Source organism: Phocoena phocoena, chromosome 19, assembly GCF_963924675.1.
Source record: "Phocoena phocoena chromosome 19, mPhoPho1.1, whole genome shotgun sequence".
Classification (NCBI taxonomy): domain Eukaryota; kingdom Metazoa; phylum Chordata; class Mammalia; order Artiodactyla; family Phocoenidae; genus Phocoena; species Phocoena phocoena.
The window spans coordinates 3,814,628-3,958,806 of NC_089237.1; positions in this window are offsets into that span (position 1 = coordinate 3,814,628).

Below are 144,179 nucleotides of genomic sequence, written 5' to 3' on the forward strand. Positions count from 1 at the left end.
CACATGTTCATTAGCTTTCAAGGCTGGAGAATAGAGGGAAATACATCCTTTTCTAGGAAAACTTTCCCTTCCTCAGTTAACTCGTAAAATACTCAAGCTGAATGTGGGGATGGAGTAAAATGCAATGTAATCAATGGATTTGATCTGTTTTAAAACGTTCCTCTGAAAGGCGATTTGTAAGCCCAAACTACATTGAGCTATAGTTATAATAATTATCCAACTAGTAAACAGACACAATTTCTAGAACACAAAGAAAACACAAACCTAAAAGAGCTTTGGTTCTCAAATTGCCTGAGTGCTTATCGTAATTTTTCTCGTAAGAATCTTTTCTATTTTTAAAAATTTTAAATAATGATTAGATGCACAACTAGGAAGGAGGCTGGAAGAATGTGACTTTAATCAAAGCCTAGTGAGAAGGTGTCCCAGTTTTTATTAACCTTTGCATTCAGTCTAGATATGCACTTTGTTTAAAACGCACATTGACAGAGGAATGGACAGGATGAACTTACTGACCCAGGTAGCCAAAGAATATAGGATTTGATGATTTGCTCACCGATACTGAACAGAGCTATCAATAACAGTCCACTCTAGCTAATAGCCAACCCCCTTTCCTGAAAGTCATTCAATGCCGAGGACACTGATTCAATGTGTGGCTGACCAAGAGCAAAGCAGAGGCACCTGTCTGCGACTTGCATTACACTTGGGCTGAGCCTGCTTGCCATTTGGCAAGAGTATCACTTTCCCTTTTCACATTTCTAAACCACTTTGGCTCTGAGTCTGTTCCACCTTAATGCTCCAGCTATCTCAATAGAATATATAAGTTCTGTTGAGACTATCTGAATATGTGGCCTCCCCAGGATCCTATCTTTGGGGCCTCCATCAAACCTGCCTTGTCATAGAGCAGACGGACGAAACCAGCCATGTTACTAAGAAGGAAAGAAATCTGTCCAACCTCTGATGGACTTGTGATTCATCCTCTGATGGCTCACAGGCCTTTCTGGACAACAGCGATTGGCCATCTGGTTTCACTGGGGATGATAAATTCAGCAATAAACATGACTCTTGGTCCTCTGTCCCTCTAAATCCAAGTCACAAATATTGTGAGTCAGATGTCCCCACCTACAAACACAACGGCTCCTGAGCTCAAACGCTCCTTTGACACAGCCCATGCCACCCAACTTCAATTATGCCTGGGTTACATTTCTTTTGGAGGCACTACAGGATTTTTTTTTTCTTTAACACACCACACACACACGCACACACACTATTTTTTTTAAGGAGGCAGAGGCATCCAGCCAAATAAACTACATTAAGCAGCGGGTTCCATTTTAGGTGTTGACAGTGTATAATAAATCCAGGCCTACCTAACATTTACAGGAACGTTACAAAATGAGTGAAATGGCATGAGTTGGTTACCAGGCCAACCAGACAAACACAATAAACAGGCAGCAGTGACAGGAGTAAGTTACACCATCTCTCCGGTCTGAAATATATCACTTTACATTAGTCTTTGACCACTTCGAAGGCTCTTTGTTTTATATTTTTCAAAATGCTCTTTTACAACATAGATTACTAGTAAATCTTTTCAGATGAGGAAGTTTCTTTTTTCCCCCAAAACCTGCATAGCTCTAGAAAGCAAACATTTATTTTTATTTTAACTCTAATTAAAAAACAAATTCAAGTTTTAAGAACAATGTTAAGGCTCAAATCCTGAAGGTCCCTTCTGGCAGATTAAAAGAAAAAAAAAAATTTCCCTAGACTAGAAAGAAAATAAACAATAACAGTAGTTAGTATACTTGGCTGGTTTAAAATGTTCTGCTAAAATGGCCGCATTCTGCGGTGCTGTTTAACCCTTTAAAAGGTAGTCTGCATTCTGAAGTACTTTCTCTCCTAATGGAGAAAAAAAAAATTTATCGTAAAGAAAGAGTTTTAGAACCTCATAGCTTATCATCGTAGCTGGTAGGATATTAGAAATCATCAGACAACTCCTTTATTTGACAGAAGGAAAAAAAAAGAAAGAAATGGATTAGGGTTTTTGTATAATAACTTAAAATAATGACATCTCATTTCTGCTATTTATACTATACAAAAGTATTTGCTTATATTACTTTAGCCAATTTCACATAAATGAAAGAAGCTCTAGCTCACTTTTTACTTTCAGTATAGGCTTTGAGCAGCAAATTAAAGTAGAATAATTTAGAATTTTCCATATGAAATGAAAGAAAACTACTATACATGAAAAACATGTATAAAAAAAGCACTCGGTTTAGCCAAGTTTGCTTGACCTATACAAAACATTGCCAGATTATCAACTATCCTTCTAAAAGGCACACTTGTGAGTAGGGTGACCAACTGACCACAGTCTGTCTGAGACCTTTCACGTTTGGGCCCTAAAAGCTCATGTCTCAGAAAACCCCGCAGTTATGGGCAAACAGGTACGCTTGGTTACCTGCTTGTGATGGTAACTTATCTTCCTTCCATTGTTTTACAATATATTTAACAAAAACTTGTTTGTAAATTACTATGAGGAAAATTTTACCCTTACCTAAAAATATTAAAAGCGAAATAATTTCCTGATAATGGTTCATTTGTTTCTAATTGATAGAACCCATATTTGAAATCTATTTCTACAGCTGGAACAGGGGCTTTAGTAGGAGAGACTCTGCATATAGTTAACTCACATCATATTAAGTTTTTAATTTGTAGCTCTATCACTGGAAAAATTGTATTGCTGATAGTGAAGGAGAAACAAGCCTACTTTCCTGTTAACTGCTTTATCATTCCTTTACTAGCACTACCAGGACTTGGTTTTAAAGAAAACAATGTAGCTGTTTAGGAAAACTGGAGATGGGAAGACAGTAAGGTTAGAAGGAGCCCTCCCAGAACTTGCTTACAAACTATCATAAATTCCCAACACTTCTTAGAAGTGGTACCATGTAGTGCTTTGGCATCTCTAAGATTGACTGTCTTTTTTTTTCTTTAATAAATAGCACAGAATTTATTATATTGACTGAAGAAAAGGCATAGTTCTTACTTTCTGTGGGCAGACTAGTAAGTCAACTCTAAAAATATCACTTTAATAACTCCCCTTTTCTAATTCTATATTTTTGGCAGTTTACGTCTATACACAGCTTGACATCTAATAAGTTAAAGCTTGAGAAAATTAAAATTTTCTGTTCAAAATCTTTCTGTTAAGAAATAAATGCATGTAGATTAATAATTGTACTAACAGGCCCAATTCTTCATCACTTGCTGTTCCCATCATATTCTTTGCCACATGGCTTTGAAGTTCCCTTCTTTTTTTTTTTTAACATCTTTATTGGAGTATAATTGCTTTACAATGGTGTGTTAGTTTCTGCTTTATAACAAAGTGAATCAGCTATACATATACATATATCCCCATATCTCCTCCCTCTTGCGTCTCCCTCCCTCCCTCCCTCCCTATCTCACCCCTCTAGGTGGTCACAAAGCACTGAGCTGATCTCCCTGTGCTATGCGGCTGCTTCCCACTAGCTATCTATTTTACGTTTGGTAGTGTATATATGTCCACGCCTCTCTCTCGCTTTGTCACAGCTTACCCTTCCCCCTCCCCATATCCTCAAGTCCATTCTCTAGTAGGTCTGTGTCTTTATTCCCATCTTACCCCTAGGTTCTTCATGACTTTTTTCTTTTTCCTTAGGTTCCATATATATGTTAGCATACGGTATTTGTTTTTCTCTTTCTGACTTACTTCACTCTGTATGACAGACTCTAGGTCCATCCACCTCACTACAAATATCTCAATTTCGTTTCTTTTTATGGCTGAGTAGTATTCTTTAAATAGGTGGGGTCTATGTCCTCATCCTTTGAAACTGGGATGTGCTTCAGCCAACACAACAGGAATGACATACCCCAGCTCCAAGCCAAGGCATAAGGATCATGTGCGTTTCCTCTTCCTCTGTCTTGATTCTCTACCTTTGTCACAGAAACTTCCCAGCACCAGCCTGCTAGAGACTGAGGAACACAGGCCGCGTGGCCATCTCAGTCCCAGCACACAGCCATCAAACTGCCAGAGGAGAGCTGAATGATCCCATCTGAGACCAAAGAACCACACAGCTGAGCCCAGCCTGAATCAGCAACTAACTCGTAGATTTATGATTTTTAAAATGAGTATTGTTTTAACCCATTTATCTTTGATGTGGTTTGTTACGTAGTATTATTGTGACGATAGATAATTGGTAGAAAATATAAAGAAAAGGGCCTCCATAACACCCTACTCCCATCGAAATACACAGACTCTGTAAAAAAATTGCAAAAGGGTTTCGGCGTCAATATCTCCTCTAACAGCCATGTTAGGGTTTGAACTGCAACCTTTCTGAATCCCATACTCCAAGCCATTCTATGAAATAAATAAATAAAATTTAAAACTAAAAATTATTTTAAAAATCACATGCACCTGCAAAAATATAAAGACTGAACATCCTCTAGGAAATTTCCATTTCAATAGCATAAACATGTATTGTGTTAGTAAAATGCAATAGTGAACTTCTAGATTTCAAAACTACAGGGAGACAGTTTGAAGAAGCATTTGGCATATTTTTGGACATTTTAGAATATGGCAACTGACTGCCACAGCCAGAGCTAATTAATCAATTAGTTAATCCACATCTTATTCCTAGAGCTCCATCTATGCCCAGCATGAACTTTCTGGAGATAATGACATATTTAAGCATGTGTACTGGAGACCTGCTACAAAAGGCATCGCTTCCATTCTTTAGGGGCTTTAATTTCTAACATTGCTAACTGTCAATTCTCTGTTCTGACTGTATTCTATATTAAGTATCCAATAAACAAAGATTTAGAACTTAAAATTTCTGATCTTTGTTATTACCTGAAGTTTGGCGCACATTAAATGTTTATTAAGCTCGGTTGGGGCTTTGTGACCACCTAGAGGGGTGGGATAGGGAGGGAGGGAGAGAGGCTCAAGAGGGAGGAGCTATGGGGATATATGTATACATATAGCTGATTCACTTTGTTGTACAGGAGAAACTAACACAACATTGCAAAGCACTTATACTCTAATAAAGATGTATAAAAAATAAACTAAATAAAATGACCTGCTTTAAAAAAAGTAAGTTTAAAAAAATGTTTATTAAATGAATATAATAATTAATGGAAAAATCGAAAGAGATGATTAAATGTTCTATGGGAAGAGATAACTTACTGTATTTTAATAATTAGGACAATGATAATAATAAAACAAAAAATGTTAAAAATATAGTTCAGAAGGAAGATAAAAGATTTTTCTATTTTAAAAAAGAATGGAGAAAAAAAGAAAAAGAATGGAGAGAAACCTGACAATCTACAAAAGATGGATTCTCCTTGGGTACAAGAAGCAAGACTGTTTCTGTTACTGTAACTCCTTTGACATCATTCTTACCACATCTTATGGCCATTTCCACTGCACAGCTTCAAATTTTTAAAAATTATGTAAAACAGATATTCTATTGACCAACCATGGTCACTCCCATTCTTGAAACCTACCCTTAGAAAATAAACAGAAACGAAAGGGAATTGAAAGTAGTAAGAAAGGAAAAAGCGGCAAGAAAAGACAATATTGAATGTCACAGACTACCATGAAATATAAGAAGCCTTATTTTTTGATGCCCAGGTTTGAAAATACTGCACTTAAATGGTAAAGAAATAAATGGTCATCTGTCTAAAATGTTTAGCTGCAGAAGTTGCTAAATAATCCATCTTTGAGTAGCTGTCCACAGCTGAATAAAGCTGCCTTAGTGCATGAACCCATTCTTAAGTTTCGCTCGGGCTCCTGGCTACGTGTTATTTCCCTCAGCTAGCTTTCCCATCTCTTGCTCACCATGCTGTTTGGCAGTCTCTAAAGGAAGGGTGGAGTGAATCCCATAACTCCTGCTCTCTTGCCATTTTTAGCTGCCTACAACCTTTCCTGGCTGCCACAGTTTATAGACTTGGGCTTGGTGGCCTTGCCAAATAACGAGCGTCTGGCTCATGAACCCTGAGGGGGACTCTTATTAAATGGAGATGTGTCCACTCCACCGTATGAAAGCAAAGAAGGGGCTTGAAATGTCAGTGTGTGAAAAGTCAAGGTTAATGGAGTACAAGATTTTTGCAAGAGAACCGCCACCCTGCAATGACTAATTAAACTGCGGTCCCGATGGCAAGCATCTGTAAAGATGCCAATTATAGATTCACATGTTTCTGTGTGACACTGTTTTCCTAGAAAGATAGGTAGGAATGACGGCTTGCTTTTAGCGTTAGACACCATTTCCTTCCGCCCGAGACCTGGCCCATGCCTGCCCTTGGCTACATATATGCGCACAATGGATGCTAACCTCATAATATACCCTGGGCAGAGAGCAGACACCAAGCAAATCCAAATATCTGTGGCCAACCCAGAAAAAAAGAGTGGATCTCTGGTGAGTAATCAAATTTCCCACCTCTGTATTACCACACCCGGGCAGTCAGCACAGGCTTGGCTGCCAACAATTTAATTAAAAGATACTGGTTGGACGTGCAGTGAATCCTGGTGAGTTCCTTCACCAGGGCTGCCTCCTAAGAGGATGTGCCCGGACTGGTTCAAGGACACAAAAGATAAGAAGGAAAAGAAAACCCCTGAAAAGACACGACCAGGCTGAACAAGGTGAAAGATTTAAGCTTATGAGGTACAGTGACAAGTTAGAATGAGCTGGACTCACATGCTTCCACTTTGGAATTTACAGAAGACAACTCCACCTTTTTTTCTCTCCTACTGAGGCTTGTATTTATATAGTGTCCTCAATCTACTTCTTTGCTTAATAGTCCTGCACAGGCTGATTCTACAGATGATATTAAAGTAGTCTGTGTTCAAAACCCGTTAACAAACTCCACAGTGAACTGAATTAAGAAGGTTTCTTCACTCCAACACTTCTCAGTTCCTTTACCGCACTCTAGTGCACCGTGAATTGCTGGAAAGCGATGAGATACCGTAGATTTGCCCCCCCCACCCCCCGCCAATAGACATGGATACGCATCAAGGGCTTTCAGAATTTAAATTTTTAGATTTAAAAAATTTTTGTCAATGTGCATCGAGTGTGGTACTAAATAATCAAGGCTTCTAGGAGGAGAAAGAATGAGAAGATGTGGCATTTGGGAGCATTAATCTGGCAAGGGAATTAGAATATGGTGGAACACAGTGATAGAGCAAGGCAATCAGTTCAATGTGCGTTTTGTTTCTCACCACAATCCTTACCGAAGATTAAGAGGGAGGCATGGATATGAACCATTCAAGAGCAAACTTAGGAGGTTTGTGGAACTTTCCCTATGCTAGGAACCAAGAAAGAGGGCAAAGGTAATTCCGAGGTTTCAAGACTGGAGAAGAAATATATTAATAAAATTGGGGTAGGGGCACTGGAGAGGAACTCAGTTCTGTATTTGTGGAATTCACAGGAATGGGTATCATTTGGAGGTATGTTGATAAAACAGAGAGTGAGCCTAGCAACAATAATCATCATTCTCAGAGATAAGATTTGCTCCAAAGGAAGAAATGTAAGGCTTTTGATGTCAATGATAGACTTATAGAGCTATACTGTATGATAAGAAAGCAGGTAATAAAAGTAACAGCTGAGGGCTTCCCTGGTGGCGCAGTGGTTGAGAGTCCGCCTGCCGATGCAGGGGACGCGGGTTCGTGCCCCGGTCGCGGAAGATCCCACATGCCGCGGAGGGGCTGGGCCCGTGAGCCATGGCCGCTGAGTCTGCGCTCCGCAACGGGAGAGGCCACAACAGTGAGAGGCCCGCGTACCGCAAAAAAAATAAATAAATAAAATAAATAACAGCTGAAAAAATCTTGAAGGGATTAAGGAAAAAATATCTTAATGGGTATCGTGCCACCTAACTGAATCAGATACAGAGGTTAAGGGGGGTGTGTGTGTGCGTGTGTGTGTGAGAATAATTGCTGAAGAGCGAAAGGAAATTTGGAAATGAGCTGACTTTCATGGAAGTTAATTATAACAGTTTTGGTTAATATTAATGAGCACTTATTAAATCCAAGAACTATTTTATATAGATAAAACCAATTCATCATCAAAAGAATCTTATTATGTAGATACCACCCTTCCCTTTACCAAACAATCTTACTGAGGTATAATACGCATAACATTTACCCATTTTAAGTGTACAATTCAACAATCTTTAGCAAATTTACTGTGCTATGCAACCATCACAACCTGTTTTAGAACGTTGCCCCATCCCAGTAAAACCCTTCATATACATTTACAGTGAATGACTGTTCCCATTCTCAGCAACCAATAATCTACGTCCTTTCTTAGACATTATCTGCAGGTACTGTTTTATCTTCATTTTACATCTGAGAAAAATTTTACCTTATCTCTTTTCTCTTTTCTAGTTCGAAATAAACTTGCCCCAATTGGTCTGCCATTTAAGAAACAGGATGCCTTTGAAAATCATTAGTAAACAACACCACCAAAGAAATAGCTGATGCTAGAACCATAATATCTCCAGTATGGGAGATGGGAGAAGTTTCTTGTAATAAGTTAGTGTTTTCCATGCTCCAAAAATAAGCAAGCAAAGAACTAAAGTTATGTTTCAGCATAAGAAACAAGGTCTCACAAGAAACCTGGTACCAAGGAGAAAAAAATGATGTTTTACTCTGAGTGGAGTTTTCGAACACCACCAGCCTGGCTAGGTGAGTCTGCAGAAAACGGGATTTGGCATCCCCCGGGAGAAACCCTGATAGGTAATTGCATTGTGAAGACGGCCAGTGTGGTGGGCCAGGTATTTGAATTTGGCCCACAGTTGGAGAAGGGGGCAGAAATGGACCACATGGAAATTGGCACTCAGAGAAATTGCATCTGGAAGGCAAACTTTCCAGGCTGCTGACGGCTCAAAATGTCAAATTGTTTGAAAAAACAAACACTGTGACATAACAGATACACGCAATGAACTTTTCAAGATGTTCCCAACAGAACAGCATGCAGTAGTTGGCACAATGTCCTTATTCCCCAACCCCCAAATACTGCCCCAATAACCAAAAAAAAGAGGAAAAAGAAAAGGAAACTTTGAGACTTAAGTAAAGTTGTTGAAAAACCAACTCCACTGGCTGGATTTGCTCCCTGCTCTCCCATTCACACAGTAATAACTGGATATTCTCTGTGAAACTCAACCTTTTTTTGAGTGCCCCAGTCTTCTGCATCTGGTAAGTGTGCATTCCTAAATTCTGAAAAAAAAGTCTAAATATTTTATATGCATTGAGATTAAACCTCACGAATGTTACAAAGATGGGGCTCAGACAAAAGTACAGAAATCTGTCCAAAAATACGTTATGAATGGAACGTTCCTTCAATGAGCCGTTAATCATCGATAATTGAGCCCGTAAAGTAGCAACTGGACATTTGAGATAAAAAGAAAGTTGGTAAGAAGAATGAGATGGTAAATCTTCCAGGAATTTTAAAAATACAGTCTGATTATACAAAGTATAAAAGTGAACGCTTATTCTCTCAGAAGATATTTGCGGTTCACTGGAAGACTGCTTGGAGTTTCAATTGTGGTTTCTTTATTCTCACTCATGCTTAAAAAATGCGATGAGTGTAAGAAGCTTTACATCCATTTTCAAGGCCTAGTGTATATGAAGTCTCCCCAGCTCCTATCTGGCAAGTGTCCCTCCGGCTTCTGAAAATGTCCTTCATCATTCACCTCAGTGCCTGGTGTTCCATTATCTTTCCCAATCACCTGTGTTATCACTCTGCTATCAAGTCTATCGAGCATCCAAGTGTTTTTCCTTTTCACACCTTCTCACTTTTCTTCTGTGTTTATATAAATGATTGATAAAACTAAAGTCCTAGAAATACGAGCATGGATCCTTTAAAAATGTCACTTGTGTCAGGCATTTAAATTTTCCAATTTTCTCATTGATGTAAAGAAGGCAGAGACCTAGACATAGTGAGAAACAAATGGCATCTCTCTATGCTCCGTGTCTACCTTTCTTATGCTTTATTTTTTTTTGGTATTTTAAAAATTATTAAGACTTTATCTTTTAGAGCTGTTTGAGGTAAACTGCAAGATCAAAGGGAAGGTGCAGAGATCCCCATATGCTTCCTACCCCCTCATATGCACAGCCTCCTCCACTATCATCTCCCACCAGAGTGGGACACAGGTCACAATGGATGAACCTACACTGACACATCATCATCACCCAAAGTCCATAGTTTACGTAGTCACTCTTAGTCTTGAATATTCTGTGTCTTTGGACAAAAGTTGAATGACTGGAACCCATCACTATGGCATCAGAGTGCTTTCACTGCCCTAAAAATCCACTGTACTCTACCTATTTACCACTCCTCTTCCCCCAGACCTTAACAACCACTGACCTCTTTACTGTCTCCGTAGCTTCGCCTTTTCCAGAGTGTCATATAACCGGGATCACACGGTCATTAGACTTTTTGGACGCTCGCTTAGTAAGAGGCATTTACGTCTCCTCCACGTCTGTTTATGGCTCATTTTTTTTCAGCAATGAGCAATATCTGGAAGGACTGCAGTTTATTTATCCATTCACCTGCTGAGGGACATCTTGATTGCTCCCAAGTTTTGGGGATTATGACTAAAGCTGCTATACACATCCTGGTGCGGGTTTTTTATGTAGACGTAAGTTTTCAATTCATTTTCGGTAAATACCAAGGAGCGCGACTGCTTGATCATACAGTAAGATTATGTTTAGTTTTATAAGAAACCACCAAAATGTCTTCCAACATAGCTGCACCACTTTTCATTCCCACCAGCAATGAATAAGTGTTCCTGTTGCTCTATATCCTCCCCAGCATTTGGTGTGGTCAGCGTTCCTATCTTTTGTACAATAACATCTGACGGCATGTACATCTGTTTGGTTAATAGAACTATCAGGAAAAATCAACTTGGGAAAACAGATAAAGCAAACAATCATACCTAGCAGTTAGTTCCTCCTTTTCATAAAGCAACTGTTTTTTTTTTTTTTTTTTCAATTTTAGGCTTTTTTCCTTTTCTTCATTTGTTTGTGTTGAATCACATAGATAAACATGATTATTTTAGAAAAAGTAACAGAAAGTACAGATAAACAATAGTAAAAATCACTCATAATTTCACATCTCAAGATAAAACAAAAACACTATGAACACTTTCGTTTACATCCCTTCAGAAACAAGCCTGCACACGTGCCTAAACACACAAGGCATCCATCAGCTCTGCTGCGTAATAAACTATCCCAAAACTGATGGACTAAAATAATAGCTATGTATTTAGCTTATATTTCCCTGAGTCAACAACTTGGGCTGGACTCATCTGGAAGATTCTTCTACTGCCAGTAGGTTAGGTGGCTCCATTTCTGGGGATTGTCTAGAGGTGACCGGGGCCTAAGTGTCACATTATCCAACCTTGTTCTAACGGCGGCAGTAGCAGGGCTCCTAGGAGAAGCAAGCAGGCAAGTCCCCACGCACCAGCTCTTTCTGAGCCCCTAATTGCGTCACATACGCCAGTGGTGTATTGGCAAAGCAAGTCACTCAGCCAATCTGGAGTCCAGGGGTGGAGAAATAGACTCCACTATCTGATAGGAGGGTTTGGATAGGGGGCACATGCAGCCACGTTTGCAGTCTTTCATAATCCTGCCAGCCAGGGGGTGGAAGACTAGAAACATTTTGGTTTGTGTTTTGTTGAAATCACACAAACCCACATTAAATTAAAATGTTGAACGTGGATAAAATAGATGACTAATGAGAACCTACTGTATAGCACAGGGAACTCTACTCAATGCTCTGTGGTGACCTAAATGGGGAGGAAATCCAAAAACAAGGGAGATATAGGTATATGTATACCTGATTCACTTTGCTGTACAGTAGAAACTAATACAACACTGTAAAGCAACTATACCCCAATTAAAAAAAATTGTGAAAGCGTGTCCTCATATCAATACGTATCGTTCTACCTCTTGTTTTAAAAAGCTGCAGCGTTGGCCTGTTTAGCTGAACCGTAATTTGTCTGACCTATCTCCTGCAATTCAACTTTAGAATATTTCCAGTTTTTCACTAACCAGCTGTCATAAGCATCTTTGTGCATTCATCTTCATGCCTATCCATGATTATTTTATTATATTGCCCTGCAGCCAGCTTATTATATTTACCTTTCCGAGGAAATGCACCCTTTGTTCATTAGAAGACGTGGAGAAAAGAGAGTGCAAAGGAGGAAAATAAAGCCCAGGCTAAACCCTTGACTGTTTATCACAACTTGTCACCACTACTAAAAAAACAAAAATGAAAACAAAAAAACGAATATAAAGATAACTATAAAGTCCTCATAGAACCCCACTTGTTTACAAAGAATAATGTGTACGTATATTCTCAACGTATCCACTTTCAGTGTATTTAATACACTGTTTCAAACAGTCGGAGCAGGACCATTTATTTTTTTATTTATTTATTTTTTTTAACCATCTTTATTGGGGTATAATTGCTTTACAATGGTGTGTTAGTTTCTGCTTTATAACAAAGTGAATCAGCTATACATATACATATGTTCCCATATGTCTTCCCTCTTGCGTCTCCCTCCCCCCCACTCTCCCCATCCCACCCCTCCAGGCTGTCCCAAAGCCCCGAGCTAATATCCCTGTGCCTTGCGGCTGCCTCCCCCCAGCTATCTACCTTACTACGTTTGTTAGTGTGTATATAGGACCATTTATTTTTCACTTCTGGAAGTGAAAGGCTGGGCCATTTCCTTTATGTTCTTTGTACTGTTGGCACAGAGGTGTTGGATGGTCAGCATATCCTGAATCAGCTGCCACAAATTCTTACTTGGTCTGGATAGGGTTCGCCTACCTTCACTGCCTTTCCTGGTTAGGCTCCAGAACACAGAAGACATCGGTCCACTAAGTGTGCTTTCGCTGGGGTGATAATCTTGGTGTCCTGGCTCAGCTTCCTCACCTGCCTCTGGGCTTCCCCCAATTCACTAAGTACTTCTTCATCGCTTTCTTCCATTTCAAGAACAAGGGGAAAACTATAGCACTTGATGTGCACCTGTGTGTTGTGGGTACCCAACAAGCCAAACAAGAGAAGAAATAAAATAAACACCCTATTATAGTCAAGCTTGGACCAGGTCCCAGGAAATGTCTAAAAGCTTTTGTCTGCAGAAAACCAAACTCTCAGGGCTGATAACGGTGACTGGATGTCAAAGGTGTAATAAGAAAGAAAGTTCTTTAAAAACAAACTGCAAACACCATAAAATCATATTGTTTTCAACTTCCCTATTTAGTGGCTTTGTTATGTGTGTACATTACAGCAGACATCTAAGCCAACGGAAGACAAGAATCTTCTAAGCTTGTCTTGTGTTTATACATGACTTCCGGAATTAAGGTTGCACACGTGAGTTTTTTATTCACCCAGCATAATAGATCTGGTAAGTCTGAGAAACAGAAGAGTAAAGGGTTTGAAAGTGTGCTTCATTTAGCTGTTTTCCTTCCTTTTATGATAGTTGCATTTTCAGAAAAAAAAATCAATTCTTTTCATCATGTGTTTTTGACTTTCCATGGCTATTTTCAAGCTCTTAATTCCTAGTTCATTTATTTGTTTGTTTCTGTGTTATTTTTTTACTAGAGACGTATGGCAAGACAGTACTATGTCGGAGAATTAAACTTGCTGTCTTTGTAATAAAGGGTTCCCATATGGAAATATTACAGCTAAACTAGGACAGAAGGCCTAAAATCTATTTGTGACCTAGGGTTATGAGATTACAAAGACCATCATGATTTATTTTAATCTGAATAGATTACAGGATGGAAATCATAAAATCATTACACAGTTTAGTTATCACTTCTTACTCAAAATGATTATAAAGATTAAAAATCAAATTTACTATCTGAATTTTCATTTACCAGTTACTCAAAATCTTGTCCAGAATAAAACGAAAAGTAGCAAAGTCTCTGGTTGGGCCCCTAGTTATTAGTACTTAGCATCTATAGGATCTCATTTTCTCCAAGGAAACAAGAAATGCTTCCATTCATAGAGAAAGACCAGTTTCCTTTTAAGCATGACTATTGATGTCCATGGCAAGTCTGCTGACTGAAAAGAAAGTGTTTATTGATTCAACCTTTCCATAACCCTCTACTAAAGTAAACACGTCTGAGACAACTAAGCAAAACATCAGATTTCACTCAACTACCATGTGGTCCTCTTTGCTTAAAGAACTCGGTGTGGGTCACGAGTCCAGCCAAGGTCCCAGCAGTACAAAGGAGCTACATTTTGTTTGGTACGTTAATCCTTCCTACCATCAGTTTTCCTGCCCATCACCAAGAGCACCTTTCTGGAGTCCTCCCTCATGGCTTCCTCTATCTTCAGTTAATTGCTGGTGGCTAAAAGTTTAGTATCACCCTCACTATAATAAATACTCTTGTAGTAAGTGTCATTTTCATGTCATTATAAATTGGTATAAACGTCGTCTCTTAGGAGCTGGCGGGGAGTAAATCTGCACAGTTTCATCATCTTTGGGGACTTCACCTTGTTGATAATGGTGTAATCGTGCATCATTCATGACTTTCCGGTCTGATTCAAACAAGAGTTTTATATTTCCAGTGCCCCAAATCCCCAACTCAACGCCATCTCAATCTTTGCTGAACTTCAGATTTTACGCAACACGTAGAAAGTAGTGAAATAGCTTCACGTTCTGTGATATGACTTTCATAGTATATTCGTCATCACTAAGGCAAAAATCGTTAAAGATATGCACATTTGAGAAATAATATTGTATTTGCATTTACACTTCATTTATTCAGTCATCAAATATTATTGTTCATCTACTATGTTTGAAGCACCATACCAGGTGCTAAAAAACACAATGATAAATAAAACATATCCTCTGAAACTCATGGTGCTAGCTCCCCAGGAGAAAATGTAAAGATGGTATTGTGTTGGTTACATACGAAAACAGTAATCAGAAAAAAACGGATAATTTTTCTGATGCGTATGTGTTTTGTTACAGAAAGACATTGTTTTGAGTTTTTCCTTCTGACAGTGATTTTTAGTTTCCACTGCTGCCTAAAGCAACTCTTGGATACAACTGTAAGATTATGTCATCCTTATGGAGTATGGTTTTTTTCCCCTCTTCTATCGCAGTAAAGCCATGTATTCAATTAAAGCTATATAAAACTACAAAGATACACATTTTAAAGAAAATCTTAGGATACACCCTTTTGTGTATCACTTAAGATTATACCCTTTGAGGAGCCAGAGTCCATTTATCACATTCTGCTTCTCACGATGGTATTATAATAAATACTCTGAATGAGATTTAAGAAACTTGGGTCAAAAATAACATCTTATAGCATGACTTAAATATCTGGGTATAAAAGTATAAGTTGGCAACAGGATGGTGAAATGCTGCAATTTTAAGTTCATCCTCATTTTTCAGTCACATGTAACTGAAAGTATCGGTCAGTGGTCAGTGGTAGAGCAGCTGTCCCACTAGCCTACATGCTTCTCACGCAGAATCTGATAAAGATGCCCAGACCCTGAAACCACTGGGGAAAACGCGGTATGTAGTTTGGAGACATTCATCAAATCTCCACTTTAAGGGGAAGGCAGATAATGTTTTATTCTTTTTGTTTTATTCTAAATAAGGTAGGTTCTTCTTTGAGTCTGCCCTAAGTGAAGTCTAAAAGAGTTAGGGTGTGCAAGGAAAATGGCCTATAAGTAGCAAGAAGATTTACACAGTTTCAATATTTTGTAAACCTCTTCGGGAACTTTTTCAAGAGACTATGAAAAATATGGTTAACAAAATCAGGCTGGTGGGTTATGATAAATGTTTTAGCCAGTTTTATTGCTTCCCTAGTACCACATTCAGAGGGTTTTCTCCCAAAGGTCCGACTCACTAGAAAGCAAACCATGGTGTCTTGCCCCCTCACCACCATCACACTGTGAGTGAATCATTATTGAACTTTCAACCCCAAATGGTCCAGACCAACAACCAAACTATCAACAATGGTATTTAAGGATATACATTCTGAAATGTATCTGCCTAGGTTAGAACTCCAATACTACCTCTAGTTAAGAGGTCAAGTTATTCAATTTCCATGTCTGGGTGTCCTAATCTGTAAAGTTCCATGATAACAGAACCGATGGGTTGTTGTTGGGATTAAATGAGGGAATATACTTAAAGTTTAGAAGAGAGAATGAAATATGCAACCAAACACTAATTACTGCTCTTGGAGTTGAGTTCTGTTGGCACACGAACTGAGATGATACAGAGGGATTAGGGTGACCCTCTCTCCCATGTGTGAGGGGGAGAGAAAAGAAGAGAGACAGAGACAGGTGACCACAGAGACAGAAAGTAGACCCACAGAGAGCTGAAGAGATGAAGAGAAGAGATTATATCAGTTAAGAAGGAAACAGATGCCACACTCAAATACAGATAATTTGAAGAGGATTTAATAAACAGGGCTTGATAACACTCCTAGGCTTAGAGGGCGGGGAGAGAGAGTCATTACTTGAACTGGAAATGAGGGATTCCAGTAACTTCTCGCATGGGTCTGCCCTTTCCAGGAAGATGTGGCCTTTGGTTGAGAGACGTAGTCAAGTGAGACACACCTACGGAAGGGTGCCAAACACCCCAGTCTCATCCTCCTCGTCTCTAATCTCCTACCAAGACTCCCCATTGGCTGATTCCCATCAGACCAGAGAGGGCATTAAAACCATGTGCTGATACCCATACAGATCATCCTCCAGGGACAGAAAGCTGGATGGAGAAGGGTGGAGGGTAGGAGCTACACAGAAGAGGTCCTGCACAGAGACCATCTGTGCCCACAGGAGGGACATCTACTATGCCTGAGGCCTCTTCCAGTGCCGACACTTCCATCCTTCCAACACATTTCCCTTTTAGCCTAAGCTATAACAAGTGATCTTCTATTATTTGTAACAAAAGCAACTTTGGCTTGAGCAGAAAAGTCTGGCAACTTCAAGAAAAGAGTAGAAAGTCTCTGGGTATAAAATCGGAGGAGCCGGTTGGCACTGTCCCATATTCACTGGTGATTCTTTCTCATGAAGCGACGTCAGGGGCACACATGCATTTTTATCTGTCACTGAACACAACTGCTGGGCTTTGCTCTTTGCTTCTCTATATAATACACTGGAGAGGAAGACTGCATACATTTTGGATCTTTCTTTATGAATAAAGAAGGCACCTTGCCGTATGTTCCACTGTAATCCCTGCATCATACCATTCTGTGAAGACTGTCTTCATTTTTGAAATCTAGGATTAACATTTTTAGCGCTGATAACGTATTTTTGAGCTAGGGAGACTATTTGGACTTCTCAGACCCAAGTCCAGAGGAGTCGGAGAAATTTTATCAAGAGGTGCAACACGGTATAAGGTAAACTCTAAAATGGTATAAGTAGGTTTAAAAGTGATTGATAAGGTTCAATAAGGCTGTGAAAATAAATGGACAGGGGGCAACACTAGGATCTGTGATTACAGAATAAGGGGGATTGAAGGCAGAGAATCACTTAGAAATAATGAAAACACGGATAAGAGCAAGTGTCAGTCTATTAACGCAACAGAATCCCTAGTCAGACATTTACTGAGACTGAAGGGAAATAAGATGCAGAATAAAGATGCAGAAAGAGCTGGTTAGGTAGGCTCATGCCAGGCTTGAATGTTATATACAAGTTACTTTTCTTTGCAAAGCCTATGGCCAGCCTGAAATTGGCACACGTGAGGAAGAAGTTTAAAACAGTGGTCCACAACATTTTTGGCACCAGGAATTGGTTTCGTGGAAGACAATTTTTCCATGGATGGGGGATGGTTCAGGTGGTAATATGAGGGATGGTTCAGGTGGTAATGGGAGCGACGGGGAGCGGCAGATGAAGCTTCGCTGGCTTACCCGCCGCTCACCTCCTGCTGTGTGGCCCGGTTCCTAACAGGCCTCAGGCCAGTACTGGTCCGCAGCCTGCAGGTTGGGGACCCCTGGCTTAAAATAGCCTCCCAGTGGATTTTCGTGCACAGGACTCTTCCATGGCCGTCCAGTGCAAGAACATGGACAAGAAGTAAATTTAGGTCAGTCTGTTCTGAATTTAGGGACTTCTTTTGAGGTTCTAAATTAGGCCTCAGTTTAATGGAGAACTGCTATGAGTTTTCTGCTTGGGAAGATGGAAATTCAACAACTGGATAACCATATGTCTGTGCACTCATATTGGTGTTTAGCTCTTCAAGGAAAATCCTATTTCCTCCATTTCCAGATTCTCTGCGGGTCCTCATTGTGCCTACCAAGTACTACTGCCGATGTAAGGGTTTCGAGGCAAAAAGATTGTCATTACCTTGAGACCCAAATTTTCCACTTTATCTTCATCACACACTCAGAGAGGTTTGTGTTGTCTCCTTCAATCAGCTGTTCCCAACTGAGAGCAGTACGGTCCCATGAGGGACATCTGGCCATGTCCAGAGAGAGCTGTAACTGTCACAGTCTGGTGTCAGGGGTGAGAGGGTGGAGTGTGTGTGGGGAGGGGAGTGAGGGGGACGGGCTATTGCCATCAAGTGGTTAGAGGCCACGGTTGCTGCTAAACACTGTACAGTCATCTCCCACCACACAGAATGATCTGGCCCTCAAATTCAATAATGCCGAGGCTGAGAAACCCTGCCTTAGACATTCTCTCAGTTCGATAATTATACGTATGACATCCCGGCTTAAATATCTCAATGTACTACTGGCTTAAGGACAGCGATAGACTTTCTTCAACTTTCTATATGTTTCTTAAGCCTTCAGTGGTTTTCTTTTTGTTTGTTGAACTTGCCTTAAATGGTTATAAAGATTTTATCAATATCAGGGATGCCAGTTTTTTCCTTCTATGATGAGGTAGTCAGGTGATGCTGAAAAACCCAAGTGTCCATATAAATTAAGAATGTTTTCAGAAAGAAAAAGAAATATGCCCTGTAATTGAATGGATGATACTGAAACATGTAGAGGAGAATGTCTTTTATTTCTAAGCATCAATATCTTCAAATAAAGAATCAGATAAGTTCTCCTCCCTATAGAGATCTGGGTGAAAGCAGGTGTATTATACTGTGTTTCAAGTGATGCAGAATGGGGATGGGGAGAAGTCATTATTTTTGCCTTATTACAGATTAAAGTCGTCCAGAGCTTTCATAGTACATGGATCACAATTCAAAACAGCAGTTAGGGATACCCATTACCCAATACCAACAACCAAGCCATGAGAACTATGGCCTAAACGCTCCGCTTTCATTTCACGTCTCTAGACAAACTGGAAATGACCAGACTACCAGCATCTAAGAAGTTCATGTGATTAAAGATGCTGTCGCAATCTCCAGTTAGCTGACTTCTCTCCGCGTTCCCTGCTACCTAAGTACCGCTCTCAGGTCTTACTTTCCAGCTTTGAAGTCACCTGGGCTCCTCTCTGGACTTCTCCAGATTTCCATCACCTCTGTCCAGTTTCCGAGCCCGGAAAGAACAGAAGCACAACAAAGCCAGCACAGTAAAAGTCTAACTAGTACGTTAGAGAAGGCTGAGTTTAAGACTTCTCCCTGATCTGCTGCCAAGAAGCTCGCCTAAGCTTCATAAAGACACACACAGAGTTATATTAATATATTCACAGAACACACGCATATCCTGGTTTTTTCACGTTGAAGTTTTCTTGGGGGAGAACCATACTTGACTAATTATACTCCACGCCACATCTCCCGCAACAAAAATTTCCAAAGAAAACAGTTGAAATCTTACCATGGCTGGTGTCTGGATGAAGCCGCCTTGAGGATCATGGAATAAGCAGCTCCCTCTGTGGGGGCGGGGGGGGGGAAAGAAAGTGATTATGTCGTAGGCAAGGCCTTTAGATTGAGAGAGAATTAACTCAGCTTATAATAAATCACTGTTGACATCCTTGCTAAAGACTTCGTGCTCTCCCAAGCCAGGGGGAATTTTTAGCTGGCCAAGAAGGAAACTCCACAAATGTTGGCTATTATTTGCATGTGCAAGCTTCATAGGGGAGATCCTGAAGGGTTTTCCCTACACGGTCTGAGCGAACTCCACAGAGAATAGCTACCCTACTAAAACAAACAAAGATTGATTAATAACTTTTTATCATATTTTACAATTGAGACTTTGGAAAATATGTAACAGCAGGAGGCCCTGTCTTCACCTCACTTGTTTTTAACTTATATATTGGTCTTTCACTAAAGAAAAAGGAAATCTAAGTAAAAAGATTGAGGACAGCAATCCTTCCTTCAATGGTTTGAAGAAGAAAAGAATTTTCTTTTTCTTTGTACTTTGCAAGTAAATATTACTGGTCAACCAACTCGTATGAAGTTGCATAGACTTTATAGCATATGACTTGCTGTTTTATGTATTGTCTCATTCGCTCCCTGCAAAGCCCCTGAAGAAATGAAGGCACTTTCTATGTCTCATTCGCTCCCTGCAAAGCCCCTGAAGAAATGAAGGCACTTTCTATAATTCGTTCAGGTAAAGGGACTTTTTAGTCTGAGAGGCGAAGTGACTCAGGGACATGTGGGTGAGAGAAGGGAGAAGAACTTTACGTGGACTGCAGCCCGGGGTCCACTCTCTATTACAAAGAAATACTTCATAAAGAGGATGTGTTTTTTAGTTAATAGGATCAAATTTTACATTAATGATATTTATTGGAAACATAAAAAAGTCTCAAAGGGCATTTAAGTCTCCAGTAGAGTAGTTTTTTCTCCCATGTCTGTTATACCAACCTTTGTACAACTATACAAAGTGATTCAGTGAAAACTGGATTTATAAGGATTAATCTCTGTACTCCCCTAAGAGTTTTAGCACATTTCTGGATAGAACTAGCACATTTTAGTGGGGTTTTTTTTTGGGGGGTGGGGATCGATTCAGAATTCTGTGTAAGTTAAATGTACACGAACAAGATTTGAATGATGGTTCCAAATTAGTAAAATTTACTTTAATTAACAGGTTACTCCAGAGAAGGGCTTGCCCCTCCTGATACAATCTCCATTTGGGTCCACTCTGTTTAGTGCTCTGAGAGGCTGACCCATAAGTGTTTCAACAATGACACCCTTGCCCTTTGACTTGCATTTGGGTTCAAGCGATGGGAGGCCCTGGCAAGAGACTGGAAAGAAGGAAGTGAGGTTGAACTATTTATTCCCCTGGCCCCCTCCTTGCTGGCAATGCTCAGCTGGTCACTACTCTCATCTGAAGGGTCCCTCTAGAGAGCTGCTCTCTCTTGATTCCAGGAATGACTCCTTTCTCTCACTCCGTCTCCCCAGTGGAACTCCCCAATAGAACTGCCCTTCCCCTGACAGTTTCCCTAAAGTCTGCCCACATCGGTGTAATCAGTTCTACTGTAGAACTTTCCTCAGATCACCCAGATTGGATGAGATTCAAACAGGACCCTGGCAGGAAAGGGCAGGTACATTCAGACTGGGTTTCCATCTTTTTGGTAATCTCAAAACTATGAGTCCAGGACTGTACATGTATCTGAGATGTTGATGGAATCAGTCTACTGAGATGAACTTTAGTTGTTCAAGGTACATCCGCTGTGTTGGTATCATTGCCCAAATGATAAAGAAACAAATAAACAATGTGATCCTGTTTAATAGATATTTCTGGGGGGTGGGGTGGGGGGGAGAAGATTGATTCAGAATTAAGTATAAATTAAATGTATATAAATAAAGTTTGAGTGATGTTTTCCACTTAGTAAAATTTACTTTAATTCACTGAGTACTCCAGAGAATAACAAAGAAATACCAGAATGATTAGTGGCCAGCCTGTATTAATTGCGTCAATTTGCCTATTTTCACTTAACGCAATATTAACTTGAACTAATTATCATGGCATAAATTAAGTTATATGATCTTACATTAATTTTTACTGAAGTCCATTTTGGATAAATTAAGTTACACGATCAGACGTGTATGTGTGTGTTTGTGTACATATATATGCACACATGTATATATATATGACACATATAGAAATTTCACTGTTCACTTAATGGTTTCTACAGTACAACTTACAAATGCAAATACTATGTATCATTCAAATTCTGATTTTATGCTACTAATAAGCAAACCAGTAAATTAATAAACAGGTCTTTAAAAGCTGCTCTTGAAGAAAAAAACGATGCGCTGGAGTTAAGAAATATACATGTATCTATATATGATGTTAAATACTATATATATTTCCAGTTAAACGCAGGACTTGTGCGGCCCGTTGATTACTATTTCTCTCACACGCACTGTGGCGTTTTGGTGAACTACTTTGGCATCAGAACATTCCTAAGTATAGTCGGTTAGGCTCCTATTAACACAGCACGGTATTTTTAGCTTAGGCTTTAGCTGTTTTAAACCACACTGCTTAAAGTGTCCCCTTGCAGAAAAAAAAATTACTGTCTTCAAGCATAATCCCATCTGTATAAATCTACCCAAATCCTTTAGCCTAGGAGATGAGTACTCAACTGATGTAGGGATAAGTATACATATATTTAATTTTGGCGAGACTCCTCACGACAAATGAATTTTGTAAGAATCACTTTCTGACCTCCTCCAGGGGGTCTGAGGAGCACAGGCACAAACGTGAGATGAGCATTTAAAGAAAAGCAAAATTGCCAGTGATTAAGATGTACACTCTGTACGTCAAGCTCTGAACAGTCACATGATAGAATCTACTGTGCCTACAGTCTCAACAATGGCTCCCAAATGTGATTTGCTTGGCTGACATTTGTGTGTGTGTGTGCGCGTGCGTGTGCACGTGTGTGTATGCGTGTGTGTTCCTTGTCTCTTTCTCTGCAAAGCATTCTCCTCAGGCAGCCAGGTAACAGGTCAAACAAGTTCTCCCACAAACAAACAACGCCGTTCATCAATCACTCTTCGCACTTCGAGAATTTACTTCCTCCTCAAAACCACTTGTGAAATGAACCATTTTTCCTCTTCTTCTACAGATTAGGGGACTGGAACGGGGGGATCAGCACACTCATGGTTATAGACTGACACTTTGAGACGAGTGAAACTAAAGGCAACGGTTCTGGCTGATAGGTATTCCATTCTGGCAAGCACAGATAACGTAAGTAATACAAGAGCCATTATTCACCCATTGGTACTTCCTTGGTTTTCGCTTTCTAGCTCTGTGCAGTAACATTGACAGCTGAATCCTATACACTTCACAAAGCCAGAGGCTAATCCCACTGGGCCATCTCAACGACCCTAAGCAAGTCCAAGAAATGGGGAGCAAAAATGACTCTGCACAACGAATTTCACGCACATTACTCAAGGTGGAGCCACCAGGTCCTACCTTCAAATGTCATTTATTTTCACGTACACTAGCTTTTCCCAAAGTGTATGTTAATGTTCCTTGACAAAGAATCCTGTTGGGGAACGTGGGTACACAAAATGAGACACTAGACACAACTTGAGCAGGTTTGGTTACCACCTAATTTCTCTTCCCACGTTTCATCCGTTGCTCCGCTCTGAATTTTTAAGAGCATAAGTAGATGTTTCAGAATTCATTTAAATCTCCCCTTCAGCCTCTGACTTCTTCAGTAAACGTGGCTTTAGGCAATTATATTATGTTGCTTATGCAATCTCAACAAGTTTAGAAGAAAATAAGGTAGATTGGTGGGAAAGGTCATTAGAATTAGACATAATTATGCCAACAATGAATAACAGCCGACAGCCCGATGATCCTATAATAAGAGTACAGGTGACCCTTGAACAATATGGATTTGAACTGCAGGGGTCCATTTATAGGCTGAGCTTTTCAATAACTATGTACTACACGATCCACTGTCGGTTGAGTCTGTGAATGCAGAACCATGGACACAGAGGGCCTACTGTAAAGTTATACGTGGATTTTTGAGTGCAGGGAAGGTCTGGACCCCTAATCCCAACATTGTTCAAGGGTCAACTGTACTAAAAAGAAAACAGCATAATTCACAGTATGTGGTGGGCTGGGGTAGTAACGAACAGTTCTATGAAGTCCAGTTCAGAAGGGTTTGCTAGGTTCACAACACAAAATAATTTCTGTTCTTAAAGGCAGACATTCAGTCAACCTCAAAAGAATAAATAATCAAATATATAAAACTGAAATTTGGGTGAGAATTGAAAAATTACCTAATCTACCTTTCTCATTTTACAGAAAAGAAAACTGAAATTCTGGGAGACCACGGAGTTGTTAGCATGAGTCGACCAATTTTGTTTCTTTGTTTGTTTGAAGAGAATAGAACCCAAACTGTTCATTTGTCACCTAACGCTGATGTCAAGCCACACCTAATACGCTAAATGTTAGCAGGTGATTCTGATAAATGGATAAACGCGTTTGATTACCTTTTTTTTTTTACCAGAGGTAAAGGTTAAAATCTGGAGCCAAGTATATTCATTATTTACTATAAATCAAAACTTCATTTTTGAGTGATATTTTCAATTAATCAACAATACAGGAAATTGTGGAGAACACTTTGAAGGGCTTCCGGGATCTTGTTTCAACAAATAACTTGTTGCCTCGTGAACTGGGAAAGCTGCTGGCACATAAGCCTTGGGTGCTCAGCAGGGACATCTGGAGCCATATTGGAGCCTGAAGCCAAAGCAAAAATGGGTACCACTGTATACACATATCAGAAAAAAACATGACTATAAATAGAAACTTGCACTGCCCAATCTATTCGCATGCCATTGTCAACCGTCATAAACCTGCCCAACGATGATTTGATACCTTTGAGGGCCTGAGAACCATCATCTGATTGGAAGGGATACTTTACATCACAAGACCATCAAACAAACAACAGCTTGTAGTTATTTAAATTTTGATATTTTGTTCATTGTGGATTATCGTATGAATTTTTATTTTTTAAATTGCATTAAAATATCTGTTATCTCGATCACTGAGTTTTCCTTGTGGATTATCGTATGAATTTTTATTTTTTAAATTGCATTAAGATATCTGTTATCTCGATCACTGAGTTTTTGGTGCGGCTTTAATTTTTGCACTGATGCTTTCATGTTTGCCTTACCCACTTCACGGTCGTCCCAGCTCTAACACTCTGACCCTTTAGAGATTGCCTCTGTTGTGAAGGAATGCCTCACCAAGGTCACTCCCAGTAACTGATCCCTGGGGAAGGAGCCTGGCCATCCAGGCCCAACTGGGCCAACTCTAAAGGGTCATTCTAGCTCCAGAGCTCCAGCCAGAGCTGATGTGGGGACTGAGTTATAACTGGACTTCTTCCTCTGCTCTTCCACAGGTGTTGACCTCAAGGGTACGTTCGTTGTAAAAACCTGCTGTACGTTAAGCTCCGTCTGTAAGGATGCTTCCCAGGGAACACTATCTGTAACAAATATCCAGTTATATGAGCTAATATTTATGGAGCACACACCAGGCTCAATCAATGCATGTTTATATGTATTTTTTATTACCCTAGCAATAAACCAGTAAGGTTTATAAGCAACACAGATTTTTGTTTTCATGGTATTAAAATCAATTATACACAATGTCATATCTTTTCAATGGATAAAGTGACAAGAAGAAACCCACATGAAACCAACATACTGTGTTGTAACACAACATGAGTCAATGGTTTTCCTTTCTTCACTGGCCTGAATGTTATAAACATACTTAACCCCAGGGTGAAGGCTCAGATATGTAGTCCAGAGCACATGCTTTAAAAAGCCAGAGAAGGATTTAATACAGTTTAAGCTTTCAACTCAAATATTTCAAGTTAAAAATAAAATTCACCAAGAGAGACACACTTCAGCTACTTAGAATTTTATTCTGTCATGATACTGTGGATAAATGAGGGTTTTAATTTCACTTAGTAAACGTTAGTGATAGTGGTTCAGAATTTAAGTGTTTCATAATCTCAACATTTCTACTTATTCTGAATATAAGTAGAATAGTAGAATATAATAGAAATCCATTAAAGACTATAATATTATTACCTCTGTATATTTAAACACAAATTATTACCTCTGTATACTAAAATGATAATACATTTGTAAAATATAATAAAAATATTCTCACTTGAATCGGGAGATTTACTTTGTGTGGTCCAGGGTGGGGTCCCACAAATTCATGTGAGCTCTTCAGAGATGCAAATCACCTATTAGGAGCTGCTTTCTTGAGTAGAGTTCTCTTTTTAAAATGCTTTTTGGTCTGGATCATTCGCTAAATCGTATTTCTGAACTCACTGTGGCACATCTTTTCTTTCTGCAGTTACGGTCCCCATATTTCTGAGCATATTGTATTTTATATTCAGTTCTCTTAGTGTTCTGGTTCATATGAAATGGTGCTATTTATTTATTACAAGATCTCACATTTGTTTTATCCATCACAAGCTAATGTTTGTATGAATTAGGCCCTAGAGATGTAATATCATCTTTAAAAAGCTGCCCCAAAGACAGAGAGCTGAGAATCAAAAGCAGAGTAAGAACAAATGTACATAGCCTGAGTTTCCAAGTTCATATTTCTTATATGTGACTACGTGAAAAGCTTGGATCCACAATCTGCTTTTTTTCTCTCTTTTGGTCAAAAATAGCTATTAGAGTGCCAGGAGAATGTGCAAACCATAGAGATGACTGGATAGAGATGTCTATCCAATGACCCTGGGCCAGAGCCAGGAGAAAAAATGACAATGATCCTGTGAAGCTATTACTCTATTTTTACCTGCTCTTAATTTCACATTTCTCAATCTTTTTCAGAACAACAATATTTGAAGACTGCATCATTTTACTGGTTGATTCTTGAACTGTAAGTGCCCCCTAAATTTACTACTCTTCAACAAAATAATCTAAGAATGTGAAATTGCTGGAGTTGTTAGCAAGTAAATCTGATTTATTCAAAACATTAGGAAGTCCCAGGTAATATTCAATTTTGCAAACTAAGATAGTTAGCAACTTGCAAACACCTGATTTTCTTGGGAGCCTAGCATCATGTCAAAATAAATCCACTTAAAGAAGCCTTTGTCGAGCATTATTTTATGTGCCTGGCACAGTACTAAGCAGGAAGCATTCAAAGATTGCTCACTGTACCTGTTCCTGAAGCACTCGATGTTAACTGAGAGGCTTTCTACAAAATGTAGGCGTTAAATTATTGCCATGGCAATCAATTTTATAAGAATGGAGGGCTAAATGCTCGTGTCACTGAAGCGTCTAGGACTATATAGACGAGCCACATTTCAGGATACGTCCATTTAGTTCATTATTGGAGGCCATCTGGAGTGTGTTCAACAGAAATAAATTGTGAGGAGATGTTCAAAGGAAGAAACTCTTAAAACCCTAAGATGCTTCAGCTAGACCTTAAGGTAAAACCTTAAGGTCAACTGACGTCGACTGGCACAAAACAATATTCAGTGGCAGGGCCACTTAAATCAAGACTCTAAATATGTAAATAACCACCCAATATTATAAGAGTTTATCATCATAATTAGAAGAAAATTCTGGATATTTTTAGATAGTTTGGTAACTGCATGGCAGTGGACAGCACTGTGGAAGAAACTGTATTGGAAACCGACCATCATTACCATAATATTTCACAACATCATAAAAAATGGTTTATTTAGCACCTTCATCCAACAACTTGCATCTGCTTTGTTCCCAGACCATTTTGACCATTGTCCACACTTCCAAGTGACTCATTTCAGTGATTTTTCAGGAGCTGTAACAAGTAGCTGACGTAACATCAGAAGCCACTCTAAGAAGTCTCTAAGAAGCTAATGGATCTGTGACCTAGTCATCACTGATTATCCACACCTAAATACAGCTTATGATGTGTGCGCCCCTGCCCAAACATCCTTTATATGCCAGAGGATGTTGAAATGATGTCCTGTTGGCACAGGCTCTGTTTACCACACTGCCTTGACTTCATGAGTTGGGGCACATTCTGTTTGGGTTTTGTAAGCCAAGGTCATCATTGCATAAATCAGCAGCCCACAAATTGCTGTTTCTTAGGTGACCTGATAGTCTCTGCTCACAGCAAAGGCTGAGTGAGAGTTAGCCTGGGTTTCTGTGGGACGTGGCAAAGCAAACTTACTCAGAGTTCCTTGGTTGAATCCAGGAAAAAAAGTCGAGCCTAAGATGAGTCACGATTGAGCAAAAACCTTGTCTGAAACTCTCCTTAGAGGTTATGTGCTCTTCTAAAATTACACGTTTGGATTGATGTATTAATGTGGCTGTATTGTGGTTGCCTGGAGATGACTTGGAAGCCACCGAGTTGGATGATGGTGTTCTTTGTCAATGATTATTTCATCTTAGGCATCATGCTTTACTAGCACCTTTCACAGGCAGAAATACGGTTGCCCTTCCTCACCTATGAAAGAAGAGGCATTTTGTATATCGCCTCCTTCATCCCTATTAGGGGACATTTAAACTCAAGGGCATTTTGTTCACTTGATGATACCCTAAAGTTTACTGTATTTGTAAATCATTTGGACTGAATATTATCACTTTGCAGAGACTAAAGAGACAGAAAATGAAGAAACAAAGAAAATCTCAAGATGGGTTTCGCTTCCAATCACTTTTGTTTTTCTTTCAGCAACTTTAACAACTACTATATATGATGTTTGGGGTGAGATTGTAGGAAGACAATGAAGAGAAATAAGATGCTTGTTCTGTTTTCAGGGAGATGCTATAGGAGAGATGTCATATATAAAACAAAACTGATAGGAAGTTACTGACAAAATGAATAGGTGGTCAAATGTAGAGAGTTTGCCTACGGCAGGTGGGACCAGGGAGGGCTTTTCAGAATAGTTTTTTTTTTTTGTTTTGGTTTGTTCCTCAAAAGAGCATAGCTATTGAATATTCGGGGACAAGAGGATGGGCTTTTTATGTTGCATAAGCCATGGCACAGAGGTGGGGGATGGGTAAACTGGGAACTAAATGATTACTTGGCTCCAAGAAGGTTGATATGTTATAAAATGGATCTGAGCAGTTATTTAGAGGTGACAGAACACGAATAAAGATATTTCCATAGTTAACCTAAGGATTTGGGCTAATGTGATGGCATTAGAAATTAAAAGCAATACATACTTGTGAAGAAGAACGCAAGAGGAGGTACAACAGAAGATTTGGTGACAGAGTAACTGGAACCATGAGGGTGAGGCATTACCAAGAGCAGTTCTGAGATTCCGAACCTGGGTGTATGGTAGGAGAATGGCACTAAGGGCAGAAAAAAAATATCAGGAAAAGAAACTGATGTAGCCTGAAGAGAGAGGGAAATGAATTCACTTTTATATTTTTATATTATATTTAAATGTGATAACTTTTAGGTGGTAATGGATCATCCAGGTAAAGATGCCCATCATATATTTGTATTTGTGGGACATGACATCAGGAGAGGTGTCAGAACCTGAGAGTTTTACAAAGTACAGTTTGAAACTGTGGAGCTAGAAAATACTGCTCTGATCTCCAATTAGGCTGTATCTGTGTAGTACCACAATTCGATATTTTTCCTCCTTTATCTTTGACTCAAAAGAGGTGAAAGAGATTTCCACTTCTGAGATGAAGTAAGTGTATACTTTTTTCCTATTTTTCCTGCTCAGTACTACTAGAAAAACCCTGGATATTATATGTAAGACAAAAAGACTTTGAAAGGTAGAAAGAAAAAAAAAAAACCCAATTGGCTATAGACCTTGGGACCCAAAGAACAACCAAAAGGTGAATTCTCTGGTTTTTGTGTGCCTCATATATACCCCATGCTTACAACCGGAGAAGCCACCCATCTAGAAACACTGGTGAGTACAGGCATACAAAGCCCCAATAAAAGCTCACTCTTTCTGGACAAAGGACCAGGAAAGGAAGAGCCTAGCAAGAAAGAACATTTTTAGATAATAATCTCTCTACTCCAGCCAAAAACCACAAAAAATATTGTGGCCTTAGCCCCAACCCCACAGGCAAAGACTGAATAGGAAGTCTAGACTTCTACACCCCCCTGGTAGTAATGAAGTGGAATGACCCCCACTTCCCTTGCTAAAGCAGAGTCCAAAAAGCCACCTAAAACTGAAGATGTAAGTAAGATCCAGATTCTCGTGACATCATACCCCAAATGTTCAAGTTTAAATCGAGAACATCACTCAGCACAGCAAAAACCAGGAAGATTTCAAACTGAACAGAAAAGAAAAATCAATAGTTGACAACACTGGAATGGTAGAGATGCTAAAATTATCTGACAAGCACTGTAAAGCAGTTATCACACACACACAAAATGCTTCACGGACAGCTACAAAGAGGCCTGAGAAAACTGGAAAAAAACTGATAGTCTCAGCAGAGAGATAGAAGATATAACAAAGAGCCAAGCAAAGATTTTAGAATTAAGAAACCAATAACGTAAATTTAACAACTCAATGGACTGACTCAACAGCAGAATGGAGGTGGCAGAAGAAAGAATGAGTGAACTTGAAGATAGAACCATAGAAATTACCCAATCTGAAAGACAGAGATAAAATAGACTAAATATGAAAATGAACAGAGTTTCAGGAACCTGTGGGACTATAACAGAAGATTTAACATCCATGTCATTGATATTCCAGAAGGAGAAGAGGTGACGCTGAGACACTTCACCAAGGAAGACACACAGATGGCAGATGAAGCACATTGTAACATTTAACGGCATATGTCTCTGTTTTGTTAAATTTGTTCATTGCTTTTGTTTTTTAGATTCCACATATAAGTGAAAACAAACAGTATTTGTCCTTCTCTGTCTGACTTAGTGAAATAAGTATAATAGCCTCCACATCCATCCGTGTTGTCACAAATGGCAAGATTTTATTCTTTTTTATGGCTGAGTAGTGGTCCACATACTACATCTTCTTATCTATTTAACTACTGACAGACACCTAGCTTGCTCCCGTATCTTGGCTATTGAAAATAATGCTGCTATGAGTATCGGGGTACATATAAGTAATGGAGGTAAAAGTTATAAATAAATGGAAAAATAATTTAAAATGTGAAGCCTTGTGATAGGTACCAATATGAGTTTTATTATGTATAATTATCCCCATTATTACATTTTCATGATAATTTTATATAAGGAATTTAAGAACTTTTATGAAAAAAATTAAAAATATTTAACATTATATGTCATTAGGGCATTAGGGGTTTGCAAATTAAAACAATGATGAAATGCCATTCTACACTCATTAAAATGGCTACAGAAGCAAAAACAAAAACAAAAAAAAAAACCACCTGAAAATTCAAATGCTCTGAGGATGTGGAACAAGTGGAATTCTCAGTCATCGCTAGTAGGAATATAAAATGGTACAGCTACTCTGGAAAACAGTTGGCAATTTCTTATAGAACTAAAATTGTAACTACCACACAACTCAACAACTGCATTCCTGATCATTTATCTTAGAGAAATGAAATCTTATTTTACACAAGTATATGTGTATATATAAAACCTTTATAGCAGCTTTTTTCAGAACAGCCAAACACTGGAAACAACCCAGATGTCCTTCAACAGATGAATGTTTAAACAAGTTCGTACATCTGTAACATGGACTGCTACTCAAACAATAAAAAGGAATAAATTATGTATACATACAACAATCAATGAATCTCCAAAGAATTGTGCTGGATGAAAAAAATACCCCAAAGTTATGTACCATGTTTCTATAGCATTTACATAACTTTGCTGAAATAAGAAAATTATAGAAATGAAGAACAGATTAGTGGTTGCCACAAGCTAAGGAGGGCATGGGAGCAGGAGGGAAACGGGCAATGGCTATAAAAGGGTAATGTGAGGGATCCTTGAGTTTATGGGAAAGTTCTTCCTGTGTCTTCACTGTATCAATAGCCATATTCTCATTGTGATGCTGTACTACAGTTTTGCAAACTGTTACCCTTGTGGGAAGCTGGGGAAGGTATCTCTACTATTTCCTACAATTGTATATGAATCTATAATTATCACCCAATAAAAATTTAATTAAGAGCAGACAAACAAAAAACAATCAGAAAACATGAAGGTTAAGATCTTCTTAGAAACATTAACTTGTCCAACATTGATTATATATAATTCCTGGACTGTTGATCAGTGTTCTAAATGTCCACTTTATTGTAAGGTCCCAAAAAAAGTTAGGAAATCAATGCTGTTATGAAACCCTATGTTTTACTTTCTTGAGTGATGGAGATTTAAATCTGTACTCCTGAAATGGCATTAGCATGTGATCCCTGTAATTTAATAAAACAAAACTGTTCCAAAAATGAAGGTGAAAAGAATAATATTGAAAAAGTACTAATGAAGGAGAATTATTGTCATATACATAAATACGACTGGGAGGATGAAGCAATATGACTTTTTGTATGTAAATACTTTTTTCAAGGAAACTAGAAAATTCATATTTATATGAAAATGAGTAATAAATGTTTACATAATCTTTAAATCTTAACAGACTGATAGAGTATGAGACAAAAGTTTGCAGTTATGCTTTCCTTTCTTATTTTTCTTTTTTCAATTTTATGTTCTAGTTTAAAACCTCCCAGGTAAAAATCGAACACACAAAATGTGTCCTATAGAGTATCACTCAAATATTAAATAAAAATTGTTTAATGATTTAAAATAAATACTAAATGATTTTTAGTGTATTCTTTTTTTGTTTGTTTGTTTGTTTGTTTTGCGATACACGGGCCTCTCACTGTTGCGGCCTCTCCCGTTGCGGAGCACAGGCTCCAGACGCACAGGCTGCAGACGCACAGGCCCAGCGGCCGTGGCTCACGGGCCCAGCCACTCCGCGGCATGGGGGATCTTCCTGGATCGGGGCACAAACCCGTGTCCCCTGCATCGGCAGGCGGACTCTCAACCACCGCACCACCAGGGAAGCCCGAGTTTATTCTTTTAAACATACAAGAATTTAATTGTTGTTCTTGGATTTTTGTACCATAGCTGATTGGAAGGGTTTTCTTTAGATATTAATAAAATATGTAACACTTCTGGCTTCTTCACTTTAATAAAAGTGATTTTTCTACCCCCAGATAATTATATGAATGGTCTTTTACGGTGGGATAGGATTGAAATAGCCTCTAACCTGCTCTCTGTGCCCCAGGCTCACTGAAAATCAGGTAAATCCTCAAAACCCAAAGACCCTGCAGGATTCTGGCCACCACAGGTGTCAAATGGCCCAAACAACATTCTTCCCATCACTTGTTCTGCTACTGATACAGTGGTCTCCTTTGTGTTCTTCAAGCACATTCAGCACTTTTCCACCTCAGGACCTTTGCATATACTTTCCTTCTATCTGGAATGTATTTCTCTTAATTATCCACATGATTTGTTCCTTCATTTCATTTAGGCCCCTGCTCAAATGCTCTCTTTTCTGAGTGCTCTATCTGAAATAGCACCTTGTTCCCATTTCTCCCTACCCCTTTAACCTGCTGTTTTATCAAGAACACTGACATATCATTATATAATTGTCTGTTTTGTTCCCACCACCAGAATGTAAGCACTAGGAGAACAAAAACTTTTTCTTACTGCTGCTTCTCCAGTGTCAACAACAGCGTACAGCACACAGTAGGTGCTCAATAAATATTTGTTAAATAAATGAATCACGCAAGTACACCTACATTCTATGATCTGGCTGATCTCTCAAAAATACTTCTTTATGGATTTCAGACACCTTAAAAAAAAAGGGTTCCTAATTTCCTCTACTGAGCATAGAATACTTTTTGAATGCCCTGATATGAGATCTGAGGTCCCTGACATGTAGTCCAAGCCACTTTCTTTTCAGTTTCTTCTTTGATTTCCACCTTAAATAAATCCTCCAATTTAACCTGCTAATTATTTCCTGACTTTGTCATGTTTGTCACTAGTCTGTAGGGTGACCAACCACCCTAGTTTGCCTAGGACTGCACAGTTGCCTAGAACACAGGATTTCTAGTCCTAAAATGAGAAAGTTCCAAGCAAGCTGGGATGAATTGGTCACTTTAGTACATAGACATCCTACTCTTTCCCTTGGCTGGAAAGCCTCTATTCTCTTCTTAATTTATCAAGGCCCCCTGACTCCAGTAAGACCAACTCAAGCTTTACATCTTCAGCAAAGCCTCTGCAGTCTCTGCCATACTCCACAATGTCTTATCCTTACATTTGGTAGCAATTCTTGTTTACTATTTTAGCAAATATTATTAAAGTTTTAAATGTATCTGTCATTCACATATATATATATATATATATATATATATATATATATATATATATACACACACACATATACATAGGTATGTGTGTATTGTCTCTCTCTCCAATCAAATTTGTCCCTAGAAAGCAGGGACATTTTTTGTACATGTCTAACCATCTAACACAGTGCTTGACATGCAGTAAATATTCAACAAATGTTATTGTTGCTGGATATATTCTGTCTCTTGAAAGTTGACTGTCTCATATGGATACATAATCATCTGGTAGGCTGCTTGGAGAAAGTGTGAGGTAAAGTTTAAAAACCCAGGATGCATGGTTTTGGCGGAACAGGGGATTATTTTAGTTTAAAATAAAAGAAATAGAAAAAGTACAGATTTGGACTGAGATGTCCCCTTTGAAAAAAATGTCTGATGTTTCTTCTCTTGTTCCATGCCGAATATGGCAAATCCACGAAATGTCCTATGGATAAAGTTTAAATTGGCGTCTACACAATGCCAGAATATGTGGTAAAAAGGGGGGAAATATAATGAAACATCTTGATGACTTATAACACACCATGTTCTAATATCTGGCAGCACCCTAAAGACCAACTGAAGTTTGTACTTTTCATCTCACGATTTTGGTGCTGTGTAGACAACAGTCCAAGAACTGCAGCAGTCGGAAAATTGCCACAGTGAGGCTGAATTTTACTGGCTTAGCAATGAGGGGAAACTCACATACTGCTTGCCAGAAAAATAACTGGCTTTAGTTGGTGCTATTAGTCTCATGCTTTTTAGGAGCACTTAATTTAAAACAAAATTGTGGGCTTAACTCCCACCCTAATGTTTTGAGACTGCTGTAATAAGCAAATATTCAAAGTGTTCTTTATCCAAGCCAGTGGGTAAGCTTCTGGTTCAAGCTACATCTAGAACAAAAAGATTTTCATTTGGTGACTGGTGATCCCTGCTTTAGCACAAGCAAACACATCAAGATGCATTCAGGCTTACAGCACAGAAATTTGTGAGCAGTAAGGTTTAACCTGACAAAATAATCACTATGGAAAAGCAACTTACAAGTCACACTAGCCACCAAAATAGAAGCTTGGTTTTCTAACTGGCTCGTCGTGGAAGCCCTGAAACAATATGAGGGATTGTTAATAGCGGTTTAGAATCACTATCTCACGTCGGCCCCTTAAACCTGAATTCTGACCCAGTGCTACAGAGCATGCGACACTTCAGCATTTGAAGGACATCGGGATCAATCCCTTCCATACGCAGAGTATCTCAAAGACCATATTACATTTGTGAGTATAAACCTTTGCCTTTTCAGTAATGACGTTCTGGCTTTAATCTTTGTTTCAACTCCATCAGAAACATGGTTCACTTGGATAAGAGTATATTGGAAAAACACAGGACAGAAAATGCCTTCTAAAATGAGTGAAATAATGCAAAGTTTTTTTATTTTCCTCCACCAATGCTATCGTCATTTTCTTCACCTAGGTGATCCTGTCCTCTGTGATATTATTTAGAGGCAAGTCAAGTTTTGCCTTGCTTCTTTTTTATTGTAATCAGAACACCTAACATGACACCTACCCATTTAACGCATTTTAAGTGTACAATCTAGTACTGTTAACTATAGGTCCTTAGAATCTATGCCTCTCTCACAACTGAAACTTTATACCCCTTGAACAGCATCTCCCCATTTCCCCTCCCCCCTGGCACCTGGCAACTCCCCTTCTAGTCTTTGCTTCTGTGAGTATGGCTAGTATAGAGACCTCATATATGTGGAATCTTACAGTCTTTGTCCTTCTGTCACCGGCTTATTTCACTTAGAATAATGTCCTCCAGGTTCATCTTAACAAGACCATAGATATCCATCTCTGCTGAGAGTATCATGGGACAGAATTTTACTAAATCAACAATCCTTTTAAACACACTCTGTGTGGTTACCAGAGAGGAAAGTGGGGGAGAAGGGATAAACTGGGAGATTGGGATCAACATACACACGCTACTGTATATAAAAGAGATAACTAGTGAGCACCTACTGTACAGCGCAGGGAGCTCTTCTCGATCCTCTGTAATGACCTACATGGGAAAAGAATTTTTAAGAGTGGATATATGTGTATGTATAACTGATTCACTTTGCTGTACAGCAGAAACTAACACAACAATATAAATCAACTATACGCCAATAAAAATTAATTAAAAAATAAACAAATACACTCTGTGTCAAGGAAACAGAAGCAAAGCCAAACCAAGAGATGAATTTTCTGATGAATCTCGTCAAGCAAAGGAACCAAGTTGGAATAAAGGGCTCGTACGGGGCCTTTTACAGTGTTAGATAGTCTTCTTTGTGAAGCCCGTGGCTCTTGTTCTATCATATACTGTAATTTGGTTTAAAAAATGCATAGCTGAGGTTAATATAATTGAATGAAAGCTATTGACTGAAATGACTGAAATGACTGGAATGTCTGAGTGGCCACTAGTCAAATCTTACTTATTTTCACTTCCCACTTGTCAGATAGACGGTGCGTGATTACAGGATGGAAATGAGTCAGCTCTCTATTCTGACTGTGCTGTGTACAGTCCCTTCACTTTTACAAGGTCAGCCTCATAAATAACATTCCTAGAAGTGAAACAAAGTTGCATGTAATTACTGATAGGGGTAAATGTGTGTCTGATCCTTACGGTATCATTTAGACCAAAAATAATTTGAGAAGCAAAGATATAATACATTCCAAATCAGAAAAACAAACAAGGAAACAAAGCTACTGTTTTCTGTAGAGAGAGCAGAAAACTAGTATCAGAATCTACAGATGTTTTTTTCTCTGAACTGCAGGTTATCTCTCAGCAAACAATGTCTACCTTCTATTTTAATGAAGCGGTAAAGAAATACTTGGTGCGCATTCAACATAAAAATTCTAGTATCACCGATGGCGGTTGTTAGACAATTTGAGACTGAAAATCACCGTGAGTGGTGGGGTGGGTTTGGGGGGTGAACCCTAGATGCTCTGTCTGTTCTGCCTGGCTCACTGTCTATCTCTACCAGTTACAAACCTTGAGGATAACTTTGGGTAAGATTCTTCACCCTTCCATGCATTCATTGTCTATTGTGTAAAATGGCAATAACAATAACTATTTTATAGGGATTTTGCAAAGAGTACATGAGTGAACGTATGTAAAATACTCAGTATAGCACTGGCACGTTGTGAGTTAGTAAGGGTATGATGTGAAGGGCTTGGATACACTTTGTAATGTGTACCATTCATTTCAGAAGGAAACGTATCAATGAAAAATGCTTTGTATTATGTTTGTTTTTAAAAAAACTTCAGTTCTAAGACCATGGGGTAAATAAACCGCAAGTCAAATAAGGGAGCAGTGTAAAAAGAGGGGAGGGAGTGAGGAGGGGGAACTTGAGTAGTTTAGAGAAGTCACATGCCATAACAAATATTCTGAAGGAAGAACAGTGTCTGTGACAAGCAGCATCCCTTGCTTTTTACTGAATCAGAGCCTGCTGTATTCAGCCAATCCAAGCCATACCACACCAGACCTCTCATTTCTATTATCATCCCTGTTTAAAAAAAAAAATCGGCAGCACAAGGTATGGACAATGTACGAGTCTCAAAGGTTGTGTTTGTCCTGGGGTCCCCCCCACAGATGATCCTAATAGGGGACCCCATTGGTGGAGCCTCGTGAATCAGGCGGCCATGGCCGAGGAGGCAGGTGGCTGCGGATGGCTGTGGCCCATTGGAAATGGCTTTGGATGACTGCCAGGTTGTGTGTAAAATTGTGACATGTTTGAAACAATACAGCCTTTACAATGTTATAAAATACTGGGGTGGCTAGAGCGGGGCTGCAGACTGGCACATGGCCAATAAAACCTCAGGGTTCCAGTCAGCTGTAACCTGGAGCTCAATGTTGTCTGAGGTGTTCAAGGTCATCTCTCCCCAACGTCTTGTAGGTCAACTCAGTCTTTATAGGCTGCCTCATTGAGCTTCTGCTCTCCAATCACCCTTGTTCAAAAAAACTTTAGTCAATTTGTTTCCAAAATCCCCCCTCAAAAAAGTCATTTTGAGGGTTAACCTTAAAAGTTTTACTTAGGAAAATTTTTCTAACAGTTGAACTTGCTTCTTGTTTTTCCCTGTTTAACTAGAACATGCTTGCTATTTACATGCTGCTAAACTTGAAAAACAGAAAAAGAGATCACCTCTAATTCCATCACCCTAAGGCAACTGAACTAAACTAGTGGTGTTTTTCACTCTGGTATTTCTTCCAGTGTGTATTTTACATATTTATGATCATATTGAATTTATAATTTGTAATCATTTTCTCTCAAACTTTATATCAAAATTCTGTTTTGTCTGAATACCATTTATTTCTTAAGTATAGTATTAGTGGCAGAATCATATTTTATTTTGTATTTAATCATTCTCATATTACCGAATATTTATCTTGCTTTCTTTCTCAGAGAGGGTGCTATGTTAAATAGTGTTTCTATTTACATAAAGCTTTTCTGCATTTAGTATTATTGCCTTAGGATAAACTTCCAGAAGTGACATTAAAGGGTCAAGAGAGAGAGTCATTTTTAGAGTCTTGACAAATGGTGACAAATAGCTTTTCCAAGAGGGTTTTTTCCAGATTTGCAGCCCATCAGCAAAGTATGAGAGGGTTCACTTCATCCCCTCATCATCAGCAATAAGTAATAGCAAGCATTCTTCTAAAGAAAGCAAATACGCTAATATTAAAAATGAAAAGTTGTCCTGTTCCCAAAATGTATCGGTCGAGAGATGGAAGTACCCAGCGGTGTTACACAGAAAAGGTCAGGGAGCTACTTCATGGGTGCTTTGTTTTCAGTTTGTTCTCCAAGCAAAAGTAGTTCTTCTAAACAAAAGAGAATTTAATTCATAGTAAATGAAACAATGAGGACAGAGAGAACATAAGATTAGAATACTCCGGATAGCGAGAAAAAGCATCTACTACAACTTCACGCAGGGTTCCCGGGTAAGGAGTCAAGCAGCCGCCCTTGGGAAACCGTTGCTAAATGTAGAGCACTTGAAAAGCAGAATCTGAGGAAGTGTACGAGCAAAATGGTAAGCACGTTCTACGACTGTAACAGAGGCTTTGAATCAAGAAGAGGATGTCCCAGTAGTAATAGTAAAGGAGAAGAGAAGGATACGAAATGAGGAAAAGGAACTCAGAAAACGAATTCAGACCTGAAGAGAGACATTTAATCACTCCTCCATGCGACTTAAATATCATGGCCACCTTCATAGAGAGAACTGGTAGGAGAATTCCTGGCAACATTAGAGTTTATTGTTGATGTCTACCTAAATAACTGTCATAAAACTTACATGGTTGCTATTCCATTCCAGAATGTTCTTTGGCCAAGTCCTAAGTTAATAAATCCCTGTTAAGTAACTGTATATATCCGGGTTAGCGGGAAGGCACCTTGCTAAAACAGTTTAGGTTTTGCTACTTAAAAAAATAAAACCGATAAACACCCCCTCTCAAGGAAAGTTGGCTCATTTTTGTCTAGATGTACTAAAAATTATGTTTACTTCCCTGGACATGGTATTCCCTTTTTTGCCATTATTAGAGACTCTAGCTCTAGGAGGGAATTTCTTGTGCTTACTCTTATCCTTTGCTTTTCTTCTGAAGGGAACAGTGTAGAGTCTTTCGTAAGAACTACCATATCAATTTCTGAGCTGATGTGCTTTTGAAAAACGATGACGGAAATGCTCACGCATTTTAGTGTTTGTATTTAACCGACTTTCTTAAGATGTAGGGTTCTTCCCTGATTATATTCGCCCTCACCTTTCTTCATCATCTAGGCTCTGGGTGGCTTACACATATATTTTCTTCTCTCCGGTTCCCATGATGTTCTATCATCCATGAGGGATTTTTTTTCCCTCTCTGGCTGATAAAAAGGAAGCACAACAGCTCCCACCCATGATTCCTTCATTTTAAGCAAAATATAATCTAAAAGGAAAATCAAGACTACATCAGATGCTCTGGTTTCAGCAAAGCTAGACATTTTCCAGATGTCGGGCCCTTGAAATCTTCCACCTGCAACAGAGCGTGTCTCGACCTCGGTCCTGACGTCTGTTACTTAGCTGAGCACTTAAGCTCCCTGTTCTTCAGTCAGCTCATCTCTAAGACAGAGATAAAAATAACACCCACCCCATAACCATTCGAGAGAACTAAATGACTTACTCGGTGAAGTGCTTAGGGCAATGCCTACCCTGAGGAGTAGCACACATTAAACGTGAGCCACTACCGATATAAATAAAGCCTCGGATCACCCTCTCACACGATCACAGCGCTCTTTCTTTGCTTTGAATCTCCTTCAAATGTTCCCCATTGTGCAAGCATCCTCAGCTCATGCATTTCCAAAATCTCTGTATAACTTCTTACCAGCAATATTTTTCCCTTTCCCCTCCAGTGGATTGTTTCAGTTTGGACTATGTATACCATTCTATTCTAAATAAACATAAATCCCAGCTCACGAAGTCTCTTGACATTTGTGAGGGTATATATAATTTCATTAGCTAAAATATCAAGTTTATTTTATTAACTAAATGCACCCATATAAATAAGAGGAATCTAATATAAAATCAGTAACCAATGAAATCAATACTAAATTAAGTATTCCTTAATGAATCTTCAAATTCTTGTTTTAGGTGAGGGTAAATTTATGTTTTAAAGTGACCTTATTATGACACGATGCTAGGCAGTACAAGCTAATGCAAGTGACCCTTTTCATGTCTTCTCTCTTATTTATTAGTATCCTTCTATATCATAGATTATCTATGCTATTGCTGAAAGGAGTAAAAAGTGCTTCCTTTAATTCAGGTCCATTAGCATTCCAACATTTTAATGACTCTGTCCACATTTTAAATCTCTTTAAAAAACAATTCTACTATAATTAAGCAAAACAGGAGATTGATGACCGATTGCAAAGCAGCTATGTCAAAAATAAACAGAGCTTTGGATTCAACGAGCTTTCCTTTTTCCAAACTTTGCTGTGTAAATAAACACACCCCTTGTCCCCACGTCCTCTCCATATTTCACACACATAAAATTATTCCCAATTAGCTGTTTCTCTATTTGCCTCTTTTTCTCATTAAAATCATCCCCAGAGCTTAACCATCTTCATTCACTGTGCTGTCTGAAAGTCTTCTGTACTGCCAAGCCTGTCCTCTTGAAGATTTTACATTTACAGCAGACTGACTCAGTAAGTACACTTTGGAAACTCTGGGGAACAGCTCAACCCAATGCCTGTCTTGATGCCTGGCCAACGGGCTCAAACAACAAATATAAAAGCTGAATCTGTACTTCCATTCAGTTATGAGGTTGCCAAGTTCGTTTTCCTGATACTGTACCTACAGTATATCCATCTCCCAATGTCTCAGACGCACTTCATTAACTTTGTGACATCAGCCTCTGATGTTATGAACTCAATTTTGCTAATATAAATGATACAGTACTATATAGAAATTTAAGAGGTTGTAACATTAGAAGTCTCTAGAAGATTCCCATAACAGTTAAAGAACAAGGAACCCAAATTCCCAGAACCAACTCTTGCTGGGAAATAATTCCTTATATATAATCTTAAAGCTATTCTCCCTCCCCTCAGGCCTCTGTTTCTGATTCTCATTTAGGTTGCAAATAGCTTTTAATGATAGAACAGGGAAATATATTGTGGTTTCACACGTTCAGGGATTTTATGGTCACTTATTTCTAACTAGGAGATAGAGACACATAGCAGAAAAGTTTCTTTTTTCTTTAAATATAAACCAGTTTAGTACATTATGCTCTTTGCTATAGGGATATATTTAAGAAATAACACGATTTGAAGACCATGAATGTTTTTTTAATGGCAAGCCTCTGTATCAGCAAGGATGGGTTTACAAACGAGTCACTAAATTAATTAGACTGACTAATTTGGAAACTCCAATTTGCCACCATGAATCTATGTTATATACCACAAGGAACATGGAAACTATGCACTACTGTCCCCGCAGAAGCCATGAATATTTTGTCCAGCACCAATCATGCCTCCCAAAACGTAGCTCATCTCAAAAAGACAAATGTAAGATTCAAATCTCTCTTCCCATCTTTTCCTCTTTTTGAGTTTAACAGCTGTCAGTGATAGCGCTCTATGTTGGTTAATGTATACCTCATGAAAAAGTGCAGGCAGGATTGGGAAGAAATGAAGACATCAGTCGGCCTGGATGCAATTCCTACCATTACCGTTATTTAACACATGACTTTGAACAAACTACCTAACAACTCAGGGCCTTAAATTCCTCTGTGTAAAATGGGAAAAGAATTCACATAGAGCTGTGATGGGGAATAAATGGTACTTAAAAAAAAATGGTACTGTACATGTGACACAATTACAGCAGTTCCTGGTGCTTAGTAAAGGTGGTTAGATAGGGAATTTAGTTATTAAGATGTCCTTATAGTTTAATATTTACTGAATCAAAGCAATGAAGACACAATTGTCCTTAAGCATCTCTAATGCTAGCACTGACCCTAATTTCAATTGATTTCTCCCGTACCCCACCTTCTAAATCCAAAACATATTCACCCTCTGGTATGAGTGTGATGCAGTCTTTGTTGTCAATCTAAGTATCAATACATGGATTGAGAAGAGAAGTAGATGGCAGTAATTACTATCACTCTTGGCCCAGGGTCTTCAAATGACCCATATGCTCTTAGAGAAGTCACAAACCTTCATTTTTAACATGAGGTGTTTTGTCTCTGTGTTCTTTATCTGCCTTTTCTGTCTCACCGGCTCTTTTATATCCAGCCCCTTCTCTCACGAGGGCAAAGGGCTGCAGTTGCCCGTCGTGCTCATAACCGAAGTGCTCAACAGAGACCTTCCAACACGATTCATCGTTTACGTATACACGCTGTTCGCATCCTCTAGAGAGTAAACAACTCAAGATCTGTCTTTGGGTCCCCACCAGAGCCTACCACAGAGTCCCCGGGAAAAGGTTCTGTAGACACTTGCTGAATTAAGTTAAACAATAAATGTGAAAACAACATAGTATAACCATATGGAATGGTGGTCAAGATTGAAAACTAGGTTGTTGGATTAGTATTTTAGCGGAGCAAGTGTGTCTCTTTCAGTAAGGATGCCAAATTCCCACATTTGGATACAAACATTTGGCCATCATTATTGATTTACGCCAGGTATTTTCCTATGCTATTTTTACTTTATTGTCGATTTTATGGTGAGATTCAAATAGCGTCAACAGACTAGCACAGTGCTTGACCCAAAGACGGGTAATTCAAATATTTAACTTTAAAAAAAAAAACAGTAGGGAGAGTGGGATTGACACATACAGTCTTGACACTATGTATAAAATAGACAACTGATGGGAACATACTGTATAGCACAGGGAATTCTACTTAATGTACTGTGGTGACATAAATGGGGGGAAAAAATCCAAAAGGGAGGGGATATATGTATATATATATGGCTGATTCATTTTGCTATGCAGTAGAAGCTAACACAACAACATTGTAAAGCAACTATACTCCAATAAAAATTAATTTAAAAAAACAAAGGGGAAAAAGATACAAAGTATCTTGGTGGAAGTAAGTTTGTACCTCTCGTTACGACTATTATATGATCTCTTTTTCTACTATTCCAAATAATTTCAGGGGAAAATTGTAATAATCGTAGACATTGTGCTTATGAGACTTGAGGCTCGAACTGAGTAGACTAGATTCACTCAAACGTCAGCAGGATTAATGCAGCACGTCCCAGAAATGAATGAAGCATAATCTTTTCTCGGATGGATCTCACTTCACTCCCTGAGATCCATGAATAGTATTTATTCCTAATGCAGCTAAATGGGAGAATTAAAAAGAGGGGTAAACGCATCAGTGGCAGGTATTCTGCTCCTGGCAGGTCTCTAATTCTATTTCCCATTTGACATATCATTTCATTTCCATTTTCCCTACATGTAACATGGGAACTTTCCATAATAAACGGTCCTCTAATTGGCCACTTCTTTGATTGGCATTTTTGATTTTTTTTCAAGGAGTCTATCCGTCGTCCCTTTCACAAATTGCAAAAATAAACGAAAAAACTGAACCACCTGCCACTGTTGGGCAGAATTTTCTGAATTTGTCTTGAAGCCAAGAGAATTTATCTGACTGTCTGGGGAGTATCGAGGCAGATCTCTTATTCTCAAACAGATACCAAAGTTGCCTGAACAAATGGTCTGTGTTAGTCGGAGAAAGACAGTGAATCTAAACCATGTGCCTCTGGACCTTGTGGTCTCAAGCTGAACCACAAGCAACAAGAAGAACTGTCAGTCTCTAGTCTTGATTTCAGCCAAGCTCATGGGGAAGAGAAAGACTGTCAGTACCACCTCGTGTTGTCTTAATACGGAGACCTGGGAGCTCGTGCAGTACCGGCGAGCCCGCAGTTGTGTGAAAATTAAGAGATGGGATTCAGGACAGCAACCAGAGGGACATAATGAAGATGTACAATTTTTCTCCATGGGCATCCCCACGTGGTAAAGGTAGCAAATGGAAGCCTTTCTGAGGAACAGAAACAACCCAGGGAGGCAAAGGAACATAAAAATCTGGCGTCGTCTTATAGCTATCATAAAGCTGAAGGAAAACATCCTAGAAGAATTAGTTTGGAGACCCAAGACGGTTAAGGTTACTAGACCAGAAAAACAAGAAAGACAAATTTCTAAGTGGTACCATTTATCAAACTCCAAAAGCAACGTGGGGACGTTATAAAGGATATTAAGTGCTATTTTATATCACAGAGGCGAGAGAATCATTTAACCGCGTATAAGTGCTGCTTCCTCGGTGAATACAGGCATGCCTTAACCAAGCCATTTAGAGTACAAAAAAAAAGACTCTGAACAATGGAGTGAGGCTTACTTTTAAGTTATCTAGCACTGCAAGGGATAGTAAAAGTGGCTTCTGCCTCTTCTACCTTGCCTTCTCCCTCTGAGATAAAGAGCTTCTTTATCTCAGAGGAATTTATTTTAAGTAGCCAGCATGTCCATCAGTTTAGGGAAAGGAACAAAGAGCAACCAAGAAAAGTAAATATTCATCACAATTCACGTTAAATGTTCTGATGTGGAAAACTGTCATAGGCTCCAACACCTCTACGTAAGAGACAACAGAAATCAAATAGTAACACAAATGTTCCATTAGCGTTAGTAAGAGTAGTTTTATGTCTCAAATTAGAAGTGCTAAATTTATTATTGTGATATACCAGGAACAAAAATCAACTACAACTAGAAAGTGGACTAGGTGAATTAGGAGAGAATTATATATATATGAATGATACAAATTATATAAGATATACTGCATATCCAGAATTAAACAACTTTTGGGGACTCTGATGATTTACAGTACAGAAGGGATAAATTTAAATGACTTAAATGCCATAAACATTTCACCCAAGTTTCTAAGAAATTTGTTAGCCTGAGGTAGTACAGATCTCATGCTGCCTTAATAAAAGTGTCTAGGAGATGCACACAAGTCACCATTCACCTCTGTCTTCTGTTTTTTCAAGAGATGAGCTCACTGAAGAAAAAAAGACTGTCCCGTCAAAAGCACTGAAAAAAATCCTTTAAAGAGAAAAATAGGAAAGCAATCTATTTTTCAAGGTATTTCTAGGCTCACTGTTTTGAACAATGATTCTCAAACTTGCCTGTAAATTGAGTCAATAGAAATTGTTTTAAAAATATTTTGATACCTGGACCCCAACACAGACAAAATTATAATCTTGGATGGGGCCCGGATATCAGTTTAGATAATAGATATTTTCTGGGTGAAAAAAGATTATTAAAATTACTGCATTAAGTTATGTTATTAATACGAATAGAATTATCATATCAGACTCAACTCTACAACGTGCAGGCAAACCTTGACATAAGCATAGCTGTCACTTGGACTGTCATGCCATGCCCGCGCTCTAATCAGTAGAGATAACCCACACAGGTAGATTACCTGCCTTTCTGGACACTGTAAGAATTAGAATAATTTCTGGTAATTTTAATTGGCTGAAGAGCAGAATTAGATAAGTCATCGTTCGAAAGCACATTCCAAAGCACAACTTTGTTAAAATAAAACTAACTCAAACAATACACACAGAAGGCTCCCAAAGAGTCAATGACAACAATCCTTATAGACCCATTAGCCCAAAACTAAATTTGAGTCCACATGTCAGTCGGTATTTATTAACCACCTACTACGTGTCAAGCACATGTGGAATTTGTCAGTCTATATCCTAACGCAACAGAATGTTCTCAGAATTGCTAACTCATTCCAAGACCTATGTGGACTATAATGCCTGATCACATTTAAATTCTGCAAATATCTGTTATAGTGCTAACCACTGTATAAGGCAAAACGTTCTCAAACACCATCATATCTTATCCCTAGTTAATTAACCAAATTGTAAACATTGTTTTCTTATGTAATTCTGACTGCCTCGGTCACGCTCAAAGTAAACTGAAAATTGCTATTGTGATATCTAGTTTTGTAAGTATTTTATATTTTAACATTTCTGAAGTTAAGATGTAACAAAGTATGCATCGGGTTCAGGCTTATTTGCTCTCGCATGAGTCTCCTCAACCCTAAAAATTGATCATTAAATCAAATTTACGTCTTTAAATGGACGATTCTTTAGAACAGTGTGAGGCAGAGGTTTTCCTAACTAATTCAACAGCTCAATGCACATACCATTCATGTAAAGCAGAAAAGGAAAGATGAAGTACAAAGAACATCATTTTATAATTCTACTGCTGGACACAGCTCAGATCTTATGGCAGGATACTCCATATTATCAGTTTCCAGCAGGTGGCATCTCATACTTTTAAGTTAGTCATTAAAGAGCATACAGGAAAGAGGCATCCCCGCCTGGGTAGCACGTGGAACTCAAAACCATGCCTGTGTTTCATGAATGTGCACGTACCACACAGTCACCTAGAACGGGAATTTCTACAACTGGTCTCAGCATGTGGTCACTAAGATCGCCCACAAGCGTTTGGTATTTTCAGCAGGACCAAGGCATAACGTGCATTTGAATGACAGTACTCCCTGTTTTAGAACAGTCTGCACTACATAATTGTGGTGTAAGGTGGGAATTAGTAGTCTTAAACAAGTACTGTAGGTGGGGATAACATGTGTATTAAAATAACCAAAACCACTGTCTCTGTTTTTCTGTAGATAAGCCTCACACAACTGTGATTCACAGTACTGTAAAGCTTTCTTTCTGGAGAAAATCTTGCAGTACTTAACTGTGCCTTCTGCTGAGATAATTCAATGTGTTTACCTGTGTTAAAAATGTGATTACAACAACATTTCTATTTAGTACTTTAATGAATAAAAAGACACACGTTAACATATAATCTTTATATACTAGGTACCTTGTCTTGTCTAATAGTTGCTTGAAGAAGAAAGAGAAACCTCATGTGGCAATAGCTAAGCATGTCTTTTTTTATAGTATTTTGTTAGACTTTGTGGCATCCTTCTCCCCTCCCTGTTTCTTAAATTATCCAATATGACTTTTTCTCAGCAGTCTTATTTGTTGTTAATTTTCAGCTAATGATGTTAGTGAGCAGAAAGGTTACCAAGGGGTAAAGAAACACCTCATTTGTTTCAATCATCAGCCCTGAAAACCCGTAACAGGGATCAGCATGAAAGGATTGCATTTTGAGCCGTACTGGGTCTTCAGTTTGATGGGAGTCCTATTAAAATCAAATTGGGGAAATAAAATCATGCTTTATTGATATATAACAAAATCAGTACTGAAAATAAAGTTGTTATTCTTTAACAGTAAAAAAAAAATCATGCTTTACAATCATACAGTTCTAATTTTTTTTTAAGTTTAGATGACATCATGAAAGATGGGACATAACAAATTGGAACTGAATGACCCAAAAAATAGAAACAACAACAGGTAACATGGGGAAGTATTTCCAGCAAGAACTGATAAAAGGTAAACATGGTTCTGATGCTATAATGGAGAGAAAATTTCCAGTAGAGTAATTATTTGGAAGGAGTTAATAACAGAATTTGTCAAGTGAATAAATGTGGGGATTCAGTTAAAAGTAATAGTTGAGTCCACGTTGGCAGGATGCTGGCATCAAAAAAACGCAATAGAGTACCAATCTTAGAGAACGGATTAAAATAGCTGTTTCAGGTTTTGCTTGAGCTGAAAGAAGGGCATTACAATAGAAACGTCTAGAGAGTAGTTGCAAACGTGGGTCTGGAATTCAAGAGACATTGGGGCTGGAGCTTACAGTTTAAGAGTCTTCCCTGCAGAGATAATAGTTGAAAACTCCATGATGGGTAAAATCTCTAACATAGAGACTACAAAGTGACAAAGGTAGAATCATGGGGGCCACAAAAGTAAATGCAATTTGGGACAGACTGCTCTTCTATAACGTGTATGGCTTGAACTCTATAATGTGAGGTCAACTGTACCATAACTGCATCTAATGAGTTGAGAGGAGATTTTTCCTTCGCTGTGTTCATGTTATGTGAGTCTATATGACTTAAGATCACACTTACTTCCCTAGTACTTCTCAAAAAAGGAAAGAGAACCTAATTATAATGTATTTATTTGGATCAACTGTTAAACATTTTCCCCCAAATGCATGATTTCCACTCTTCCTTCTCAACCAATGACCAAATCCTTTTAAAGAGAAAATAAAGGTTATTTTACTTTTTACATTAAAGAATGACTTCTGTAATTCTGCCTAATTAAAAGGCCGCTATCTCATCATTCCTAGACAGTTCTAGCAAAAGCAAAGATTTAGAATATTGACCAACTGAACTGTCCTCATATGTAACATTATCCCTATTTCAGTTATCAGCCAGTGAAAAATGTATGATCTGGATGATTTAAAGGGGTCATATCTGTCTTTTACAGCAATATTTTTTAGGATCATCTGGGGATAAAAGAAAGAAGTGACTATCAATCAGAAAGAAAAACCTCAACTCTACGTTTATTCCCAGATGGAGTCCAAAATGACCGCATGAGCAAAAGCAGGATGTGTGTCTCTGTTCTATCCTAGATTCCCTCACCCTGTCATGTCCTTTTGCATCTACTCCACACCTCAAAAACTTGCTCCTGTGTCTGAAATTCACCCTGCAGAATAGAATAAATGAAACAACTTTACCCATAGTTTACTTGGGTGGCCAGAGGGCATGGGGATAGGCAGAGTTGAATTTTATCTTGGAGCACGTCAAACCCAAAAGACTGAACTTTCTAAAACACTGGTAAGCAACTTTCCAGCAACCACCCAATCTTTGGAAGTTTTGGGGTGGGGCAAGTTCAAGAAAACCTTTTAGAGTTTCACTGATGTAAACTGGGCAAAAGGAGGAAGACGACAGTGCTGTGGCGAAGAGTACGAAGAGGAAGAAAACTGGGGATTGCAAAACTATAATTTTGCAAGTCATTTTGGGAAGAGCTTACCCTTCACAGAAGTTTAAGTGATGCTAGTCTGCACCCCCCCCCATAGCATTTCTTCCCTGGCTTACTTTATAATCCATCCAGATCAGAATTTTTTTTAATGGTTGTCCTCCACCACACACGTTTTAAATGTTGACCCTTTTAAAGACTGTGATGTTTGTTTTTAATTTACACTTATGAATATTCTATCATAATTTATGTAAAATTGACAGAAGCTAAGAGGGTTTTTTAGAAAGCTGTTGGGAACCATGAACAACGTACACTCCCAAGATGTCAGTGCGGCAGCAGGGCTAACTCTATGACCTTACTGCTAATACTGTATATCTATTCTATTTGGAAAACCTTATGGGAGGAAATACACTCCATTTTTCCATAGAAGAAATTAAACACTAGTGCGTTAACAGATTGCATACAGGAGTTCAATGCCGGCACTGTAGTTCCACCACATATTAACGGGTGATTCCATTCTCTGAGCAAAGGAGACTGCAGACAGAGATTTCTTCCTCTATGGTCAAACATCCCCTACCTGAGGCACCAGGATCTTTTTCAGCACTTGAGTCCAGAAACAGCAAATTCAATCTAGCTGTGGCAGGCCGAGGGCAAACTGGAATGCCAACTCCAGACTGGGATTCCAAACCACGAGCCCCTGGAAATAAAGCTTGGACTTGGAGAAATGACACTAACCTCAAGCCAAGAAATCTCACCCAGTTTTTTCAAAAGCTTCAGTGCACAGTGAATACTGATAACCATTAACACCATGACTCTTTGTCTAAAACAGATCAAACAAGAGTTTAATGTAGGGTGCTGTAATAAGGAAAATGGCGTGCTCGTTTCTGGATCCTCAGTCTTTGAGCTATTTTGGTTGTCAACTAGACCTCAAAATGGAGCAGCAACTTTTTGAGGTCTGGTGTGCTAAGATGGTTTTTCTCTCATTGACCCACATGTCTTATCAATTACTAGTTGACAGGGGAATGGTTTTTCTATTTGCATGGGTGCCACGTAAGCAGGTTCCATTGTTGTTTCAATAGATGTAGCTTGCAATGTCTTGTTGGGACAAAAGTACTATTTAAAGTCAGGAGGAATGTATTTGAATGATGATGGTAGTAGAGAGGATATTGACGGTGAAGACGATATCTACTTGTTGAGTGTTTAGTCCATGCCAAGAGCCATGCTGAGCTTTGCAATATGTTATTTTAATTAATCGAACATTCTGAAAGTTGATCTTATATACTTTTTTCTCCCCTCTATTAACGCCAACACTCAACTTCTGAAGTCAAGAGGGATATCATATCAAGTCCTCATCTGTTCTCTCTCTCACAGGCCTTAATGAATGAGTTACTTTCATTCAACTGGTGGACACAAGTCACAACCAGTGGCAGTGCCAATTAATTTGCAGAATCACCTGGCCAGTGAAAGAACTAGCAAAATTAAAATGGTAAATATCTCATACTTAACAAACAAGGTAATGAATTACCCAGTCATGTCTTTGTTTCACTACTCTATGGAAACTTGCCAGGCAGTGATAAGCTTCACAAATAATCTTTTATTTTGGCATTTAATATTCTTGACTGCTTGTTTAAGGGAATAATACTGCCTGAAGTTAAGAGATGGAGTAAATCATCATTGAATACGTTCTAGCTTAATCTTGTAGAGTTGTTGGTGTATTTTCAATTCATGATTATTGTTTATTTCTATTCCATTCAAATTCTTTATTTATTCGTAACATTCATATTTATTGAGGACTTAATTTATGCGTGACACTGTATACTTCATATACGTTATCTCTTTGGACCCCACAAAACCCCTATCCTGAGGGTATCAATGTATCACCTTCTCCATCTGACAGATGACAACAAAGGAGATTTAATCACTTAGTAGGACACATCCAGCAAACAAGAGGGCTGGGATGGGAACTCAGGCTCCACCTGGCTTCCCAGCTCTAGTCTGGATCTGAAGATCTATCTGATCTACCTTACTCAGCGACTCCATCACTCTAAGTGTGTTTCTGCGCACATATTAGGTCAGTGTGTCTGAGGCCTCGTACCTTCCTGTTTCGTATTTTCCTGCTCTTAAGCATAACTTACAACTGTATGCACAGAAAGGAAGAGACCGTGCACGACACACCCGGGGAAGTGTGTGCTTCAGGACCCATGGTAATGCTAGTTGGCATCAGCACACTTCTTCCCTTTCTAGTTCCATCGAAGACTCGCCAGTGGATGGGAGGTCAGGTAGCTTTAGGCTGCCCTAGGCCATCCCCCACCCCCATTCTTACTTCAACCTGAGAGAGTCAGTGCTTATGTATTACAGGTCCAAACAAGATACCATTTTGGTGGGGGAGGTGTGGGGGACAGAGGGAGGGGAAATGAGCCCTTTATTTATAAGGTAGGAAAGAAGTTTTAAAACTCTTGGTGTTGAGAATGATATAGTAGCTCTTCTAAGCACCTCTTATTCCAAAGAAAATTTCCTGTCGTTCTGGTGTAGCTCTCTCACGTTTTCCAATTACCCAAAAATCTTCACAGAAGGAGGCTCAAGCCAGCCATTCTTCCTAAATACGTGTACATGTTTATTTTGATAAGTTCACCTACCACGGTAGAGAATTTACAAGGCCGACAGTTCTGAAATGTCCTAGTAAAGCCACTACGAAGTGCAACACACTCCATAAATGCCAGTGTATCTCCCTGTGCTGGTATATCTCTCTGCAGCGTTAATTAAGCGCAGATGCTTGTCATTCAGGAATAAGATTTCATATCTGCGAATCAATGTAATTAAATCTTTAAGTCATAAGTGGATGACAATGCTTTTGAACCACTCTTTCCCAGGTTTCCAATAAAACATTAACGAATTCTGCAATTGCCCACACTACTTATTTAAATTCTGAACCTGTTTGACAATATGCCACATTTTGTACACCGAAGTGATGTTTGAACTCATTATCGTTAGACTAGGTATTTGGAATTACATTTTGCTATTTTGCACGGTGCAGAATGGTTGGTAGTATTTAGCTGAACTTTCTTACTCACTACTTGGTATGAATAACAGGCATTAACAAGATGGGCTTTCAAGGTAAAGTTCATCTGCTGTGACAATAGAATAGATTAAATTTAATTGCTTCATGGGAAGGTTGACCCAGGGACTTGTTTCCATTCGTGTACGGCTCTAACTACCTAAGCTAACTGGGCACCTGGGTATTAGTAACCCACTGCTTTTGCTTTTGCTGGTTTGGACTTTTAAAAATGAGTCGTCAGCTTATTCCTTTTATGACTATCATGCACTCTAAAAATAAGACACTAGGTATCGACGTTCTTAAACATAGACCAGTTTTGCTAAAGGAGGAAACTAATCAACCATCTAAAGAAGAACACCATTCTCTCAACTACCACAACAATAGAAAAATAATATTTATGGATCACCTATAAGAAACACCGAAGACTGTGTTTCCTTCTCTCTATGGGACTGGAAAGTACAAGGCAGAGACCTGCCATATTTGATTCTCTCTGATGCCGTCACTCACAATGTTGGCATGGTCCTCTAAATGGGAAAACACCAAAAAAGGCAAACAGTTTCCCTGAAGGATACAAACAACCATGTGTATTTCTATAGCTGGATGAATTAATTCTCATTCATATTTTTCATGAAAAAGGCAATCCCAGTGAAGCAGAGTGTCTCATCCACTGAACCCACGCAGGGGGCATCGAGGTGGATACAACTTTAAGTCACTACTGTTGGTGGATGTTGGTGAGACGGGAAAGGGAGAGGGAGGAGAATGAAATTGGAGATCAGGAAGTAACAGAAGAAGAGGAATGAAAACCAGGCTTCTGTAACTTTTGATCATTCTTAAACTCAGCAGAATCCACAATTATAAAGGGAAGCAAATCTTGTGGAAATGTGAGGGTGACACGTCTGGACTACACACTGAGTAATTTCCCGTGGAACAAAAAAAGTAAAGGTTTATTTTACTATGAAATAATGTACTCCACTTGGCTGACTTGCCAGCAAAGCAACAGAAAAACTACAAAAATCCTGTTTGCTCTGGGAATCAGATATTGGGGAAGTTTTCGAAGCAGAAAAGGAATCTGGGTCTAGTGGCCCTTCAGAAACCATCTTCTCATGGTATAAAGAGGTCCGAGCCAGTGAGCTCAGAACAAACAGTTAACTTTCCCTCAAAGCCCTCAGCCTCAAGCAGTTCGTTGAAGCCACATTAAGAGAGCAAACGTATTGGTGGACAGAATTCACTTAATAATAGTGGGAGACAGACATCAATTCTACGTGGTGTGATTTTAAGGGCCCAAAAAGGAAGATTCCCCCCCTTCAATATATTTCCTCTAAGCTAGGCTCTTTCGGGGTATAAATTCCCATCCATCGATGACTTGTTGCTTTAAGAGAAATCCTTTGTTTTCTCTAGAAGCCTCACCTTAAAGCAACAATGCCTAGGAGGGAAACACAGCAACAGGGTCTATATTTCAGTTAGCTGACAAGACTGTCTTGCAACATGAAAATTGGCTGAACGCGGCCCCGTGAGAAAATGTGATCCCAGAAATTTTGCCAAGACAGGGAGGAGGACATATCCAAAGCAGAAGCAGAAGGTTCTAACTAAGGAAGTCTGGATTGGAATCGACATCATTAGCTGGTGAAAGAGTGAGCAGATTAAAACAGGGCTACCTTCTAACTCGTATGTATGACTCCAAGCATCACCTCTGACTCCCTTCTCTAGATGTGTCTCATGGCCTCGGCAGTGATGCTTCAATGAAATACTTACACGGCTTCCTCTCCTGACAGTTCATCATAGACTTGTTATAAAAGTGCAACTTGGCCACTCTACCCTCTTCCAGCTGTATGTCTGGACCAGAGCACAGGACATGCCTGGAAGTACTGGGCATTTGAAAATTTTCTGGAATTCTCTTCAGGCCACAAACAATGTGAAGACTCCATGCCTTCGGAAAAGAGGAGGTACCTGGAAGGAATGTATGGGATGTGTGTGCACCAAAGATGAGACTCATAAGATGAAAGAGGGAACGGGGCACATGTGAACCAGAGACCTACGTTGTTCATTTTTTGTGTGAAGCCTCAGTACTCAGTCTTTACAGGAATCCAGAGAGGACTGCCGAGGCTGAGTCTAGAAATTATGTGTAGCCCCAAACTGCTCCTGAATAGATTTCTGTTTATAGCTGCCTCTTTACTGAGCAATGAAGAACAACCCTCTCCCTATACTAGGAGTAAGAGGACTAGGAAGGTACACTCAGTGGGTGAAGAAAGAGATAAAGGTTTATTAATCAAAGAGCGAAGTTGACCCATTAATTTTCATTGGCTGTTGTAGTGACATTGTTCTTTTGGACACATGGAACTTAGAATAAAGGCTTTGAATTGCTTTCTCAGTGGTAAGGGTGAGTTTGCTATGAACCATCCATACTCTGATTATAGAGGGAATCGAGCACAGTTTTATTCTATGCAAGTCTATTGTCCGGGGTTAGAAATAGAATGAAACTTTGTAAATGCACAGCTAAAAGATACCATTGAGGGGTCAAGCCGGTGACCTCGGCCTCATTAGCACGGCGCTCTAACCAACTGAGGTGACTGGCGTCCTGCAAAGAAATAGGAAATTAAATTCACGGGTACATTCCTTTCTTTAGCATTAATAAAGGTCTGTGCAAGCTGGAATGAGAGGGATTCCAGCACTGCCACTACCGACTGTGTGACATTGGGCATATACCGCATCTCTGGCTCTGTTTCAATATCAGTAACATATTGATGTTATTTTTCAGCCTCCTCTGAGATAGAGACAGACAGAGAAGAGAAGAGTTGGGGGAGGGGGGGAAGGAGTAGATTCTAAAACATACACCTTAAATTTTTAGAAGAATGTATTATGTAAATTCCATTACTATCACCGTTATTTTAACTGTTATCACCTGTGATTCACCTAAATGGTAAATTTTCTGAAATCTTTCTGAAAAACTGAAAATATTCCCAAATTCCTGAAACTCACAGGAATGAAAACAAATTGGTTAGCAAATTTTCTACTTAAACATACTGAAGGGAAAATTGCAAAAAAAGGATGGTTTGAGTTTGTTTTCTTCTTCAGTTGTGTTGCAAATAGTTCCCCCAATGAAACCTTGGAATTTCCTCCAGTCTGTTCCCCATTACCTCTGTGGGAAAATTGTGAAAAATCAATCTGTTTTCTGCATAACCATATTACATCCCATTATTTGAGGAATGTCAAATGCAAACCCCAACGACCGACAATATCAATCTTTTCCCTCTCTTTTCCAAGTTTAATTTCAGCAGTAGTTATGAAAAAGAAAGGAAAGTGCATGCAGAATATCATTATACCCCAGGCGATTGCAGATTTTAATAAGAATTTATATAAAACAGGAGGGTGTATTCTCTTTATAGTTGATTATATCCTTGACCTTGGGAGTCACGTGCATTTCCTATGACTGCGATACGTTTTAGAAGTCAATGAAGAATGGAGGCTGCAGCAAGCAGAACCCAATGTCTTCCCTCTAATTGGCAACACAAAGTTAGACAATGCCAGGCCAAGGCTGGAATCTTTGGAAGAAAGAAAAAAAGAAGATTCCAGAGAATGTGATGTCCTGCTTTGATGATATTTGGTGTGATTCCATAAAATAGGGCTTAGGAATCAATCATGCCTTTTTTTTTTTTTTTAACATCTTTATTGGAGTATAATTGCTTTACAATGCTGTGTTAGTTTCTGCTGTATAACAAAGTGAATCAGCTATACATATACATATATCCTCATATCCCCTCCATCTTGCGTCTCCTTCCCACCCTCCCTATCCCACCCCTCTAGGTGGTCACAAAGCACTGAGCTGATCTCCCTGTGCTATGCGGCTGCTTCCCACGAACGGGTAAAGATGTGGCACATATATACGATGGAATATTACTCGGCCATAAATCATGCCTTATTTTTAACATCTCTTTATGCTTAATTTCATATATCTATATATGAATATATAGATTTGGGGCAAAACAAAAATCGAGACTTCTTTTGAATTTAAACAGAGATGATTAAATGCTTTCTAATACAGCCTACCAGCATGGAAGGTGACTTGGTGACTTCTATTTTAATGAATCTTTTATTGCAACAATGGAGGTTGTTTTTGGGTTTTTTTTGATAAGTTTTTTTTTAAGATAAGCTTTAAAAGAAAATCTAATTTTGTTAGTTTTTATATAACTGTTATTCAGTATCTTTTACTTACACATATTTTATTAGTTGTATTTTACATTTTTCTAAGAAAATAGGAAAGCTGAAAATACAACAGTGCTTGGGAAGCATGGGACAAGAAAAAAAGAAAAAGCATCTCCCTTTCTTTCAGTCATAGTACCTCCATCACAACTTACTTCCCTCGAAGTTAATCTTTTCACCCAGCCATTTTTCTTTCTCAACATCCCTTATCCCATTCTTAATTGTTTCTACAAAAAAGAGTCAAAGCCTGTTGGGACTATTATTATCTTTCACACCAGTCTGGAATCGTTTCATATATTCTTTTATGGTGGTCATGAGGGAAGAAGGCTGTAACTTCCAGAAGAGAGAAAAGGACTTGGTGGTTGAGTTTTAGATACAGAAAGTCTACATTCAGGCACGGTTCTGCTTCCTTCTATATTAAAACAGTGACTTTGAGATTCTTGTGACATAATGCATATGAAAATTTTCTTCAAAATACAGGTTTTTATACAACTCCCAACGACGGGTAAACTGGATGGCACCGAACTAGGTGTTAGAATACCTTAGTCTGCGTCCTAGATCACTCATAAGCCCTTTATATGCTTGGGCGAGTCACTGTACCTCTCTGATTCCCTGTTTCTGGATCTGTAAGATGGAGGTGATAATCATACTTCCCAAGGAGAGTCATTGTGAGCATTAAAATAGATCATGTGTTCGTAAGAACTTAGTGTTCTGCCACATGGCAAGAGCTAGATGAAAATAATTATACCCTCGCACCAAGAGTGGTTTAGGAGAGCTATAAGGCCGAGTCTTGACTTCGTTCAACTAACACTCTGAATTCCAGTGTCAGGAGAGGTATGCATAGAGGAAACCATTCAGAATAGAATACAAAGTCTAGTATTGATCATCAACCATTTTACCAAGTTTGGTTGTGATAATAACCACGGGAAGCAAGAACCTCGACTTGATGACTATCAGAGACCCTTAGATTCTTTGCAAGTAAAATTGTCCTCATTCCATTTACGTCAGGTAAGAGAAAAACGCCTTTCTAAATCCACGGTATTTTCTTTCCATTAAAGAGAATTCTTTCAGATAACACTGAAAAGGTCTTCAGCAATGGACTTCAATAACTTTAGATTGGAAAAAAAAAAGTCTTTGCTTTGCCCCCTCAGCCCTTCCCCATCCCACAATCTGAAGAAGAATAGAGACCTTTCCAGTTGTGGCAGGGACAGTGGTTTTGGTGGTTGATGATTGGAATCTGAGACCTGTCGTAAACCTCCATCATCACGCAGCTGTGGGAGGGATCACCCACTCCCACGAAGCACATGGGCTTTCTAAATAATCTTTCCACCAGCCTGAGACCTGAGCACAAAGGGAGCTTTTCTTCACTTAGTCTAAGGGAGTCACTGTTCTTGGGTTAGAGTGTTGGACCAGATTAACCAGCAGGATCCCCAGGTGCCAAACTATGCAGAAGCAGAATGAATGGCCAACAGGAAAGTTTGATTCTCTGTTTCTATAAGCACCATTTCTTTTTGAAATCCACTTCTGTAAATTACACTAAGTATGAACCTCTCTGCCGAGATATAACCATGGAGCAGGTCCACAATTTGGTCCATGCATGGCTATGGATGTGTCCTTTGTATCAGTGCTTCGTCACGAGGTTAAGCTTTTGACTCCTTCACTTTCCTAGTGTTTCATTTTACCTTCCTGTGCAACACTACCCCATGTTGCTACCCCGTCACTTTTTTCCCTCTACCTCTCTCTCCTTTCCTTCTTTTTTTTTTCTTCTAGATCATGTAAAATGGGAAAGATAAAACAAAAGAAAAACACGTTTGCCTCTATTTTCAAGTAGGAGGGAGACTAGCCTCAAGACAGGGAGACTCCCTTACAGCCAAGATGACTGACAAATTCTTGTGGCTTTCTTCAAAAGTCAAACCAAAATCTAACCAGCAGCCAGGCTTAGTTCTGGCAACCCCGCTTTGCCTGGAAATGAGCGCAATCATATCCTAATAGCTATTTGGATAATTGTTCATATGAGTGATCTGCCAGCTAGTGTTGGAAACAAGTCCTTATTACAAATATAGCATGTAGTCTAATCTGGAATATATTAAAATGTTATTTCTGTAGCTGCCTATTTCCAAACTGAAATAATAACTAAACCGTTTATCACATTTGTTTTTAAGGAGAAGAACTTTTAAAGTACAATAGTAATATATAAATATGTGACTATATAGTTACATTTGAAATTATAGTTGAAATTAAAAAGTATTCTGTCTAAACTTGATATTTTATTCATAACTCCTGTCTTCTGAATATCAGTCTAAAATACAATTCGATTTTATTTTTTTAATGCATGAACATAACATTAATGATTACATATGATCATCGATTCATTTTAACCTCTCATTGGAAATAAGCTAAAAGACTGCATGGATTCCAGATACCTGTGGATGGAGATGCCTGGTCCCAGTCAATGAGAGGGAGATAAATAAGCTACTTCTTAAAAATCTGGAAGTGGAAGCGAATCAAAAGTAAAATTCCCCCAAATTAAAATTACTCCAGAGGGCGGAGTCAAGATGGTGGATTAGGAGGACGCGGAATTCGTGTCTCCACACAACTAGGGCACCTACCAGGCACCAGTGGGAGACCATGGACACCTAAGGGGACAGGAGGAACCCCCAGCGACTGGCTTGTGGGATCTTGGTTCCTAGGATGGAGGCTGGGCCCGAGCTCCTGTGGTGGGAGCTCTGAGTCCAAACCACTGGACTGACAGAGAATCTCAGACCGCAGGGAATATTAATCGGAATGAGGTCTCCAGAGGTCCTAATCTCAGCACCAAGACCTGGATCCATCCAACTGCCGGCAAACTCCAGTGCTGGACGCCTCAGGCCAAACAACAAGTAAGAAGGGATACAGCCCCACCCATCAAAAAACGAAAAAATGAAATGACAAAAAAATATGTTACAGACGAAGGAGCAAGGTAAAAACCTACAAGACCAAATAAATGAAGACAAAATAGGTAACCTACCTGAAAAAGTATTCAGAGTGATGATAGTAAAGATGATCCAAAATCTCAGAAACACAATGCAGAAAATACAAGAAATGTTTAACAAGGACCTAGAAGAACTAAAGAGCAAACAAACACAATCACTGAAATTAAAAATACTCTAGAAGGAATCAATAGCAGAATAACTGAGGCAGAAGAACGGATAAGTGAGCTGGAAGATAAAATAGTGGAAATAACGGCCAGGGAGCAGAATAAAGAAAAAAGAATGAAAGAATTGAGGACAGTCTTAGAGACCTCTGGGACAACATTAAATGCACCATCATTCAAATTATAGGGGTCCCAGAAGAAGAAGAGAAAAAGAAAGGGTCTGAGAAAATATTTGAAGAGATTATAGTCGAAAACTTCCCTAACATGGGAAAGGAAATAGTTAATCAAGTCCAGGAAGTGCAGAGAGTCCCACAGAGTATAAACCCGAAGAGAAACATGCTGAGACACATAGTAATCACACTATCAAAAATTAAATACAAAGAAAAGATATTAAAAGCAGCAAGCGAAAAGCAACAAAAAACACACAAGGGAATCCCCAGAAGGTTAACAGCAGATCTTTCAGCAGAAACTCTGCAAGCCAGAAGGGAGTAGCAGGACATATTTAAAGTGATGAAAGGGAAAAACCTACCACCAAGATTACTCTACCAGCAAGGATCTCATTCAGATTTGATGGACAAATTAAAACCTTTACAGGGCTTCCCTGGTGGCGCAGTGGTTGGGAGTCTGCCTGCTGACGCAGGGGACGTGGGTTCATGCCCCGGTCTGGGAAGATCCCACATGCCGTGGAGCGGCTGGGCCCGTGGGCCATGGTCACTGAGCCTGCGCGTCTGGAACCTGTGCTCCGCAAAGGGAGAGGCCACAGCAGTGAGAGGCCTGCGTACCACAAAAAAAAAAAAAAAAAAAAAAAAAACCTTTACAGACAAGCAAAAGCTCAGAGAATTCAGTACCACCAAACCAGCTTTACAACAAATGCTAAAGGCACTTCTCTAGGCAGGAAACACAAGAGAAGGAAAAGACCTACAATAACAAACCCAAAACAATCAAGAAAATGGTAATAGAAACATACATATTGATAATTACCTTAAATGTAAATGGATTAAATGCTCCAACCAAAAGACATAGACTGGCTGAATGGATACAAAAACAAGACCTGTATATATGCTGTCTACAAAAGACCCACTTCAGACCTAGGGATACAAACAGACTGAAAGTGAGGGGATGGAAAAAGATATTCCATGCAAATGGAAATCAAAAGAAAGCTGGAGTAGCAATTCTCATATCAGACAACATAGACTTTAAAATAAAGACTATTACAACAGACAAAGAAGGACACTACATAATGATCCAAGGATCAATCCAAGAAGAAGATATAACATTTGTAAATATCTATGCACCCAACATAGGGGCACCTCAATACATAAGGCAAATGCTAACAGCCATAAAAGGGGAAGCTGGCAGTAACACAATAATAGTAGGGGACTTTAACACCCCAATTTCACCAGTGGACATATCATGCAAAATGAAAATAAATAAGGACACACAAGCTTTAAATGACACATTAAACAAGATGGACTTAACTGATACTTACAGGACATTCCATTCAAAAACAAGAGAATACACTTTCTTCTCAAGTGCTCATGGAACATTCTCTAGGGTAGATCATACCATGGGTCACAAATCAAGCCTTGATAAATTTAAGAAAATTGAAATCGTATCAAGTATCTTTTCTGATCACAACACTATGAGACTAGATATGAATTACAGGAAAAAAATGTAAAATATACAAACACATGGAGGCTAAACAATATGGTACTAAATAACCAAAAAATCATTGAAGAAATCAAAGAGGAAATCAAAAAATACCTAGAAACAAATGACAATGAAAACACGATGACCCAGAACCTATGGGATGCAGCATAAGCAGTTCTAAGAGGGAAGTTTATAGCTATACAAGCCTAACTCAAGAAATAAGAAAAATCTCAAATAAACAACCTAACCTTACACCTAAAGTGATTAGAGAAAGAAGAACAAAAAGACCCCAAAGTTAGCAGAAGGAAAGAAACCATAAAGATCAGATCAGAAATAAATGAAAAACAAATGAAGAAAACAATAGCAAAGATCAATAAAACTAAAAGATGGTTCTTTGAGAAGATAAACAAAATTGATAAACCATTAGCCAGACTCATCAAGAAAAAGAGGGAGAAGACTCAAATCAATAGAATTAGAAATGAAAAAGGAGAAGTAACAACAGACACTGAGGAAATACAAAGGATCATGAGAGATTACTACAAGCAACTATATGCCAATAATATGGACAACCTGGAAGAAATGGACAAATTCTTAGAAATGCACAACCTTCCGAGACTGATCCAGGAAGAAACAGAAAATATAAACAGACCAATCACAAGCACTGAAATTAAAACTATGTTTAAAAATCTTCCAACAAACAAAGCCCAGGACCAGATGGCTTCACAGGCGAATTCTATCAGCCATTTAGAGAAGAGCTAACACCTACCTTTCTCAATCTCTTCCAAAATATAGCAGAGGGAGGAACACTCCCACACTCATTCTACAAGGCCACCAACATCCTGACACCAAAATCAAAGATGTCACAAAAAAAGAAAACTACAGGCCAATATCACTGATGAATATAGATGCAAAAATCCTCAATAAACTATGAGCAGAAGCACTTTAAAAGGATCATATACCATGATCAAGTTGGGTTTATCCAAGGAATGCAAAGATTCTTCAACATACACAAATCAATCAATGAGATACATCATATTAACAAAGTGAAAGATAAAAGCCATATGATCATCTCAATAGATGTAGAAAAAGCTTTTGACAAAATTCAGCATGCATTTATGATAAAAACTCTCAAGAAAGAAGGCATAGAGGCAACCTACCTCAACATAATAAAGGACATTTATGACAAACCCACAGCTAACGTCGTTCTCAATGGTGAAAAACTGAAACCATTTCCTCTAAGATCAGGAACAAGACAAGCATGTCCACTCTCACCACTATTATTGAACATAGCTTTAGAAGTTTTAGCCACAGAAGTCAGAGAAGAAAAAGAAATAAAAGGAATCCAAATCTGAAAAGAAGAAGTAAAATTGTCACTGTTTGCAGATGACATGATACTATACATAGAGAATCATAAAGATGCTACCAGAAAACTACTAGAGCTAATCAATGAATTTGGTACAGTAGCAGGATACAAAATTAATGTACAGAAATCTCTTACATTCCTATACACTAATGATGAAAATTCTGAAAGAGAAATTAAGGAAACACTCCCATTTACCATTGCAACAAGAAAAATAAAATACCTAGGAATAAACCTACCTAGGGAGACAAGAAACCTATATGCAGAAAAGTATAAGCCACTGATGAAAGAATACAAACAGGTGGAGAGATATAGCATATTCTTGGATTGGAATAATCAACATTGTGAAAATGACTCTACTACCCAAAGCAATCTACTGATTCAGTGCAATCCCTGTCAAACTACCAATGGCATTTTTCACAGAACTAGAACAAAAAAATTCACAATTTGTATGGAAACACAAAAGACCCTGAATAGCCAAAACAATCTTCAGAAAGAAAAATGGAGCTGGAGGAATCTGGCTCCCTGACTTCAGACTACACTACAAAGCTACAGTAATCAAGACAGTATGGTACTGGCACAAAAACAGAAACATAGATCAATGGAACAGGATAGAAAGCCCAGAGATAAACTCACGCACATATGGTCAACTTATCTTTGATAAAGAAGGCAAGAGTATACAATGCAGAAAAGACAGCCTCTTCACTAAGTGGTGCTGGGAAAACTGGACAGGTACATGTAAAAGTATGAGGTCAGATCACTCCCTAACACCATACACAAAAATAAGCTCAAAATGGATTAAAGACCTAAATGTAAGGCCAGAAACTATCAAACTCTTAGAGGAAAACATAGGCAGAACACTCTATGACATAAATCACAGCAAGATCCTCTTTGACCCACCTCCTAGAGAAATGGAAATAAAAGCAAGAATAAACAAATGGGACCTAATGAAACTTAAAGGCTTTTGCACAGCAAAGGAAACCATAAACAAGACGGAAAGACAACCCTCTGAATGGGAGAAAATATTTGCAAACGAAGCAACTGACAGAGGATTAATCTCCAAAATTTACAAGCAGCTCATGCAGCTCAATAACAAAAGAACAAACAACCCAATCCAAAAATGGGCAGAAGACCTAAATAGACATTTCTCCAAAGAAGATATACAGATTGCCAACAAACACGTGAAAGGATGCTCAACATCAGTAAACATTAGAGAAATGCAAATCAAAACCACAATGAGGTATCACCTCACAGCAGTCAGAATGGCCATCATCAAAAAATCTACAAACAATAAATGCTGCAGAGGGTGTGGAGAAAAGGGAACCCTCCTGCATTGTTGGTCGGAATGTAAATTGATACAGCCACTATGGAGAACAGTATGGAGGTTCCTTAAAAAACCAAACATAGAACTACCATATGACCCAGAGATCCCACTAGTGGGCATATACCCTGAGAAAACCATAATTCTAAAAGGGTCATGTACCACAATGTTCACTGTAGCACTATATACAATAGCCACGACATGGAAGCAACCTAAGTGTCCATCAACAGATGAATGGATAAAGAAGCTGTGGCACATATATACAATGGAATGTTATTCAGCCATAAGAAGAAACGAAATTGAGTTATTTGTAGTGAGGTGGATGGACCTAGAGTCTGTCGGACAGAGTGAAGTAAGTCAGAAAGAGAAAGACAAATACCGTATGCTAACACATATATATGGGATTTAAGAAAAAAAAAATGTCATGAAGAACCTAGGGGTAAGACAGGAATAAAGCCACAGACCTACTAGAGAACGGACTTGAGGATATGGGGAGGGGGGAGGGTGAGCTGTGACAAAGTGAGAGAGAGGCATGGACATATATACACTACCAAACGTAAGGTAGATACCTAGTGGGAAGCAGCCGCATAGCACAGGGAGATCAGCTCGGTGCTTTGTGACCACCTAGAGGGGTGGGATAGGGAGGGTGGGAGTGGGGGAGACGCAAGAGGGAAGAGATATGGGAACATATGTATATGTATAACTGATTCACCTTGTTATAAAGCAGAAACTAACACACCATTGTAAAACAATTATACCCCAATAAAGATGTTAAAAAAAAAAAAGAGGGGGGAGTGGTTATCTCCCCTGCTTCTTGGCATAATCAGGGAGAGCAGGTACTCCTGATTACTGTCATTTTAGGAGAATAAATGATAAGTGAGCAGCTCCCAGTAAAATAATGAAGAAAAATACGACTTTGGTAAACAGAGCCAGAAAGAAAATGAACCCCGTGTCTCAATTCTAATGTAGAAACTAAATTTGTTCTACAGCCCTCAAGTACCAGAAATGACTCTTGTGATTTTCCATATCAAAATCACAGCTCCTCTTGATAGGATGACAGTAAACGGTATCCAGCTACCTTTCTAGAATAATATAAGAACCCCGGAGTCAGACATCCTACAGAAAGCTTTGGGAAAGGACCAGTAGTTTGGGGTCCATGATGGGAATCTTTGAGAAGGAAAATCCAAAGCCCACGGTTCTTGGTCTTCAGTGACCCCTGCATTCATGAATGACTCCATCAGAACTCTCATCACAGCTGAAATGCTTCATGGAAGGTGTAAGGTACATATGCCCCTGTCACTTGCAGAATCTACCATCCTGCCCCTTCCTCCCTTCTTGGAGTCTACTACCCAGGTCAAGCCACCTCCAGGACTACCCTCATGCTGTCTCTTTTGGCCACTAACTCACGTTGGTCCAGCTCATTTGTCCTGGACTCCAAATAAAATCCTAGGTTTGAAGATGTGTTCCAGGTGCCTGTTAACTTTTCTTTTTAAAAACACAAAGCTGTTAAAACATGAGTGAGTCAGGAGACTCAAGCAGGAATATAAAAGCTAAGCATTCAGATCCGTGGAAAGGAAACAGAAAACGACTGCTTTGTAAAAATTCTTTCAAGTCTGTGACAACAGAAGGAAACATAATTTAATATTTCAAGAGTAAATCCTGTCACACTTTGGAAAATCTATTGAAATGTATCAGCAGCAACAATATGTACGCGCATAGGCTTCATAGGGCCTGTGTCTGTTTTCTAGAAACGAAGCGTAAGTTCTGTTCCATAAAACTGGGAGGAGGAAGCAGTCTACTGGGACAGGATCGCTACCTGGTCACCCCTACTGAGCCCTCAGAGTTCAGCTTTGATGACATTTGCTGTGTAACATCTTCCATTAACCCCACACCATAGTTGCGGCAGGCATGTGGGATCTAGTTCCCGGAGCAGGGACGGAACCCGGGCCCCCTGCGTTGAGAGTGAAGAGCCTTATCCACTGCGCCACCAGGGAAGTCTTTAGGTATACCTATTTCTAGTGTAATTGTGAGAACAGGGACCTTTTCTTATTATTAGTTTTGTGCTCTCAATGTTTAGAGCAGTTCTTTTTTCATAGATAAATTCCAAATTTATAGATAGATAAATGAATGAATGAGGAAAAGTATATTCAAATAACATACATGCATAACTACAGTCTATGAGAACAAACCCAGCACTTGCCCAGTTTCTGAGAGTCTCAGTTTAACTCAGTTGAACTAATGTGTTTTAAACACTTCCTAGGCACAAGCCATTGGGCAAAGATCATGAGTGATACACAAAGATGAACCAGACTCAGGGCCCTCAGTGTACCCATGGGGGTAGATCCAGATTTCGAACTACTTGTTATGGCCGCTCAGCCCAGCGTTTTACTGTAGCTGCTCGCAGGTGTCCTGATTTCTGCAACAAGTGGCCTCAACTCCCCCCCAGGACTTCTCCTCTGTGCACTGTGGGATATCTGGTCACTTGCTCCGTCAGTGGGACTCACGTGCAAACCAAAGTGCAAGTCAACACCCCTCGTGGCGACTCTTAACAAACAGGAGATAAAGCCAGTAGACGTTTCCCCCTTCTGCCTCTTGGGTCCTCACCTCATTCTACACAGCTGCTCAGAGGTTTCACCCCAAACACCGAGTCCAGCTGCGCACACTGGCACCGGCTTTCTCCCCTTCCCACTTCGCTCTTCCTGTCTCTCGCGTCTGTTTCTTTGGGACCCAACACAAGCCCTAGTCTCCATCTCTGACACCATTTCAGCCACTAGAGAATAAAGACAAGCAAAGAGATATGAAGAGAGGGATTATGCTCTAGTTGGAAACTCTCTGCAAAGGCTCCCTAACAGCTCCGAAAGTCTCATGGCTCCCACGCGCAGCATCAGTGGCCTGTGCGCTTTCCGGTACTAACCCTGAGCAGTGAGCCTGATTTAGTTAGAGAAGGTAAGTGACGATGCAGATAGCGCCTGTCTCTTCTCAAGAATTCTTGAAGTGGTGCTATCAGAAGTTTAGAATATTTGATGAGTTACTTAGGAACTTAATGAGCTCTTTCTCCCCATTAGCAGATTAATTCATATCTGTCCTTTGTTTAAACTCTCCAAATCCCCAAATTAGCAATAGTCCCAAAAGAACAAAAGAATGAAAGAAAGAAGAGGAAGGAAGGAAGGAAGGAAGCAAGGGGGAGAGAAAGGAAAAGAGGGAGGGAAGAAAAGGAAAGGAAGGAGAAGGACACTGTTTTTACTTTGTATTTCTTCTCTGTAGCTTTTAATATATTATTGGGTAAAATCTGAGCCTAGGTCTTAACCAGAAAATGGAAAGGAAGTTCTTCATTAAATGAGGGTATCGTCTACAAATTAGTTGTTGATTATTCAAATTCGAAGTAATTCAAAAAAATAATATCGCATCTATCTTCACCTACAGAACTCAGACGACGTTCCACTTCCCTTCCCTTGCGTTGGCATAGTCTGCTTATGTTAGCTCTAAGCAGGTGCTTGACGCTTTGTTCATATATGAACACAGCAGAATACAGAATAAGAAGTGGCAGCTGGGCTTCCAGATTCCGTGCGGCATCCTCGCTGTGAGCGACCCCAACGCCAGTTAGTTGGCCTGATGAACCTTCTCAGCATTCTGGAGTCTCATTCCTGGAGAGTCTACTTCAGATGTCAATTAATTTCTCAGCTCGATCAGTCCTTTTGGGTGGAATAAATACAGCACAAATGTCCCTGCCTTTGCCCTTTACTGAATTTCAAAGCAAAATATGAACCCATACCTATTTTCGGAACACTCTGTTGGAAGACTCCTGGCCTTTATTAATATCTACCTAATACTGTGATTCTTTTTTGGACATGCTTCATCTTGCCTCTCTCTTTCACGGTAGGATTTACGCCTAAAGCAATGTTGGAACCCCCTTCCACTCCCTAAACCACCCTGTGATCTAAAATGATGCCTTGCACTTAGCATGCGTTAATAAATAATTCCAAAAAGAATGAATAAAGCAACCAATGAGTAACCAAGTCAATAATATCTTGGAAGAGTAAAATTGAGTATCAGGAGTTATCTACAAAAGCCCAGAAATGCCACCGGGCTATGATCTCTTAGCAGCCTCACACACGTTGATATCCGTACTGTGAACACCAGCGACTCTACGTGCACTTCCACTAAGGTGCTCTCTTTCAACCGAAGCATGCTCTGTATTCCGCAGATGTGCAGTGGTGGCCATATTTCAACTCTCCACCCTCACACCTCCCACTGGTGTCAACCTCTTCTCCCCATGATTTATGCCTTTTTTTATTGTTCTGCCTGGAGCCATGCCAGACCCTCAGATCAAACTCCCCAATCTCACCAAAGGCTTCTTGGGTGACGGGACGGAAATCAGGCTTGGTAGAAAGGCCTGTGCTCATAATGTGGGAAAGGAGATGGCTTACTCGTCTCTATGGAAACATGCACACTTTCCAGTTGTTGCTGAATAAATGAAAGTTGTGTTCTTAATTCACAGATCTCAATTTCAAGCCAACCTAGCAGAATTCTCAGGGCCAGCACATTGAGAAATTCCTAAAAGCACAAGAGCTTGTGGTTCATGATTGTAGCTGTAGAGAGAACGGGAGGGGATGGAATTTATTGTTTTATTTCTTGTTTGTTTCTCCATCCCACCCTCTAATCACACAACTCGGTAATAACGCCCTCTAGACGGTATCTGCAAAGTAACCAGGAAGGACTCTATTCCTAAAAGTATGAAATTATCGATTACGACTGCTTCAAGATTCAGTTAATCCCTTTAAAAATTATTAGAAAACTTCATCAAACACAACATCGAGGACCAGACATTGAATATGTAGTATGTATTTCACCAAAGACACAGCCAGATACAAAGGATTTTTTGTTTCAATGACCATGCTTAAATCCTCAATAAAGGTTTTTGAAGGATGGCTTATTTAAAATAATTCAGTATTTATTCCCTACTGTTGAGCTCTGAAGGAAGTTGACAGTGACGTCGCAGAGACTGGCAAGTGCACTTCGCAACCGGCGGGGGATCTTTTAGAAAATAGAGACCTCAGGACCTCGCTCAAGACATAGTAAACCATTATGTCTAGCAGTTACTGGAACATACAGATTCTATATAGTGCGGTATTGTACTACATATAGCAGAGTATTTCAGACCAGCTTGGGAGGGGTTCTGCTGCTTCTTAGTTATATGGCCTTGAGCAAATTATTTAACCTCTCTGTGCCTCATTTTTCTGACCTGTAATATGATAATACTAAGAATCATTAAAGCTAAAACACTGGGATAATAGTACCTAGCATAGAGAGTGCTACACACCTATTTTCTCCATCACTACTTACTAGTTGTGTATTTGATTATACTTTGATTGTATATCTGATTAACTTTATAGGTGATTAGATGCACTGCAAGGGTTTAAAAACTACGATCTAGACCCGCATTGTCCAATTACAGCCACTAGCCTTGGGTGGTTATTGGGCACCTCAGATACGTTCAATGTGGTGAATACATCAAATTTTGAATTGTATTTAACTTTAATTATTTTTAATTTGAAGTCTAATACCTTGGTTCAGTTATCGGAAAACTTTTCAGTATGCTTATAACAGCTAGGGTATGTGAATAGATTTTTCAACAGTATGTTTATGGAATATAAATACAGATCAAGTGTTTCCAAAGCAATTTTAGCATCTGAATTGAGGTGTAAGTGTAAAATACACACCATATTTTGAAGACTTGGCACAAGAAAGAGAAAAGAAACCTTTAATTTTTATATTAATTGCATGTTGAAATGATAATATTTTGGATATATTGGACAAAATAAAGTTTATCAATGAAGCTAATTCCACTTGTCTCTTTTTACATTTTTAGTACAATTGCTAGCATATCCGAAATCACATATGTGACTTGCATTATATTTCTATCAGTCAGGGCTCACCTAGAGGATGCCAAAGGCTTGTGGTTTGATGAATGAATTCCAAAGTCTGATAACCCATTTTTCCCAAAGCCAGAAATGGAAATCCACTGATAGACCCAAAGATTATTAGATTCTGGAAAATAGGTTCAAAAACGTAAGATGAAGATGTACAAATCAAAAAGAAAATTGTGTGTAAATGTGTGTGTGTGTGTGTGTGTGCGTGTGTACAGGGGTAGAAGTATTCACTGAGAATTCAAAATGTTCTGCTGTCATAGGCAAAGCCAAAGGATAAACTATTTACAGACCTACTTAAGTATCTGAATAGAGTTTCTTAAAGCCAAGTGAACCAAAGTTTTTTTTTTTTTTGTGGTACGCGGGCCTCTCACTGTTGTGGCCTCTCCCGTTGCGGAGCACAGGCTCCGGACGTGCAGGCTCAGCCGCCATGGCTCACGGGCCCAGCCGCTCCGCTGCATGTGGGATCCTCCTGGACCGGGCACGAACCCGTGTCCCCTGCATCGGCAGGCGGACTCTCAACCACTGCGCCATCAGGGAAGCCCGAACCAAAGCTTTTTTGCACTCCTTATGCAATGCATATAATCCTACCAAAAAGACTCTCATGTCCATTAACAGTACTTTCTCCTTTCTGAAAAATTCAGTGTAAACATTGATGTATGTCTCATTCTCTGTTCCTCTTTACTGTGCTTTGTCCCCAGAGACCCCACTGTGATATCAAGATCCCCCCAGGTTTCTACATAACAGTAGCTGTAGATTCTGAATATCTATTGTTGGGGAGACACACACTGTCTTCAAGCCTAGGGGTTAAGAGACTGAGCTCTAAGGTCAGGGTTTCAATCCTGCCTCTGTCATTTACTGACCCTGTGACTTTCAACAAATTATGTAACTTTTCTATATCTCTATTTCTTCCCTTTTGAATGGTACTGATGATAATAGTATTTATCTCCTGGAGATGCTGTGATTAAATGACATAGTACCTATAAAATTCTTTCAACAGCATCTGGAAAAGAATAGGCACTCAATACATAAAAGCTATTAGTTTTATAATTAAGCAACGCTTTCGACGTAACTCATATCATAACCATCACAACAGCAGGCACGTATATACGCCTTTAAAGAGGCAAGAAGGTGTGTAATCCGCTCAGTTTACAACAGTGCTTTGAACACAGACAACTTCTCAGAGGCCCTGCTGTCAACATCATGGCTCCCTCAGAGTCCCCGGTTCAGAAGCAGAGACTATAGCTTCCAGTTTCCCAGCTTCCTTTGGGAGGATCACTCTTCTCTGAGATGTTTAAAGTATGTATTCTGCAGTTGCCTATGGGAGCCATGTTTTCAGACCTCGATGCAACCTTCTTACGATTCCTTGAAGGTTGGTAATTCAGAACAAAGTGATACTCTCTTTCATCTAATAAAGTTTGGACCTAGCTGGAACGGAGTCTGCTCCAGAGTTTTCCTCCCCTCTCAGCTAGCTGGCCAGGCATTAGTGATCACAGGAAGATGACATAAAAGCCAGTTGGAGTAATGTCTGCTTTCTATTCATTGTACGTAGTGCTCGGGTTGTGATAACCGCTGACCAGCGTAAAACAAAAATCGTTCAGTTGGGGATCCCCCGGCTTGCTGAGTCGCCTTCTCCTTGGGTGTTGGTCTCTTGAAACTGTTTCCTAAACTACGGCTAATGAAACAAAGGATTTATAGAACCAACTGCCCTGCTTCAAGCACAAGCCCTGCCAGACCCCAGCCACCTTCGCACCTCCAGCCCAGCTCAGACTTTACTCCGCAATGTTGACCCACGGCCGTGTTCTGTTATTCACTCTGACGTTGCTGCCAACCCCACCTGGCTAGTCATGTTTTTTGGTACCAAGGGGTGCCAAGCCATTTTATTACATGGAAAAATGCCCACTGACATTAGGTAAAGACCTTCTAGAGCCATTTCCCCTCAAGACTTAAAATGTTTTTGAACTTGAGTTTTCTGAGATAAAAAGTTCAAACTGAAACACAGTAAATGTCCATACTCATCAGTGGCCAGATATGAACCTAGGAAAAAAGGATAAATAGTATATGAAATGGTAAAGCACCAGTATTTTGTGTATTTTAAACCAGGGGTGGGCAAACTATTCTCTTGGGCCAAATCCAGTACACTACCTGTTTTTGTAAGGCCTGTAAGCTTAAGAAAAGCTTTTACATTTTAGAAGGGTTACATTTTAAATGGTTATAGAAGTACCAACATAACACCCTTATTTTGCCTTTTACAGAAAAATTTGTTGACCCTGGCCTTAAACTATAAAAATTTTGCTTTTTTGCTGTCCTAAGTCAACTGGTTTGCTTTTTGTCATAGACTTTATTTTTTAAGATTAGAAATAGTGGTATTATGTGTAATAAATTTTATTATTCAAAAGTTTGGGGTGACAAAAAATATACTTAATTTGAAGGAACTGGATAATACATAATCTGAAAAATCTGTAGTATGAAAAACTCTGACTTACAGAAAAAAACAACTTTGAGTATGAACCCTTCAACATCCTGGAAAAATAATATATTTTACATTATCATACTGGATAAAGCAATCTGGTACTAGTGCCCAAAGCGCTGGTATTTAAAGTTTTCTTCTTAATTTCTCTGCATGCTTTATATACAGTGTACACACGTCTGTTTCACATTTCAGTATGTAGCATACTTGATTAGTTTTACTCTTTTAGTATTTTTGGCAATGGAAACAATAGCTTTAAAATGGTTTCTACAGAGGTGAATTGTCCCTGGCTTCATGATATAGGTGTTTGAAAATTTCTAACGCAACAATGAAACAAGACCAAAGACCCAATAACAAACAGCTGAGTGGATCAATAACCCCTGTGTTTTCAGTCCATGCTTATTTAAAGCCGTGGATGGAAAAAAAGGCTCTTTATTTACATCTGGAACTTAATGAAGTGAAATTATCACAGCCGACAGGCGCTGGTGTTGTAATTCAGAGACAGGCCTTGGCTTAGAGGGATTTGCAGGCTGTTTTTATTCCAATTTTTAATTTTTTTTTTTTTTTTTTTTAGTGAAACTTAATCCCCTAATCAGTTCCAATTTACATATTTGCTGGTCTTTTTTTCCAGCTCAGTTCTTAAAGGAGTGGTGTTGGAGGCATGAAGCAATTATTTGATTAAATAATTATTCATCCCAACGTGCCCTGCTCTATTCTGAGCAAGGGGAGCAGTGGCCAAAAAAACAGATAAACTTCTAAGCATAGACCTACGCACTTCTGTAACCATTCAAAGCCGTTTCCTTTCACATGTGCATGCACAGGCGTGTGTACATATGTGGGTGTATGTGTGTTTTGAACTTGATCCACCCTGTGAAGCTTTGTTCACAACTGGCTCTCTTTTCCAAGCACAGGGGATTAATATTCTGCTAAATGAAGTGCTGCGAAATTTGAATTTTATTTTGGGGTTGAATGGAATACCAAATGTTGATGCTTTTAATCATGCTAGAATTGTGTTCCTTCATTGAATATCCTTATTCCCTGCACAAGTAAGCATGTCAGTGCAATTATCTTCCTGGTACGAAATCACCGAACCCTTAATTTACATTTTTTCCTTTAAATTTCATTTAAAATTGGGAATTTCTAAAAGATCAATAACTTTCTTTTTCAGGGTTAATTCTCTTCCTTATTTAGAGATCATAGCCATAACTGGGAAAACTATAAGTACAGAGTGAGAGGACGTAAAGAAAAGTATGCAATAAATAAGTATTAATTGATCATTTTTCACCAAGGTTTCCTGAAGAATCATCAGTTGTCTTGAATCGCTGAGAATCTTCATGAATCTCAAATAGATTCATTTTAAAACAATTAGAAAAGTAAGAATGATCTTGGTGAAAGAGTCTTTCCTAATTGGACCACAGGCTTCTATAATCAATATCTAAAAAAAGTTCAGTTTAGTTACCAGGAAGTAGTATTATTCTAATCTAAAAATTAATCCTACATTTACAATCTTGCTCTTGTCAGCATGAAAAGCATTTATTGAGCATCTACTAAGTGCAAGCAGTTTACTAAATTCTCTGGGAAACCAAACATGAAAAATAATCAAATATGAACACCACCCTCAAAATATGTGTTCTATTAGAAGATGGCACATACACAAACCTAAAGAAGTCTGATAATATTAGATCTCATTTTTTCACCAGTTTTCATTGGAAGTCACCGAACATTTTTTTTTCTTTTAACAATAGAATGACAAGCTAACATTATCTTTTCTGTGATAATTCTTTATAGAATATGTTGATATACCGAATAGGAAGAGATTGAAAATGGCTAGACCAGTCAGTAGCGTGCTGTAATAGTTTAAAGCAAGAGAACGAAACCTTAAAAAAACAACAAAAGCAGTGGAAACGAGAACAAAATAATGGAATCAATGTGTCCTACATCAGAACCTTTTTTAAAAGTAGCAGGAGATAAAGAAACGATGTCAGGGCTTGATTTAGAGAAAATTATTATTATTATTTGAACATCTTTATTGGAGTATAATTGCTTTACAATGGTGCGTTAGTTTCTGCTTTATAACAAAGTGAATCAGTTATACATACACATATGTTCCCATATCTCTTCCCTCTTGCGTCTCCCTCCCTCCCACCCTCCCTATCCCACCCCTCTAGGTGGTCACAAACCACCTAACTGATCTCCCTGTGCTATGCGGCTGCTTCCCACTAGCTATCTATTTTACGTTTGGTAGTGTATATACGTCCATGCCACTCTCTCACTTTGTCACAGCTTACCCTTCCCCTCCCCATATCCTCCAGTCCATGCTCTAGTAGGTCTGCATCTTTATTCCCGTCTTAACCCTAGGTTCTTCATGGCCTTTTTTTTTTTTTCTTAGATTCCATAGATATGTGTTAGCATATGGTATTTGTTTTTCTCTTTCTGACTTACTTCACTCTGTATGACAGACTCTAGGTCCATCCACCTCACTACAAATAACTCAATTTCGTTTCTTTTTATGGCTGAGTAATATTCCATTGTATATATGTGCCACATCTTCTTTATCCATTTCATCCGATGATGGACACTTAGGTTGCTTCCATGTCGTGGCTATTGTAATTAGAACTGCAATGAACATTTTGGTACATGACTCTTTTTGAATTATGGTTTTCTCAGGGTATATGCCCAGTAGTGGGATTGCTGGGTCATATGGTAGTTCTATTTTTAGTTTTTTAAGGAACCTCCATACTGTTCTCCATAGTGGCTGTACCAATTTACATTCCCACCAACAGTGCAAGAGTGTTCCCTTTTCTCCACATCCCCTCCAGCATTTATCGTTTTAGGATTTTTTGATGATGGCCATTCTGACTGCTGTGAGATGATATCTCATTGTAGTTTTGATTTGCATTTCTCTAATGATTAATGATGTTGAGCATTCTTTCATGTGTTTGTTGGCAATCTGTATATCTTCTTTGGAGAAATGTCTATTTAGGTCTTCTGCCCATTTTTGGATTGGGTTGTTTGTTTTTTTGTTATTGAGCTGCATGAGCTGCTTGTAAATTTTGCTTTGGCTATTCGGGGTCTTCTGTGTTTCCATACAAATTGTGAAATTTTTTGTTCTAGTTCTGTGAAAAATGCCAGTGGTAGTTTGATAGGGACTGCATTGAATCTGTAGATTGCTTTGGGTAGTAGAGTCATTTTCACAATGTTGATTCTTCCAATCCAAGAACATGGTATATCTCTCCATCTATTTGTGTCATCTTTTATTTCTTTCATCCGTGTCTTATAATTTTCTGCATACAGGTCTTTTGTCTCCTTAGGTAGGTTTATTCCTAGGTATTTTATTCTTTTTGTTGCAATGGTAAATGGGAGTGTTTTCTTAATTTCACTTTCAGATTTTTCATCATTAGTGTATAAGAATGCCAGAGTTTTCTGTGCATTAATTTTGTATCCTGCTACTTTACCAAATTCATTGATTAGCTCTAGTAGTTTTCTGGTAGCATCGTTATGATTCTCTATGTATAGTATCATGTCATCTGCAAACCGTGACAGCTTTACTTCTTCTTTTCCGATTTGGATTCCTTTTATTTCTTTTTCTTCTCTGATAGAGAAAATTATTGATGAGAAATTCTTGTGGAAGAACTCTTGAGCTCAGCTTGTCTTCATGATTTCCCTACTGGCCTTCAAGAAAACAACAGACGGGAGTAAGGCGGGATTTTACTTTCCCTTGTTCATCCACATTGGAAAAGGGAACAGGGCGTGGTGGCAAAGAGTATAGGTTTTGGAATCAGACCAACCTCAGCTTAAACCCAGTGCAGTTGTTTCTCAGTTGTGTGCCTTTGGCCTACTTGTTTTACCTTCCTCACCCTCAATTTTCTTATTTAAAAGAAAAAGGAAAAATTTACAGTATCTATCACATATGTGGGTTTAATTGAGATGATAAATTTAAAACAGCTTGACACAATGTCCAGAATATAGTTGGTACTCAAAGTAATTGATTGTGAGTATCATTTTAGTTGCTTAGGCTGAGGGTGAATAAACAGTGATCCTTAAATACCATATCCCATAAAGATATTCGAAGACAGTTTTTACGTTTTGACTTGCAAGAAAACTCTAAGTCAGAAGGGTTAATATTTGAAAGAGGTTTTCCTACAAATTTCTGTAAGAAACTTTCAAACATTTGATATGAATTATATACTATTTTCTAAATTGTTTTCCCTGGATGTTAATTCAATTAAAACCAAAAAGTATTTCCTGATCATTTGCTGTATGCCCAGAAGCATGGCAGGCACCATGGGAGATATAAAAATATTTTTATAAGCTCTCTTTGTGGTTAAGAATATTATAGTTTAGTTAGAAAGATAAAAATTACGCCCATGCAACAAGGAAGAAATGTTAAAGTAGAATATAAGCAAACACTTGGAGTATTGCTTCAAACTAGGGTTGCTAAGAGAATTCAGAACAGGGGAGCATTGGAGCAGTCCTGGCTAATCAGCGAAGTCTTTAGTTTGCGAAGCTGAAACTGATTTCTGAAGGAAGGATAAACTGGTTCTTGAAGTAAGGATGGATCTGGGCTTACTGGGGAGAGAGAGAAAGCAATTCCTAACCTGGAGAAAATGCTGAGCAAAGGAATGAGGACAGTGGGCAGAGAATGTAAAGGCATACTTGATTCTGGAAGAAGAGAGATGTTGGAACACACTGAGAAAATAGGATAGATGAGCCAAGTGAAATGGATCAACGTCTTCAAGACCAGGTTTAGAAGTCTAGACTTTACCCACGGATTAGGAATGGCAACAAACTTTGAAGCAGGTAAAAAGATTATTTTTTTTGGAGTTTCTGAGAGGGAGCAGGAAATTCAAAAGTGGACAAAGTAATTATAGCAATGAGAGAGCTAACCATCCAAAGGGGCAAATTGGCAGAAAATGAACAACTGCCAGTATATTACATATAGATGTGGACAAGGTGTCTAGGAGGCTGTGCGGAGGCCGTTCATACAGGGAAACAGTGGGTAGTGAGAACAGAACGTGAGAAAAGGCACTTTTGGGTGGACTCGTAGTATTTTTCTCCTTCAAATGTAAATTTATCTGTAGGGCTCTCAAACATCTTTATTATCTGGCTTTCACCCGCTACAAGCAATCATGTTTATGTTAGCCCATAATGTACACCCTCCTCTAAAATCTGACCCATTTCAAATTTCTGCAAGCAAACCATGGCTTTTCCTGTTCTTATATCTTGAGGTCCTTATTTCTGTCCTTCTTGGACAATTTCTACATTGATAGTTAGGGCTGTCAAATAAAATACAAGATGCTCAGTTAAGTTTGAATTTCAGATAAACAATGAATAATTTTAGTACAAGTATGTCCTAATATTGAATGAGTCATACTAATAAAAGTATCTGCTTTTTATCTGAAACTCAGATGTAACTGGGCATCCTGCGTCGCTGAATCTGTCAGCCCTACTGATAGCATCTATCCTACTCTCTAACTCTCAGTTACATATTGTCATAGGTCTTTCCAAATCACTTAGATTTTAACTTCCCAAAGGACAACGCTTTACACTTATCATTCCCTTAAAGCAGAAATGCTGAAACCATGCAGGACCCTGTGGGGCTCTCCCAAGTACAAAGGCCTTTCTGTGTCCTTTTCTCGTTTGTAGGAAAAAGGTTTCAGCTTCCTAGACCTTCCCTGAGTTACAAAGGGCATTTGAGTTAGTAACTGGAGGAGTGAGGGAATGCAGAAAGAAATAATAGTGCAATGACGGGCCAGGCCCTGGTTCCTCCTTGGGGGATGTGCATAGCAATTTACTCTGAGCTCTTCTGCAGGAACTAAGCGCTCCACCCAGGTGGAGGATGGTGACTTCAGGCTGAGCATAAGCCCATGGACCCCAGACTGGTTGGAACCAGAAGGCTGATGATTGAGATTCCTAGAACACCACCCTGTTACCTCACCACCAACCAATCAGAGGAGGGTTACATACCCTGCAGCCCTCCCACCACTAGCTCCCCAGTTTTGCCTGTAAAAACTCCTTCCCTGGAACCCACTGAGGATTTCGGGCTTTTTGAGCATTAGCTGTTCTGGACTCCTCGTCTGGCACCTTACAGTAAACGCTGCACTTTCCTTCACCGTAACCCAGTGTCGGTAGGTTGGCTTTACTGCGGACCAGTGAGTGGACCCAAGTCTGGGTTCGCTAACAGAGCCAGGGAAAAAAGAAGGTCAGGTAGTGGTTATTACAGGATAACCAAAGCCTGAAGTGGTCTGGTTTAAGATAATGACTCTGCAAAGCGGGGCACTGGAGGAGGGTATTGTAAGAGCAGGGGCACATCCTAGATCTTTCCAGAAGAACTGAGTTACTAGTTAGATCTGCAGGTACAAGAAAACATAATTAGGCTGTGTTCTTTTTTTCCTAGCATTTTTATTCAACAAATACTTTGTGAATACACAAAATCAGGATTATACAGATCATGGAAGAATGCAATTTTCTGGGTATGAAGTTGAGCGATCGATCGTCTGCCTGCCTTCAGAAGCTTAAAATACACAGCAATCTATATACTTACTCAAGTCAAGGAATCGATTGCTGCCTATGGGAGTAGTACCGACAAAGTTTGAGAGCAGCGATTCTCCACCGGGGGCAATTTTGCTCCCCTCCCCCAGGATACTTGGCAATAGCTGGAGGCATTTTTGACTGTCACAGCTAAGGGAGTGCTATTGAATCTAGTGGGTAGAGGGCAAGGATGCTAAATCTTAAAATGCACAGGACTGATAGGTAGGGAGCCCAGATGAAAAAAGAATCACGTGACTCAAAACGTCAATAATGCCACAGTTGAGAAACTGAAGTCTCAAAGGATGCAGTTAAAAGAAGCAACACGTCTGCCTGTCATGATCCATACATGAACACAGTGGAGCTGCGGACAGTGAGCACGGCATGAGCAAAGGCAGCAAAGGTCAACATCTGAGGAAGGAACAGTACAAAGCCTTGATTATCCGGAGGTCACTGCTTGTGTCGCCCATAGATCAGTGGATGGGCAATAAGGCGGAGCTCACCTTGGGTCGGAACTGCGATGAGCATTGAATGTGAAGCTATGAAACTCCAGATTTTTAAGCATCGCAACTAAGAATGATGTTGGAGAATTTGGAGAGCAGGACCGCTAGGTGGCAAAGATAAGTTCATTAGGAAATTTTATTTTATATTGGGGAAAGTTTGAAAAAGTTGTGAGGATATTTACTTTAGTGGGGTCAGGCTTCCAAAACAAAACAAAACAAAAAATGGTAGTTAGGTAAACTTGACTAAGATTCTAACTGGAAAAGGCTACCTTCCTTGACTCTTCATCCTCCCTGGAACTGCACCTCTGGCCCCTATGAGGTAACCTTTAATTTTTCTTTCTTTCTTTTCTTTTCTTTTTTTTTTTTTTTTTTTTGTGTGTGTGTGTGTGTGTGTGCGTGTGTGTGTAACATCACAACCTTGTTAGCTCGCAGTTTTAATCCTTCCTCTTGATCCTGTGGTAAAGTCACAAGAGTCCCATTTTCATCCTGGGCAAATCTACTGAATTTTACATGCTGAACCAGACCCAGAAAATGGGATACAAGAACGAACTGGATAAGCTGAGAACCTATCTTAAATTCTGTGGTTCAGAGTTTGGAACCGAACCCAAATATTTTGGTATTGGGCCTTATTTCTCCTTGGCAAACACGGCCTTCTGTTTTAAAGGGGTGGGGGGAGGGGAGGTTTTAAAAAGCTTATTAAAAAGTCTCGAAATGCTTCTTCAACATCAAATAGCTCCTAGAAAAATATTTTGATGAGTTAAGTGTAAATGAATCAGAAACATATGGATTACATTTCCTTTAGATTACACATGGGTTTCAGAATTAAGGGGGAAAGTGCTCAGGGCAAAATGCATTTTGGATTTTATTGAACCCAAAATATTTGAGAAATAACTCAAGATACACGAAGAACCCAAAATCCTGCCAGGTTTCCCAATCCCTTGTGTAAAGCAAATTAGATTTTAAAATTCTTTTTGCTTTAGTGATCTATGGTGTTACATGAAATGTGGATGAAAAACTCCTTTTCTATATATGGTTTTTATCCTGGATATTTTCACTTACAACTTTGGCAAAAATGGAAATTTCAAGTATATGGTAGAGGGCTTCCCTGGTGGTGCAGTAGTTAAGAATCCACCTGCCAACGCAGGGGACACAGGTTCGAGCCCGGGAACGTCCCACATGCCGCAGAGCAACTAAGCCCGTGCGCCACAACTACTGAGCCTGTGCTCTAGAGCCCATGAGCCACAACTACTGAGCCCGTGTGCCACAACTACTGAAGCCCGCGCGCCTAGAACCCATGCTCCGCAACAAGAGAAGCCACCACAGTGAGAAGCCCGCGCACCACAACGAAGAGCAGCCCCCTCTCGCCGCAACTAGAGAAAGCCCACGCGCAGCAACAAAGACCCAATGCAGCCAAAAAATAAATAAATCAAAATTTTAAAAACCTGATTAAAAAAAAAGTATACAGTAAATTGGCTAAGTTGGCTAGATGTCTCAGACTCTGCCGGGCCAGGTGACAAGAACACTTGACTTGTCTCATACACGGTCACAGAGTGACGGAATTAATCAAAGAGCTTCAGACCATTTTACAGTAAACGGTAACAGACAGTATTTACAATTTGCCATTTGGCAATTAGTTTTCCACTTATTTATTGGACATTAATAAAACCTGTATTATTTCTCATTTCCCTTAAACTTTAAAAGAGCCTGTTTCTAGAGTCTATATAGTGACCCATGTCCATTTATTAACTCAGTCTTTCACTTATTCCAGTGGCAAGGCCAAAGTGTGGACAGAGAAGGGCCTTAGGTCCCTACTATTTCCAATTGCCAAAGCCACATTCTGTGTAAAACCAGCATACTTGCTAAGCAAAAGGCTTCAAGACGACCCCCTGCAGGCATATTTCCAGTTTGCTAAGCCCCTCCTACCCCCCAATTTTTTTTAAATTTAATTAATTAATTTATTTATTTTTGGCTGCGTTGGGTCTTGCTCTTGCTGTGGAGCACGGGCTCTAGGCACACGGGCTTCAGTAGCTGTGGCTCACGGGCTCTAGAGCACGGGCTTCAGTAGTTGCGGCTCACAGGCTCAGTAGTTGTGGCTCACGGGCTTTAGAGCACAGGCTCAGTAGTTGTGGCACACGGACTTAGTTGCTCCGTGGCATGTGGGACCATGACCAGGGCTCAAACCCGTGTCCCCTGCATTGGCAGGCGGCTCCTCAACCACCGCGCCACCAGGGAAGCCCCACCCCAAATTTTGATAACCATCATACTTAGTCTCTATTCCCTCATTGAACAGATTATTTCTTAGCACCCACTGTAATGGCGGGCACAGTGCGGGAGTATGAGGGACACAAAACCAAATAAAGCAGAGCCACACATTTCCAAGGAGATTCACATGTACGCACAATTCTCTAGGACAAGGGAACCAAAAACAGGTAGCCTTCCAAAGTACGCTATGCCAAAGAAGGGGATGCCAAAAAGGAAGTAACTTCCCCACATTATTACTAAATAATAGCGGTTGTTTAAATCTAATCTATGTGATTCTGTTCAGAGCATTTGATAGTGAAGCAAGTTGCCTATTTCGTGTATCTAATGTATTTGCCTCCATTTTTCCTCTGACAAACTCTCACTTGCAACTCAAGACCCAACTCAGTGTCATCTCTACTGGGAGATCTTCCATTTTCACCATGGTTGAGTGAAATATTCCTCTGAATTTACATCACGCATTGGACATGTACTTATTTACATCATTTTTAGCATTGTGTTTTAATTAATTAACTTGTATCTCACAGTGTCCAACTAACCACTGACTTTTTTGAGGAAAAGGGCTACATCCTAGTCTTAATTTTATTCCCAGGACACAGCATATTGTCTGGAACATACTAAGCACTTATGTGTTATTGAATACATGGACTGCTGGATACATGATGCTATTAATTAAGAAGGGAAATGAAGAAAGACAAAAGTACACCACAGTCCCAATCTCAGTTACGTTACCACAAGTGACTTTAAGACTCTCTTGCTAAATGTACTCATTATATTCTACGTAGAACGAATGACTCTTATCAACTAAATTTGATTACTAGCGACATGGACAGCACAAGTCAGGAGAACGATGTGAAGTTAACGTGTGGATTCATTCAGAGAAAGGCATACATTCACATAGTCAATCATTTACCCAGTCTTTCCTCCATGCTGGACCATAATTTCTTGAAGACCTTCCTTACTATCTGTAGTTCAAGAACACTGGGTAGAACACTAAACAGTTCCAAATGTGGTGTACTAAAAATCCAAAGTATATCCCAAATGCAAAAGGCTGATTTTATCAGATGAGAAACGTACCCCACGTTTCCTAGTTCAGTGAAAATGCCCACCTAGTAAATTCTTTACATTTTCAAATGACCTTTTTCAATAGCTATTCACACCTTTTAAATTCTCTTAGATTTTTATAAGATGTCTTGGATTACAGACAATATTATATATGACATTGGTGGCCATGGTTATCTGTGAGTGGACAGGGGCATTATATGAGGAGACTTTCCTTCTCAGGGAAGAAATCTTTGAGATGTCTATGTATCTGGAATAAAACAGAAGAGTAGCACGTTGACTGTAAAACCACGAGATCCTCCTTCTTAGAGATTATTAAACAAATATATAATCCATATTCCATGGAACCATCGGCCTCTCAATTACACGCGTAAAGAAAACGGAACAGGACTCAACGTCCAGTCTCACTCTTTACGTTTCTCAAGTCTTTGGTCTTTCCTGATTGTATGTAAAGCCTCTATGAATTTATTAGTTTGACAGGAGCCCAGGTAATTATGCCGGCTTCTAAGTCCTACGGTAAGTCACGTCTGCATCTCCCTGAACGCACACAAAATTTAGTGCCACTGAAGCACTTCTCGAAACAAATAAAAGATTTGTGAACTAGTCACCAAGCATCCGATGCAATTAAACTGCATTTGTTTCTTTTTTTGGTCTTTTTACACAATCGAGGCCTTGTAGTAAGGGGTAGGCACTCCTCAGATCAGACTGTGTTTTCTTTAGAGGAAAGGGTGCCAAAATCCTCCTACCCTACGTAACCAAAGTCTCAACTAGCAGGAGGCGGACAGTTACAACATGCGCACGAGAGTGCACGCGCGTGCGCGCACACACGCACACGCAGAGATTCCTCCTCCTCTCCACCACTACTAACACCATAATACGTACATAAAGAAAAAGCACAAACCCATAACTACAAAGATATTAATGTGGGGAACAGGGATAAAACTTGCTAGAAATGAAGTTGCGCTGCCCGCAGCCTCAATCAGTTGCAGCGTGACTTAAGATAAAACAAACACAATTGGTTTGAAAGCGGAGAAAAGAAAACAAGAACTGTTTTGAAAAAAATGGATTCTTGATTTTTTACTTTTTGAGACAAGTAAAAATAGAGCTCACCTTGAGGTACCCAGTTCTCAACAGCTTTTAATTGGTAACTTCAAGCTGTCACACTTTGAACGTTTTTTTTTTAAAGAAAAAATCTTTAAGGTCTGGTTAATGAGAACTGACTGCCATTGACTCTTTGACTGATTTAGCATCCTGTAGTACTGGCTCGTGCTCAGAGGCTCCCCACTGGTTTCCCTGAGCTGCTCCCCTCACTGGTGTGGGGACTGGGTATGAACTCGGAGCCACACAACAGCCCTTGTTACAAAACTCATTTCTCAGGGAAAACCCAAATAATGTATTCATGTGATCTGAGCAAATCCAAGTAGTTGCGAAGACTTATACCCTAACTCAGTATCAGACAATCCTTTAACTTCTCCCTGATCCGGAGTCTTTGTCCGCATTCTACAATATGGCTCGGTGAAGAAACTAAATTCCTTGCACACGTCCATTAACACCATCATCTATTGAGCACTGGGTGTCACACACTTCAATAAACATTTTCCATACGTTACCGTATAATCCTATAAGTCGGGTAATGTCATCCATATGTTAAGGATGATAAACCTGAGGATTAGCAAGCTTTAATCAACTGGCATCTAGTAAGAATCCGAGTTTTAATTTAAGCCCAGTTTTGTCTAATCCCAAAGCCCAGCTTTCCCATTATCCTGCACTACTTTTGTGTGCTAAGTTCTCTGTGGTCTAACTTGTCAGACTTGCAGCTCTTGCTCCATTATTTTATAGGAAGAGAAAAAAAGGGGGGAAATGAACCCTTACCTAAATAACTAATGGAAATAATCAAATCTCCCGCCTCTCCCAAAAAACTGCTATCTCTGGAAGTATAGCAACTTTTTTTCCTTATGCTAATTGGCTAAAATGTATATTAGGGCTTGAAGGAACTACAGAATTTCTCAGGGTGTTCTTCTGAATACTTACTTGTATGTTGAAATAATCATTTTGTGGAATGATAAATAAGTTATACAGTCATCAAAAACAATGTCATTGATGTGTATTGGGAGATCGGTCTCACATTTCTTCCCGTCTTGCAAGCAGGGGCAGCGACTGCCCTTTGTTCTGAACTATCTTCTCAGGGATGTTTGTACAGAGAACAACCTTGGGATACAGAGATCATGTCTTCCTCCGGAACAACGTGCAGTCATGGATATTTTCCAGTATAACAAAGATAACGTCTCCCTCTGCAGCCAGAGGCAGGCGTGCTTACTGCCCATTATAAAAGATTCAGATTTCTTAAGCTCAGAGCTCTTCGCCTGTGATATAACCCACTGTGTGTGTGTGTGTGTGTGTGTGTGTGTGTGTGCGCGCGGCAGGGTTACATGACTCTCTTTGTGTAGCCTTGTGGGAGCTGGAGCTCAGGGGACCAGTGCAAACGTGCTAGCCCTACTGCTACTGTTACTGCTATGAGTAATGAAGTATCCTGCATCTCTGACCCAGGAGCCTCAGTTTTCTACCAGCGCCCACGGAGCTGTGGCAGGCTAACTGACGAGTCTGCAAGTCTGGTAAAATCTCTGATCTTCACAGCTCACCACAATATAAATGAGCCCTACTACCAGGGAGTGGTTCACTGAAATTAGCTTTGCTAGCCTTAAATATTCGTGGTAGAGACAAAAGTTTGGTTTTACTCTTAATAGTCTCATAGTCTTCCATTATTAGCAGACTACTAGAGACTATAAATAATTAAGTCCCTGGTACAGGTCCACTGAAATTTTCACCTTCAAACATTGTCCTTCATATCAAGTATTTTAATATTGGAATAATATTCTTAATGAATCTTGGCAGCAGCTTTTTAAGTAGTTTGTGGTTCCTAAGTACGATAGTTCTCCTCTTTTCCATTAAAAAAAAGTCAGGATAATGCATCATTTATTTAATAACCTAGATATATACTATCCTTTAAAGTACTGGTTTCCTAAATGAGCCACATGTAATTGGGAGTTGTGTGTTTATACTTGAGTGGAGTTCCTAGAAAATAAGATATATTCTCTGCATGGAATTCTCATTCATAAAATTGCTTTATATTATCTGTTTTGCTTTCATGTGGTACCACTAGACTACTATTTTTAAAGATTAATATATATCAGAATCAACATGCATTTTTTGATAAAAATGAAAACGGAGGTCCCCTCCCATTCCATATTGATTCAGAATTCTTGGGAGAGTTACCAGGTTAAAAATAAATTAAATTAAATTACAAACTCCAAGTGATTCTGATGCAGTAGTCTTGCAAAACATATAGACTTGGCTTAAAATACATTAGAATTTGATTCAGCAGACTTCAGGCTCAAGACCTTTAACTTTAAGCAAGATATTAAAGCCTTAATTTCCTCAGCATCCTCATTTATAAAATGACCATGTTAAACTATGATTTACAAAAGTTTTTTTAAATTTTATATTTGATAAATATAAATATTTCACATTAAAGGTCATCACTCTCTCTTAACAGGAGAGACTGAGGGAGTCAGAAGTGGCTTTGATTTGTGTTATTCATGTCCACTCATCACCATCATCCTCTTCCATTACATCTAGTTTTCAAAATATAATACTGAGAACCTATTTTCTGTAGGACAAAGAACCCAGGAAGTATGTAAGGCTGAGGAATCTGAGGTAAGTATACATCGTCTTTACGGTCATTTATATGTTATCTCGTTATTTCTAAATAATAATACAATATCCATGCACCCCAATATTAATAGCAGTACTATTTACAATGGCCAAGACACGGAAGCAACCTAAGTGTCCATCAACAGATAAATGGATAAAGAAGATGTGCGTGATGAACTATTAGTCATAAAAAAGAACGAAATAATGTCATTTGCATCAACGTGGATGGACCCAGAAATTATCATATTAAGTGAAGTAAGTCAGACAGAGAAAGACAAAATCATGTGATATCACTTATATGTGGAATCTAAAAGAAATGATACAAATGCACTTATTTACAAAACAGAAACAGGCTCACAGACATAGAAAACAAACTTATGGTTACCAAGGGGGAAAGGGAGGGGAGGAAGAAATTAGCAGCTTGGGATTAACATGTACACACTACTATATATAAAACAGACAAACAACAAGGAACTACTATATAGCAGGGAATCATATTCAATATCTTGGCATAACCTATAATGGAAAAGAATCTGAAAAAAACATATATATATAACTGAATCCCTTTGCTATACACCAGAAACTAACACAACATTGTAAATCAACGATACTTCAATAAAAAATAATTAATTAATTAAAAAATACCTCTGTCCAATAGACACACCATTTCTATCTATCTAATTATAATATATGTTATAGACTGAATGTGTCTCTCCAAAACTCCTATGTTGAATTCTAAAGCTCAATGTGATGGTATTTGCCGTGGGTTGGGGGGGTGGGGGGGTGTTGGGAGGTGATTGGGTTATAAGGGGGTGGAGCCCTCATGAGTGGGATTAGTGCTGTTATTAAAGAGACCCCCAGAGCGTTCTCTTGCCCCCTTCTGCCACATAAGGACACAGTGAGAAGTCAGCCATCTGCAACCTGGAAGAGGCCCCTCAGCAGAACTTGATCATATACACACGCAGATCTCAGATACCCAGCCTCCAGGACTGTGACAGAGACATTTCTGTTGTTTATAAGCCGCCCAGTCTATGGTGTCATTAGAGCAGCTTGAACTGACTTAGGACAGGGGTCATGGTTGCTATGTATTAAAATAAACATATTACCTAATTCATACAAAGACCTTATGGTTAGGTCTTTGTATAGGTCTTAGGGCTATCTATTTGTTACCTACCAGTATAAGCTTGGTGCCTGCGAACGAAAGTGTTGCCATATTATTACACTGCCAAGCAATCAGTAACGGTTTTCAGTAGAATGAGATTTTCTACCATAAATTACCAAATACACATGCGATTAAAACAATTATTTTTTAAAACAATCCCTGGGTAGCCAATCTTGAATTTTATGGTAAAACGGCTTTTGAAAAGAATTTTTGACTTGAAAACTGTTGCTCATGAACAAAGGCAATCTAGGGTACAAATGTCCCTCTAGGGAATCACCTCCTAATTCTGACCACTTGTAGTTTCCATGGTATTCATCTTAACCTGCCCAGGGACACATGAGAGGTGGGAGGAGTATCACGACATGATTTCCTTTGAGGCGATGGGTAGGATCCCCCATTCCTCAATAATATAAACTGTTATTGGTTGAAATTTTTGTGGGAAGGGAGAGAAGAGAGAAAGGAATTTGAAAAATAAAGGGCAAAGAATGGGAGCAGAAAAGAATTATGGGAGAAAACAGAAAAAAAGACCAAAGCAGAGGAGAGATGAAATGAGATTTCACACTTCATGTTGCCAGTTTTTCCTGGTTTTTCTTTTCCCATGTCAGTTTCAGAAACAGTAATTCTACCAGCTGCAGAATGAACCCTGTCATGACTCAGAAACAATGACTTCCCCTAGCTAGGAAAGATATTTAAAATTCCCTCCTCCTTGGTTAAGGCAGATGAAGGGACTCTCGTGCTCTGTGTCTTGGGTCTGATGTACTAGGTGTGAAGAGAACCCAAAGTACAATTGAGTTACACTGAGTTCCATCCTGAGTTACTTTTCGTGGTGATCCTTCTTCCATATTTCTTATTTTAGTTCTCCACTGGAGAAACCTACTTTATTCAACTGGTGTCTTTAAACCATCATATATTTCCTGCAAGGTCTTGCCAAACAGAGACATGTGCCCTACTTTTGCTAATATCCTATGATCCTAAAACTTTGGGTGTTTCAAAACTCCTGTTATCATACCTCATCCTACCTCGGCCTCTACTGTGAACTGGATCCTTTTTGTCCTTTGGGAGTACTAAAATTACAGTTATAGCTGGAGTGAGTTTCCTACTCACCTCTAGTGATCAATGACAAAGGTATCAGAATTTCAAGTATATCAGAATCCTCCTAGATCTCCATAGGCAGAGTATGTCAATGATATTTGTCTCACAGTGAAAACAGTGAGATAATGTATATAAATGCACTTTAACGAAAGAGTGGGCTAGATCTACTATAACAATAATTTTAAATAAAGACAGACATAAAAATAATAACAAGATCTAGTTACTCATTCATTCTATTGTCTATTATCTACAATTACTATGTGAACTTCTACAAAAATGACAGTTAATTAAACAAAGCAGGTGCCAGACCTCATGGAACCCAAAAGGAAGATGTAGTAGTAGAAGTGATTCAGACACAGAGCTGGATTATCTTTATGAGCAGAGAATAAAACAGATAAAATAAACTAAGAAATAGCCATAAAATCTAGGTCCCAGAACAATCTTTTAATTCTACCTGAGAACACAGGCAGATAATCAATGAGGTTATTCTTGATAAAAAAAAAGCTAATGTGCCTTCTCAAACTGAAAGAATTCTGTGCAGAAAGTCCATGAATAGCACAGATCCAAAAGAAAACTAAACTTACAAATGTGCTAGGAGTCTTCTGTAAAGAAATAACTGTTTAAACACGCGATCCCATAATTAGCCTGGATCTCTCATTCAAGTGCTGCAGGTCAAAACCACCAGCTTTTCCAAGTCAATGGGGAAAAACCTCCCATTCCTCTCCTGTGTATTTGGATGTGTGTAATTAGACTTCTCCTGTGCCAACAAAAACCCATGAAGGCTTTCTCTATACAAGTTTAGATTGTTCCAGCTCCAAAAATGGATCAGGACGTGCCGGTACACCATCAGCAACGCCACTGGATGGGAAATACCACGATGCCATTTCAGCACAGAGGTTACTGCTTTCCACTAAGATAAACAGCAGGAGGAAAAAAAGAAATTGAACCAACGGAGCAAAAGAGAATGCAAATACTATTAGCCTAATGACTGCAGTAGACGTGATGTTGAATTTTGCCTGCTAACTTACACTGGTTCCCTTGGTAGTCGCTGTTTAAGCTGATCTTGTTCACAGATGAGCTACTGATGTGGTGAAACACAGAGGTCACTGACCACTGTATCAGTTAGCATTTGGTTAAACTACGTATTACATAAAATCAAAATAACAATATTTTAAACAGGATAAGAGTCTATTTCTCTCTCAAACACATCAAAAAAAAAAAAAAAAGAATCCTGTGGGTTAACAATCTAGGGCAGTTATAGTGACTCTGCAGTGTTATTAGAGACCCATATGCCTATCATTTTGTTCCATCCTGGTGGCAGATTGGAATTTCCAAGGATGATCATATCGTGTGATCTCATTACCACATGTTCTTATGCAACGTGATCTTACTAATCTCCAATCGGGAGAGAAGTCACCTCTCCCCTTGAACCTGAGCTGGCATGTGAGAATAGAATGGAGCAGAAGGGATGCTGTATGACTTCCAAAGTTAGATCAGCAAAGATCACGCAGCTTTGCCTGGTTTTCTCGGAACATCTGCTCCTGGAATCGAACTCACAGGCTGTGAGAAGCCCAAGCACACAGAGTCATATGCAGGTGTTCTGGTTGACTGTGCCAGCTGAGACCTGCCTTGAAATCCCCCTAGTGCACCAGACATTTGGTTAAAGAATCCTCCAGGTCATGCCAGTGATCAGCCATTTGAGGTCTCAGACATCGTAAGCACTCAGAGAGCTGAGACAAACTATTCCCACTGTGCTCTGTCTAAATTCCTAACCCCCAGAATCTTCAAGTGTTATAAAATAGCTGTCATTATCTTTGGAGAGGTTTATGAAACAGTAATAGATCATTGGAACACACATGCTCAGAATGCCCTGAACTCTAAGATGTGTGCTGGGGATCCAGCCATTACATCCATATTCCAGATATCAAGAAGGAGGAGACAGAGAAGGATAGACTGATTCCATTTGAAGGAAAACAATTCTGCTGACATTGCATTAGGGAAAACCTCATCATATGAACTTAACCTGCTTCAAGGCTGGGAAATATGGTCTTTAAGACAGACAACTACATTTCGAGTTAAGTACTCTATTCCTAGAGAGGTCTGTCTGCAAGAACGTGAGACGAATTGAAAGTCTCTTCAGAATACATCTATTTTTGTTTCTGTTTGGTGTTAGGCACCCCACTTTTATAATCAGTCATTTCATCAGATAAGGTGTTATATCTCTCGAAAATTCCCACTCATGTACAAACGGAAAATAAGAACGAGTAAGATCTAAGTGCGGATGTCTTTACCAAATCACTGCTTTGCTTACAGAACAGCTCAGATGAAGAGCCATACTAGAGTTAAGAGAACCCGAGGACACTGCCTCAGAAGCAAGGAGAAAAGCAAAGTACTGGTCTTAGGAAATCCAGCTGCGTCACGACACTCCTGGGCTCATGGAGGACAAAGGGGGATTATCACAAGCTAGACTTCCCCTAAAATTCGTATTACCTAAGGATGACATAAGACGCAAGCCTTTAATACTTTTATTCTCTGGACAAATCTGGTTAAGATACTGCTGCATAGATTTTTCTGCTGGGTTTAGGTTAGAATAATTGAATTCAATACAGATTGGTCCCTCTTATCACCATCATATCTTCAACTCAGATGAACACCCATGTCTTCTTTTTTTTTTGCGGTACGCGGGCCTCTCACCGTTGTGGCCTCTCTCCCTTTGCAGAGCACAGGCTCCGGACGCGCAGGCTCAGCGGCCATGGCTCACCGGCCCAGCTGCTCCACGGCCTGTGGGATCTTCCCAGACCGCGGCACGAACCCGCGTCCCCTGCATCGGCAGGCGGACTCTCAACCACTGCGCCACCAGGGAAGCCCCCCATGTCTTCTTCTGAATGGAGCTCAAGGCTTATATTGGTGCAAAGATACATTTCTTTTGATAGCTAAAACCATACTCTTGCAGCCAAGATGCATTAATGATTGGCTGGATTTAACCTGGGGCATAGATTTCACTCTGACTGCACCACAAGTGAGTGAGGGCTTCCTCCATAACCAGACTGAATATTGATTCACTGAAAGCAGAAAATGTTTTAAAGCCTGGTCAATTTCTTGTTTGAATGCTGGTATCTAGGGAACCTGGCAACATGTTGTAGGGATTTTAGGTGATTGACTGGGCCTCAGTGTGGCCCTTTAAAGAAGACGCTTAATAAGCAACAACGTGGTACGGTCTTGGAGCAAACCTGTTACTCCATTCTATAGCAACAGGCCCCTGAAGAGCCTCAGGAATATTTATTGTCATAGTAACAATAATGATAGTAATATTTAATAATGACAACGTATTTCAGCACAGACTCACATCCAGTACTTCTGAAGAAGTTTGCAAGCAGTTCCTCATTTAGTTTTCACCACAACACTATAAAATAGGTTTGATTATTACCCTCACTCAACCAGGGAGGGAATGGAAAATGAATAGCAGAGCCAGCATCCTGCAGAACTAAGATTCCAACTCAGACCATTAGGCAGATGAGAAAGCAAACCGAACACTGTGTGAGTTCCGTCTGTCTGTCTGTCTGTCTGTCCCGGGTTCTACCTCTTTTGATGTGGCCGTGTTTACTGTATACCGTTTGGGGGTTTGCCATGGACTGAAGCCACTGGCCAAGACATGAACATTCTAAACGCAAGTGCCTGATGTGGGTAGAACTAGAAAGTGAGAGGGACGACGGTCGGTCGGCAGCGATGCCATCAGGATGTAGGTGAGTGTGTCATAGGGAGGGAGTCTCCTTCCTTCCTTCCTCTTTTTTTTCCCTTTTTGCGAGACACATTGCCCTCATAGAGGAGTGTGGCTTAGAGGCGGCCTCACTTGGGAGACAGCCTAATACCTCATATTTTTAAAAAGAAAAAAAAAACACACACGCATACACACACACTCACATATATATCCCAGCCAAAAACATCAAGCCGCCCGTGGCTGTTAAAAAGCCAAGAGAGCTGAGTTGCGCCCTTCAATGTTTTTCTTTCAAACACGTTGACCACGCTCTCTTCACAACATCTTATTTATCGAAGCACAAGCTGTCGAAATGGAATAAACCTCTGCAACACTGAACTCTGGATCCTGCCCGAAGTTCCCTTTCATTGTGAAACTTTCTTTCTCTCTTTCTCAATGTCTCTCTCTCTTTCTCTCTCTCCAGGCATCATAGTAGAAATATCTCCATGAAGATCTGGAGGAAAAGGGGTTAATTTGAGAGGCTTGGAGCCAGGCCTCTCTTAACTGGGGAACTGGCAGCTAGCAGTTTGGAACGCTGCCTCGAATGTCTGACTGAACGTTTTTATTATCCTTTTTGCCCAAAGGTGGCTTTTAGACGTCCACAGCAGCACAGGGCCTTCTGATGGGGATTCGACAGACGGGAGCCAGAAAGCTGTCTGCCCCTTCTGTGATGACTGGGGAACCCCATGGAGGAAACCGCTACCCCCTCCCCAAATCCAGGGTGGACTTGCCCTTCCTCACCCTTCAATAAACTGCAGACCCACCAGGGGACTCATAAAATCAGTAGGGAGTTCTGAGAGGCGGGGAGGGGGGAGGAAGGGGGTCTGAGACACAGAGTGGAGAGAGAGGCAGGCCCAGAGGCTTAAAACAGGCTCTAAGGAAGACAGGGGAGAACAGGAGAGCTGAACACAGGGACAGAGAGATGCCACGAAGGCAATGAAGTTGAAGACCAAAAGGAGACATACAGAGAACAAGAAAGGTGGAGGGGAAAGAACAGAAAGAGAAGAAAGAGAAACGTAAAGGGCTGAAAGCATCTCCACTAAGAACCTCCAACTCCAGATCTGCCTTTATCAACTGCAATCAAGCTACGAAGGGTCTGAGTTGCCGGTTTTGTGGAACTGGCTTACTTGCTCCATCCTGACCTGCTCAGTTCAGTGGACGGGTTTTCACCGGAGTGAAACCCTTGTAGCTCCTTGGGAATCTTAGATCGGAAGGGTCGTAGGCTCGACAGCAGTAGTTAGTTGTCGGTTAGTTGGATTTCTCTGCTACCCAACAGGAAATAGAACGCACCCAGGTAGCTGGAGTCAAACACTAACAAGAGGCTATTGTTAGAAAACACGGAGCTTGTGAGCGTTCAAAAGGATGGTGCATGTGGAGGGGGCCGACCACAGATCTTGTGGCAAGAAAAGGCTCTTTGGGGGTGCCACCTTCAGGCTCCCTCCCAGGCAGCTGCCTGAGAGCGCTATGAGAACACGTCTAGCAGCTCAAACTCCTGCTTCCAAGCATCCTATGCCCTGTTAGAGTTAGGCAGACAGTTAGGACGATTCCCTACATAACCTAAAACACAACTGGGATAGATGGGGAACTTCTGAGGCACTGAATGTTTATTTAGAAAGAAGAGTAATGAACGTTTCTATGGTTTTCCTACACACGAAGCACCTCCTCACACATCGACTTTCTGGATAGACACAAGGCCACGGTGTACACAGAAGGGCAGGTGTTATTCAGAGTCCCAATTAGCAGAGGAGGGAAGCAACAGAGGGCAGCTCAAAGTGTGGTCCACAGAACACATTCTGATCACCTTGTTAAAGACGCACATTTCCTGACCTCCACTATACAGTCAGACTAAATTGGACTCCCTGATAGAAGCTGAATTTTTACCTTGCACCCTAATGATTCCCAGTACACTGAATTTCAGAAGCACAGGGCTAGCAGATTGGAGAAGTATAGTATCAAGATTTCAGTGGGGTTTTTTCCAACAGGACACTTATTTCCATCTTTAAGGAAGATGAAATTGAGGTACAAAGAGTTTAAGGGACTTGTCCAGAGTCACATCAGCATCTGCGGCACGTTGGTGAGAGCTGTAACTAGAAATACATAACGAACTAGAAATAAGTGATTAGCTAAAAATGACTAGAAATAAAACCTAGCTCTTCTGACTTCTGTGGTGCTCTGTTCTTGAAACTACACCAGACTGCTTCCTTCAGACACAGGGGAGATTTGACATTGTTTCTGTTGGAATCTCTGTTATGGTGGCTCCCAGCCTAGGTAATAATTGCGTGCACATTTACGTATGCCTCACAGCACCGCTCCTGATGAAATGGGCAATTGATCGTGGTCACGCTTCTCTAAATATGGTCCTATGAAAAATGCCCACTTTCTACTCAGACATGAAACTATTTAAGTTCTTAACCAAAACCTTTGAGGCAGAGAATTGGAAAGATCACTATTCCAATAGACAAAGTGTCATAATATTGGTGTGCCAGGTAGCATTCTAAATCCTCAGTGTTAAGTATTAAACAGACGAACTCATTCACTTATTTAAAGCAAGCCGCAAGGTAAGTAATAGAATTACCTAATGAAGACGTTGAGGCCGGGAGATCCAATGTGACTCGCCCACAGCCACACAGCTCTTAAGTAGTAGAACTGGGCTACGAAGGAAGGCTTCTGGCTTAAGAGATAGCGAGCTTAGCCGCCACTACCGCTGCCTCTGTCTACAGGGTCGGGGGAGATCGGGGTGGGGACAACCGGGTGGGGAAGATTTACGTAGGTAAGTTTTAATGAAAAGAGACAAAATCACCCCCAGTAGCTCAGGGCTGTTCCAGCCACATAGAACCATAAACTTAAAAGGCATCTAAAGGTACATTCAAAATAAGCCATCAACTCTAAAATCAATCAAACAAACAATCAAATAACACAGAGGTAGAAATGATCATGAAGCTGACGTGGTTTGATGATTTTATTTCGTAGATGACAAAATCAAGGATCTGAGAGGTACAGCCATCTTCTCCAACGTCTCAGAGCACTCAAAGATATCAGGTATTAGCCAAGCTGTGTAAGTCTCAAATATAACCGATTTCTTGAAACGGTGTCTTAGGTGAGTGTAGCGGTAATGGATCAATCTATGAGAAACTATTATAGGGCTCCTTCGTAAACAACCATGAAACCTCAGCGGGATGCAACAATAAGTGTTTGCTGCTCACAGGTCTGGTGTGGTTGACTGGGGGCCCTGCTGATCCTGACTGGGCTTTTGTATTTCTGAGAGTCATCTGACTGTTGGCCGATCTAGCTGACTGTTGGCCTTAATTGGGGCAAGCAGGCACTGTTCCATACGCCTCTTGTCCCCTAGCTTAGAAAAAGTCTCAAGTCAATGGAGGAGATGCAAGGGCACAAGTGGAAATGTGCAAGCATCATTTCAAGTCCGCTTGCCTTGTTATGACCCCAACCATCTCACTGGCCAAAGCAAGTTACATGGCAGGGACCAGATCAGGGTTGAGGGCATACAGTGTGCCACTAACGCAAGTGATCAACCACAGTGAGGGAAGAGGAACAGCATTGTAGAGACAGAATTTCAAGGAAGGAGAAAGAAATCAAATAAAACCAACTTATGCAATGTTACTTTTAACCGCCAAACTTTTGATTTCCATTTTGGGGAACATTTGCTATATTTACTGGATTAAGAGAAATACATCATTTGGCTAAAATAAGAGAAGTGCAGAATTTATGACGCATGCACCATTTTACAAAATTAGATACACCCTGCTGGCAAGCATCATATTGAATTTGGGGGTTCCTAGCTTATTCATAGATAAATGCTTGTAGGTCCTTTTTTAAGGAAAATCTGAGAAAACAAAATTTAATTTCAACTGAATATATATTCAATTGAAATTAAATGTTATCTTATGAATATATATTTATATTACAAATTTTATAATTTATATGTGTATCTTCCTAAAAAGTGAGTTTGCTTTGGCAATATAAATATGGTTTAATTTATAGAATAATGCATTATCAATTATAAAATTTTAATATGTTTCTAACTTTTCCAGAATTCATCTAGGACTAATTTAGATATATGTAATGAAACATTAAGATGCTTTACTTTAGTAAATTAGAGATCTGGTTTTTTCAGAGGGAGATCTATTTTTAATGTGTATGAGTATGTGGGGTGAATGTTGTCAAAGGATTAAAATATCTCTCTCAAGAAGGTAAAATTCAAGTGTCACTTTTTTTTTTTTAAATTGTAGCTGTTATTCCTGGTAAAGACCAAAACTATTTTCACCTTTTCTCCCTCTGCTAGTTGGACTAATAACATAACTCACCATCCTCTAATTATCACTTTCCAAGTCTCTTGAAAAGAGTTCTTTAAAAGCACACATGTACTCACACAGCCACAGAAGCAAGAAAACAACAAAAAAAAACAAACTACAAGCCAAAAAAACCCCCCAAAACACCCAAAAAGCAAAAACCAAATGAAAACAATCTTACTAATATAAAACTTAAAAATCTGTTCATAAAAGTATCTCACATATTACATTAAAGTCCAATTACAAAATAAAACAAATATCAAATGGTTTCATTTGAGTTGGCATCTCAGGAAACTGAGAATATAGCACTTTGGGGTCTTTTTTGTCTTTTGTTTTCTTTTTAGATCAAATTGTTGTAAATTAAGATTAAAATTGTACTGTTACAATGGGCCCCTTGCCAGGCCATCAGTGAGAGGTTAATTGTTTCAAATTTGATGTTACAATGTTACCCTTTAAAATGAAAGACCATTTTAAACATGTAAAGTACAATGCAACAACATCCAAATTCAAGAATTCCAACTAGGTTTTGTCAAAACGCCCTACTAACCAACCAGTGCCCCACACGCCTCCTTTTGTTTTTGTTTTTAGTCCCGTAATGGAATCCTATGGGTTGTTTTACCTGAAGATCTTTGATTTATTAGAGGAAGCATGTTTTCTTAATCCTGGAGGCAACAGTAACTTCATTTTCAGGTAGGTGGTAAGATCTATAAAATTAATATGGATTCAACAAAAGGAACAACCCAGAGGTTGACAGATTAGATCAGTTCTGGGGTTTTCCCACATTCGGTGGCATATGAAATTACCTCTTAATGAGTAATTCACTCTTCTTGAGGGACCTGTCCATTTGCTTTTAAAAAGTTTAATTATTAATCTCCAGTCACTATTTATCAACAACTGTTCACCTTGGTGACGTCGTGGGATGTAGATCTGTTCTCTCTAGCCACGGATTTTCCTTTGTTGGTTTGCGACCTTAGAAGTGCCCCGGGTGGAATCTGAAACTAGCCCCTGTACACAGAGGGTAAGGAGAGACCAAAGAAATAGGCAGGTCACTCCAAACTGGTAGGTGGTAGGTTTAAGAAGCAAAGGAACTTACAGATGAGGCTAGTCTTCAATAACCACAAGAGATCTCCACACCCATCAGCCAAATCTTAAAAGTTTGTATAAAACCCTTAACTGGGTTCAGTCATGTACTCAGTCCAGATGGTCTCAACAACACCTTCTTGCAAATTACTGAACCTGAGACCATCCTCAATTCCTGGGGACTTCCCAAACTCAGAAGGTAACATTAAAGGGTTCCCACTTCCTCTGACATACTGTTAGGTCCGGTCACTGGGGAGGCCACACAGAAGACGAGGAAGAGAGAGAAGGAAGGCTCAGGTGTTTATAATCCTGATTCTTTCCCATAGGCTAGCTGTGTTCCTGAAGGTCTGAGGACTTCACGTACCTCACAAAGCAACTTGTCCTGCATAACTGTCTTTCCTCTGGCTCCCAGGAACATTTTCCCCGATCTCTTCTGGCAGTAGCCTTCCATTGCTAGACCTGGGTGTTGGTCTTATGGGTCCCCTACATTCAGCCACCTCTTTGCAATCGGTCCTTTTTTAAGGAAACCCCAATTGTTTTACAAATGTGAGTGTGCCTTCTGTTTCCTGCCAGGACCCTTGGCTGACGCTATGTGTAAGGACAAAATGTATATGACATTTTTGGCAGCAATGGTTCTTCTGTATTGTAATTCGTTATTGCATTTTCCTAAATTTTACAACAAAACCTTTAATACGTTTGTAATCGAGAAAACAGTATTATTTTGAAAAAAGTAGGGACACATCTGGACAACCAGCAATTCCACTCTCAGACGTCCTAATCCCCGAGCTCTCTCTCTCTTGGTTTGACCAGCTCTCTATTTGAGAACAGTAATCCCTTAACCCTCCTCCTATCACTCATCATCACTCGTTTGTTATTTTGGCCACTGTACCTTCCTTCCTTCTCATGCTGTGAAAATCCCTTAGAATTGCTGAGTGTCTACCTGCTGTTAATCCCAGAGTTTCTGTTTTCATTTTACTGTTAGTTCCCACATAGATGGAGGGTGGTTTCTGAGACAGACAGGTTGACTCCATCCATCACCCTATCTGGTCCTCACCTTCCCAGTGCTGTGAAGAATTGTGGCAGCAAGAGGGCAGGACACTGGGGAGGAGCAAATACGACCAGAAAAGAGCAATTTAATCATTTAATTATTAACAAATGCCCCCAAGGGCAGGATTATCACATCCTCATTATGAAACGTGGTTTGTTTGTTTGTTTAAAAAGAAAGTTACATTATTTTAAATTATTTAAAAAAAATACTAAAGATAACATTATCCTGTAAGTGTTCTTCTAGCTGCACTGACTGCTTTACACTTACCCCCAATTTCTGAGATTACCAGTAGGAAAAGGTGGCTTGTGATTATTATTTAGTATTCAGTAATACTTAGTTTCTCATAGAATTATGAGATAATTAAATAATTTATATAGTACTTTTCATAAGGGACCTTATACTAGGTAATAGTGATGGTTAGAGATGAACGCTCTGGATAAAGTTGGGGGTGAATGGGGCACAGGGAATTAAAACTTTAACACCTAGAATACGCTATGCACTATAATTCATGCTTTACAGTTACTGCCTTATTTAACAATATTTTGAGTTAGATATTATTATTTCATTTTATAGACAAGTAACTTGCCCAGATTTTATAGCTGGTAACTGTATTTCAAACCTTTATACATTTTGTTAGAGCAAACTTTTGTACGGATAATGTTAATTTATCTAGTAAACATCTTTTGTTCAAAGGTTGTTATCCAGTAATTTGCCTAGTAAATATCTTTTTTTCCAAATTCAAGCGTGATACTTTATTTTGTTAAATGAACAAATTTTGTTAATTTATATTGAGCGATAAAAACACCAACTAGGAGAATTTGCAGACATTGGGAAAAGGGGCTTGTTCAAGTAAGAAGCCAAAAGTATTAAGTTAAGAAAATAAACCATCAAAGATCATCAGAGTTCCAGCACTCAAAGAGCTGAGTAGTGAAGCTTCCAAGTATGAACTGGTTCTGTTTTCAACCTTTGCTATGGCTGACTCACAAAATATCTATCATTTATCGGGTTTCTGATTTACTCTCCACAGCCCACAGTAGAATGCCATTGACACCCAAGTTGACCTTCTGTGGTCCTGAAACAGATTCCCAGGTTTAAAAAAATACAGGTGTGACTGTATGTGGAAAAGTGCAGGTCCGGGTTCATGACACAGAGCTGTGTGAACCACACCGTATGCTTTCCTCACTTACTGGACTCAGCCATTGTTAAGTGTGTTTCACTTCAGTGACATGCTTTTGGCCTTACTGGGCAAGTCAAAGATGATCTCCCCCAGGGCTTTCGCTCAGACAGGTTTTCTTCTGATCCCCTCAATAGCCTCTGGATTGGAAGGTTGTTCTCTCATCCCTGTAAAACCGCTGGGCTACTGGCCTGCTGAATTCTGACTTAAACTGCTACACACAGGCAAACAGCCACAGAAGATAAGAGATTTATTCTACAGGAGAGTGAACTGGTGAGTCTCTAGACTCCAAGAGTCTGGACACAGCTGAGGAGAGGGAAGAGGGAAGTCTGTGCTGTGACCTGTGAAACACACACATGCGCTCACATCGCCTCCACTGTCGTCCAGAGAATATGCCCACAGAACTCTCCAAGGAAACCCTCCTGGCGCCTCTGCAGCTGGTACTGTACCACACCACCCTGCCCACCACCCACAGTGCTCTTGAGTCCCCTGGTCTTTTCAGCAGCCCCTCCCCAGGCTTCTGGAACTCTCTTCGGAGGATACTCCTTGCTACTGGAGCCTCTCTGTGCTGTAGCCAGAGAGAGACCTTGAAGAGTCCGGGAGTCACCGTATCCCCAGGATGAGCACGGCACGGAAGAGGGAGCATGAAAGCCGGCCCATGTCCCTCTCCCCAGATTTCCCTGCAAGACCGGACTGCAGCTGGGATTTTGCCTGGAGTCTCACCCTTGCTTGGCTTCTTCCCCTGATCCGCCATGCTAACCCACTCCCCTAACAGCTCACCAGGGCAATTACTAAATAAATCACATTCATAAGAATGTCCTGCTTCTGACCTTTTCCAAGAGGCACCAAATCACTACACAGAAAAGCGCCAGACACACAGACTTTTCAATATGCCCTCTGGTGCCTCAACCCGATATGCGAATACACACCCAAGGATCACCAGGCATCTGCTGAGGAAAGTTTCCAACAAGAAACTCAGAGACCAAAGCAAAAGAAACAGTCAACGTGGAGATCAGGGAAGAAAAACGACAACAACAAAAGTGCCAAGAGGCCTGTGTCAGTGTCAGTATTGACATTAGCTTGATGATTTCAAATATTTTAACATTACAAGTAGTTGCTACAGCCTCACCATCCTGGAACTTGTTAAAATGAACACTATCGGGCTCACCTCAGACCTATTGAATCAGAAACTTCGTGTAAAGTCCAGGAATCTGAGTTTTAACAAGCCCTGCAAGTGATTTCTATGGACACCTTGTCAGAAACATGTAACATTTTTTTTTAAGTTACAATATAAATACATTAAGAGGATGGGAGAGGAAACGTGTTTGTGCAACATAAATCTTGATCTCTTTAACCAGAAGCAGAAATCAACAGATGAAGGACTAAAACTGCTATACCAATAACAGCATCATTCATTCACTCGTTCATTTGATAAGTATCTGAGTACTTGTTATGTGCTACACGTGGTTCTAGATTCTGAGGACACAAGGAGCAATTTTTAAAAGTCACTGTCCTCCTGAAGCTTACATCTAAATGAGAAACAATAAACACACAAACAGACAAAAAGAAAACTGATGATGAATATCTAATTATCTATTTAACACTGACCACCACTGAGCAGGAATAGTTCTCTGATGAGTGACCTTGGAACAGAGAGAAGATTATAGAAGTAGCCTGGGGCCAAGCTTTATAGGCTTTGGGAAAATTTGGGGATTTACTCAGAGTAAAATGGGAAGGCAGTATAGGATTTGGAGCAGATGAGCAATTTACGTAAGTCTCTGTGGATACGGAAGATTGTATTTTCCAAAATACACCCACACGCTCTCTTGACGCTTGTCCCATTGAAAGGCAAAATCTGTGTCTTCTCTCAAATCTGGGTAAGTTTGTGACTCTCTTACTTTTAAGACTAACTCAGGAGTTTGGGATTAACATATACACACTACTATATATAAAAGAGATAACCAACAAGGACCCACTGTATAGCACAGGGAACTCTACTCAATATTTTGGAATAACCTATAAGGCAAAAGAATCTAAAAAAAATAGATATATATGTATGCATAACTGAACACTTGGCTGTACATCTGAAACTAACACAACATTGTAAATCAAGTATACTTCAATAAAAATAAAATTAAAAGACTAAGAAAAGGCAATGTAGCTGCTGCTGGGACATGGGGTATCTTTCCATTTATTTGCATCTTTTTCAATATCTCTCATTAATATTTTACAATATTCAGTGTACAGATCTTCAATCTTCTTGATTGAATTTATTCCTATTTTATTCTTCTTGATGTCATTGTAAATAAAATTGTTTTCTTATTTTTTTACCAGATAGTTCATTGTTAGTGTATAGAAATGCAACTTATTCTTGTATGTTGATTTTATACCCTCAACTTTACTGAATTCATTTATTAGTTCTAACAGCCTTCGGCGGATTCTTTAGAGTTTTCTATATATAAGATCATGTCACCTGCAAACAGAGACAATTTCACTTCTTCCTTTTCAATTTGGATGCTTTTTTCCTTGTCCAATGGCTCTGGCTAAGATTTTCAGTGTTATGTTAATAGAAGCAGCAAGAGTGGACACTCTTATTTTGTTCTTGACCTTAGAGGGCTTTTCACGTTTAGCATGATGGTTTCGAGGCTCATCCATATTGTTGGCAGGTATCGACAGCTTGTTCCTTTTCATTATTGAATAGTAGTATCCCATCATATGGACCGTTCTGTAGCTGATGAACATTTGGACTGCTTCTAGTTTGGGGCTATTTTGAATAACGGTGCTATGAACTTCTGTGTACAAGCCTTTATGTGGACATATGTTTTCATTTCTCTTTGCTACATAGCTCAGTGTGGAGCTATTTGATCATATGGTACATTTGTGAATTTATATTTAACTTTTTAAGAAACTGCCGAACTCTTTTCCAAATCGGTCATTTTTTAATTAAAAAAATTTTCCAGGAGCTTCAAAACTTCCAAAACGTTCGACTTTTTCACTATATTTACAAAGTACAGAAAAATATTTTGATAGACAGTTAAATTTTGTCATTGCTACACTGATATAAATGTACATCCTTAATGCCGACAGCCAAAGCAGTGTTTTTTCATTGCTTTCCATTACCTGTAGACTAAAATCTGTAAGGTGATTTGGAGAAATCCCACACAAATCTAATCTATTTCCATTTAATGATGATAAAGGATTTTAATGCCCAAGAACAAATCGCAGAGAACAGAAATGTATTGACTTTAAAAGTTAACTGGGAAATGCCAAGAGACTCATGAAGGGAAGTATCATGATCTCACTTTACAGTAATTATTGACCTGAGTCCCTGGTGCCCACTTGGAGAATTCTCTCAAAGCATATAAGATGATTTCTCCTTTAGGATAAAGCAGAACTATCACAGCCACCATTACTTACGTATTGAAATGTTTAAAGTTTTATTTTATGCTCTTTTTTTAAAAAAGAAAAAAATAACAGTCTTCAAGTACTTAGCAGAAATTAAGCAACGTTGTTGGATCTATAGTTGGATGAATATCAGAATTGACATGTAGTCAGATGAGGTCTGTACAAAACACCTTTTGTTTTTTCTAGGAAGTGCCCTATGCATTTCAATTATATCCTGGTGTACATGAGTGTGATGGATTATTTCAAAATATTATGTTGTCCAATCACTGTGAACTAACAATACACTAAATATCATGAGAACAAAAGGACTGGGGAAACCAGTTCCAGTAAACTAAGAGCCACCTTAACTGTCACTCCCATGAGGAACCTTCACTTGAACTTGACTAGAATAATTATAAGGTTTCGTTCAATTCTGACCCAAGTTGTATGCATTTCACCAGTAACAGAAACAGCAACAAATCTTCTTTTTTAAAAAGTATATGCTTTTCTTACACCAGTATAATTTATGAAATAAATCAAAGAAAGAATATGCAGATTTTAAATCTTAAGTTTTACTGAAGATGTTGCTTCAGACAATAAAGATCTCGTTATTTAAATCCAGATATGATATGACATTGGAATGATGCATTTGAGAGGATCATTCAGGCTTCAGACCTGAAGCAGAAAATAATGAGAATTTTGCTGATGTGTGCCATTTAATTTTGTAGAAAAAAAAAAAATCCCACATAGCACTGTGAAAGCGTTAACATTCTCCCAGAAAGAGTAACTTAGGTACTGCAAAAATTGAGCTTATTGTTCCTTCGGTATTTACTGTTTTCTCAGAAATAGGTGGCAGCATAATGCTATCATTTTTCAACTGCGACCAATGGCCACGTGGGTATCACTGCCATCTTTGAGATGTTTTGCAAATATTTCTCTCCTCAGCCAAGCCACAAATTCAATTTGTGCCCAGTTAAATCCTCATAAAACAGTGTCTTTGACAAATGATTGTTTTTTTCCTTCTCAACCCAGAGAAACGCCAGACTGGGCTATTTTCACTTTTGGTGGGAAATGTTCCACTTAGACTGACGCACAATTACGTGGCAAATATCCTGATGTTCTTTTCTTGTCACATGGCTGAACTTTGGAGAGTTGTGAAAGTGACCTGATAATTACAATAAAAATCGCTAACTTAGCATGTTCCACACATGTTACTTGAATTATCTCGTTTATTTGCTACACACCCATGCTGACTTATGTACTCTTATTATTCCCATTTTACGTAAGAAGAGACTGAGAGTAAGGAAGACTAAATAATTTACCTATAATCAGTAAGTGGCAGCCTAATTTTCACCACCTTTAATCACTCTTCATGAGTACTGAATAATAAGACTTTGATTCATCCATTTAAAAATATTAAAAACACTGTTAAATATCTTTTTGGATTTTAAGCACAAAACTGATCACTTCTACTATCTACACAATTTTCCTATGAAATCATATAGATTTTGTGGAGGAACACAAATTGTATACAGGATTAATATGAGACGTGGGATATCTAAAATATATTAACGGAGTAAAAATAAATACTTGGCGTAGACACACGCACTGCCAGAAAGGACTTCTAGACTATTAAATAAAATCCTAGGCAGTCCCTAAGTGGTGAAGTTATAAAGACAAAGTGCCTGTGATACATGTAGCAGAGAATTAGAATAACTTTGAAAAGCAATGGTTCAACTTGTTACCATGGTGATGGAGACGAATCCTGATTGGTGAACAGCCACTGTCCAGGACCGAAAGAGGAAACAAAAGGATGGGTGGACAGAAGCTGTTTTGACTCACTAAAACTATTGATTTAACCTTTTTTCTCTTTTCTCATGATTCATATCCTGTATACCAACTATCTTAGCCTCTTTGTTGATCCCTGTATATACCAGAAATGATCTATAGGACAAATTTTAGGTCACCTGGAGTAATTACCACCATCTCCATACCTGTACTTCCCATTTTAAGGAATTTTGAAAGCTACCCTCATCCTCTCTCCACTGCCTGTGAGCTACTACATTATTTTTTTCTCCCATAACAAGGAAACTATGATTCAGTGACCTGAGAATGCAGTTTGAAAGACTGCCTACTCTTGGTTTAGAATACGGATAAATGAACTTTTTCTTTAAAGATCCAGGTAAAAAATATTTTTGACTTTGAGGGGCAGGTATTCTCTATTACAACTACTCAACTTTGCATTGTTGTGCAAAATAACCTCAGACAATACATAAATGGATGAGGGTGCTGGTGTTCTTATAAAGCTTTATTTATAAACACAGTCAGAGGGCCAGATCTGGCCTACAGGCACATAGTTTGCCATCCCCTGGTTTGGACTGATGTGCCACGTCATTTAGTGCTGGGTTCCTTTTGGAACTTTGATCCCTCCTTTACAGTCATGCAAACACAGGTAGGATAAGATTCCATGGACCAGGTCCTCGCTGTAGCTGCAGAGCCCTGGCCTCTCCCAAGTCTTGTTTAGGTGTTGCATCCTTGGATAGTTTCATCCAACGGAACCAGGAGAGCAGCTATCAATACAATCGTTAGCATTCTCTCTGGATATATTTTTTAAACTGTGGGAGAACATTTTATCTCTGGCTAGTAACTGCTGATGTCATGAAAAATGACTAGTGCAATATTTTTCTTCACAGACAGCCTTGGGTCATTTTTCAGGGGGATATGGTCTTAGTTACATGGGGTGGCCAGGCAGGGTCACACTTCACACACAGGTTTCTTTGCACAATGGCAAGTCTGTGGCTACTTGGTTTATGTGTTTAATAGGTAGGTGGACTCCGCCACACTGTTCAAATTTTGAGAAATTAAAGGCTTGCGGTTGGTAGCTTCAGAGGGTCTGTGTCACGGAAAGAGAGAATGGCAGATTCAAATAGTAAACATACCCGTCTTTTCAACAGGCCCTTCTTTGGCAGAGCCTTTGAGCACAGACTTCTTGGAGGGATCTGAGCTCCATGTGCCTAAGTGACTAAAAGATGGAAAACAATGCATCCGAGGGCTCGCTCAGCAATCTGTGGCAAGTGTGAGAGTTGCTCGCGGGAGGGCTCTTGGCAAAGCTGTGGAACTAAGCCGTTGGTCCAGCTCCCTTTCCTAATATCAGACCGCTACACTCAGTCCCTCCCTGTAATAAGCACTAAACCCACGTGCTATGTTTCAAAAGAAAGAAAAAACCCACTTTAACTATTAAGACTTCCCCGAAACCTACTCATGGGAGCAGGGAACACATGGTGTTTTAATTTTTTTTTTTTTTTTTTTTTTAAGCAAGAGATCTGTAGGATTCAAGAAATAGCTAAAATCTGCTGGATTCCAGAAACTTTTATAAGCTGAACTCCAATATAGATAAATTATTTTTATTAGATTCAGCTATGCACAATTCATGAAGAAAAGTCTACTGGAAAACAAATTTTCAAAAGAGGAACTTTAGTAACGTGTAAGTTGATGTTTTGATTTCAAAGAGTGAGTGGTAAGAAAATTATTTTAATTTTTAATGCATGTGTGATTGAGTACAGCTACAAAAATCCTGTGCATAAATTATGGGAAACAACAGTGGGCAGATCAGTTCTCCTACTGTAACCTTCTAGGAAGCATTTCTGAGGGCCTGGTGCTGGCTAGTCATACAGGAAATCTTTTTGAGCACCTACGATATACCAGGCATCTTGCAAGGGACTTAGGATCTAGTGCTACACAAAAGACCAGAATACCAGCTAGCCGAGGGTTTAAATCTAAAAACAGATATTAAAAATGACAGATAACTAACTAATGGACTATAGTGGGCTCTGGGAAAACTTATTTAAGAGGTTGATTTTTACCCGTAGACTGAACACTGAATAAGTGTTAGTCAAAACAATGGCAGGCTGGGGAGTCTTGCAGGCAGCTGGAACGCCATCTAGGCCTTAACGAGAAGAAGTGAGATCGATACGAGGAAAGCAAAGTATATCAGCATAGCTGGAGCGGAGGAAGATGAAGAGAACAGAAGCAGGTAATAACTCTGAGCGAGGTGGACAGGACAAGTACTATAGGGGTTTAGGTAATGCAATAAAGACTTAAAATTTTATCTGCATAATGCTTTTCTTTCTCCCTTCAAAAATGGATTTCCCCAAAGCACTCTGGATATATCCTTCATTTCCAGAGAGAAATACTCCACGCAACAGGCTCTGAATACTTGGATACGACATGTAAGACAATCCTTGAGTCACCGAGCACGTTTACATCCTGGCTTCTCTGTTCATAGAAATAAATAGCCTCACTGAGTGAAGAGTTTATCTTCGAGGAGATGGTATGAGGAACAACAAGTATGCCAAGGGATGAACAGGCGCCTAGTGCACTACAGATATTTCAAATTTCTCACAGCAATGAACTCTTTTTAAACCAGAAAATGACAAAAACTACTTTCTACTAAAAACAAAATCAATGAAGTGCAGTAGAAAAAGACATTTCATTGAAAAAAAAAATCAACTATAACAATTCTACATAACAAGTTTAATTGTTTTGGAACACAGAAGGAAAAAAAAAATCTCACCACTCCACTATCTATTGTCACTTATTTATTTTTTGCAAACTACTGTCCAGTTTTGTACATCTTCAGAGCCACAATAATTCCTTTATTTTCTATGTTTCCACTTAGTGTTACTTTCCATATTTCAAAAGATTCTACATCATTATCTACATCCATCTTCATCATGACTGCCAACACTCCACCTCTAAGTAATTAATTGGGACAATTCTAATTATGTGTCAACGTTGGATGATTGAGAAACTTGTTTAAAAAGGGAAACTTTTCTGCACTAAGGTTTAACGTATGCTCAAATCACTAAACTTAAGTAAAAAGAAACGAATCGTTTTACTAAAATTGTTGGAACACTGCATGCTCCATTCACCTCTAAAATTCGGCAATAGCAAAATAATTGGAATTAAATTTCAGAAATCTGAATATCTGCTAAAACCACTTATTATTTAAATACTATTAATTATTTTTATTAGACTATTTTTTAGAACGGTTTTAGGCCCACAGTAAAATCGAACTTTCCTATTTAACATTTTTTTATCAAGAGCACAAATGAAAATAGAGAAAAAAAAAAATCTTGCAATCAACTCAGTACACACTGTGAGGTCCCCTCTCTCCTCTGTCTCTCCATCTCCTGTCTCTCTGTCTCTCCATCTCTTTAGGCCACTCCCATCATAGTTTTGCTTCTCCGACTCCAATGAAACTACTCTGGTCAAGATCACCAATAGCTCCTTCTTGCCAAATCCAGAAACCAATCATCTGGCTTCTTCCCCCAAGACTGGAAGCTTCTACCTGCCACATTTTCCTGTAGCTCTGTTCATCCTGTCGATCACATCTTCTCCTCCTGTGTCCTTCATACTCTAGCTCTTATCAAACTCCAAACTCGAGAATCGAAAGGACTCAGCCATAGAATATCTGCTCTTCACTACAGACACTTTTTTTCCTAAGTAATCGCATGCAGTCCCATGGATTTAAAGTCTTCTATCGGCTGATGAGTTCAAAATTTATAGCTTCAGTCCTGAACCCTCTCTGAACTCCACTCATAAATCCAGCTCTAAAACTTAAAATACACAGAACAATTCATTCATAAATCTTCCTTTTCACACCCTCCTATCCACACCCTATATTCAATATTCTGTGTTCTCATGCTTCTCAGAAAATGGCACCCCTCTCTGTTCGCTGGCTTGAACCAAAAGTTCAAAGTCTATGTTCAATTCCCACCAACTCCAACAGCCAAATCAATATTAAGTTCTCGCAGCTCTGTCTTCAAAACATCCCAAACCCTTCTACTCATCACCGCCGTCTTTCTAAGGAGTCACTGTGCGTTACCTGGACTGCTACTGTGGCCCACCTGGTCTCACCCTTCCCTCTCGTGTTTCTAAACAGTGCATTCTTCACACAGGGGCTGGAGTCATGCAACTTGATGTAAGAAATGGACTCTCCTTGCCCCAGTTCTACTAAAACGTTAACATCAGGTGCCAAAGCAAGTGTCAGACAAATCCTCATGTGCGGTTTTGCAAAAGAAGTCCAGGACAACTTGCTCCAAGTATCATGAATCTCACTCACCCCTTCTCAACAAGAAAGAGTCCAACAGAAAGAGGATTTAGGAAAATGCTGGGTAAAGGGATGTCTTTTTACCACCTGCCCAACAGAGCTGCCAGGAGGACAAGGCTCTTTCAGGGGAAAGGGCCTGGATACGTACTGCCAGAGCTCAGGAGCCCACCAAGAATCTTTGGTGGCCAACAGGGCAAACTTTTGTAATGTTAACAGCCAGTTATTTTACCAGCAAAAGCAAGTGTATTCCGGGATAGCTGAAGGGATTGCAATTTTGGATATGCGAACTACCCACTGCTGCCCATAGAATCCAGAGAGCTTCCAAGCAAGGGGAACTTGCTTTTACAGGGAAAACGGGGACTTAGGAGGGGCTGTAGTAACAAAAGAGTCCATTGGAGGAAGCTGGGGGCGGGGGGTATCCAAAGTATGGAAGCTTCTCATTGGTTGGCTGCTGCAGTCTGTGACTGGCTGGGCTATGGGCCAGGTAGAGAGAAGCAGGGGAGGCCGCACCTTCCTGCGGGAGATGTAGATGCCCATCGCTGCCCCTTGGCAGTGATGGACGATGCAGGGCTGGGTGTAAGAGCTCCCTCTGTAGGTCGGCCCCGACTCCAACTTTAGCGGAGGTCTCTCTTTTTTTTTGTCGGTGCGCGGGCCTCTCACTGCTGTGGCCTCTCCCTGCTGTGGCCTCTCCCGTGGCGGAGCACAGGCTCCGGACGCGCAGGCTCAGCGGCCATGGCTCACGGGCCCAGCCGCTCCGCGGCATGTGGGATCTTCCCGGACCGGGGCACGAACCCACATCCCCTGCATCGGCAGGCAGACTCTCAACCATCTGCGCCACCAGGGAAGCCCCGCGGAGGTTTCTTTAACTCCACAGCAGGAATAGAGACTCAAATACCCACGTCAAAGGAAATACAGGACACATGGGCCCACAACAGTTCTCATGAGAGGGAGTTTCTGTTTTAATCATGTTTTAGGCCCAGAGAATGCAAAGCCATCCGACCAAGTCTCATCCACCTGCAAGGGCAGTGTGGAGGGGCCGTGGTGGGCTGGGAGAGAAGCAATCATACCCCCTTCCCGATGCAGGCAGGCTTCCTATTTAGTGCCAGCGTCACTCAGAGACAGGAGAAAAATACACACGAAGTTAATTTCAGGATTTGGATTGTTACAGGGATGGACAATCACCTGAAATGAAACTCTGTTTGCAATTTAAAGTCATTATAGAACTGTTTATCACAAGAGTGGGAAGGAATGTCCCAGGACCAAGGCAAGATGATTCCCATTGAATAAACTTTAAAGAGATGGTGGGAGTAATGAATAAGGCATCCGGCTTGTTCAGAAGTCCAGCTATGTGATCTATTAGAAATATAAATCAGATCATCTCTCTCCTCTGTATTCCCCCACCCCCCGCCCTCCGCTAGTGCCTTCCATTGTTTTTAGAAAAGATCCAAATGTCCTCCATTGCACTTAGAATAAAATCCGAATAAGCTCTATCTCACAGCCTCAAAGGGTCTACACGATCTGGCCCCTGTTGAACGCTCCCAGCTCCTCTGCAACCAATGCCCCCTTGCTGACCACCGCAGTCACACTGGTGTTCTTCCCGTTCTGTGGACGTGTCAAGCTTATTCTTTCCTCAGGGACTTTCCCCTTGCGGCCCCTCAACTCAAATCTTCTTTCTTTAGATACTTGCAAATCTGAACCCTCATTTCTTTTAGGTCTGCTGAAATGCCACTCCTTTCAGAGAGATCTTCCTAGATTACATCATCCAGTTATCACCCCCCCACCACCATCCCACCATCAGCACATGACCCTTCGTCCGTCATACACTTATCGCTACACAGAATTATACTTTTGATTCTTTGAGCCACTGGTTGATCGTATGCTCCTGCTTCCTGAGCAATTACAGATCTTGCATTGCTCATCACTGTGGTTCCAGCTTCTAGATGAATGCCTGGGACACCAAAGACTCTCAATAACTCTTTTTGAAAAAGTAAATGAGTCAATGTAGAGACCCGAACAATTAGATTTATTTCTCAAGCACAATTTACAGTAAAATCTCTTTTTTTATTGCCTCCTGTTATGGGCTGAATTGTGCCCCATGCCTCAAAATTCATACGTTGAAGCCCTCAATCCCACTACTTCAGAATGTGACTGTATTTGGAGACAGATCCTTTAAAGAGGTGATTAAGTAAAAATGAGGCCGTTAAAGTGGCCTCTAACAGGAGCTGGCCGGTGTCCCTATAAAAAGAGGAGACTAGAACACACAGAAAGATATCAGACTTGTGTGCACACGAGGGAAAGGCATGTGAAGAGGGAGCGGGCTGGGGGCGGGCGCCTGCCACCTAAAGAGAGAGGCCTGGAGAATCGCCTTCCCTCATGGCCCTCAGAAGACACTGACCTTGATCTTATACTTCCAACCTCCAGCACTGGGAGAAAATCAATTTCTGTTGTTTAAACCACCTGGACCTTGGTATTTTGTTATGGAAGCCCTAGCCAACTAACACGCTGTCCCTCCCCACCCCTTCCACCAACATTATATTTCTACAGTTCTACCAAATAGAAATCACAAGGAATTAACAGTCAACCACTTAATCATCACAATCATGATGAAGGACTGGGATATGTAAGGACCTCTCCTAGGTTAGAAGAATAAGCTGTGTTGGCTACAAAAGACTAACAAATTGGTTGTTTAGAAAAAACTGCAAGATATATATATATATATATATATATATATATATATATATATATACACACGTATATACATATAGATGTGGTAAAATGTATCCTTTTAACCAGTTTTAAGTGGACTGTTCATTAAGTACATTCACACGGTTGTGCAATCATCATCACCAATCACCTCTAGAACTTTTGCATCTTCCCAAGCAGAAACTCTGTATCCGTTCGACACTAACTCTCCATTTCCCCTCCCTCTAGCCAGTGGCAACCACCATTCTGCTTTCTGTCTCTATGAATTTGACTACGCTGGGACCTCGTGAAAGTGGAATCATGCGATACGTGTCCTTTTAAGCCTGTCTGATTCCACTTAGCACAGTGTCTTCAGGTTCATTCACGTTGCGGCATATGTCGGAATTTCATCCTCTTTAAGGCTGAGTTATATTACACTGTACGTATATACCACATTTTGATTATCTCTTCATCTGCCAATAGACATTTGAGTTGTTTGTACTTCTCAGCTACTATGAACCATGCTGCTCTGAGCATGGGTGTACAGCTATCTGAATCTCTGCCAGCAGTTATTTTCGTAAAATTCCTAGATCATATGGCAATTCTATGTTCCATTTTTTTGGAGGAACCACCATACTGTTTTCCACAGAGGCGCACGGTGGATTTTTAACTATACAATAGTAATTATAAATGTGTGTGGTCTATTTTCTCTGTGTCAGGTCCTCTCCTTGGGTGCCTTACCTATAATATTACTTTCGATTCTCACATGAGACAGGTTCTTTTATTATCTTCTATTTACAGATGAGGAGAATTGCCCAGACAGATACTTCAGTACGTTGCAAAGCCTGCACTTGAGCTCAGGTCGGCCTGACGCCATAGCCAGGCTCTTATCCACTCACTGCACTCTGTTACTGCCTGGAGCCACTGCTCCGGGATTGTCCAGAGAGGAGAAATGTGCCCCAGCTGCCGATCATGACTTGCCTTGTAAATAGTTCCATCTTATAAGCTGATGGCATGATAATGTAGCACATTATAATCTCTAGAACCTAAAGAAACTCCTGAAATCATTAAAGGCCAAGCACAACAAAACAGAATACACACACCCCATATTTTTTCCTGTAGGAAAGAAAATGAAGAATTTTTGGTTTTGACAAGGCAGATTATTCTGGTAGCCCCTAGGTCTTTTCTAATTGAAGGTCATTTTCTGACATTCCTTCTGATTTAGATAGACAGCGTATGAGAAAAGGAAGGCAACTAACTGTTTCTTAGAAGAATTGCCTGGGAGCCAGTATGTGGACACGTGTCACGGAGAGGAAAGAAAAGGCAAGGCAAGCACGCTTACCAGGTAACACTGATGACACAACTTACTCCTGCAAATGCAAACCAAAGTCAGCTCTCCAGCAGGAATATCAAAACAGAGGTGTCCCGTTAACCTGAACAAGGCACTCTTCCACACGCTAGACAAGGATGATTGCCTCAAATTATAGAGACTTAGACAATATGACAGTAATCAGCAGACCAAAGAGGCAAAATCCGAGTTTATGTGGCCACTGTTTTGAGCAAATATTAATATAGGCTAGCTGAGATTTCTCTTGGTATCACTTTTCCAGATCACCAAAATTTATATAATACTTCAAAGTAACCAATACGGGGAGAATGAACTAGATAAACTCTCTGGATCACTAGTTTAATTACTGACAGCTTCAGTCAACTTATCTAGTATTTCTCTGAAACAGAAGAATAAAAAACATATTTTCCAGGCATTGTAGTAGGCTGGCCCTACTCTGAGAAGTGCTGAGTTGAGAAAGGATCCAGACAGCATCTCCTCGTGGTGTTAAACTGAGCAGTTAAAAATCAGCTCAGTTCGAGCATAACTGGGAATCTCACAGAAAACAAGCTTTGCAAATGTCAAAGAGCTGCTTTAGAAGCTTTTCCATAGACTGGCTCATTGCACCAACGTCCAGGATATGTTCACAAGTCTTCAGCGGTGACAAATGAAACTAATGTATATTTCTCTGCTGAAATGGGTAAATTTATATTTTTCTGGGAGTTAAAAAATAGTAATGACAACACTCTTCAGCAAATTAGTGCCCACATACAAAATGATAATCTGATTGACCTTGAATGAAAGGGTTAGAATACGCAAAGCTATACACAAAGTCCTTTCCAGACCTAAATCTTTATGGTTCTTTATTTTCCATGAAAGCCAAATTTACCTATTATTTCTGTAGTCTCACATAAAAATATAAGTAGGTTGCTCCTTTTTATTCTGATCTAGGTATAAGGTTTGCAGGAATTTTCCTCTGTGAGGCAGTGGACGAGGGGATATGTTGAAGCAGTTCGTGGAGAAGAAGCACTGAGTGACTTGCCCCACAGGATATAGTGACTGCGTATCTCCAGTGTTTTCATCTTTATTATTGTTTGCCCAATACTGTTCAGAAATTTCAGTGGGTCATAAATGTTTTAAACATACGTTTGCAGGATCTTGCATGACTGTGGCATATACATAAGCATACGTGAACACACGTATTGTCAGAACATAGGGTTTGTAGGGGAGAGTGAAGAGAATTGGGTAAGGGACACTGGATGGCAGGAAAGCAGAAAAGAAAGGGACTCAGTGCTTGGAACACACACTTGAATTAGAAACCCTGGAAAAACATCAAGCAAAATAATTCTCAAACATAAAGTACACAAGAGCCAAAGTGATCAGAAGAAAAATATGTGTGTCCATGGGTGCACGTAATAACATAGAGACTAACACATATTACCATATGCGTGCATCTATGTAATGATTCCAGGTAGAAGCGTTCGATACAAATATTCTGGAAGACGTCATTTCTAAAATGAAGTCAACACCAAGGAGAGGAAGAAAGAGGGCAGAAGAAAACAGTGAAAGATTAGCGAGGTCGTAGTTTGACATTGTGCAGTTGATCACGGATCCCCTTAACCTAGATTTCTCTTCCTAGGCTATTGATTTAGCTTCGATTCTGAACTCTCTCTTAGATGCCATTTGCTTTAGAAACAGAGAGAGAGAAAAAAAATGTTCATTGATTTTCTCATGGTCAGTCTGTTCCCGGGGCCCTTACAGCTAATCAGTTACCACGTCCTCTTCCTCTTATCTTATCGGGGCTTTCTAATTTCCGCCATTAAGAGATGTCTGACTCTGTAGTTGCTGAAATCGCTCAGTCTGGGTACATAGGAAGTCACTGAGTCCCCTTGATCTTCTCCACTTCCCCTTGTTGAAGGCGTGTCTCTGTTTACCGTGCAAGATAAGGGGGTGCGGACAAGGCAGAATAGGACCTTAGGAGATGCAAGGATTGAGATATTTGTGTCCTGTATACAGTAGGTGACAAGAAAATTCCACATGGGGAAACTATACAGGGTTCTTCAGCTATAGTTCATTATACTCATCCTATGAAAAACCAGAGCTCTGATGATGTCTGAGGGTGTATCTGGATCCCAGCCCTTGTAAAGAGCAGTGATTAGCTGAAGCGTTTCTGACAACAGCTAAATAAGTATTTTCTAAATAAAAATATACTGTATGTTTTAAATGGAATATCAGAACCAGGTTTAGAAATGAGGATTGCTACTCTGGGATCCCCTAGCTGCCAGGTCTGTTCTAAGTAGAAACTGCTATTTTTTGACTGTCGCCAGCTGGAAGCTCAGCTGTGCCCAGTGAAATGACACTTTGGTTAAACAATACAAGGTCTAAGGCAGCAAAATACTTACCACCAGGCTCCACTCCCTGGAAGAGAAATCTCAAAGCAATTAATGTGATACACAAGAGACAGCATAAGCCAAACACTCTCCGAGAAGAGAAGGTGTTATATATCTGCCTGGAAAAATGAACAAGCCTAAGAAAAGGGTCTGTCCTCTTGCCCTTCTGTTACTGAAATATAATCTCTATCTGGGCAATCAATAGCACCTTCCCATTCATTTGGAAGAACATCAAGTACAAATGTGATGACTCATTTGATTACCATACAGAAAATGCTGTCAATTCTTTGTAGTCAATAAACCTTCTTCCTTTAGCAAGTTAAACAAACAAACAAAACAATACAAGGTCTAGAGCTACAGGAAGCAACGCAGATCTGAGCAAGTAACGCAAACTTTAGAAAAGTCTATTTTAAAAGCTTTGTGAAAATACGAGTATAATCCAGATTTAGAGTCTGAGTAATAATTGAAGAGGCACAGAGAGGAAAAGAGAATCCCAGACAAAGAAAGAAACATTTATCACACAGTCACCAATCCCAATAATGGTGGGTGACGTGGGAACAAAGAAATCAATGTGCCGGCATTGAGCATTCTTTCTCCCACGAGATTAAAAAGAAAAAGGAATTACAAAAAAGTAGGAGGAGTGAGATATAATCAAGGACAACTAGAAAATTTTACAAAACTGTGAAAGAACATTGTCAGGGTTCTTAAAAACCAGAATGACTTGAGAATATATGTCATAAATGTGTTTACGATTATATTAAAATCATGTCAAATTATATAAAATCTTCAGATAGCATAAAAGTTACTGTCCCTCACCTGCCTCCATTCCAGAGAAGCAATCACTTAGTTTCTAGTGCGGTTTTTCAGAAATTTTCTATATGCAAGCAAGCATAATGTACATCAATGGTTCTCAAATGTAAGCAGTTTTGTCCCTTATTGAATCCCATATTCAAGTAGTAAAATAGAAATTAAATAATAGTGTGCATAAATGACTTCTAGCATTTCTGGTACAAGATCAACTATAACATACAAAGAACTGATCTCAAAGCAACTGTCAGAAATCTTTAGAGTCACAAAGAGCAGGAGACATAAGTAAAATGTTAACTTGACTTCAAAGACAGAGATTTGGAAAATTTCTGATAAACGTATACTAGAATCAGTGTGTCTCTCCTTTGAAAAATTCTAGAACACATTGTCCAACAAATGGCAGAAAATATGCAATCAAAACTGGAAGGTCACATAGGTCCCAAAGAAAAAAATCACATGAAGAAACTACAGTTTACATTATAATGAAATAAAAATGTAGGTCAGGTGAAATATATACAGAGCGATTTTATTCAACAAATTACTTGGCAATTTTCCAGGTTAGAATGGTTAATACGGTGGAGACAGTTATATAGGATAATATTATTAGGTAAATGTATATTTGAATGACCTGTAATAGCTAAGAAGTGTCAGTCAAAAACATCCAAGTAAAAGCGTCTACTTTTAGTGAACAATGCAAATCCTGTCCTGTAGGACATTTTTATCACTTTTTGACAAAAATCTTAAACAACTTTCAGAAAAGGCATACTTATTAAATTTTAAATGAGTTAAATTATGGGATAGGTATCTAATTAACAATAAGAATTCTTCTATGTATTTAGTACTTTGAGTTCTTTGCACTGTTTTTTTTCATCAAGATGTTTAGTAATCACAAAACCCTACTGCCATAACTGAAGAGGAAACTGAAGCACAGGAAGGTTAAGTAACTGGCCCAAAGTCACACAGCCAGTAAGTTTGGATCTGGGCTGTGAGCCCAGGTTGTCTGGCTCTAGAGTCTGTCTCACCAAGCATGATGCTTTACTGCCTCTAGCATATAATGAAGTCATAAATAATAAATAAGGAAGTCAAGATTAAAAATTATTTCAAAAAACCATAATATGAAAAAGCTTATTAAGGACAGATGTAAAGCCTCACACCAGACTCCAAAAAATCTAGACGTCGGCACCTATGCTAATCAAAGGATTGATTAGCAATATTCAGTCCATGACACCAGTTTCTGCTAGGTCCCACTTTGCTGATCTGGTGCCTGGCAGGGATGAGTCCATGCTGAAGAGGTTAGTACTTATATTTAGCAACTCCATGCCCACTAGCAGAGTAGGACTTGGGAATAACATTTAATCTTCTACCCAGTTTCAGGTGGTCTCCAGGAACCTGAGTGATGACCAAACCACACCTTGGCCTAACCCTCACAATATAAGGCAGATGGCTAAGAATTTGAGTACAAACCAAGATAATGGATTTGGATTTCTGAAAATATTTAAGTAGCGACCAATTAATCATCTAAGTAATCTGTACCAGAAGGGACTTTTGCATAACTTAAACAAAAGCCTTCAGGAGTATGTTAATCTGGGAAGGAAATTAACTTTGGAATATAAGGTCTGGGAATAGAATATTGATGGATTGTTGCCTGCAAGGGTTACCCGCAGTCGAAAATCATGGAGGTGGCCAACTTGGGTGTCATCCAGGCCTTGCAATGAGAAGAGGTGGGCTACTGGGGTGGGGGGGGACACACAGCAACAGGAGTCTTTAACCAGGATGGATTGCATCAGTCTAACTGATACACAGTGGCTGCTGGAAGGCAGTGTCTCAGAAAGCTGGGAGGCTGCACCCCAACCCCGTGACCAGGAGGGTTCTCATTGATCAGATGTTGTTCACAAGTGTATCTTCCCTCTAGCCAGCTGAAGTCTGTACATTTAGTTTTGTGACATGGAGGATCATGGTTCTAGGAAGTAACTGGGCAGAAGGGGAACCCCCAGGGACTTTCTGTAAATATGCACCCAGGTAAGAGTTCCAAGGAGAAGTGACGAGCAAGGGTTAGGCAGGCTTTCAGGCCAGGATTCCACCCCACGCAGGAATTAGAGCAGGGAGGAAAAAAGAACACTTCCTAATTACATCCACTGAATACATACTGTGGGTGTCAGGAGGTGAGCTCTATCTGAAAAGCCCATTGGTGCTCATAGGCTCAACCTGGGCACCGAGAGTCCTCAATACAGGACTTGAAGATATTTAGCGAACATCCTGTCAGATAAATGAAACAGTGTAATTCTCTCAAGTATGTGAAAGTACAGTTTGCACACATTCTTTACATGTAAGCTTTCACTTTTAATTTAAGTATATCCTATCAAATACGTAAGAAAATTCAGACACAAAATTAAATGTAAAAGGAAAAAGGATACTCCTATCAGAAGGAAATTCAGATAATCCTCTGGTAAGGCAAATAAATGATAGAAACAAAATTGTTTTAGACTTCCACCCTAGTGGTCTTAAAAAAGTTACCTATATATTTTTTTGAATCATTTATGTCCCCAAGATGAAACATTAACTTATAAAGACTTTTTTTCCCTATAATTTACCAGGATCATCCTGATAATTCAAATTCAGAAAGTTAATGAAGGTCTTTGGCATTTTCATAGAGCACGTTTGGGAACGTGGTCTTCATCTGACGGGGGGGGGGTCCGTAGGTTTGATCATGTGTCTTGCCTGGTTACTCGTGACGCAAGCTCAAGTCAGGGCCCACACCGTTAAAACTGCTGTTGCCAAGATTTTACTCTTTTTGTCATAAAGGATTGCAAACATATTTCTCTATTATAGTTCAGTGGTGTATGAAAAATAATTGCAGTAATAATAGAAATAAGAGTCATGGAGAAGCATCGTATGGCTTTTAATAATCCCACTGACAGCCTAGATTTGATGTCATGGTCTAATGAGTGGTTGTTGTTTTTCCCCTGAGGAAATGAGTAATGTCTCTTCTGTTAGAAAGTACTTTTCTGAAACTACTATTTACAGAAAATGTAAAAGCATTCATGAATTTTTAATGAATCAAGGGACTTGTAGCAGTAAAAAAGAAAGAGAGAAGGTGAGCTAATTAGAAGGTAAAGAGCACCTTCTTTCTGCAGAACTAGGGACGCCCGGTGAGCTCCTGTGGATGGTCCGTCAGGTTCCCTTCTTAAAGGGACTCCTGGGGCTTTCCTGGTGGCACAGTGGTTGAGAGTCCGCCTGCCGGGGCAGGGGACACGGGTTCGTGCCCCGGGCCGGGAAGATCCCACATGCCGCGGAGCGTCTGGGCCCGTGAGCCATGGCCGCTGAGCCTGCGCGTCTGGAGCCTGTGCTCCGCAGCAGGAGAGGCCACATCAGCGAGAGGCCCGCATATCGGGGAAAAAAAAAAAAGGGACTCCTATTTCTCATTAGAACATTCCACGAAATGCAATGCTTGAAGGCCAAGATTCGATAAACCTCCACAAATTTCCAGGGCTTTCTGTTTGACAGTGGAACAAATAAATGGGTATTAGCTTACCATTGACTCTATTGTTCAAATTAAAGGCTGCCCCATTTCCAGACCAGGCGTATGATGAGAAATGACGAGGGTTTAAAACTGGGTGGAACTGAATTATTACACAAAACGTTTTATCGGCCAGCTACTTGGTTATAACTTGGGGGATTTTTAAGGAAAATTACTTCCAAAATATTTTTTAAAATAAGAAAAAAAATTAATTGAAGAACCATTAGTCCTGTACGAGGCCAGAAACGTTAAGCGTTCTATGTGCCTTTGTAACAAAGAAACTCAGGGAAGTTGAAAACAACAATTAGAATTAACAATAAAAGAGGCTTGTAATTATCCCTTAAAATGCAGCTATCCTGTTCCATAATACGATTAATACCAGAAACTGAGGTATCCCTGTCCCTCTGGCCTCCTTCAGAAGGTTTAGAAGTTTTAGAAATCAAGGAACATTAAGACCACTTCCATTGTTTTTTATGGATAACCATTTTTAAGATGAAAAATTGGAATAAAACAAACTGAAATATCTTTCTCCTCTCCATAATTTCATTTTATTTCTTTGAGACTCTGTCAGTATTCATACATTTATTCCTTTAACATATTTATATTTGTTCCTCTGATTTCCAAGTCATAAAAATGTTTCTACTTAGAAATGGAGCTTATTAAAATCCAAGACTTCTCTCTAGAGTCTGTTCTTTCTTTTCTGCTATTTCCTCAGAACTTATTTTAAGTTCCATCTTTGCCAGGCTAATTGCAGATTGAATTTTGTTTCTCTAAATATCTCTAAAGATCATTACTCTGTTGGAGATTTGTCTTGAAGGAGGAATGGTGGAGAAAGGGAAGGAAAATTCTATATTACTTCAGGTGACAAATTATACTTGCAAGACCTCACACTAACGCTTAATAGCCATGATTTTCATGGATGGAGATACTACTCTGATTTTTGCATCAACTCTGACTACAGGCTTCGATTTTCTATCAATTCCAAAGACCATGGAGCACCAAAAGGTAAGTGACCCAAAAGTCAGTGATCATAAACGCTGAATTGTTGATCATGGAATTATTACTTCAAACCACGATCATCTAGTGACTTGGGATCCTTCTTCTCTTTACCCTGTTGTCACAGCACACTGCAGTTTGGATTTATTCTCCATTATTCCACTGAAACCACTCTTCTAAGATCATGAATGACCTCCATGTGACCAAAGGCAACGATCATCTCCATTTACCTCCCCTTAATCTCAATCTCTCAGCAACAACCAGGGACAGCCTCCTCTTTGAAATACTTTCTTTGCTTGGCTTCCATAATACTACATTCTCCGTTTGAATCTCACCTTACAGACTATCCTTGGAGTTTTCTGTATTGCTTCTTCCTCTTCTGTCAGACCCCTAACTATGGGGATAGCTCTCCCTTTTCTCTATCTACACACTTCCCAGGGAGCTGATTCATCTAATTCCTTGACTTTAAATATAGCGTAAGTGCCAACGATTCCGAAAGTAGTTCCAGTCCTAACTTCTACTCAGAATTCCAACTGCCTTCTTGCTATTTATATCGATGCCTAAAAAAAACAGGCATCTATAATTTCACATACAGCAATCGAATTACTGGTATTTTCCCAACAATACTATCATCTCACAGATTTTTTCCTACCGGAATGCGCCACACCACCAACCATCCTATTGCTGAAGCCAAATACTGATGTACAGGGCGCATGCTTGATTTACCTCTTTTCCTCACTCTCCATCCAATTCATTCTCTACCTTCAAAAGACAGACAAAAATCTTTTCGTTTTCTCTGCGTCTTCGCTACCACACCCCTAGCCAAAGTGTCCATCGGCTTTCACCTGGAATTCTGAAATGGTCTCCGAAGTGTTTTCCTTCCTTTCTCTCTCGCTCTTCTGCAGCTGAACCTCTGCCCAAGAAATCGTAGTGGTACTCAGGACATAAACCAGATTGGATCACTCCTCCCTTTAAAACTCTACAAGGGCTTCCCTCAACAATCAGAATCAGTCAAGGTGCTTCTTGTCCTTCACAAAGCCCTGCAGAGCCGTGACTGTGTCTCATTCTGCACTGATCTCTCTCTTGCCCACCAAACTGCTGCACGCTGACCTTCCTGCTGTGCCTTAAACACCTCGCACTGCTTTTTATTTCAGGAGGACCAAACCAGCTGTTCCTGAAATCTCTGCTTTGGTGACGTCTTCTGCACATTCAGCTAAAATATCATCCCAAAGAGACTTCTTCTGAACACCCAAATTTTAAAGTACCTACCCAGTCGCTCTCTGATAAGTCACCAGCGGGTCTCTCATCAGGACTGCTAGTTTTTCTTTCTGGTATTTACCGTGGAGAAGAAGAACTTCTCTAGCTACTTTGCTGGTGTATTTCCAGTACCTAGAACAGGGCCTGGCCCTTAGTGGGTAGTCAGTTTTATATATATATATAAATACTTTTTTTACTAAATAAGACTCAATTTTAAATGAGAAGATAAGACGAATGGCACTTCCATAGAAATCTGCTTATCGCTGACAGTTACAAGCTTACAGCTAATCACAGGACATTAAAACCCAAAGTCAAAGGCGCAGCATTTTACGTAAGTCATTTGCGGGATGAGCTACTTCAAGCAGGTCTTATTTACGGCTGAGAAAATTTCCTTGAAAAGTGCACCAAGTGTTCACAATAGAGAAAAAGGCTCAAGCTTATGTTATTTAGGAGAAAGAAAGAGAGCAAAAGAGAGAGAGAGAGAGGCAGAGAAACAAAGAATGGAAGGAAAAAAGGAAGGAAGGAAGAAAAAGAAAGGAAGAGAAAAGAAAGTATAAAGAAAGGCATATACTTATGAGTGAAGGAATGATTTTGTGTATTTTAGTTTTGTTTTCTCAACTATGCTCAACTAAAACGTCCACTCGTCTCTTTTTAGCTTATCTCTGCCCTAGGAGTGTCTTCTCCATTCCTTTGTGGGAGAAGGGGAAGGCTCATTCTCAAGCACCCCAGATATTTCAGAGGCTGTCATATGAAGCCAGGGCCAAACTTATGAAGGCAAACCAAGCCTTTTTGACCTGGTGGGGGCACCCAGAACCTGTCTACCTGTAGATTTCCCCACACTTCTCTGTCCCAGCGTCATCAAATAATTTCCTTCCTGAAGGCTTTCCGGGTTTCTGAGCTTCACAGTAAAATGCTAAAACCTCTATACGAATACCTCTGGGAGTAAGAACGATTTAAGCCATTATCACAAACACCTAAAGGGAAGTACTTGGAAAATGAGAGCACGATTAAAACCTGATGGGGTGAGGAATGAAATGCCCGGGAAGGGGAAGGAAAGGCACCAAAAGCGGAGGGAGGGTGCCCAGACAAATCCCAGCTCCCCGCCAAAGGTCTCAGAGGTACTAAGTGAAGTGAGAGATGCTTCTGCTTAGACCAAGCGTGTCTGAAAGCAATACCTTCCATGGGAATACAAAAAAGAGTTGCCGTTGATGCTGCAGTTGATGTATTCATATATATTCATATATACATTCACTGAAACATAATCAGAACCTTCTCAGCCCAATTTGGAAACTGGTTCAGTTTTCTGCAGTTGTTAGTGGCAGCTCATTCGTTATTGGAACTTGTTTGTGCTTGTAAACTCCCTGGTGACAGAGCAGAGTCTTCTGAAATCACATGGCAGGGTCAATTTCTAGAACTCTTCCCATATTTTCTGATGCAATCACATGTAACAGTGTTGTCTCCTAGCAAACATGGAAATGGATCAAGGAAAACATTAGCCTGTCTGCTTCTGAAAATAATCGACTGAATTGGGACTGAGCTTTGAATTCAGGAACCTTCCTGAAGTCTTTGTTTTATACCAAGTCTCTTATATTCTGTTTGCCTACAGATGAAAAACTTAGCAAGAAGAACAGGAGCCAGTTACGCAAAACCCATTATGTATTCAGTTGTACATATTTCAGAATGGGCAGGTGCCGAAACAGGCTGAAAAGCTATCTGATCTTTGGTTATTCCAACTGCCCTATGTCAGGAAGCCTGAATTTGATCTCCTGCAATGCAAATGTCCTTCCTTTTCATGCTGGTCTCTCTGGCTGGGTGGCAGAGAGGAAAGACCCTCTTCTCGTTACTGAATCGCTCACCAGTATCTGCCCTTGAAGAAGCCCCTAACATCTCTGGACATCTACTTATTCATGTATAAAATAAGAGAATTTGTTGGGTAATGGCTCGATTCTTATGAATATGAAACTCTAAAGAAATAAGGACTTCTGAAACGTATTTTTTCAATTTTGCACTTAAGTGCAAAGCTATTTTGTTTTAACAAAATACTGGGATTGTTCCCATGTGAGAGCACATGCTAAATTTCTTTCTTTTTAAATTATGGCAAAAACACTTAACGTGAGATCTACCCTCTTAAAAGATTTCTAAGGGTATAATGTGATATCGTTAGCTATAGGCACAACGCTGTACAGCAAATCTCTAGAACTTATTCATCTTGAGTTACTGAAATTTTATACATAGTGATTAGCAACCCCTCACCTTCCGCTCCCACCAGGTCCTGGCACCCACCTTCTTATTCTTTGCTTCTTGTTTTAGACACTTCATGTAAGTGTAATAATGCAGTATTTTCCCTTCTGTCACTGGCTTATTTCACTTAGCATAAAATCCTCAACTTTCACCTACGTTGTCACTTACTGCAGGTTTTCCTTCCTTTTTTAAGCTTAAATAATATCCCATTGCATGTATACACAGCGTTCCTTTATCCATTCTTCCCTAGGAGGATAATTAGATTGTTTCGAGATCATCTCAGCAATTGTGAATAGTGCTGCAATGAACACGGCAGTGTTCAAATCTCTTCTAGATCCTAATTTCAGTCCTTTTGAATAAATAGATTTAAGAGGAATATGAGCATTTGCTTAGCACATTATTCACCAACAATAATTAAATCACAGGTAGCAAGAATCTAAGCTTACCTTTCAGAAAAAAAAAAAAAGGTAGTGCAGTGGCTCAGGCAATGTAAAGAATGATTTAGAGGTATGAAGTGCCTACTGTGTGTCAGAAGCTGAGCTAAGTGATTCATATCTACTGAACCATTTAATCTTTACAGCAGCAAAGGGCTGGGGAAGAGAAACTAAGTTTCAGAAGTTGAGGAACTTGTTCTAGTACTCACAAATCTTAGGCAACAGAGGCATCCTTCATACCCTGGGCAAGCACACGCTAAATGCTATATTTCTCCTACATCTATTTTCAATACCATATATTCATTGTCATCTTGTTGCGTTGTTACTGATGGTGAACACATTGCCAGAATGTGCAAACAGGAGTGGAAATCAGTATTTCCACTCCTGTTTAAAGTTTTAGAAAAATCGCTGTTAACAAGTAATCTACAGAAAAGTAAAGGTAGACTCTTGCAGAAGAAAACAATTCACTTTAGTTTTTAAAACATTTTCGGAGTATTCATATTTCCTTATGAAATGATATTTAATAATAAAATATCAGATTAAAAGATTTTGGTGGGGTTGAATTACATTTCTGAAATACCCGATAGATTGAAACATGCTTCTTGGATGTATGAATTGCCTGTTCAGTAGCAGTTTGGAAACGTTTTGGGTGGAGATAGGAAGTAGGCTTTTGAATGTCAGAGGGAAGGACTGCCACCTGTGAACTTGATTTTCTCAGCCAAACATTTCACTCAGTCTAGACCTGTGCTTAAGGTAGACCTTTTGAACTAAAGCCCTCTTAGAAGAGCGCGGGGAGGCTTAAGTCAATCGATGATGATTAAATGCCGTGGCGTTTTTTAAGTATTTTACTAAACACGGGAGATTAAGAAAATCAGGCATCATGTATCTCCTGGTCCCTGGCCTCCATATGGTCTAATAATAGAATGAAGAATTTGAAACATTTTAATCCTTTCAACTGGAGGAAGATGAACTCACGTCACTGGACTACATCCTTCTAAAGTCAGACGATATGGCTGTCTACTTTCACTAACTGAAATAAAGACATTTTAAGGCAGCTGTAAGAGGAACTAGATATTTTACGAGACTTTCTCTTGGAATACCAAGGGGATGGAGGGGAAAGCTTCCTTTTGTCAAGTGTCTCATATCGTCGGTCCTCTTTCAAAGCTGTGATGGGAAAAGAAGCAAACAGGCTGTGGGTTTCATTTTGTACAGGTGGTAGTAATGTATTACTCAGGATTTCATAATTAGTCAAAGTGCTACTGATCAGTTTCTTAATTTCTACAATTTCCTCATTTTATTCCTATTTGATGAAATGTTCTCAGTAGAACTCGAGAGCAACAAGCCTGATGTGAAATGATGGGGAAAAAAGGGTAATGACTTGTTCTTTAAGAAAGTTTCTTTCTATGGCAACATCATTATAATTTGGAAAATTAAAAGGCTGTAGCAGAAATTTAAACAGATGGGATTGTCCTTGCCAGGACTAATTCTTCCATAAAGGGCTCACTGTGGTCCTCTGTTGTTACAGGTGTCTAATTCCTATCTCCAGCTTGCCTAAAGCTGAGTGGGTGTGATGGGGGGAAAGGATGGCCCCTTATTTATAAGAATTCAACCTGCCGGGGCAGCCGATTGTCAAATCGCACATTGTAAGTTTCCTTCTCATTTTTCAGTTACTACAAACATAAGTTGCTACACCCACTTCAGCCTGGGTCGCCCTCCTTCCCACTTCCTGCATTAGAAACTGTCTTTGTTCCACAGGACAAAAACTAAGACTTGTGTTCTATGCTCCCTATTTGCATAATACACTGCTAAAAATCTAGGCGAAGAAAAGACTGATAATTGCCAAATATCATTTCCTTTGCTTTGACAAGTCAAGGCTGAAATGTAGAACCTCATTCCCATCTGCAGAGTCAGAAACAACCTGTAGTTGAAGGAAAATGGATCTGGGGTGGGCGGGGTTGATGAAATATCACAAGGGGTGGTAAAACTCAAGTGATAATTATGTCCGTTACAGGTTCAAATTAATTCACTGTCCTCATTAAAGATATTTATCGTTAGGATTTTAGTTAAAATGATAGCTACCAACCAAAATTCCTTACACTTACCCTTCTATACTTCTCGTGAAGAGACTGACGCCAAACCTTTCTGGTCTGGACTATTTCTTCTAACCATCAAATATAGCCCTAGAGAGGCTGCCTTTGGAAGCAACAAAAATAGCACTGCCGTCTACCACAAAATAGAATGTTTCTACTACTCGTCTGGTCCTTTTCTGACCAATCTGAGTTGTTGGGGAAGTATTCAAACTGGGATCTGAAAGGTGGAAAGTGGGATGGGAGACGCTTTTTTCTTAATTCCAGAAAATAGATTTCCCCACTCCTGTGAAATACAGTTAAAGAAACAGTGCAGTTGTCTTATGTAAATCTATTTTGATTTTCCAACTGTCATGTGTTCGTTACAATACCTTGCCTTAGAAATTCCCCAAAGATCTGTTAGAGGACAGGATGGTACAGATTAAAATGGATAAACAAATAAAAGAAAGAAAAGGGGGGGAAGGGCAGCCCCATGTTTCCTCATTTGTGATATATTACAAAATCACTTCTCAACTCCGTGCCAGGACAATGCTTGGGGCAAAGGGAAGGGTTGTTAGGACAGGACTCTTCCTCTGACTGAGGGATTCTTTTGTGTGGTGGAGAAACCTCCTCTAGTTTTAACGACTTTAACAAGAGGTGGGGGAAAGGTGCTCATCATTTCTAACAAAGGTCTCATTGACAAAAGTTTATGATTTTTGTTGGAAAGCACTTCCTACCAAAGAAGAAGACTTTGAAGTTTATTCTTTGTTCAGTCATGCTTGTTATGGTCTCTTTAAGAAGAAAAAGAAGACAAAAAAAGAAAAAAAAAAACCCTCAAAAACAAAACCCCTGCTGCCTTTAAGGCTAATTCTCTGTAAGTGAACATTTTAAAACTACTTTTGCTTAAAGGACCACAAGTCAAATGTTGAATGTTCCCTCAAGTTTGTTTTTATCACACCTTTGATTGTTAAAACATAAAGTAGCTGATATATTTCTCCTCTGTATGTAGTTTATTCCATTTCATGTGAGTGTGTGTTTGTGTGTGTGGCGTGTGAGTGTGTATGAATTGGCGCTATTCAGCGTGGAAGTGCAAGCACAGTTCTGGAACTACAGTCATTTCATTCTCTAGATCTGTGTCTTTTTGTGATCTTTTTGCGATGGTTTCAAGGGAATGCTTAAAATGATCCCTGCTGTGATTTCCACCTGTTTTGTTTTTCATCATTTTGAACATTGCAACAGTTTTCCAATTCAAATCTAAGTCAAGCTTAACAAAGCCAGCCATGTCACTGTAAATTACTGATTTCTGGGAAAGTTCTTTCTGCTCGTGCTTTCTTTCTGGGGCAGGGTACATATTGCTGACAAGTATTTGCCACGTGTCTAGGTCTGGTTACTTTTGTGGACGTTTTGTTTTCTTTGTGTTAAGTCGTGGTGGTGTAACAATTGTTTGCGTTGTTCCATCCACCTGGCCCCCAGCTGTCCATCTGTCCTATAAAACCATGTTGAAAGCTCACAGTGTAGAATACAAATACCAGTCAAGAAATCTAACGTGTTGGGAAAAGCGTCCCATAGAAGAAATGCAAATGCACGTGTCCTCTTGTGGCTGAAGGTGGAAGGTCGGGCCTGTAGTAGACCCTTCATGAGCAGTTTTTCTCCAGACCCACAGACATTGTAAAATCACTGCAGAAGACTTCCTGTAGCTTGACACTCTGCTGCTTCAGCCAAGTGTACTCAGTGTATTTTACTTCTTATTAACTTTCCTTTAATATTGAACTTTATATTGTAAACTACTTCCTTTTATTGTTATCCACTGAGGAGCGGTTTCTTGGCATAGAATGAGGGTGAAACATTGCCAAGAAACCTTTTTTGGCAAACAGTATCAATTAAAACTGATATACCAACCTAGTGAAGAGAGATTAGAGTATTTCCCAGCACTGTTTTCTTGATGATTTCAGAACAAGGCAAGAGAGTTCTCCGTGCTGTCTCCTCAGAGGAGATGTCACATCCAACATGATTCTTTTGAATGTAGTATTAGCAACCTCAATCTGAGTAGCCATATTTAAATTAATTTCTTGACAAATAGTTTGTTTTCTTCACCTCATGTTTTTGCTTGTTTCTTTTCCTTGTAGCTATTTTTTTTTATTTGAAGTACAGATTAAAAGGAAAGGCTGTGATGTTCTTTAAATGGGTTGCAGCAAGAATACAAGATAACAGATAGAAGTGGGACGTAGTTAAGGACACAACATTAACAATAGGTTTGTTGTCGAAAATGACCTCAGAATTCAAATACTAAAGTAAAGCTCGTAGAAAAGTGCTGGGAGCAATGGATAAATGGTTACAGAGGACTTTCTAGAGAAGTTTGAATATCAGGTTGCTTAAATGCATTGCATATAATAATATCCCCTTCCGTCAAGACTACTTCATCTCTGTGGTCTTTTCCAGACAGATCCTAACACTGTGGAAGCCAGCGTAACATTGGCCTGGGCTCTGAAGCCACAATATCTGAGTTTAAAGCCCAGGTTTATGATTTTCTAGCCGTGTGACACTCAGCCAGCTACATAAGTTCTCTGTGTCTCCATTTCCTCCCCTGGAATCAGGGAGGGTAACAGCAGCTACCTTATAGGAGTGTTGTTAGGATTAAACGAGAAAACTTATGCAAAGCATACAATGGGAACTATTATTACATCATAGTAGAGAAATCAGTGACTGCTTTCAGTTCTATATTTCCGGTGATTTCTGTTCATTAAGAAATCCCCCTTACATCAATGGCGATAAATGCTCTGGACACTTAAATTCACTCCTTCTTCTGCCATTATGTTAACTAGGGCTCTCTGAGGGATCCTCCCACTGCAAAATAACTTTAGATCAGGCTTTAGATGAGATTCATTCTTGGAGACACAAAAAGGGTGACTGGGACACTGAGCCGGAACCAACTACAGAAAGGAGGAAGGTGAGTCTAGAACTCTGGTGATGGGCTGAGAGTCTGCAATTCAGCAAAGACTCCTGGATACCAGTAAAAGCAAGTCTTCTATGGGGAAAACGATCCAGTTCAGGCCTTCAGATACCACACAGGTTAAGATCTACCAATGAGTTCACAAACAGTATCACCAAGCTCATAAAAAGGCAAATCTCTGTGAATGAAATCACAGACATAAACAATAGCAGAAGGACTGGCTAAGTATATAGGTGCCAATAAAATGGACTATAGCCCCATTCAGAGGTGGCCCTAAAGGACATCCTTTAAAGGTGACCCTAAAGCAATAAAGGAAAAGATCTCTTAGGGGCAGCATTTTGGCCAGTGCTGCTGGTTATCCACTTTTTGTGAACAGAAAAACGACCTAAAATAAGAATACACAGGGGGCTTCCCTGGTGGCACAGTGGTTGAGAGTCTGCCTGCCGATGCAGGGGACGCGGGTTCGTGCCCCGGTCCGGGAAGATCCCACATGCCGCGGAGCGGCTGGGCCCGTGAGCCATGGCCGCTGAGCCTGCGCGTCCGGAGCCTGTGCTCCGCAACGGGAGAGGCCACAGCAGTGAGAGGCCTGCGTACCGCAAAAAAAAAAAAAAAAAAAAGAATACACATAGTCTCATGGGCAATGGTAAATGTCTTGGCTGATTGGATAGGGACCTGGAAATATTGGAAGACCGTAGACAGGAGTGCTAAGGAAGAGGTGTGCATGACTCGATGGGAATGAACACAAGGAGTGAGCATCTTTGTATCTCATATTCATGTTGAGCAATGTCCACTGCAGAGACACAATCAGGGTGACAGAATGATACAGCCTGTAGATGTCAGCCAGCCTCTGACACCCTTGGACATCCCAGTGCTTGAACAATGGGCTCGAGTACAGAGTAGCTAGCATGGCGGAGGTGGAGGCTATGCACAGGCTCAACAGCAAGGGCTGCCTCTCACCAAGGCTACTGCCAGCCACAGAGCCCAAGCCTACGGCCCACCCTCCCCACCTGAGCTGAATTCCTCCTGTGTAGCAGCCAGCCATCTGGCGGCATCTTGGAAAGGATGTGGATTGACTTATATTCTGGATATGCATTTGCATTTTTCATTTACTGTGGCTCAGTCGCCATCACTCTTCCAGGTCTCATAGAGTATCTGTTCTAGTATCATGGGACTCCCACATAACATCATGCCTGACAAAGGGAATGTTTTATAGCAAATAAGGTGTGGCAATGGGCACATGACCATGGGATCTGCTATTCCTACCATATACCACACCATCCAGAAGCCGCTGGGTGAAAAGGGCATGGCCTCTTGAAGGTTCACCCCAGGCACCAGATTGGAGAAGACACCCTGTGAAGACACCATCCTTCAGGATGAAGTATACGTCTTAAACCAACATCTCAGATATGGTGCTGTGTTCCCAACAGGTAGACCTCATGGGTTTGGGAATCAAAGGCCGAAGTAGGAGTGTTTCCACTCCTACTCACACCTGGTGACCCATGTGGAGAATGTGTGCTTTCTGCCCCTGCAACTTTAGGCTCTATGATCTAGACATCCTGGTTTTCAGAGTAGATATTCTCAGCAGGAAGCACAGTAAAAATTCCACTAAAATTAAGCTGAAGCCGTCACATATAATTTGGGATCTTCATGGCAGTAAACCGCAGGCACAGAAAGTCATCCCCATGGAGGTGGAGCCACTGCTGTAAAATACAGTCAGGGAGGAATATATTTGCCACTGGGACATCTCTTGGTATTCTCATGTCCAGTTTTAAATATAAATGTTAAAGTACCTACAAACAAACAAACAAATTCAAGAGCTCAGAAGCCTCGAGGATGAGAATCTGGGTCACTCCACTATGCAAGCCACCCAGACCAGTAGAAATGCTAGAAAAGGGGGAAGAAGCCTAGAAAAGGTAATGGAGGAAAGGGACGATGGGTATCAGTTACTGCCTTGGGACAAACAGCAGCAGGAACCAGCTAATCTCACTAACACTTCTTTTTCCAGTGTTGCTAAGGCTGTAATGGGGTATGGAGATTTGGGGGATGAGATGAATTTAAGTCTGATTCATTCCTTTACGTGTGCCAAGTACTCCATAATCAAGGTAGTGCACATATTATACGACCTAACTTTTCCAGATATTTCCAGTTTTCAAAGATCACACATCCTTTTAGGGATTAAAAAAAAAAAAAAAAAAGTCTGGATTTTCTTTTTGCTCAAACCCAGGAATTTGTCTTCTACCAAGCTGCCCTCCCCAAAAGTTCTAGATAATCTCTCTAAGAAATGCTTATGCATTTCACAAATCAGTCAGCCAGCTCCCTGGAGTCAGGCAGCTAGTTTGCGCTTTTTCAGTTGCCTCTTGGTATTTCAAGCATGGCTCCAATGGTGCTAATGTCACTCCTTCTGTAAAACTATATCTCTTAAGACTCCTCATGCCGCAGGTCACAGAAAACTCAGCTCAAACTGTCTTAGGCCGTAAACGGGATTTGTCAGCTTCTGTAACAGGAAGTCTATCTACAGGGAGGGTTTCAGGACTGATGAATCAGAATCAAGTACATATTTCTTGTTCTGTCTTCCTCTGCCTTCAGGGTGTTAGCTTCGTCCTATGTCTGACTCTCCTCCATGCCTGCTCCCCTTGACCCCCAAGGCCATGGAAGTCTGCCAGTAACAATAACATGTTTCCTCATTCTTTTTAAACAGGAAAGACAGTGTGTGACCCAGCATTCCAAAGAACAGTACCAAGATTCACCTTGACTGCTTGGCTTAAATTACATATCTGCTGTAGAATGAATGTTTGTGTCCCCACAAAGTTCATATTTTGAAACCTAATCTCCACTATAATGGTACTTGGAGGTGGTGCCTTTGGTAGGTGATTAGTTCATGAGGGGGGGAGCCCTCATGAGTGGGATTAGTGCCCTTATAGAAGAGACTGTGGAGAGCGCCCCCTCCCCCTTCTGCCATATGAAGACACAGCAAGAAGACTATCAGTGAACCAGAAAGTGGGCTCTCACCAAACATCAAATGTGCTGCTGTCTTGATCTTAGACTTTCTGGTCTCTGGAACTGTGAGAAATAAATTTCTGTTGTTTTTAGCCCACCCAGTCTATGGTATTCTGTAATAAAAACCCAGACCAATTAAGATAATACCCAACTTTGAACCAATGGATATGGTGAAGAAATAATATATCCTGGTAGGCTGAACCAACCAGGACCCACCTCTTGAGCTAGAATAGGTTCAACTTCACCTAAAGTGCACTGACTGTATTGAGGAGAAGTGAACAAAGATAAATCTGGGAATTGTTAGAAAGTGAAAATGGATGTTACATCAGAACCAAGAATGTTCACTAGAAGCACCTTTTTTCCCAACATGGACAAGGTCCTCCCCTTAACTCCCCATGGAGCTGAAGACTTAATAAGTATCAGAACACAGAAAATTTGCAAAGTAAAACCAAAAGAAATCTTAAATATGAATCCTAATAAGACTGCTGCTGGATTCCGTAGGCAGCCTGTACCGCAAAGAATGTCCTTTGTGCCAGTTCCTAAACTCTACTGTCCACACGTGTCCTTGGAAGTCTTGTGAAAATGCTGACCTGGATTGAGGCCCTAGATTCTGCAGTTCTAATGAGTTCCCAGGTGATGTTAAGATGCTGGTCTGAGTGACAGCTACTCTCCAGACCTGGTCCATCACCAAGGTGCTCACCTCTGATAGGAGGCACCCCCGAGTTTGCCTCTTCTCCTAATTTCTTTGAATTCCACTGCAAGATACACAAGTTCCTAAAATGACATGCCTGGCAGAATTTTAAGTTCACCTCCAGGAAAGACAAACTTTATATTATTATGAGAAAAGTTTAACTTCAAGTTGTTTCCAATCTTTCCCTCTGAGTATAACTATTGCTTTAGCAGGGCATATTCGAAAATGTCCTTAAAGCAGCTTTTCTAAAAACCAAGGTGTATATTTCCTTGATGATGAATTTAAACTTCTATAACTAAAAGAAAACCAAAAATTCCAAAAAAAAAAAAAAAAAGAATTAACTATGTGAGGTGATAGATATATTAATTATCTTGACCTTGGTGATCTTTCCACAATGTGTATGTATATCAGATTATCACACTGTACACTTTAAATCTATACAATGATATCTGTCAATTATTTCTCAGTAAAAATTTAAATTAAAAAAGTATAAAAGAATGCTACCAACTTTAAAAACTGTACAAACGAAAGCTTTAAAACATAGTTTTTCCAAATTTACAGCTTTCAAAAAATTTTAAATTATAGGATCTAATCTCAATAAGAATATATACATATGTGTGTGTGCCTTTATGTGTATCTATATAGGTAACATGGACACACACACACCTGCTTACTCGAACACATTATGCGTATGGTTCATGGCATGTTTACTTCTCCTGCTCTTTTTCTTTTTCTCCTTTGAGGCTTTGGGTGGCCCGGGAGTCTAAACAGTGTTTATAGTAACATTTCTATTTGGTATGCATCTCAATTCTAAACAACTAACTTTCCAACATTTCAAGCACAATTCACCTGCCTAGAGAAGACCGGCGCACAGGAAGAGAACCACACTCAAGGCAGCATGGCAGCGTGCATTACTCGGAGGCTCATAGAATGATCACTGAGGCATGGTAAGTGGAACATGTAACCAGATGTCCCCAGACGAAGTGAATTTGTGACAAATATTAGAATTCAGCAATATTAGTTCTTGGTCATTCTACTGACATTGCTTATTTAAAGCAAGCTTTTTGATACTTGGTTCTCTTGCACTCAAGATCATATTTAGTTGGCACCGGAGAAAAATACTTCTTAAGGAAGCACACATGGGGAGGGAATGGGCTTCAGAGGGAGAGCTTTCCATTGAATCTGGAGCCTGCAGAAATGCCTCTTCAGGCGTGGAGGGCACTTTATTCATGAGTCTCTCATAGTGGTTCTAGCTTTGTCTGCAATTAAAGGGCCAGAAGCTAGTTTAACATATAACTCAAGGCAATTGCAAAATATATTTCCCCTCTGTCTAAATAAATGAAATAATTTGTCCCATAATCACATTGGTCTCTGTGAGCTCTTGAAGTTTTATTAAGGTGTAACTCGTGAATCACACTACTACTTGTTTATTAAGCTTGAGTCTCATAGTACTTTTTAAAAATATGAAACCTAACTTTGTGTAACTTTAAAGAATGAAAAAGTCTGAAGATGTATCACTATGGGAATGGTAAGGTCCTAGCAGATCTCTCTCAATCTGAGCATGACCTTTGCAGCATCCATCATGTGTCAGATGAAGAGTCAAGAAGCCGACAGACAGGACGGCACAGCTCACGCACTATAAAGTTGGACTGTCTGGGTGTAAATCCTGACCTTGTCACCTGTTAGCTGGTTACAATGTCTTGGGAAATATGCCTCAAATATCTTACCTGTTTCCTCCACTAGAAAACAAGGAAAATTATAGCACCTTCGTAGGGATGTTGGTTAGAATAAATGAGGTAATAATTGTAAATCCCTTAACTCTCCCTATTGAGAGAAAGCACTCAATAAATATCAGAGATTGTTATCACCACAGTTGGGTGGTTCTCAGCTGGGGGAGGTTTCACTCCCCAGGGAACATTTGGCAATGTTAAGAGACACATTTGATCGTTAGGCCTGGAGGTGTGGCCACTACTGGCATCTAGTGCATGGGGGCCAGGGATGCTTCTAAACACCCCGCAATGCACAGGACAGCCGCATCACAACCCCCACCACAGAATTATCCAGCACAAATATCAATAGTGCCCAGGTTGAGAAACCATGCAGTAGCATAAAACACCTTGTACATCAAGCATATATCCCAGAAAGAAGTTACAATAAAGGGGTAAAAACCGGGACCACCTCTACTCTTAACCTCCTTCACCCTATTCTCTATATAGTAAGAAGCAGATCTTGCCTCTTTTAAGTATAATATAGAGAACAGTGTGTATATCGTAAGTGAACAACTCAGAATTTTCACAAACTAGACTCACCCATGTAACTAACACCTGGATCAAAAGTTTGTATATTAAGAAGACTGCAGTTATGACCTTCCCTAAATATACTCAGTTTTCTTGACCCGAAACATCATAGAACACTTTTTGTATTGTTTATATAGTTTATAAACATGGAATTATATATTAAGTATTTTTCTGACTGGATTTTTTGCTCAAATATCATAGTTTTGAGATCTACCCATATTATTGCCAAGTAGTTATAATTTGCTCAGTCTCACTGCTGTGTAATATTCCACTGCGTGAATGCACCAGACATTATAAGTATATCCATTCTACTCTTCAAAAGCATCCTGGCAGCTTTCACCTTGGGGCTATTTGAATAGCGCTGCCGTGTATATTCTAGTACACATATTTGTGTGTATAACTACATGAATTTCTGTTGGATATATGCAGGATAATCTTTTGAAACTAATAGAAAACCCAGTCATGACTTTCCATTACAGTGCGAATCAAATCCAGGGTCCTGTAAGTGGTCACACTTCCCAATTGGCCTAATTTAGCGCCAACTCGCGCCTGCGCATTTGACATTTGTCTTCACTCTCTAAAGGGTCCCGCTTTGGACAGTAAAGATGTCTATTGTCCTAATAGCATCTTACCTGATCTTCTCCACTTATTTTCCTGACTCTGTACCTAAGTATCTCCCACTGCTCTCTCTGCCTCAGCCACACTGCTCTCCGCTGGTGTCCCAAACACGTCACCCATTCATATTTATGACTCAATGCCTGTCATATATATTTGTTCCCCCACTCTGGGAATAGTTAGATCCTTTTCGTCTTTCAGTTCTGAGTTTAAATGTCACCTCCCTGGAGAAGCACTGCCTGACCAGGCTACGTATGTTCTTCATGTCCACCTCGCCCTCAAGTCTGCTATTCCTTCACAGCATTTATCACACGATGCAATTGTTTATTTGTGTGCATGAGCGTTTATATACTCTTTGAAGGGAAATATGTGGGATGAGGGACAGCAGACAGATTACTAAGGCTGTGAAGGCTGGAACCAGACAGCTACGTGGAAACCACAGCTCTGTCACCCACTATCTGCCAGTCACGGGCCAGTAACCTCTCTGTACCTCAGTTTCTGTACCTGTAACACGGGGAGAGCTCATTTAGTGCCCGCCTCATCATGTTGTGGGAAACATAATGAAAATCTAATAAAAGTTAATAAAAGAAACAGGCTTAGAACAGTGCCTAACGAACTCCAACCTCTGTTTACTTTTTTTACTATTTATTTATTTACTTATTTTTTTGGCTGCATTGGGTCTGGCTGCGGCACGTGGGCTCTTCACTGCGGTGCGCACTCTTCTCTCTAGTTGTGGTGTGCAGGCTCCAGAGCGCAAGGGCTCTGCAGTTTGTGGCACGCGGGCTCTCTAGTTGAGGTGCGCGAGCTCAGAAGTTGTGGCGTGCAGGCGTAGCTGCCCCGCGGCAGGTGGGATCTTTAGTTCCTTGACCAGGGATGGAACCCGCGTCCCTTGCACTGGAAGGTGGATTCTTTACCACTGGACCACCGGGGAAGTCCCCTGTGTTTTTTATTATTATCATCATCCTATTATTATTATCGTCATCTAATTCACCAAGGTCACTGCGTCACTAAGAGGCAAAGCAGGCACCCAAGCTTGGCATTCACTGATCCCCAACATCTTTCTACCCTCTACTACTTAAGGGTCCCCACTCTGGAAGGGACATACCTGTGTTTTTACTGTAGTGTGGTTCTAGGAAAACACAAGACTATCTTGAGTCACCTAAAAATGTCCGTTGGCTGACGTTGGACACGGGAATAAAGACAATGCAGACAGAAGGTTAAGCATCCAATTCACAAACAAAACCTGTTGTTTCTACCTGAAAAAAAAATTATTACTTCTCACCTACTCCTCCAGTGATCTCTAGACTCAGACATGAGCATCTGTCTCCTAGACCGATGCCAAAGACTCTTCTCCCTGCTTCTCCCCACCCCAGTCCATTTTCTGCATAGATTTAAACTTCTAAAATGTCATGATAAGGTCTATCACTCCAGGGCTCCAACCCTCAGATGGCTTCTTCCACCCCCCCAAACAATACGGTCCAAAGTCTTCGCCACGGCTCACCAGGTCTGCATGCTCTTCGGTTTTTCATCTCCTGCTCTCCCAGCCCTGACTCTACTCCAGCTCTTTGATGGTCCACGAACAAGCCAGCAGTGCTCCCCAGAAGGCTCTGCTTATGTAGTTCCTTATCTTCTCTAGATACGCATCTGGCTTGATGTCTGTCATGTCAGGTTTCTGCTCAACCATCACCTCACAAAGGTCTTCCCCAGCCACGCTTCCTAAAATAGCACCCCTTACCCTATGGTCCCTTCCCCCTGCTTCTTCTTCTTTCTAGCCTCTACCACATGAAAATTTATCTATGTATTTGGTTTTCATTGGTCCATTTCTACCACTAGAATATAAACTCCATGAAAATAGGCACTTTATTTTCTTCTCTACTGAACAGAACACCAGCTGGCATGAACTGGGTACAACTTAACAGGAATAGAGTCACTAATTATACTAGTATCAATAACACCCATCACACTGAACTTATTTCAGCACATTTTGTTGGTGGGCCGCTATGCTAGGTGCTTTTCCTGCATGATCTAATTTAATGCCGCTATTGAATTAGTGCTACAACTATCCCTATTTTACAAACAAAGAAACAGAATGAGAAAGTTCAGTCGATCTGCTCCAGTAACACAGCTAGTAATGAACAGCCTGGGAATTCATTCACCTCATTGCGGGACTCAAGAACCCTTCATTATGACACTCTAGGAAGCAGCAATGATAATCTCCAGTTAATTCCATATTTTCCTGAGGACCAATTACAAAGGTCAGCGATGAAACAGGAGTAGTTATGAAAGCATATCTGACCCCCGTTTTCTCCTTTACTTCGGAGTAAAATTGCTAGTCGCCAGAAGGTGGGCAGAGACTTGAAGTTTCATGCCATACTAAGTATCAGAATGAAGGGGATTTGAATGTAGCAGAGGGGGCAAAATTCAGAATTCACAGCATAAGAGACTCTCACTTTCAGAAAGAGCCTTGAATTTATCTCCATTTTAATGTCTTTCCACATTTTAAAATATTAGTTGAAAAGGGGGATTTCAGAGGGCAATGTAGCCAAAGTAAACATTCAACACGCTGTTCTACTAGAATTTTATTATACTCAAGTTCGCAGGCGCCTGTGCTGCTGCCTGCCCTGTGACTGGTGAATCAGTGGTTGTGTCTGAAAAAAGAAGACAAATAGAACGGAAAAAATATCCATTTCTCTGTCTGTGTGTGTGTATTTTAAAAGGCAGTACAGTTGCATCATGCACTTATGACAACAAAGTGGTAAAAAAAAAAAAAGCTTGGTTTAAGTATTGAATTAACTTCATTTTTTATACCACCGTGACACAGTTTTTTTTTTTCTTTTTTGTACAGCAGACATTTATATTTTCATATTGTCATGGAGACTGAATGTGATTCAAATGATTCTGTGCACTATTATGGAATAATTTGTCTTCTGTGAAGTCATTTTTTTTAGTGATACATTCTGTGGACGGAACAGATTAAAGAAGCAAGCTAGAGAGGGTATATTTATGCAACGTGACAAGTATATACACAAAGAAGGATGATGTAATAATGTATGTAATTTAGAGGTTCTGGCAAGTATATGGGTGGTAAGCCATGACTACAGTTGGCTCTCAAAAGTGGGGCTGCTTTGCTCCTGGGGAAATATCTTATTTATGTTTTTCTTAAGAAACACTGGTGTTAAGATAGGATTCGTTCAAGGCTACTAATTCCTAATCTTCTGGCTTTGCAAGAAATAAAGACATGCAAGCGGGTGCTTAATTCCTCCACCTGTCAATGTGGATTTGTTTATAAAATGCAAATTTTCTTCTCTGAAGAAGAAAACGATGAAGCCAACGAAGCAAGCAGTACCTCTCTCCATCACCCCACTGACAGATCTCTCTAGCACTGTCAAAATCCCCCCGCTTTGACCTCCCAGTTTATACTTGGGAGGAGCAAGACCATTCCAGTTGCTGGGAGTAAGTAGCAGATGGCATGACCCTAACAGAGCCCATTTTGGGGACGCACTCAAATACAAACTTGGATTAAAGTAGTGGAATGCCTCTGTTTTTCTGAAATTGTTTCATTTAGAAAGTAAATTTTTATTCTGGAATAATTTTAGATTTATAGAAAAGCTGAAGATATAACACAGAGGGATCTTGCCCAGTTTTCTGTATAGTAATCATGTTACTGTGAAATTTGTCAACATGAAGAAATGAACACTGGTACATGACTATTAATTAAACTCAGACTTTACTTGGGTTTCACCAGTTTTTCCATTTATGGTCTCTTTCTGTCCCAGGATCTAATCCAAGATACCTTATTACACGTATAAACTCTTTTATTTCTTTAAATGGGGGCAGCGAACGTGGTAGGGTGCAAAGTCCACCAGATTTGACATCCAGGACTAGTATCACTAAGAAGCTGGGTGACCTTAAGCTATTTAACCCTGCTGAGCTTCCAAACTCCCTACACGCTCATTCTATGCAAAACGAGGACCAGCCACGGAGTCTATCAGCCAGAGAAGGATACTCCTTGGCACAGCTGCTTTTCCTTGACCTGAAAGCATTCATGCCACTAAGGCAACTCCAAAGAAAAGTAACTGCATAAACCTTCCTTGCTGGCCCCCATTTGCATTTGTCAAACTTGAAAGGACTCTGCCATTCTGGAAAGAATAAAGGAGAAAACTACCAATCTATCAAGCTCTAGAAAAAAGGATGCTGCAGCATGGGAAAACAAGGGCAGCTAATCATTCACAAGTCTTCAGCTCTGAGGGAATCTGCCTTTGAGCTGAGATTCTCAAATGGCCTTGAGGCAGAAAGGAAGGGGGTGGGGGGGATCCCGCCTGGAGGAGATGCCTGGCACATCAAACCTTTTAGCTACTGTGTCTCTCCCTGCATCCATCCCCCTACACCCACTGGCCTGGCCCCTGCCTTTCCCTTGCTGCCCGCTCTGTTCCTGCCTTTTACAGGGTCCCTCTCGCAGCAGGACACCAATCCAGCAAGCTTGCAAAGGCCAAACAAAACCGGGACTCACAAATATGTAACTGTTTTCCTTAGCTCGTGGCATAAATCAAAAAAAAAAAAAAAAAAAAAGAAAAAAGAAAAAAAAATTCTGTTAGCACAGGGCTCAGGAGTGTTTATTTTTTTGCCAGCTGCAACATGCTACCCTCACAGGGGATCACCTAAAACCAGCTATGGTTTGGGTTGGAGGGGGCTGTCAAACTTAAGCTGCGGGCTTGGCCTCTCTCAATGAATTACGACCTTGTCAAGAATCTATTTTTTTAAATCAATGCAGGTTTTCTATCAAATCAAATACCTGCACACTAAATTATATTTTTGGTGCCAGGCTGGCTCTCCAATTTTTTTTCCCTTTACTAGTTTTTTCCAGCCTCCTCTCCCAACCCTCCCCCTTCTCCCTACCGTGATACAGACAGTTTTTGTCTGTAAGAAGAAATTGAAAAGTAAGCCCTACGTTTGGGGGGAGAGAGGGACTGTCCTCTGTCAACCTATGTGCTGTAATCTATCTCAGTCAGTGGCTTCAATGACAAAAGTGCTCCTATAAACCAATAGTCAAGGGGGACATCCCTTGGAGCCACCCATCCAGTAGCAGTGAAGACATTTGCTTTGGGAAGGAAAATTTTTTTTCTTTTTCTTTTAAAAAAAATTTTGGTGGTGGTGGACATGGGATGGGGGTTGGGGAGGCTTCTAATACGGGTGTTGGGATAAAGAGTTAAATTTTTAGATCATCTTTTAAATACGCTTTTGAGACATCCCTTCCCATTTGATGTGACTTGACAAATACGAATACATTTTAGAGCATCAAAGAATTTTTCTTTATTCCTTTCTCCTTACCTCCCTTCCTTCCTCTCTCTCCTTCTATCCTTTCTTCCTTTTGATCTTCAATTATTTCTTTTGAACAAACGGAGAGGGTATTCTGCCCTCAAATCTGTTCTTCCTAGTGGGTTAGATATCTACTTTTAGAAGTGAATTTGTCTCCTAAACTGGCAGCTTAGCAGAGATGATATTAGGGCAGGCACTGTCTGCCCTTAGGACTCCTGGTGAAGCCAGCAGAGGCGTCAAGTACCTCTCGTGGAACTGTGGCAAGGGTAATTTTTCAAAAACGGCAATCTCCGTGTATCAATATCTACTTAGGGCAAAGCCACGGAGGCATACAGCTCAGAGCTGGCACCAAAGGGGCCCCTTCACATGGCCCGGAAGTCTTTATTTGGTGGTTTTTCAATTAAATGCCACATATACTTCAGGGCATATGTAAAGAACCCTCAGATGAATTACAAATTGTTTTCAGTAGCAACTGGGATGGATAAAACGCAGACAAGGAAATCCCAACCAGCTGCGTTTGAGTCTTCAGAACCCAAATCAAATATTTTCTGATTGGACTCTGGACATTTTTGATAGGCTGCTATAGTGCCAATACCATCTTCACTGCACGCTTGAATGGCTGGTTTGGCAGAAATTTCTCTCCTCTTATCTTCCCCACCTTATTCAGCTGTAAGCCACCTCGCTAAGTGTAGCCTTTACTGAGGCAGGCATGCTTAAAAGTTTCTAGGGCAGGCAATCTTGGTTGTGAGTTATTTTCCTCGCTTGAGAAATTCAAGGTAGAAAGACATACCAAGAATCATCTTGGATGGGGAAAAGAGAGGAAGACAATCATTCACAAACTGAAGTCAAAAAGCTAAGACACAGAGGCACACAGATAGAAGCCTAGGTACGCTGGGGCTCATCTGCTTTGACAAACATTCGTAATTCAATTGGATAAATATTTCACTAAATTCTCACTAGGCTGAAGTTTCTGGGCTAGCTGTTATAGGGTACGAATATGAATAGGACACATTTCCTAACTGGAGAAAGCTTATAGTCTAAAAGGAGAGGGAGGAACTTAAACCACCAATGATAATATACAATAAACAGAAGCAAATGATGAGCGGACAGATTACTTTTGAAATTCGGCATCAGTTTACTTCATCCCAATGTTTTTTTGAGAAAATCATCCTCATTACCCCTGGCATCCTTAGTCCATCTGACTTGGATGGAATTGATCTTGAGCTCAGTTTCAGGGATGGGCCCTGATTGGTCTAAGCTAATGAATGGATCCCATCCTCCTGGTTTCAGTGGCTGGATCAGAGATGGGATTAACCCCTTCTTCTCACTAATGAGAACAGAGTGTATGTACACGGACTACAGCCCAGATCCAAGAGGAAGAGGTCTGGAGTTTGCTTCATATAAAGTCAAAGACCAATAATCCAAGAAATTTAAAGAGTAACGCCTGTGAAGCGCTTAGCTCAGGTCTAGGCAATTAGTAAGAGATAAATGAATATTAGCCAGGAAAACACATATAATTTTCTCACAGTCAGCAGGACTTGGAGATCTTGATTGCTTCGGGGAGGCCAGAATGGAAAAATTAAAAGTAAATCTTAGGGATTTTTTTGTTGCTGTTTTCAGTGTTGTTTTTGTTTTTATTAGGTTAATTGAATCATGTTCTACCCAGGCATCTATGACAGAGAAAATACAAGTGAACATTCATCCTATAAGTACAGCAAATTCTTTAGCTAATAAAGGCAGGCATTGTATCTAAGAAGTTTCATTTCATTAGAGGTGACACTGGACACTAAATTC